The sequence below is a fragment of the Bos taurus genome, chromosome 5 (genome assembly GCF_002263795.3).
Source record: "Bos taurus isolate L1 Dominette 01449 registration number 42190680 breed Hereford chromosome 5, ARS-UCD2.0, whole genome shotgun sequence".
Classification (NCBI taxonomy): Eukaryota; Metazoa; Chordata; class Mammalia; order Artiodactyla; family Bovidae; genus Bos; species Bos taurus.
The window spans coordinates 103,313,557-103,438,196 of record NC_037332.1 but is presented as its reverse complement, the minus strand read 5'-3'; the positions used below and the strand labels follow the sequence as shown (position 1 = coordinate 103,438,196).

The following is a 124,640-nucleotide window of genomic DNA, read 5'->3' as shown; positions in this document are numbered from 1 at the left end:
CAAAAACAAACAAACAACCCTAACCTCTCCCCCCTCAAAAAAACCAGAACACATAACTTGAATGAAAGAAAATCAATGTGTATTATGGTACATGAAAAGGATTAAGGGGGAAAAAACCCAAAGATTTTATATATATACGAAAGTAAAAATGAAAGTGTTAGTAGCTTCAGTTCAGTTCAGTCGCTCAGTAGTGTCCGACTCTTTGAGACCCCATGAATCGCAGCACACCAGGCCTCCCTGTCCATCACCAACTCCCGGAGTTCACCCAGACTCACGTCCATCAAGTCAGTGATGCCATCCAGCCATCTCATCCTCTGTCGTCCCCTTCTCCTCCTGCCCCCAATCCCTCCCAGCATCAGAGTCTTTTCCAATGAGTCAACTCTTCACATGAGGTGGCCAAAGTACTGGAGTTTCAGCTTTAGCATCATTCCTTCCAAAGAAATCCCAGGGCTGATCTCCTTCAGAATGGACTGGTTGGATCTCCTTGCAGTCCAAGGGACTCTCAAGAGTCTTCTCCAACACCACAGTTCAAAAGCATTAATTCTTCGGTGCTCAGCCTTCTTCACAGTCCAACTCTCACATCCATACATGACCACAGGAAAAACCATAGCCTTGACTAGATGGACCTTTGTTGGCAAAGTAATGTCTCTGCTTTTGAATATGCTATCTAGGTTGGTCATAACTTTCCTTCCAAGGAGTAAGCGTCTTTTAATTTCATGGCTGCAATCACCATCTGCAGTGATTTTGGAGCCTCCCAAATGAAGTCTGACACTGTTTCCACTGTTTCCCCATCTATTTCCCATGAAGTGATGGGACTGGATGCCATGATCATGATCTTTGTTTTCTGAATGTTGAGCTTTAAGCCAACTTTTTCACTCTCCACTTTCACTTTCATCAAGAGGCTTTTTAGACGTGTCCAACTCTTTGCGACCATGTGAACTGTAACCCACCATGCTCCTCTGTCCATGAGATTCTCCAGGCAAAAATACTGGAGTAGGTTGCCATTCCCTTCTCCAGGCCATATTCCCCACCCAGGGATCAAACCCACGTCTCCTGCATTGCAGGTGGATTCTTTACCATTTGAGCCAGAAGGGAAACCTTGAAACCATATATGTGTGTATGTGTGTTTTACATAACAAAATGAGAAGGAATACTTATGATAATTACAGTGTTTATATAACTGGTCACATGGTCATAGCTGGTAATTATCATTAGCTTCTAGTTGCGGTGAGCTGGCTTAGGTGCCCCACAGCATGTGGGATCTTAGTTCCCCGACCAGGGATTGAACTCATATCTCCTGGTTTGGAAGTTGGACTCTTAACCACTGGACCACCAGGGAAGTCCCTATTACTCATTCTATTGATATAATTCCTTTGCAAGCACCTCAGTTTGTTCTTTTCTTGGTGGAGTGACTTGAACCTTCATTCCTGAGAAGTCTGAGTCATTAATGGTCCTGCCTGGATTGGACTGCCAGTTTTCACTGACCTTTATCCCAGGGCATGTTAAGGGGAAGACAAGCCCTAAGGGCTCTTTGGCGTGGTCGGCTTATTCTCCCTTATGCCCAGTGTGGAGAAGCAGTCCAATTTCCCCTTGGAAGTCAGGGTCACTCAGTCCAGCCAGCACAGTAACCCCTTTCTTTGAGTCTCTCATGCCTCCAAATCAACAGGCAAAGTGGCCGGGCAGCAGTCTTAAATTGCAGTTCAATGGAATCATTGTTATGTCTTCTGGTGGAAGCATCCCTTCCTCTGAACTAAGACCTCCAGGCCAGCAGAGCATAAGGACATGGGGACAGGGAGAAAAAATTTCACTTGTGGGTTCTAGGGTTAGTAGTGATCACCTATTTCTACTCCCTGATACCTGGACCCATGAATCTTGGCTATGGGAGGAATAGCACCGTATGTTAGATGCTGATTCAGAGTATATACAGCCTTCTAGAGAAACTTGCCCCAGCCCTGCAAGGTATGACCAGTGTAGGGGAGAAAAATTTGCCGCCCTAAAATGTCTCTTTGGTATGTGGATTATCTTGAGCTGAAAATAAGGCATGAAAAACTCAGGAAGAACCTTTGACCTTCTTCCTAGCTGCCTAAAAGAATTCAGACAGAGGTCTTGTTCCTAGAATAGACCTATTATAGACCAGAGATATCTGCAAAGGATATGGGTTGAGTGGGGCGGAGGGTGGGGAAGCTCCAGGCAGGACCTAAGATCAGGGTCTGCTTTGTGTCCAGTGTATCTCCATATCCCAGCAAACATTTGTTAACCAAACACCCGCTTTTTTAAAAATATGATTTTCTTTATGATATTTGGCTGTGCTGGGTCTTCCTTGCTGTGCAGACTTTCTCTAGTTGCGATGCTCAGGCTTCTCATTGCAGTGGCTTCAGGCTCTAGGGTGCGAGGGCTTCAGTAGCTGCGGTTCCTGGGCTCCAGAGCACAGGCTCAATAGTTGTGATGCACTGGCCTCGTTGCTGTGTGGCATGTGGGATCTTCTTGGATCAGGGATCGAACCCATTGGCAGGCAGATTCTTTACCACTGAGCCACCAGGAAGCCCACTAAACACTTTTTCATCTCCGTATGTATTGCCTTCCTCCCCTTTGAGATTCCAAAACCATTTTCCCATCATTTTCTCTCTTTTTTTTTAGTTTTTTTTTTTTTTTCCTGATGTGGACCATTTTTATAGTCTTTATCGAATTTGTTAAAATACTGTTTCTGTTTTGCTGCTGCTGCTGATCGACTCTGTGCGACCCCATAGAAGGCAGCCCACCAGGCTCCTCCATCCCTGGGATTCTCTAGGCAAGAGTACTGGAGTAGGTTGCCATTTCCTTCTCCAATGCATGAGAGTGAAAAGTGAAAGTGAAGTCGCTCAGTTGTGTCTGACTCTTCACGACCCCATGGACTGCAGCCTACCAGGCTCCTCCGTCCATGGGATTTTCCAGGCAAGAGTACTGGAGTGGGGTGCCATTGCCTTCTCATTTGGGTATTTTGTCCATGAGGCCTGTGGAATCTTAGCTCTTTGACCAGGGATTGAGCCCAAACTCCCTGCATTGGAAGGTAAATTCTTAACCACTGGACTGCCAGGGAAATCTCCCCGCCATTCTCTTTTGTCTTTAGCTGAAGATGCTATTAAAGTTTAAGATTTTGTCCTTTTTGTTGCTCAGTTTTCCTGGGTCTCTCCTATGTAGACGTTACTAACTTTCATTTGATTTTCTCCTGTTATTCTGTCTTACATCAATTTAATTTTTAGACCAGCCAGAGGAATCTAGAATGGTAGAGGACAATTTCTTCCTCCTCAAAAACACTGTGGGAGAGGGAAATTTCCTCTTCCTCCTCTTAGTTCTTTTTGGTTGACAAATTTAAATGGCATAAGGCAGATGAACAGGAGAAAATAAAAGTTATTATGTGGCGTGAGGAATCCACATAAGCATGAAGAAGTCCAAAGACAGCAAGGGAAGACAGAGAATATATATTATCCTTACACTTTCCTGGCAGTCCAATGGTTAAGAGTCTGCCTGCCAATGCAGGGGACACGGATTCAATCCCAGGTTCAGGAAGATTCCATGTGCCTTGGAACAACTAAGCTGCAACTATAGAAGCTTGCATAAGAGAAGCCATCACAGTAAGAAGAGTACCTCAAAGAAAAATAACCCCTACTTGCTGCAACTGGAAAAAGCCTGGAAGCAATGAGGAAGACCCAACTGGGCCAAAAAAAAAAAAAGAGAGAGAGAGACAGAATATGTATTATCTTGGACTAAGGAGAAGGAGCCCTGGAGAAGGAAATGGCGACTCACTCCAGTATTTGTTCCTGGAAAATTCCATGGACAGAGGAGCCTGGCAGGCTACAGTCCATGGGGTCACAAAGAGTCAGCCACGACTGAGCACATCAGTACAGTAAGGAGAAGGAGGTAGGAGCATGATATTTCAAAAGAATGTAAGGTAATTCACAGAAAGATTAAAGAGTTAATATTCGGTAAATAAATCCAAAGACAATGATAGGACTTTGATCAAGTGGGCCTTGCTAGGTTCCTCCCTGTCCACCACACCTAATTTACACTTTGCTATAGTTACCTATCCTGATAACTCCTTCCTGGGACAGGCAATTAGTGGGGATGTTGTTCAAAGGTTCTTTCTGAGTCTTTCAGGTCTCGCCTATTTTCCGGCTCAAAGTAATCTGCATGCCAGCATGGCACATCTTGGGGTGGCCTGTCCTGAACCCTGTCATCATGGTAACTGAGTCTTCAGAAGTCCACAAAAGCTATCAAGCCAGCTGCTTCAGGGTGGTGAGGAACATGACGCAACCAGTGAATTCCATGAACAGGGACTCGTTGCTGCACTTCTTTCACTGTGAAGTGAGTTCCTGGATGTTCCTGGAAGCTTGGCCTCTCTGTACACCGGTATCGAATCAAATCCTGGAGACAGTGTTTTGTATGAAGTAGAAAAGGATATCCTTATTGCTTGGCATCACTGATTCAATGGACATGCGTTTGAGCAAACTCTGGGAGACGGTGAAGGATAGGGAAGCCTGGTGTGCTGCAACTGACAGGGTTGCAAAGAGTCAGACACGACTGAGTGATTGAACAACAAAATTGCTTTGCTGGGCAAAGAGAGACACAGTGGGGTTCTGCTGTGGAAAAATTATGTGTCTCAACTCCAGAGAGGGCTTCCCTGGTGGCTCAGCAGGAAAAAAAAAATCTACCTGCAATGCTGGAGACCCAAGTTCGGTCCCTGGGTCAGGAAGATCCCCTGGAGAAGGGAATGACAACCCACTCCAGTGCTCTTGCCTGGAGAATCCCATAGACAGAGAAGCCTGGTGGGCTACAATCCATAGCTAAGCTAAAAAAGCTAAGTCACTTCAGTCTTGTCCGACTCTGTGCGACCCCATAGACGGCAGCCCACCAGGCTCCCCCGTCCCTGGGATTCTCCAGGCAAGAACACTGGAATGGGTTGCCATTTCCTTCTCCAATGCATGAAAGTGAAAAGTGAAAGGGAGTTTGCTCAGTCGTGTCCGACTCTTCACAACCCCATGGGCTGCAGCCTACCAGGCTCCTCCGTCCATGGGATTTGCCAGGCAAGAGTACTGGAGTGGGGTGCCATCGCCTTCTCCGATACAATCCATAGGGAGTCAGACAAAACTGAAGGGACTATGTGCTACTGTATGCAACTCCAGAGAACTTGATGAGGCTTTTTATAACAGTAGGTCAAAGGTGGGGTCTCTGACAAGATTAGAGTGTGAGCAGGGCTTATACTCACTTTATCTCATTTTAGGTAATCTATCTCCTAATGAACTTCTCTGCTCCCTTTAATCTGCCCTCAGGTGATTTCTTGGTTGCTCCTCCCTTGATTAGCAACTGTTTGAGTCCATCCCTCGGAACCCAGGGAAGGTTATAATGGCTGAAGTCTCGCCTACAAGAAATGGGGGACAGAAAGTCTTCCATGTCTAGGAACCCCACAGAGCCCCACTCGGTTTCACTAAGAAGCAATGTCATCCATCCATGATGCTGGATAAGGTGTTCTGTAAGTCCACAGATGGTAGGTTGACAGAAACATTGCATGTGGGGAAGGTGAAGTCATATCTGAAGTGTCTAAATGCAGAAAGAACAAAATGCTGGCTTTCCATGATGGAAGTGAAATAGAGAAGAGGGCAGGGCACAACCTTTAAAAGAATGATGTCCCATTGAGATCATGACACAAACTGATTAGAATCATCCTGGTGTCTCAAACAATAGAGAATCTGCCTGCAATGAGGAAGACCTGGGTTCCATTCCTGGGTCAGGAAGATCCCCTGGAGAAGGGCATGACAACCCACTCCAGTATTCTTGCCTGGAGAATCCCCATGGACAAAGGATCCTGGCAGGCTACAGTCCATGGAGGTGCAAACAGTCGGACACAACTGAGCAACTAACACTCACTTTCTACAGGTCCAAGATGGCTGAAGATTTGATGTTCATTAGAGCTTGAGCCTCATTTACACTCACTGTAATACATCAGCATCTAAATGACACACCCACAGGCACCATGGTAGTTCCCAGGGTAACCATAAAAGGCCAAAAAGTGGGCAGTGGCCCAATACCTGGAAATCTCTGTCCCTTCTCCAAAATAGTTGGAATAATCCTCCCACTCATTAGTCTATGAAATTGTTGTTAATTACTGTTCAGTCACTAAGTCGTGTCTGACTTTTTGACCCCATAGATTGCAGCACGCCAACCTCCTATGTCCTCTACTATCTCCTAGAGTTTGCTCAGACTCACATCCATTGAGTCGGTGATGCTATCTAACTATCTGATCCTATGCCACCTCCTTTGCATTTTGCCTTCAATCTTTCCCAGCAGCATGATCTTTTCCAGTGAGTTGGCTCTTTACATCAGGTGGCCAAAGTACTGGAGCTTCAGCTTCAGCATCAGTCCTTCCAATGAATATTCAGGATTGATTTCCTTTAGGATTGACTGGTTTGATCCCCTTGCAGTCCAAGGGACTCTCAAGAGACTTCTCCAGCACAATTCGAAAGCACCTGCATTTCTACAAATGACCCACTTTAATTTCTTTTTATGGCTGAGTAATATTCTGTTGTGTGTGTACACCACATCTTCATCCATTCCTCTGTTGATGGGCATTTAGGTTGTTTCCATGTCCTGGTTATTGTAAACAGTGTTGCAATGAACACTGGAATACATGTCTCTAATCTGTTTTTTAATCTTGGTGACTAATTAAAAAGTTTTAAAAGTGCTCTGTAGGCCAATACTGAGAAATGTAAGTGTTAGTTGCTCAGTTGTGCCTGACTCTGCGATAACAAGGACTGTAGCCCTCCAGTCTCCCCAGTCCATGGAATTCTCCAGGAAAGAATACTGGAGTGGGTTGCCCTTCCCTTCTCCAGGGGATCTTCCTTACCCAGGGGTCAAACCTGGATCTCCTGCATTCCAGGTAGATTCTTTATCATTTGATTCACCAAGAAGCCAATACTAGACAAAGCAAATCAAACACATGTGTTGGCTAGGTTTGGCATATTTTCTTTCAGCAGCCTTATCCTCTCTGATCAGTTCACCTGTGTAATGAGAGGCAGAGGATGGTGGTACAGCCTGACTTAGGATTCTTAGCTATCTGGCTCTTTCTGGGGAATGGGCCAGGTGAGTGTATCAGAAACCTGTTTGCTTGAGGAGCCTCCCCCAAGGAGAGAACTTGACCAAAGGCAAGGAGGAACCTGTTCTAATATGCTCAGTTCAGTGACAAAATCTCTGGGTCAGCACTGATGCAAGACTCCCCACACTGGACTGTGACTCCTGTGAGGGCAAGGGCTATGTCATTTGTTTACACTGTGCACTCAGAGCTTAGCGGAGCCTGGCACGCAGTAGATAGTAAGTGTTGACTGACCGACTGACAGTATTCTTATTACTGCCCAGTGCATGTCACTCAAGTCATTTTTCACATCAGCCCTGATGAGTTCCTATCTGGATCCATGAGACTGTGTGTAAACAATGCAAGAACCACGTCCCTGAAAACTCTGCAAGACACTGGAGTGCTGACGTGCTGCTCTGGTACTTCCTAAAAGAAGTAACCAAAAAGCAAGAAGGGGGATTTCCCTGGGGGTCCAGAGGTTAAGACTCTGTGCTTCCATGGCAGAGGGCACAGGTTTGATTCCTGGTTGGGGAACTAAGCTCCCACAAGCCACAGGGCATGGCCTATATATATCTATATATATATGTATGTTGTTCTTGTGTTCAGTCACCCAGTCTTGTCTGACTCTTCATGACCCCATTGGACTGCAGCATGCCAGGCCTCCCTGTCCCTTACCATCTCCCAGAGTTTGTCCAGGTTTATGCTCTTTGCATTGGTGATGTCATCCAGCCATCTCACTCTCTGACACCCTCTTCTCCTTCTGCCTATATATATATATATAGGCTTCCCAGGTGGCGCTAGTGGTAAAGACCCTGCCTTCAGTGCAGGAGATAGAAGAGATATAGGTTTGATCCCTGGATTGGGAAGATCCTCTGGAGGAGAGCATGGCAACCCACTCCACTATTCTTGCTTGGAGGATCCCATGGACAGAGGAACCTGGCAGGCTATAGTCCGTAGGCCGCAAAGAGTTGGACATGACTGAAGTGACTTAGCACATATATGCTATACATATAATTTAATTTATTTATAATTTATATTTATCATTATATTTATATTTTATAGAAACATTTTATTTTATAAATGTAAATTTTATGAAATATATGTATTCATATAAATATATATTATATATTATATAATATATATATTTGAAGTTTAAAAAATTAAGCTCCTGGAGAAGGAAATGGCAACCCACTCCAGTATTCTTGCCTGGAGAATCCCATGGACAGAGGAGCCTGGTAGGCTCCAGTCCACGGGGTCACAAAGAGTCGGACACGACTGAGCGACTTCACTTCACTTCACATGTAGGGCAGCAATAAAGATATAGATGTAAAGAACAGACTTTTGGACTCTGTGGGAGAAGGCAAGGGTGGGATGATTTGAGAGAATAGCACTGAAACATGTGTATTACCATGTGTAAAATAGATCACCAGTGCAAGTTTGATGCATGAAGCAGGGCGCCCAAAGCCAGTGCTCTGGGACAACCCAGAGGGATATGGTAGGGAGGGAAGTGGCGGAGCGGGGTTCAGGATGGGGGGACACGTGTATACCCATGGTTGATTCACCTTGATGTATGGCAAAAATCATCACAATATTGTAATTATCCTCCAATTAAAATAAATTAATTAACTGAAAAAAAATTAAGCTCCTAAGTATCATGCTCTAAGAAGCCTTCTCTGAAACTTCAAACTCATTAAAATAAAAAAAAAAGGCAAGAAGGCAATGTTTACCTCTATGTTACTTACGGTGCAGTTTTAGCCTGTAAAGGGCTTCCGAGTAATAGCAGGAGCTCCCTTCCAGGAGATGGCACTGCTGGGTTGTTATAGTCCTCACAGCCTGGTGAGGAAGTTGTCGGGTCATAGAGTGTTTATGAATTGGAGAAGGAAATGGCAACCCACTCCAGTGTTCTTGCTTGGAGAATCCCAGGGATGGGGGAGCCTGTTGGGCTGCCGTCTCTGGGGTCACACAGAGTTGGACACGACTGAAGCGACTTAGCAGCAGCAGCAGCAGAGTGTTTATGAACATGAGGATCCTGTGTAAGTGGGGAGAGGGTACAGGAAGCAAAATTTGCCACCCTAGAGTGTATCTCTTTGGCATGAGGATTCTTTTAGGTTGGTTATTTGTAAGAAATAGAAGACTTAGGAAGTTATTCTTTTACTTTCTTTGCCTAAAAGAATTTTCTTTTATTTGAAAAGATTTTGAATTTTATATTGGATCATAGCTGGTTAACAATGTTGTGATAGTTTCAGGTGTACAGTAGAGTGACTCAGTCATACATATACATGTATCCGTTCTCCCCCTAACTTCCTTCCCATCCAGGCTGCCACATGACATTGGGCAGAGTTCCCTGTGCTATACAGTAGATCCTTGTTCATTATGCATTTAAAAATATAGCAGTGCGTACATGTCAATCTCAAAGTCCCTAAGAATTTAGATAAAGGTGGGAACTCCCTGGGGGTCCAGTGGCTAAGACTCTGTGCTTCTAATGCAGGGGGCCCGGGTTTGATCCCTGGTCAGGGAGCTAGATTTCACATGCCACAACCAAGCGTTCCCATGCTATAATGAATATTGAGGATCCTGCGTGCTGCAACTAAGACCTGGCGTAGCCAAATAAATAGATACCAAAAATAGAATCTGAGTGAAGAGCTTGGTCCAGGAAGAGCTCTCTTGCCAGAGATGTCTACAGGGAAGAGGGGCTACGTGTCTGGTGGGGCCGAGATCAGTCCTCCCCGTGTCTCATTGTCTCTGAACAGCCCAGCAAACGTCTGTCTGGCAAGCATTTGTTAGTCCATATCCACATGAATTGCCTTCTTCTCCGCTGAAGTTCAAATTCCGCACCCCCTTTACTTTCAGATGGCATATGAGCCTCCGTTGCCTAACTTGGACCCCACATTCTTTTCAAAAATTTTTTAAAAATTAATTAATTAATTAACCTTTTTGGCTGTGCTGGGTCTTCATTGCTGTGCTCAGGCTTTTTCTAGTTGCAGCCATCCAGGGCTACTTTGTAATTGTGGTGTGCTGGTTTCTCATTGCGGTGGTTTCTCTTTTGCAGAGCACGGGCTCTTGGCACTTAGGCTCAGGAGCTGTAAGTAGTTGCAGCTTGAAGGCCCTAAAGTGTCGGCTTCATTCGTTATGGTGCAGTAGCTTAGTTGCTCCATAACGTGTGGAATCTTCCTGTACCAGGGGTCGAACTCGTGTCCCCTGCATTGGCAAGCAAATTCTTATCCACTGGACCACCAGGGAAGTCCCTATCATGTCAATTTAATTCTGAGATCAGCCAGAAGAACCTAAAAGGGTAGAGGAAAGTTTTTTCCCTCCCCCAGGTAGAAAAGCCCAAGAAATATTTGAGGGGTCTTATTTGTATCCACAGCTTGGAGAAATATCGGTTACATTTAGAGGTTGTGGCAGACACTGAAAGCTGCTAACCAAATCCTCTTCTTTCTGGGCACACACTCACAGTTAGATGTGAACTTGTGGTTGACTTCTAGCCAACGGAATGTGAATAGAACTTGTGTTTACCACACCTAGCCCTGGCCCATAGAAATCTCCAACTCTCTGATCCACTATGTTCTTTTCTTACAGTGGCCCTGGAAGTAATGTGTGGAAGATGGCAGGCCTTTGCTGTTCTGCTGACTTTTAAAAAACTTCTTGTTTTTAATATTTATTTATTTGGCTGCATTGGGTCTTAGTTGCAGTTCAGTTCCAGTTATCTATTGTTAAATAATGTGTGTGTGTACTCAATCGCTCAGTAGTGTCCAATTGTTTGTGACCCCATGGACTGTAGCCCTCCAGGCTCCTCTGTCCATGGAATTTTCCATGCAAGAATACCAGAGTGCATTGCCATTTCCTTCTCCAGGGGAGCTTCCCGACCCAGGGATCGAACCCAGGTCTCCTGAATTGTAGACAGATTCTTTACCATCTGAGCCACCAGGGAAGCCCTAAATAATGAAGTCACCCCAAAACTTAATGACAATACATATTGTCATTATTTCCTTTTCTCTGGCGAATGGGATCTTGTTCCCCAACAAGGGATGGAAACTGTGCCCCTTCAGTGGAAACGAGGTGGAGTCCTAATCACTGGACCACCAGGGAAGTCTCTTATTAATATTTCTGTATTATCTCTCATGGTTCAGGACATTCACTGGGTTCAGCTAGGCGGCTGTCACTTGTGGGTTTCCTGTAGTTGCAGTCAGATGGGGATGGAGTCATCTTGTGAGCGCTTCCTCACTCAAACCTGGTGTTGAGATTAATGTTGACAGCTGTAAGCTCAGTGGGTTCAGCCAGCACATCCACATGGCCTGGGCTTCCCCACAGCATGGCATGTGGGTTCCAAGAGTGAGTGTCCCGTGGGTATGAGGATGGGGCCTAGGTTCAATTCTTGGCAGGGAAACTATTACTAAGGTCCTGCAAGCCACACAGTATGGCCAAAAAACAAACAGATGAAAAACAATACCCCCCACAAAATCCCCACAAAGCAAAAAACTAAGAATAAAGCACTCCTGGGCATATATCTGGAGAAAAACATGGTTCGAAAGGGTACATACATCCCAGTGTTTACTGCAGTATTGTTTACAATAGCAGGGATGTGGAAGCAACCTAAATTTCCATCCATGGAAGAATGGATAAAGAAGATGAAGTACATATATACTATGGAATATCCTCAGCTATGAAAAAGAGCAAAACATTGTCACTTGCAGCAACATGGATGAACTTGGAGAGTACCATACTAAGTGAAATAAGTCAGATGGAGAAAGACTAATACCATATGATATCACCTGTATCTAAGAAAAATTGCGGAATTGAAGTGATACAAATAAACTTATTTACAAAACAGACTCACACAGACTTATGGTTACTGGGGGGAAGGGTGAAGGGAAGGGATAGTTAGGGAGTTTGGGATGGACATGTACACTCTGCTATATTTAAAATGAATTACCAAGAAGGACCTATTGAACAGTCCAAGGAATTGTGCTCAATGTTATGTAACAACCTAAATGGGAAAAGAACTTAAAAAAGAATAGATACACATATGACTGAATGACTTTTGTTGTATACCTGAAACTAACACAACATTGTTAATCAACTATAGTATAAAATAAAAATTAAAAAGATAAAAATAAAAGCTACTACAATTATTACTGTAGGAATTTCACACAATTTTCTTTCTGTTACTAGAAAGTTCCTTGAGGGAACTGGGCCTTCTTATTGGTGTTGGGATGTAGCTACACTTCTTTTTTAAAAGTGATTTTTCTACATGAAAGAAGTACATCAATAAACAATCCTCTTTTAGTGTTCCTGAACAGTACGTGAATTGGAATTTTGGCAAGCATGGCTTCTATTTGACCATGGTCCAGATCCCCTGTATGTTGTGGAACTAGGAAGGAAGGAGGGTGAAGTCGCTCAGTCGTGTCTGACTCTTTGCGACCCCATGGACTACAGTCTACCAGGATCCTCTGTCCATGGGATTTTCCAGGCAAGAATATTGGAGTCGGTTGCCATTTCCTTCTTCAGGAGATCTTCCCGACCCAGGGATTGAACTCGGGTCTCCCGCATTGTAGGCAGACACTTTACCATCTGAGCCACCAGTGGAACTAGGATTCTCCTTAATCCCAATATTTCCTTCTAGAAATACTTCCTGCAGGGAAGCGAAGCTCTGCAAGTGCTGCAGGGCACAGGGGAGACTTCAGCTTTAATCTTCGAGGGCCTGGCTAAGGTTGAGAGTGCTAAATTGGCCAACTCCATCCTTCATTCAGGGCCAAGGAGGAAATTGGAAAGTCTGATCTTGAATTCAAGTGGTTTGTTCAAAGGTTTGAGAGTAGAAAATTCTCAAAAAATTACTGAGCGGGTTTCCAGGTGATATACTTATTGTAGGTGAGCTTGCTGGCATTGCCTGTACCCTGAAGTCACCCTAATTTGTTATTGAAATTAAAAAGTGGAAGAAAGACTAGTATCAGGGAATTTGACAGAGGTATTATTCCTTAACTAGGCTCACAGCCTTCGAAGGAGTCAGGGCCTCAGTTTAAGAATCCACTGAGGGCGTTTTTTTCCAGCTGAAATAAGCATAGATTTGAAGGGAGAGAGGCTTTTCCCATCTCAGTGACTATAGAGGCAAAAGACACAGAGCCCCAGGGTTGAAAACATCTGCCCTCTTTGCACCATGGAGGCTGAATTACCAGACAGAGCTCATCTACCAATGCAGCCTTGAGAGCCAGAAGCTTGGGTCTGCAGAGGGGAAATGGAAATGAAAATGTCTGCATAGGAGCACCCCCACCCCTACATGCTAAGTACGGAATGCCCAAATGAACCCTTTTCAAGATGATTTCTTCTGATTGTGTAACATTGCACGTGTGATTTGCTGTCTCCTTGAGAGTCTGAAAATGTTTCACTTGCGTGGCAAAATTGAAAAAGAGAAGACGGAACACGGTGTGCATCAGAGAGAGTCACCAACTTTTTGTGAAGTGTTGAATTCCACAGGATGAGGAGAAGGAATCACGGACAATTTGGTGACATGTTCTTTTTCCTTCTGCTCATGTTTGGAGATGAAGTTATTGCTGTTTATTTATTAAGGTCTTGAATGCTTAGTCACTCAGTCATGTCCAACTCTTGTGACCCCATGGGCTGTACTCTTCCAGGCTCCTCTGTCCATGGAATTTTTCAGGCAAGAGTACAGTGGGTAGCCATTTTCTTTGCCAGGGCATCTTCCTGACCCAGGGATTGAACCCTCATCTCCTATGTCTCCTGCATTGGCAGGTTGATCCTTTATGAGCCATTGGGGAAGCCTTATTAAGGGCTTACTGAGTGCTGAATATATGCTGAATGCCTAGCATACATGATCTCATTTAATCATGGTCATAAACAGGCCCTGACAATGACAGCTGTTTTTGAGCTGGTGATATTATTCCAGCTGTTTTTGAGGTAGGTGATATTATTCCCATTCCACACATGATGAAGCTCAGAGAGGTTAAAAAACTTTTCAAAAGTCATGCAGCTAAAAGCAGCTACTAAATGGTCTGAACTTACTGGTGCACTCATGTAGTCATTCATTTCTCAGGTTCTCACTGAGCTTAGTTCTTTTTTTTCAAAATTATTCTATTGAAATAAAGTTGATATGCAATGTTGTGTTAATTTTTGCTGTACAGCACAGTGATTCAGTTATGTGTATATATATATTCTTTTTCAATTCTTTTCCATTACAGTTTATGACAGGATATTGAATATATTTCCCTGAGCTATACAGTGGGACCTTGTTGTTTATCCATTGAGCATTGTTTTTAATTGCAAGAAATAGGAACCAATTCTGGTAGATTGTAGCAGAAGAGGAATTTATTAAAGGGGTCCTGGGATGCTTTTAGAAGTGCCAGGAGAGCTGAGGAGCCGGGTGTGGACACGTCACAGCAGGAGCAGTGGACACAGTGTGGTTGCCACTGTCCCTGCCATGTCCTGGTCACTTCCACCTTGCGAGGCTCACCCACTGGGGCAGGCTGCTGGGTGCTGCCTGCAAGCCCCAGCTCCTCCTCCATCTTAGGGTGGCTACCACCTTCCCCAGAGGTTCTGTAGGGCCTGCTTCTTGGCATTACTGCTTCTGGCTTCAAAATCTAGACAGTACCTCTGATGAATGGAGTGTGAGTATACAGTTTGCTCCAGAGCTGATAGATAGCTAAGAGACACGCTTCCTGTATGTGCATCAACTCTCCTGGGAGATGGGCTCTGTTCCCAAGACTCACAATGAGGAGCTCCCCAAATGTTGTAAAGACGTTCCGATGCTGGGCAGCTAGAGGAACACCTTTAAGTTCCTCTTTACATTGACTGCATGAATGATGCAGCTAGACGTGGTGGAGCATGCAAAGGTGGGTCCTAGAACCTGCCTGCAGACACCTCATTGACTCAGAATTCCCTTCCTTTCAAAGTGTGCATTTATTTGGCACCACAGTTTGCAAAGCCCTCTCTTCTCACTGTTTCCTTAGGTCATTCGGACAGACAGCCGTGCAAGGTAGACAGAAGAAGTGAAGAAGTGAAGTCGCTCAGTCGTGTCGGACTCTTTGCGACCCTGTAGACTGTAGCCTGCCAGGATCCTCTGTCCATGGGATTCTCCAGGCAAGAATACTGGAGTGGGTTGCCATTTCCTTCTCCAGAGGATCTTCCCAACCCAGGGACTGAACCTGCATCTCCTGCATTTCAGGCAGACGCTTTATCCTCTGAGCCACCAGGGAAGGTAGACAAAACTGATATTCTATTTCATCCTTGAAGAAGCTAAGAAGTTAGATGATGAGCCCAAGGTCCCCCTGCTGGCGAGTGGCAGAGTGGAGACTTGGCCTGTCTGAGTCCAGGCCTGGTGTCAGCCGGAAGCAAATGATCACAAATATCATGCTGCATCAATTCCTAGGCATGTGGTTTTCCCCTGAAATTTTTTTTTATGTGAACAAAACCAGCCTTCTTTATTTATTTTTAACTTTTCATCAGAGACATTTTCAATCATACACTAAAAGAAAATAACACAATAAGTTCCTATTACCCATCATTTCAATAATGATAACCTAAGGCCAATTTTGTTTCATCTATAATCCCCACTCACCCCCACCTCCACCTCTAGAATTTTATTTTATTTTAATTTTGTTTTCCAGAACTCCCCTGACCAGAGATTGAACTCATGCCACCTGAAGTGGAAGCATGAAGTCTTAACCACTGGGCAAGTCCTACCTCTCAGTGGTTTTTTTTTAAAGCAAGTAGGTTTCCCTAAAAAATGGGACTTTAAACTTAGTGATTACACATGTCACATGCCTGTTTCTTTTTCATCACCTCACCAAGACACCAGATATGATATGGCACCACTTTATGCCAGTTTGAAGTAGCACAACAAAAGTATCAACAAAGTCTCATTTTAGATGCTGATTACAAATTATTTTTTTTTAATACCAGGAATTGTGTAATTATTAAAAATTAAATAATTTCAGAGTTGGTAGGCTAGTAAGTCTGTCATGTTTTTGTCACCACAGTTGCTTAACAGAAATGCCTACCTACCTTCATGATCACTCCACTTCTATGGTTTAGAATAGAACAATTATCGTGACTATTTTTCAGATTAACACTTGCCATTATTTTAATGTAAAACTGTTTTTAATAGCTCAAACAATGCCATGAAGTGCTGACATTTATGTTTAAAACTCTCTTCCGGGGACTTCCCTAGGGGTCCAGTAGTTAAGACTTTGCCTTTCAGGGCAGGAGTGTGAGTTCAATCCCAAATTGAGGAGCTAAGATTCCAGATGACTTGTGGCCAAAAAACAAAAACATAAAACAGAAACAATATTGTAACAAATTCAATAAAGACTTAAAAAGTGGTCCACATCAAAACAAACAAAAAACAAACAAACACAACTCACAGCCATATCAATAGCTCTGGAGTAGAAGTTAATGTGATAAATTGCTCTGAAGAAGGCCAGGCCCCACAACATCTGGCATTGTTTAGAACACTTCTGAATTCGGATGCATCTTGGAATCAATGATACGGCACAGTTTAATTGGCAACTTAAAAATTCCTGTCACTCTGCTTATTTAACTTATATATAGAGTACATCATGAGAAACCCTGGGCTGGATGAAGCACAAGCTGGAATCAAGATTGCCGGGAGAAATATCAATAACCTCAGATAGGCAGATGACACCACCCTTATGGCAGAAAGTGAAGAAGAACTAAAGAGCCTTTTGATGAAAGTGAAAGAGGAGAGTGAAGAAGTTGGCTTAAAGCTCAACATTCAGAAAACTAAGATCATGGCATCTGGTCCCATCACTTCATGGCAAATAGATGGGGAAACAGTGGAAACAGTGGCTGACTTTATTTTTCTGGGCTCCAAAATCACTGCAGATGGTGATTGCAGCCATGAAATTAAAAGACGCTTACTCCTTGGCAGGAAAGTTATGACCAACCTAGACAGCATATTAAAAGCAGAGACATTATTTTGCCAACAAAGGTCCGTCTAGTCAAGGCTATGGTTTTTCCAGTGGTCATGTATGGATATGAGAGTTGGACTATAAAGAGGGCTGAGCGCTGAAGAATTGATACTTTTGAACTATGGTGTTGGAGAAGACTCTTGGGAGTCCCTTGGACTGCAAGGAGATCCAACCAGTCCATCCTAAGGGAAATCGGTCCTGGGTGTTCATTGAAAGGACTGATGTTAAAGCTGAAACTCCAGTATTTTGGCCACCTGATGCGAAGATCTGACTCATTTGAAAAGACCCTGATGTTGGGAAAGATTGAAGGCAGGAGGAGAAGGGAACGACAGAGGATAAGATGGTTAGATGGAATCACCGACTCAATGGACATGAGTTTGGGTAAACTCCGGGAGTTGGTGATGGACAGGGAGGCCTGGCGTGCTGCAGTTCATGGGTTCACAAAGAGTCAGACATGACTGAGCGACTGAACTGATGTCAAATAAGGAGGCACTTTACTTGAAGAAATTGCAGATTCTTTGGAATTCGGTCACTAAGACAGGGGTAGAAAGTGACAAGGGACAGGAGGAGAGCTTAGGGGGTGGCGGAGGGTGTCAGGGAAGGATCTGGTGAGAAGGTCTGCCACCCTCGGTCCCTTATCTGAAGCTCTAAATTCTAAAAAGCTCTGGAATATGAGTGTTCATTTGTTTTCTTCTTCCAAATTTGGAACCAAACCTAACCTGAACTAATGCAAAGTAACTTTTAAACATAATCTATAATGATAACTTTATTCTAGTCACTGTGAAGATCAATCTGTTTAGCTGCAGAAATATTCTTTGTTGATGGAGCATTATCCCAGTCCCTCATGGGGAGGGACAACAAGAGTTGTTGCCTACTTTTTTTTTTTTTTTCTGGTCATTTTTTGAAGCCTGTGGGATTTTAGTTTCCCAACCAAGGATAGAACCTGGTCCCTCTGCAGTGAAATCACAGAGTCCCAACTACTGGACTGCCAGGGAATTCCCTGCACTGCCTTTATATTTTATTTTTAAACAAAACGTGTTTTATAATTTTTCTTTCTGTCCTTTGATATAGGAATTTCTTTTGACTTACTTATTTTTGGCTCTGCTGGGTCTCGGTTGCTGTGTGGGGGCTTTCTCTAGTTGCGGTTCTCGGGCTTCTCATTGCAGTGGCTTCTCTCGTTGCAGAGCACAGGCTATAGGTGTGTGGGCTTCAGTAGTTGCAGCTCAAGGGCTCCAGAGCGAGAGCTCAGTAGCTGTGGTGCGTGGGCTTAGTTGCACTGTCCCACCGTGGAATTGTCCCGGACCAGGAATCCAACCCGTATCCCTTGTTTTGGCAGCTGGATTCTTAACCACTGGACCACGAGGGAAATCCCTGATGGCTGGATATAATTTAGATATGTGGAGACACGGAAGAGTTTTAAGAAGAGGAAAAAGCATCATCTCACATGGCGACAGAGGATGAGATGGTTGGATGGCATCAATGACTCAATGGACATGAGTTTGAACAAACTCTGGGAGATGGTGAAGGACAAGGGAGCCTGGCCTGCTGCAGCCCATAGGGTCGCAGTCAGACTCGACTTAGCTGCTGAACAACAATAACACATCAGCTTGGGTTTAAGTGTAAGTCAGGATCCAATCATTACATTTGCCTTAGAGGCAGAGATGACCTGCATTTCTTTCTTTGTTTGTAAATATTTATACACTCTGTACTTTTCTTTTTTTAAAAGTTATTTATTTATTATTTATTTGGCTGCACCTGGTCTTAGTTCGGCATGCAGGGTCTTTTAGCTGTGGCATGCAAACTCTGAGTTGTGGCACGTGGGATATAGTTCCCTTACCAGGGATTGAACCTTGGGCCTCCTGCATTGGTAGCAGGGAGTCTTAGCCACTGAACCACCAGGCAAGTCCTTAAGTGGCATTTCTGATAACTCCTCTCTCTTTTAATTTGTGTTTCATATGCAGCTGGAGGGCTGGACTTCCTGTTTTGCTTTTCCTTAGAGTATTAATCCCCTCCTTTTCACACAAATCACCTGACTTCCCCGAAAACTCTAACACACCCTTTGGCTAAAAAAGAGTGTTAGGCAATCAGTGAAATTCCCCAATCCCTCCTTCGGAGCCTGCAGCCCAGGACAGAGGAGTGTCAGGCTGGAAAAAGGATGCAGTTCTTGTTTCAAAAGCAGAGGGAGCTCCAAGATCAAAGCTCAGCTCCACTTTCCCTAAGCCATGGTCTCCCAGCCCCCTCTTTGTTTGGATCAGGGAATTTCAGACATGCACCCTGGGGATCACAGGGAAGGAACCAGAGAACCAGATCCAGGGAGGCCAGCGGAGGTTGCTGCAGAGGGAGCGTCCAGCTCTGAGCCGCTCTTCCTGGGAGCGGGCAGGGTCGCTCGGCCTGCCCACTGGCAAGAGGGACGGGACTGACCCACTTGTTCCTATCAGCTTCTGAAGGTAAAATCCTTAAACTTGAAGAACAGAGCTTTGATGGAAGGAAAAAGGAAGGCAGAAAACTTTACATAGGGAACTTTTGGGCAGAGATCGAGGGCTGAGAAGAGCAGAATCCAAAGGAGGGAAAATATAGACCACCTATTTTTCTTAGGTTGACCCCATTCACCCTCATGTCACCCCCCCGCCCCAAAACAGTGTTCAGGGTTAGAAGCATATTTGGTAACACTTTTCTAGGGACTACGAGGAGATGTCTTATCTTTTTAGTAAAGGTAAAAAAGAAAAGGAAAAAAAGATCTGGAAAATTAAGGTAGGAAATTGAGGAAATAGCTTTCGTCTCCTTTTGTGTTCATTCACCTGCCCCTTTTCTTCTCCCCTCACACAACTCTGTCTGAGACCACTTCTCCCAAGGTCACTGCCTTCCTCTAAGGAAACAAATCCATTCCTCCGTCAGTGGTCTTTGGGAGCATTAAGAGAAATACATGCAATAACACACAGGCAAGAGAGTTGGTTCGAAGTGATAAGGGGGTCCTTGTCAAAAGAGGAGGGAGACCTGTCCTGGTGGATGGTCATGATGCGGACAAACTCCTGAAATTCCAAGTGGAGACGGGGATGCTGTTCTGTGAGGGGAGAAGAGAGGCTGACAGAGCGGAGGCAGGGTGGAAGTTGGGGGTGAAGAAGGAGCACAGAGGAAGCAAAGCACTTGGGAAAAGTCTCATGCTTTTGGAAGAAAACCAGGAGAAGGTCCTGAGAAGCCATGGGAGAAGGATAAGGTTTAGTTTCAGTCTAGCACGAGAGCCAGTGTGAGAGGAGGGGTGTCATACACTGTTGCTTAATGATACAGCTCTGTTTAACCTCGGTGTTATTCACACCAAAGTGACACTGACCCCTTACCACTGAAACAGGTGCCTGTGTTTGTTCGACAAATACTGCTAGGCCTGCCACCCCTTTAGCTCCAAAGTCAGAGGTGCAGAGAGCCAGGACCAAGAGAAGAGCTGCTCACCAGGGATGAACAAATTGCCAGAGATGTGGTGAGTGATCCCAGGTCTAGAGAGATGTACATGGAACGCATTCCCTTCATCCTCTCAAGAGAACAGCTCAGATCCTAAGCCTGGGTTTGGCTTTGCCCTTGGCTTTTCTGCTTCATTCCAGCCCAAGACTCTATTCCATGTGCTGGTGCCCTTCGCCTCTCCCCTCCCATCTCCCTGCCCTAGTCCACTCGTACCTGGGTCACCCACCTCTCCAACTGCCTTTATTATTATTTTTTTTTAGGTGCATTGTCCTGTTTTCCCTTGTGGCCTGGGTTTATGCCGAGCCTACTATGTATGGAGAGATTCTATCCCCCAACTACCCTCAGGTGTACCCCAACGAGGTCGAGAAGTCTTGGGACATAGAAGTCCCTGCAGGGTACGGGATCCACCTTTACTTCACCCACCTGGATATAGAGTTGTCTGAGAACTGCTCCTATGATTCAGTGCAGGTACACTGTGATGGGTGCGAAAGGATGGGGCTGGGGTGGTGGACTGAGAGCGTGAGCACACAGTAAGCCGGGTCACATAGTCCTAAGGTGGGAAGTGGTCTATCTCTCTACCCTCCATGCCAAAATATTACCCTTTCCTGGGTTCTTTTGACTCTTCTCTTAGATAATGTCGGGAGGCCATGAAGAAGGGAAACTCTGTGGACGGAGGACCAACAAGAATTCAAACTCCCCAGTGGTGAAAGAGTTCCACATCCCATACAGTAAATTGCAGGTGATCTTCCGGTCGGACTTCTCCAACGAGGAGCGTTTCACCGGGTTTGCTGCGTACTATGTTGCTGAGGGTAAGGCTCACCTCTTTGTGCCTCATTGATCCAGCCATGAGACTGGAAGCAGGGCAAATATTGAGCAATACAGGGAGTGAGGATTCCCTTTGTAACTCTTATGAAGTATTGACTTGGCTTGGATCACTCCATGAATTGCTTTTGTGAAAGTCAAACGTGTAATCAAACGTGTATCTTGATGGTGATGATGGTAATGAAAAAAATAGATAAAAAACACCCCAGTAATTTATTGAGAACCACTATGAGCTGGGTATTGTGTTAAGAACTTTACTTATATTAATTAAATCTTTACCTATATTAATTAAATCTTTACCTAAATTATATAATTTGAAGAGCTTCACAAGTGGCACTAATGGTAAAGAACCCACGTGCCAAAGCAGGAGACACAGAGTCACAGGTTCAATCCCTGGTTCGAGAAGACCCCCTGGAGAAGTGAATGGCAACCCCCTCCAGTATTCTTGCCTGGAGAATGCTGTGGACAGAGTAGCCTGGTGGTCTACAGTCCATAATGTTGCAAAGATTTGGACAGAAGCGACTTAGCACTCACTCAAATTATATTTATTTACTTATGGTTGCACTTGGTGGTCGCTATTGCACACAGGCTGTCTCTTCTTGCTCTCTTGGGTGCTAGTCTCTAGTCAGAGTGCATGGGCTTCTCTTTGCTGTGGTTTTGGCTTCTGTTGTTGCAGAGCATGGGCTCTAGGCCATGTGGGCTTCAGCAGTCGTGGCATGTGGATTCAGTAGTTACCGTGCAGGAGCTTAGTTGCCCCGAGGCACGTGGAATCTTCCTGGACTAGTGATCGAACCTGTGTCCCCTGCATTGTCAGGCAAATTCTTAACCACTGGACCTCTAAGGAAGTCCTACCTCAATTCTGAAAGTAGGTGTTATTATCTCTACTTAAAGATAGGAAAAGTAAAGATTAACGAAGTTAAATAACTTGCCAAGGCTCACACAAGGAATGTGTGGTATTCAAACCCATTTAACATATAGCAAACAAACTTTCACATTCTATGTGCGTCTACACCTATCTTCAGGGTATCATGATGTTAGAACATCTCATAAAGCCAAAGCCTTGTTTAGATTTGACAGAAGTGCCAGCATCATGTAAGGAAATACACGTATTAGTTGTTCCTCCCTGCAGAAGACATATTATGTTAAGCTTGCAGAATGCTATCCCTGGAGCGGAAATGCTCTGTTTATGAAAAAGGTCAAGGGTCTTCGGTGTTGACAGCTCCCACTATAGACGCACAATGGTAAAGCAGAAGTCTAGAATCATATTTCAGGAGAGTAACATGGAATAACTGGAGGAGGGCAGGGCAAATACTGGCAACCCACTCCAGTATTCTTGCCTGGAGTATCCCATGGACAGAGGAGCCTAGTGGGTCCTCTGGGTCCATAGGGTCACAAAGAGTTGGACATGAATGAAGTGACTCAACACAGTATAGAGTATAGTGTCTGAGATGTGATTCACTGAATGTCTCGAAACAACAGACCCTTCCTACTTTTCTTACACTTGCAGTTTTGGGCTTAACTTCATTCTTCCTTCTAGGTCTTTGTCCTTGACCACCGTTTTTCTCTACTTTTTGTAGATATAGATGAGTGCACAGCCTTTGCAGATGCTCCTTGCAGCCACTTCTGCAATAACTTCCTTGGTGGTTACTTCTGCTCCTGCCCTCCAGAATACTTCCTCCATGAAGACAAGAAGAACTGTGGAGGTGAGCTTGGCATCAGGAGAGGCGAATGTTCCCTGGGATTTGGGCTGGCTGGAGGCTTCAGTAAGGTGTCTGTCTACCCTTTTCGATTTTGATTAGCCACGGCCTTGACTTGGCATCAATTTTTAGTTACTCATAAACAGAAAGGGAGCCACAAGAGTGGAGAAAGATAAGCCTACAGGGTCAAGTTAATTAATTGGAGAAGAGAGATAGGTGTCAACTTGGGCCTCTTCATAACCATGAAAAGCTCCACATAAGCAATGCGATGGAAACCCAATACATATTAGGTATCTCTGCTGTTATGCCTTGGTGTGTAATTGTGGCACATGGGCTTCGGTTCATAAGAAGGACCATAGTAAAGAGCTGGGACTCCTTGGCCTGACCCTATATTTTATTCTCCTTTTCTCTTTTTCTTCCTTAGTCAATTGCAGTGGAAATGTATTCACCACAATGACTGGGGAGGTTGAAAGTCCTAATTACCCCAGTCCATACCCAGAGAGCTCAAGGTGTGACTATCAGATCCAGTTGGAGGAGGGGTTCCGAGTGGTGGTGACCATGAGGAGAGAAGACTTTGATGTGGAACCAGCTGACTCCGAGGGCCACTGTCCCGACAGTTTGCTCGTGCGTGATGGATGATCAGTTTTCTTCCAACTCACTCAGAGAGAGTTCTCCCTGAAGATGCATTATCTAGCTTTCTGTCCCTTCTTTTTTTCTTTCTCTCCTTCTTATTTTATTTTACTTTTATCCCTTTCGTGTTACCTTTTTCTTTTCGTTCTTTCTCTCTTCTGATTTCCCCATTTTGATTCTCTTCAGTTTGTGGCAGGAGACCAGCATTTTGGTCCTTACTGTGGGAACGGCTTTCCTGGGCCACTAACAATTGAAACCCAGAGCAGTGCTCTGAATATCATCTTCCAAACTGATGGATCAGAACAAAGAAAGGGATGGAAATTTCGTTACCATGGAGATCGTGAGTAACCTAGAAGCTGCCCTCTAGTTGGTGGGACCAGAGTCCTTGCCCAAGGTAAAATCAAAACAGTGGATTGTTGTAGGGATGGATATCCTGAGAACACAGCAGCTCCTCAGCACCATGTAAACCTGTTAGTGGTTGTGAGAAACCCTCAACTTTTAGGAATCCTTCAACTGGATTTTCAAATGCAGATGGCCTGGAGGTGGTTAGTTAGTAATGTCATTATTCTATTTTATTTCATTTCATTTCACTGTCAGACTTGCAAGATTTTAGTTCCTTGATTAGGGATCAAACCTGTACCCTCAACAGTGAGAACGCTGATTCCTAAGCACAGGATCGCCGGGGAATTCCCTGCCATATTATTTTAACCACCTCCATGTTGGAATGCTGGGTTTCAGGACTGAGGATGAGTCAACAACTGTAGAAAATATGTTGTTATTTAGTTGATAAGCTGTGTCTGACTCTTTTGTGACCACATGGATTGCAGCCTTCCAGGCTTCTCTGTCCATGGGATTTCCCAGGCAGGAATACTGGAGTGGGTTGAAATTCCTTCTCTAGGGATCTTCCCGACCCAGGATCAAACAACATCTCCTGCATTGGCAGGTGGATTCTTTACCACTGAACCACCAGGGAAACCCAACAAATGTGAGAATGATTATATGTAATAATGATTCTCCAATGATTTGGTAAAGTTCTTTTCCTATCCTTTTCAAGCAATCCCTTGTCCTAAAGAAGTCACTGCCAATTCCTTCTGGGAGCCTGAGAGAGCAAAATATGTGTTCAGAGATGTGGTGAAGATAACCTGTGTGGATGGGTTTGAAGTTGTGCAGGTAAAGCACTATCAGGGGCTCCTCTCTAGTCCCTAGGTCAGGATGAGCACACTGGAATTATCTGATCAATTACCGAATGTTCTCGTTTGAATGAGGTCTAGCACCTTCTCCATCAAGAGAACCCCTCAGATCTGTAGTTGTCTTCTCAGCCATGAAGATCCTTGGACATTTTCACATTCTCCTTTTGGCTTCAGTTTTCCTGGGGAAGGGGACTGGTATGTTGGGACAAAGTTCTTTTAGCTCCAACTCCTGGATGCTTTGGGTCATTCTGCTAAGATGTCCCCAGGCTTCTTGTAGTAAAGACTTCCCATTGATCCAAGGCCAGAGATCAATTCCATTTTTGGCTTTTAATTCCCTGTATCTCTCTTTATAAACTAATATTGAGGTTTATTATTTTCCAGGGAAGTGTTGGTTCCCCATCTTTCTACTCTACTTGTCAAAGCAATGGAAAGTGGAGTAATTCCAAGTTGCGGTGTCAACGTATGCATCTCTTTAAAATGGGACTACTTTTGTCAAAAAGTGGGCGGTGGCCCAATTCTTGGAAATCCCCACTCATTCCCCAAAATAGTTGGAATAATTCTACTCATTAGCCTATGAAATTACTCAGTCTTATGAAAACTCACAACCCTGGTGCCTCTTACCTTCTGAGATGGCCCACAGTCTGTCTACTGAATAAACCTTCTTTCCCTTAAGAATAAAGAAGGGAATAATTTCCCCTCTCCCAAAGGAAATGGAAAGATTAAGGCACTGAGATACAAATGCATGGTTTCTTCTTAGGCTTGTGAGATAGTGGATTGGGTTTTGAAGGGAAATCAGTCGTAGAATCCTAGTCCTGATCTGACCCCAGGCCTGCCAGACTAGCAGCTTTCTTACAAAGAAAGGGGCTATGAGATTAGTAGAGTTAATAGCATTCTATGGGTCCATTTCTACAGAGGCCTCACCAACCACTGGGAAGCAGGTTAGTTCTTGCAGTGTTCTAAGGGCCATTTGAAGTGGCAGCACTCAGTAGGCTGGGGAGATGATCATGGCCACAGAAGCTGATGTGGGGGATTCACCCCAGATGTGCTTATGGATGGGGGAGGCAGGGAAGGAGTGAGGATCAGAGCTGGGAGGATGGACTGGCCCAGGGACTCTTCCTGGGAAGAAGTGTCTATCCTGACCATCTCTCTCCTGTCTTCCTCATGTAGCCGTGGACTGTGGCGCTCCTGAACCCATTCAGCATGGTAGAGTCGAAGATCCAGAAAGTACTCTATTTGGTTCCATCACTCGCTACTCTTGTGAGATGCCATATTACAGCATGGAATATGAAGGGAGCGGTAAGGTTTCTTTGACTAAAGAAAAGAGAAAGAAAGAGTGAGAGTGTTGGAGGGTGAATAGTACGATCTTTCTGGGTTGGAGAGAGTTTGGAGAGAATGAGGGAGATGGGCTGGGCTTTGTTCATCCTCTTTGTTTAGTCTAAAGATACAATTTTCACACAGGATAGGGTTGGGGGCATGGGTTGTACAGGATCACCTGTAGAGTATCATAGAGGTCACCTAGCTCAGCTTTAAGAACTCCCCCTAAAATATCCATTTTCATGTGGTCATCCAGCTTTTGACCAACTATGTAATGTAGAACCCACAGGAGTAATGCTTCCAGCTTCAAGTCTCTATTCTATGATGACTTTTTTTTTTTTCCCCCACACCATGTGGCATGTAGGATCTTAGTTCCCAATCAGGGTTAAAACCAGTGCCCCCTGCATTGGGAGCACAGAGTCTTAACCGGTAGACCACCAGGGAAGTCCCACAACTGACTTTCTTGATGGAAAGGCCTTGGTGGTGCTGGATGAAGGGCTGGATGGCTCATGATATGTCCCAGTTCATTACTTTCAATTTAATTTCCTACTTGAAGCACTTTCCCAGCCTCCACCTTAATCCTCTTCCTTCTGCTTTGGAGAATGTTCCTTCTAATTCCTGGGCAAGGGGATTGTTTGGGGCCAAAGGGATTTTTTGGAGGATGTTCTCAAGATTATTTTATGGTAGGTTTGATCCCATTGCCTCCTAAAATCCCAGAGGCACTGAGGCTCTGAATGGAAGGCAGAAGATAAGTGAGAAGATATGATGGTGAGTGTGTTCCTTCTCTCTGTGCTGTTTCAGAGGTGTATCACTGCAGTGGCAATGGGAGCTGGGTGAACAAGGTGCTGGGCATAGAGCCGCCGAAATGCATTGCAGGTAATCAGGGCTCAGACTTGGGGAGAGAGCGTGTTCTCAGGTGCATGTGCATAGGGCTCACCTTCTAAAAGGAGTTGTAATCCTCTTGGGAAGGGACTTGAAGGGACTTGGGAAGGGACTTGAGCCTAGCTCAGTGAGGTGGAGACAAATTTGGGCATGGATCTGCCCGGGCTTGGGGAATTCATCAACCGCATTGTCAGGGTGACTGACCTAAAGAGAAAAGTCAGCCAGTGACAGTTGGTGTCAGAGTCTGGGGTGTTAGATTTGGTAATGTTGGTGCAGGAAGAGGATCTAGGATTGCTAAAAACAGGGTCTGAAAATTGAGAGTGAGCAACCAACACTTAGAAACAGGATTAGTTGAATATCCTAGTTATTATATTAAAAGACTATCTGGCAACAAGATACAGAAGAATGAAAGAAATAAGGAGTTATATAGAGATTAGACGGCTTCTCCTGGTTGCTTAGATGGTAAAAAATCTACCTGCAATTTGGGTTCAGTCCCTGGGTTGGGAAGATCCCCTTGAGTAGGAAAATGTAACCCACTTCAGTATTCTTTCCCGAAGAATTCCATGGGCTGAGGAGCCTGGTGAGCTAGTCCATGGGATCAGAAAGAGCTGGACATGACTGAGCAACTAACACTCAGACCATCATTATAGAGATTAGAGTTGAGTAGAAGAAGACTCCTAGACAAAGCCAAGAATATAATAATGATGCTCATAGTAACAACATTGTAATTGAGAGCTAGGGACTCAGCTAACTAATTGAAATTATTATCTCATTCAGTGAAGTCTTTGCAATAACCCTCTGGGCGAGGTGTTATTGGTCCTACTTTATGGTTGAATGAATTCATTGTGAGTTCACAGTTCAGGAAGGGATGGGATAGGCTTTAAACCCACATCTATCTGTTATGTTCAACTCAGAGTCCATTCGGGCGGACCAGTGTGGGATTTAGGTAAGCCAACTTGATCTGAAATACAATTCAGTTTTAGTTGCATTGGGTAATGGCAAAGCAACCTTACCTGAGTCATTGGAGGATGAGATGAAAGATGGGAAAAGAGAACCCTCTCTTTGCCCTACATCCAGTTCCTAGGAAGTACTTGGCTGCAGTTAGGACTTGAGTGAAGAAGGTGATAGTTTTGGACCTGGGCATCAGAGGCAGATAGAAGGCTTGCCTTCCCACTACATGTGTGAGAACAGAGACTCCCAGCTGGGGCTCCTAGTTGGGTCCCTGACCAGATGTGCTGAGACTGGGGTGACATGTGCCTCCTGTAGGACTGTGAGTTAAGCTGTCCATAGTGTGAGGCTCATTTAGGTTCAGTACTTTATACATGGGCTCTGTTTAACCAGTCTCCCCCACAAGCCCACTCTTGGCACTGACGATGTGGGATATTTGATCCTTAAGTGAGTTCAGATAAGTCAGGCAGTGAGTTGGTTGACCAAATACAGTAAGTCCCCTACATATGAATGAGTTCTGTTCCAAGAGCATGTTCATAAGTCCAACAACATGAGCTTAGGTACCCAACTAACACAACTGTACTGTACTATAACACCTTATAGTATAATAATGGTTTATAATACTTTTCACACAAAGGGTTTATAATACTTTCACACAAATAATACATACAAAATACAAAACAATACAAAAAATAAAGAAAATATTTTCTTAAAAAAATCTTTATTTACTTATTTGGCTTTGCTTTGTCTTAGTTGCAGCATGTGGGATCTAGTTCTCCAGTCAGGGATGGAACCCGGGCTCCTTGGTTTGAATGCACAGCCCCTTAGCCCCTGGGCCACCTGAGAAATCCGGAGAAAACACTTTTAATCTTACAGTAGGGGACCTTGAAAAGTACAGTAGTATCTTTCAACAGCTGGAGCTTCTTGACAATACCAGCCATATCACTGCTGTTTTTACACTGGCTTCCAGACATCCTGGGCTTGAAGTAGAGATGCTATACTATTGTACTTTACACCACTGTACAGTAAGTTCACAAATGCACAGCCGCTTGTAGAGGAGGTGTGCACAGGGCAATGTACCCCAGACACCTGAACCTACTTGTGTGATTGGATGTGCAAGCGCATGTTCACGTCTTTGAAAGTTTACAACTTGAAGGTTGGTGTAGGAGATTTCCTGCATAAGGTTGGCTGTGTTGTGCTGAGAACAATGAAGCCCAGCAGGTGTTTGAGTGGCTGGAGGATTGCTGGGGGCCAGCGACTACCCACCTTGTTCTTTTTCCTTTCTAGTCTGTGGCACCCCCAGCGAGCCTTTTAGATCAACACAAAGAATATTTGGAGGCTCCATTGCGAAGATTGAAAATTTCCCCTGGCAAGTCTTCTTCTCGAACCCATGGGCTGGTGGGGCTCTCATTGATGAATACTGGGTGCTGACAGCTGCCCATGTCGTGGAGGGAAACGATATCCCAGTGATGTATGTTGGGTCCTCCTCAGTGGTCACCTCACAATTGTCAAATGCTCAGATGCTCACTGCAGAGAGAGTGTTTATCCATCCAGGATGGGAGGTCCTGGATCCTTCGATAACACGAAAGAATTTTGACAATGACATTGCGCTGGTGCGGCTGAGAGACCCAGTGAAAATGGGACCCAAGGTCGCCCCTATCTGCCTACCAGGCACCTCCTCAGAATATGACCCTCCGGAGAACGTCCTGGGCCTGATCTCAGGTTGGGGTCGAACAAATGTCAAAAGTCATGTTATTAAGCTCAGAGGGGCAAAGCTACCCGTTGCTCCCTTATCCAAATGCCGGGAGATGAAGGGGGTCAATCCTGGAATAGATATCAGTTCTTTTGTTTTCACTGAGAACATGATCTGTGCCGGTAATGACAAGGGTGTTGACAGCTGTGACGGGGACAGTGGTGGGGCCTTTGCTGTACAGGACCCTAAGGAAAACAAGCCCAAATTCTATGTTGCTGGTTTGGTGTCCTGGGGCCCCCAGTGTGGGACCTATGGGATCTACACGCGAGTCAAGAACTACGTTGACTGGATAAGGAAGACAATGCAGGAGTATAGTGCCCCCAGTGTAGACTAACCATACAGGTCCCACCAGCCTCTCTAAGGGCTGTGACCCCTCTGGACTTTCTCTTCCTCACAATAGTTCCATTATTTCACCATGACTGAGAGAGGACACGGGAGTGAGATTGAGCTAGTGCCAGGACTTGGTTGTCGGGACACTGGGTTGGAGGTAGGGTTCTGCTCCTGTGGCTGTGTTGGTTTTTCAGTATAGTTGGACTAACTACATGGGGTCCTCTCCCCCGAGTCCATCCTGTGGACTTCAGTGTGCAAGGGAAACCCTCTCTTTCTCTATTCATGGGGTGGGGGGTCCTCTTTCTGGATGACCCACTCCTGTTCCAGTTCTGACTCTGAAATTTGCTGTGGGGCATTCTCTTGATTTTTTTGGGTTTCCCCTTTACCTGTTTGAAGTTGACCACATCGTTTCTGCTATCTACTTGTAATAAAGCATGTTTATAACCCAGCGCTGGCTGACTTGTCTCATTCCACATCAAGACCTCAGCACCATAGAAAAGGAGTTTAATGGGCTGTTGTGTCCTGGAAACTCAGGGCCCTCAGAGCTCATATTTAAATATCATGAAAACAGGGAATCAGCTTCTCTCCTCTCTTCCAATGGAGAGTAACTGAGCATTGTGGATTAGCATAACGTCAGTGCGAGTTGCCATGTTCTGCTTTAGAAACTCATCAAACATACCTGAACCTCAGTTGGAAGTCCACATACAGCAGTTAGAACTGGCTATTTAAGATTTTAGAGTCTAAAATTTCAAGGTAAAAATTGCTTCAGTGTGTCTCCTCAAAGTCAGTTTTCCTTTTGTATTAATACAAAATTATGAGCTAATGAAAAAGAAAAACAAAATAAATTCTGCATGCTCTCATCTGCTTCCCTGGTGGTTTTGGTTAATTTGTCAGTCAGGCAACAATGTCTTCTCTGGGTTGAATGCTGCACTGAGATGTTACAGTTTATTCTGGTGAGGAGGGATCCAAAGTCTCCCTTTTACTCTTTTCCAAGGAAACAGAAAAACAAGCCAGCAAGCACACAAAGAGCTCCTCATTTTCCACAAAATGATCAGTGGTGAAGAAGGACTGGACAATAGAGACTAGTATTTTCTTTTAATTGAAGTACAGTTGATTTACAATGTTCTAAATATATACATATATATATATGTGTGTGTGTGTGTGTGTGTGTGTGTGTGTGTGTGTATATATACGTCCCTGGTGGCTCAGCAATAAGGAATCTACCTGCAATGCAGGAGCTGCAGAAGATGCGGGTTCCATCCCTGGGTCAGGAAGATCCCCTGGAGGAGGGCAGGGCAACCCACTCCAGTATTCTTACCTGCAGAATCCCAAGGACAGAGGAGCCTGGCAGGCTACAGTCCATGGGATCACTAAGAGTCAGATACTACTGAAGTGACTGAGCACATGCACATATATCAGTTCAGTTCAGTTCAATTGCTGAGTTGTGTCTGACTCTTTGTGACCCCATGGACTGCAGCATGCCAGGCTTCCCTGTCCGTCACCAACTCCTGGAGCTTGCTCAGACTCATGTCCTTCGAGTCGGTGATGCCATCCAACAATCTTATCCTCTTTCATCCCCTTTTCCTCCCATCTTCAATCTTTCCAAGCATCAGAGTCTTTTCAAATGAGTCAGTTCTTCACATCAGGTGGCCAAAGTATTGGAGTTTCAGCTTCAGCATCAGTCCTTCCAATGAATATTCAGGATTGATTCCCTTTAGGATGGACCGGTTGGATCTGTTTGTAGTCCAAGAGACTCTCAAGAGTCTTCTCCAACATCACAGTTCAAAAGCATCAATTCTTCAGCACTCAGCTTTCTTTATAATCCAACTCTCATATCCAACAGTTAGAACTGGACATGTAACAACAGACTGGTTCCAAATAGGAAAAGGAGTTCGTCAAGGCTGTATATTGTCACCCTGCTTATTTAACTTATATGCAGAGTACATCATGAGAAATGCTGGGCTGGATGAGGCACAAGCTGGAATCAAGATTGGCAGGAGAAATACCAATAACCTCAGATATGCAGATAACACCACCGTTATGGCAGAAAGTGAAGAAGAACTAAAGAGCCTCTTGATGAAGGTGAAAGAGGAGAGTGAAAAAGCTGGCTTAAAGCTCAACATTCAGAAAACCAAGATCATGGCATCCAGTCTCATCACTTCATGGCAAATAGGTGGGGAAACAGTGGAAACAGTGTCAGACTTTATTTTTTTGGGCTCCAAAATCACTGCAGATGGGGACTGCAGCCATGAAATTAAAAGATGCTCCTTGGAAGAAAAGCTATGACCAAACTAGACAGCATATTCAAAAGCAGAGACATTACTTTGCCAACAAAGGTCCATCTAATCAAGGCTATGTTTTCTCCAGTAGTTGTGTGTGGATGTGAAAGTTGGACTGTGAAGAAAGCTGAGTGCTGAAGAATTGATGCTTTTGAACTGTGGTGTTGGAGAAGACTCTTGAGAGTCCCTTGGACTGCAAGGAGATCCAACCAGTCAATCCTAAAGGAAATTAGCCCTGAATATTCATTGGAAGGACTGATGCTGAAGCTGAAACTTCAATACTTTGGCAACCTGATTCGAAGAGCTGACTCATTTGAAAAGACCCTGAATCTGGGAAAGACTGAAGGTGGGAGGAGAAGGGGATGACAGAGGATGAGATGGTTGGATGGTCCCACCAACTCAATGGGCATGAATCTGAATAAACTCTGGTAGTTGCTGATGGACAGGGAAGCCTGGCATGCTGTAGTCTATGGGGTCACAAAGAGTTGGACAGCACTGAGCGACTGAAATGAACTGAACTGAACTCATATCCATACATGACTACTGGAAACACCGTAGTTTTGACTAGATGGACTTTGTTGGCAAAGTAGTGTCTCTGCTTTTTAATATGCTGTCTAAATTGGTCATAACTTTTCTTTCAAGGAGCAAGTGTCTTTTAATTTCATGGCTGCAGTCACCATCTGCAGTGATTTTGGAGCCCCCCAAAATAAAGTCTGTCACTGTTTCCATTGTTTCCCCATCTATTTGCCATGAAGTGATGGAACAAGATGCCATGATCTTAATTTTCTGAATGTTGAGTTTTAAGCCAACTGTTTCACAATACTGTTTTCCATTACGGTTTATTATAGGATATTGAATATAGTTCCCTGTGCTATATAGTGGGACCTTGTTTTTTGTATCTACCCTGTATATAATAGTTTGGAATCTGCTAATCCCAAACTCCTCATTTATCCCTCCCACCCCTTCCCCCCTTCAGTAACTATAAGCTTTTCTACCCAGAGATTAGTACTTTTTAAACTGAGGACAGGAGAGCTATCTTGGGGTGGTCATTGCCCCAGATGAGGTGTCTTACGAAAGCCATGGCCTGAAATTAAGAGTTCAGGGGGACTCTGGTCTGTTTGATGTGACACGTGGCTTTCAGGAATCCAGTTTTTTTTTTTTTTTAATCAGAAGCCAAAAGGGGTGTATATGTGGCCCATCAAGAAAGGACTTCGACCTCCCACAGACCAAAAGGGCCAAATTCCACAGCTGACCTTAGACTGTATTAAAACATGGTGAAGTAACCAGAACGCTAATCAAAAGGTCTGAAGAACCAAGGGGAGTTACAATAGGAAGCTTCTGGAAGGATCTTGTCCAATTAAGCAAGGAGCATAAAGCCATTTATGTTACTCCTTAACTGTAAACCTGCCAACTACCTTCCCCCCCCCGCCCCCACCTGTCATTCCATGTGCCATGGAGTTGACTGTGAACCCTGGACTATAGTGCTTTGGACAAGAGAAGGGAGAATCTTCTAGAAAAAAAAAAAAAAGAATTGCAAAAATATTAAGATTAAGAAATACGCTTGTGATGTAGACATTTTCCTTCTTTTTAATAACTGGAGGAATAGAAAAAAAGTTAATCTGGAATCTGACAAATAACAGAGAAAAGAAGTCTCTCTCTACCAGCAAGAGTCTTCAGTCTATCTGGGTTCTGCTGTCACTGGCGGAGATACTGGTAAAGATTTGCTTGTTGCTGCTGCCTCAGACAGGAGAAGGCAATGGCACCCCACTCCAGTACTCTTGCCTGGAAAATCCCATGGACGGAGGAGCTTGGTAGGCTGCAGTCCATGGGGTCGCTAGGAGTCGGACACGACTGAGCAACTTCACTTTCACTTTTCACTTTCATGCACTGGAGAAGGAAATGGCAACCCACTCCAGTGTTCTTGCCTGGAGAATCCCAGGGCAGGGGAGCCTGGTGGGCTGCTGTCTATGGGGTTGCACAGAGTCGGACACGACTGAAGCAACTTAGCAGCAGCTGCCTCAGACAACAAGATGGGTTGTTTTTCTCATCACTAGCTGTATTATCAGATAATTTCCCTGGTGAGTGGCAGGGAAGGGTTCTAAGTGAGTCATCATCAGAGACTTTAGAGCTGGGAGGGGCTTCTTGCCAAGGCCTTCTGGGCTAGAAAATTGTTCATTGTGGTTTAAATCAATCATACAGCCTTGCAAGTCACTTGGGAACAACATGTGTGCTTCATCTGAAACTCAAGAAAAGACAACTTTTCAAAAAGCAGGTGAACCATCACATTTCTTTGGTCAGAAGAAAAGAAAAAGGACTGGTGGGTCAACGCCTCATGCCTGGGAAAAAAGATGTCGACCAGAGGCCAAGAGGACTCTCTGGGTAAGACCCTGGTTGAAATTGGACCAGAAGGAGCTGGTGGGATTTGGAGATTCTATAAATTGCTTTTACTTTGATTTCTATCGAAAAATATTCTGTGAAAATGTGACTTTTTAACTTTCCAAATATGCATTCTTTTTTTTTAATTTAAACATATGAGAAAACTTCTTTCCAGCTATTTTCAGGTATAACTCACAAGTAAATTGTAAGATAATTAAAGTGTACAATGTGATGATTTGACCTGCATATATATTGTGAAAGGATGTCTTCTATCCAGTTAATTCACACACCTCTCACCTCATGTGTGTGTGTGTGTGTTACTTGCTCAGTTGTGTCTGTTTCTTTGTGACCTCATGGACGATAGCCCGCCAGGCCCCTCTGTCCATGGGATTCTCCAGGCAAGAATACTGGAGTGGGTTGCCATTCCCTTCTCCAGGGGATCTTCCTGACCCAGGGATCAAACCTGCATCTCTTGTATCTCCTGCATTGGCATGTTCTTTACTGTCTGAGCTACCAGGGAAGCCCTTAACTCACATATTTATCCTTAATTTTTTTTGTGTGTGGGAACACTGAAGTTCTACTCTCTTGGCAAATTTCAGTGATACAATATATTGTTATCAATTATAGTCACCATGTTACACATTAGATCCTCAGACCTTATTTATCTTATAACTATAATTTATACCCTTATATCGATCACTTTCTATTTCCCCTATGCCTCAACCCAGGGTGACAACTTTTTTATTTTCTCTTGCTATGAGTTTAACTTTTTCAAAAAGATTTGACACATATGTGATATCTTGCAGTATTGCCTTTCTCTGGCTTATTTCACTTAAAGTAACCTCCTCCAGTTTCACCCATATTGTTGCAAATGACAGGATTCCCCCCTCCCCACCCCCACTTTTTTTTAAGGCTGAATAATATTATATATATTGTGTACACACACACACATACTTACACACTATTTTTTCTTGGTCCATCCATCTATTGATTGACACTTAGGTTATTTCCAAGTCTTGGCTATTGTGAATAATGCTGCAATGAACACGGAAATACAGATGTCTTTTTGGGATAATTGTTTCATTTCTTTTGGATAAATACCCAGAATTGGGATTGATGGATGCCACAGTAGATCTATTTTTGATTTCTTGAGAAATCATACTGTTTTAGTAGCAGCTGTATCAATTTACATTCTCAAAAACAATATACGAGGATTCTCTTTTCTCCATATCCTTGTTAGTATTTGATATCTCTTGTTTTTTTTTTTTTGATAATAGCCATCCTAACAGATATGAAGTGATATTTCATTTTGTGTGTGTATGCATTTTTTTTTGGCTGTGCCATGAGGCTTGTGGGATCTTAGTGACCAGGGATTGAACCCATGCCCTTGGCAGTGAAAGCGCAGAGTGCTAACCACTGGACCACCAGGGAGTTCCCTCACTGTGGCTTCGATTTGTATCTCCCTGATTATTAGTGATGCTGAGCATTTTTTCATGTACCCATTGGCCACTGTCATACAGCTTCGTTGGGGAAGGTCTGTTCAGGTCCTTTGTTCATTTTTGAATTGGGTTATTTCCTTTTTTTTTTTTGGCTATTGAGTCATATGAGTTCCTTGTGTATGTTGGATATTGACCGATTGTCAGAGAAGCAGTTTCAGATTATTTTCTCCCATCATGTTGGTTGCCTTTTCATTTTGAAGATGGTTTCCTTCCTGAGAAGAAGCTTTTTAGTTTGATGTAGTCCCACTTGTTTATTTTTGCTTTTGTTGCCTAGTGGTCTTCTTTCCTGGGGGTGCAGCTTCTGTTTGAAAAGCCTCTTGTACAAAGGAATACAAATGACATAGAATACCAACAACAGCCCAGCAAGGCGCTAATCCTAATTTTAACCACTGTATTCTGTCTGACCTCCAAATAGGCTGTTTGCTATCTGTCTTCCTTTATGTTTAGCGTGAAAGTAAATTATCTCTTTTGTCTTCTCTGCTTGGGATTGACTTTGATATATTTTTGGCACAGTATGCTCAGGTTTGTCTGGGTACTCTCTACTCAGGGGTAAAATGAAAATGTTTCTTCATCTCTCTTGCACAGGAAGCAAGAAGAACCTAAGGTTTCCAATGGGAAAAAAAAGAGGTTGGTTAGAATAAAAATTCACAGGAGCCAGGGACAAAAGCAAAAAAAGTGCCTAAGTAAACAGTGGAGACAAACTCAGGATAAAAGAAATACAATTCTGGAATCAGTGGAAGCAAAGACAGAGAATCTGGTCTTTACATGGAACCAAGCAGAGGTGGTGAGAATGGAAAAGGGCTGAACCCAAGAGGCTGGACAGAGGTATTCTGATCGAGATTTTGGAAAAATTAATTAACTAAATTGGACCTGGGCTTCCCCAGTGGCTCAGAGGTAAAATATCTGCCTGCAGTGTGGGAGACGCAGGAGACACAGGTTCAGTCCCTGGGTTGGGAAGATCCCCTGGCAGAGGAAATGGCAACCCACTCCATTATTCTTGCCTGAATGGACAAGAGGAGCCCCTGCACAGCTACAGTCTAAAGAGTTGCAAAGTGTTGGACTCGACAGAGCGATTGAGCACACAGGTTGGACCTAGGTGAACTTTACATCTGCTTGGGCATGTGTGTGTGTGTGTGTGTGTGTGTGTGTATTAATACTTATGACATAATTTAATGTGGAATTTCCCCCCAGAAATTTATGAAATTCTCTCAGTGTGTCTTAGGTGGTCCTGACCCTTTCCAGTCTCTTTTCCTTGCACTTGGCTGCTTGCTTTGGCATCCTATGCTGTCTTCATTATCATCTTTTATCCTTCAGTGTGAATAGATATGGTAACTCATCGTGATGAGCAGAGATAGAGAGATTACTTGAGAGTGGGGATGTAAAATTGCCTTCAGTTCAGTTCAGTCACTCAGTTATTACAGACTCTTTGTGACCCCATGGACTGCAGCACACCAGGCTTCCCTGTCCATCACCAACTCCTGGAGCTTGCTCAAACTCATGTCCATCGAGTCAGTGATGCCATCCAGCCATCTCATCCTGTGTCATCCCTTCTCCTCCTGCCCTCAATCTTTCCCAGCATCAGGGTCCCAGAATGAGTCAGTTCTTCCCATTAGGTTGCCAAAGTATTGGAGTTTCAGCTTCAACATCAGTCAACATTCAATATCCTTGCAATGAATATTCAGGACTGATTTCCTTTAGGATTGACTGGTTTGATCTCCTTGCACTGAAGGGACTCTCAAGAGTCTTATCCAACATCACAGTTCAAAAGCATCAATTCGTTGGTGTTCAGCTTTCTTTATGCTCCAACTCTCTAGAAATGCCTATAATGATAGTAGTAATCTATGTTGCATTCCACCAGACTGACTGAAAGGTGTGTTGCATTCCACCAGGCTGACTGAAAAAGTATGATTCTAAGATCATAGTCATGAAGAAGGATCCTGCCTTCCGATTGTGTATATCAAGGCAGTAAGACACTATAGGACCCCTCCCCAGTACAGCTCACAGGGTGCCTGATGCTGCCTTAAGCCTGCCTCTTGTAGTATCTCATTTAGCTCTTAAATATTGATTAAAGAATTTATTGGCATATGCTATACAGCAAAGTGATTCAGTTATACATGTATATTCTTTTTTCATATTCTTTCCCATTACAGTCTATCACAGGTTATTGAATATACTTTCCTGTGATACACAGTAGGGCCTTATTGTTTACCCGTCCTATATATTTAATAGTTTGCTTCTGCTAATCCCAAGCTCCCAGTCCTTCCCTCTCCCACACCCTGACCCCTTGGCAAGCACAAGTCTGTTCTCTACGTCTGTGAGTCTGTTCCTGTTTCATCGATAAGTTCACTCGTGTCATATATTAGAGTCCACATATAAGTGGGGAGAAGGCAATGGCACCCCACTCCAGTACTCTTGCCTGGAAAATCCCATGGACGGAGGAGCCTGGTAGGCTGCAGTCCATGGGGTCTCGAAGAGTCGGACATGACTGAGCGACTTCACTTTCACTTTTCACTCTCATGCATTGGAGAAGGAAATGGCAACCCACTCCAGTGTTCTTGCCTGGAGAATCCCAGGGACAGGGGAGCCTGGTGGGCTGCCGTCTGTGGGGTCGCACAGAGTTGGACACGACTGAAGCGACTTAGCAGCATATAAGTGACGTCATGTGGTATTTGTCTTTTTCTGACTTACTTCACTGAGTATGACAATCTCTAGGACCATTCATGTTGCTGCAAATGACATTATTTCATTCTTTTTTATGGCTGTAATTCTTTAATATTCATATGAGACTGCAAAAGATACTGTTGTATAAGACTTGTATGAGTTACTTTTATTATTACCCACATTTTATAGAAGAAGAAACTTAGGCTCAATTTGCCTTATGTCTGTGGAAAAACTTTAGCCAAAGAATAAGTTTAACCAGAGAAGTGAGAACATGCAGAAACAAAGGAAAACAGTCAAAGGAGGTCAAATAATAAGAGTTAGACATTAAGCATGGTCAAAGGACCTCTAGTTCCTTCTCAAGGGCTATAGATAATATTCTGAGCAATATCCTGTGAGCTGCCTTATAGATACTGAAACCCCAGGTGGAGAAGTTAATTATAGGATGACTAGACTGTAGCCACGATATAAACTGCCACAATTCAAAGAAATGGCCTTAAGGAAATGAGAACAAACCGACCCTGGAATTGAAAAATAAGTGTGCTTAATCAAGGTGATGCTGCTCAGATAACTGATGACTAATTTCCAGATGACTGTAGAGCTGACTGTGCTGTTTCTGCACGTTGCCCCCTCCCTCAGCCGACAAAAGCTCTAGCCCACTGATTGCCAGCCTGTCCAAAGGCCAACTCCTGTCCTTTGGACAATCCCCACTGATCGTTCAGTCACTCAGTCATGTCTGATTCTTTGCAACCCTATAGACTGCAGCACGCCAGGCTTCCCTGTCCTTCAGTATCTCCCAGAGTTTGCTCAAACTTATGTCCATTGAGTGGTGATGCCGTCCAAGCATCTTATCCCCACTAGTTGCTGGTATCCAAAATAAAGCAAACTTTCCTTTCCATCACCAGCCTGGCCTCTTTATTGGCTTTTGAGCAGCCGGTTTCCTTTTTGGGTTACATTACCTCCAAATACCATGATGTTAGAAGTTAAGGCTTCAACATATAAATTTTGAGGGAGAGACACAGACTCACTCCATAGCAGCCGCTTTTTCTGAGCCTGCTTGTATGATTTCTCCTGTTCTCCCAGACTTTTGATGGTGTGTCTCAGGGCATACTCATTGATCTTGATCTTTTTCTCTTCTCTATCCTGCTTCACTCCCTTGGCGGCATCATCCAAGCTGTGGCTTTAAACACCCATCCATATACCTACCAATGACTCTGAAGTTTACATTTTTAGCTCAGACCTTTTGTGTCAACTCCAAATCTACACATCAGCCAACTTAACATCTCTCCTAGGGAGTCTCATAGACACGTTTGTAACTTTTTGACAGTTATAACCATATCATTAGAACAATCATCTTAATGAGTCTGCTAATTCTTACATCTGTATCTGTTCTGGCTTGGTTTTGGTGGATTTTTCCCCTTGTTATGGATCATATTTTCCTGCTTTTTTGAATATTTCATATTCTTTGATTGGCTGTCAGACTGTGAATTTTATCTTGTTGAGTGCGGGATATTTTTGTAATTCTATAAATATTTTTGAGCTTTGTTCTCGGACTCAGTTAAGTTACTTGGAAACATTTTAATCCTTTGAGTCTTGCTTTTAACATTTATTAGCTGGGACCAGAGCAGCATTTAATCTACAGCCCATTGTTCCCTGCTACTGAGATAAGACCCTTCTACTAGAGGAAAACAATAGAATGGGAAAAACTAGAAATCTCTTCAAGAAAATTAGAGATACCAAGGGAATACTTCATGCAAAGATGGGCACAATAAAGGACAGAAATGGCATGAATCTAACAGAAGTAGAAGATATTAAGAGGTGGCAAGAATACACAGAAGAACTATACAAAAAAGATCTTCATGACCCAGATAACCACGATGGTGTGATCACTCACCTAGAGCCAGACATTCTGGAATGTTGTCAAGTGGGCCTTAGGAAGCTTACTATGAACAAAACTAGTTGAGGTAATGGAATTCCAGCTGAGCTCTTCCAAATCCTGAAAGATGACGTTGTGAAAGTGCTGCACTCAATATGCCAGCAAATTTGGAAAACTCAGCAGTGGCCACAGGACTGGAAAAGGTCAGTTTTCATTCCAATCCCAAAGAAAGGCAATGCCAAAGAATGTTCAAAATACTGCACACTTGCACTCATCTCACACGCTAGCAAAGTAATGCTCAAAATTCTCCAAGCCAGGCTTCAACAGTACGTGAACCAAAAACGTCCAGATGTTCAAGCTGGATTTAGAAAAGGCAGAGGAACCAGAGATCAAAATGCCAACATCCGTTGGATCATCAAGAAAGCAAGAGAGTTCCATAAAAACATCCAGATCTGCTTTATTGACTATGCCAAAGCCTTTGACTGTGTGGATCACAATAAACTGGAAAATTCTTAAACAGATGGGAATACCAGAACACCTTACCTGTCTCCTGAGAAATCTGTATGCAGGTAAAGAAGCAACAGTTAGAACTGGACATGCAACAGCAGACTGATTCCAAATTGGGAAAGTAGCAGGTCAAGGCTGTATATTGTCACCCTGCTTATTTAACTTATATGCAGAGGACATCATGAGAAATGCTGGACTGGATGAAGCACAAGCTGGAATCAAAATTTCCAGGAGAAATATCAATAACCTCAGATATGCAGATGACACCACCCTTATGGCAGAAAGTGAAGAAGAACTAAAGAGCCTCTTGATGAAAGTGAAAGAGGAGAATGAAAAAGTTGGCTTAAAGCTCAACATTCAGGAAACTAAGATCATGGCATCTGGTCCCATCACTTCATGGCAAATAGATGAGTAAGCAACGGAAACAGTGAGAGACTATTTTTTTGATCTCCAAAATCACTGCAGATGGTGATTGCAGCCATGAAATTAAAAGATGCTTGCTCCTTGGAAGAAAAGCTATGACCAAACTAGACAGCATATTAAAAAGCAGAGCCATTACTTTGCTGATAAAAGTCCGTCTAGTCAAAGCTATGGTTTTCCCAGTAGTCAAGTATAGATGTGAGAGTTGGACTATAAAGAAAGCTGAGCACCGAAGAATTGATGCTTTTGAACTGTGATATTGGAGAAGACTCCTGAGAGTCCCTTGGACTTCAGGGAGATCAAACCAGTCAATCCTAAAGTAAATTAGTCCTGAATATTCATTTGAAGGACTGATGTTGAAGCTGAAACTTCAAAACTTTGGCAACCTGATGTGAAGAGCTGACTCATTTGAAAAGACCCTGAATCTGTGAAAGACTGAAGGCCGGAGGAGAAGGGGATGACAGAGGATGAGATGGTTGGATGGTCTCACCAACTCAATGGGCATGAATTTGAGTAAACTCTGGTAGTTGGTGATGGACAGAGAGGACTGGCATGCTGCAGTCCATGGGGTCACAAAGAGTCGGACATGGCTGAGTGACTGAACTGACCCACCCTACCTAATGCCCCATACATTTGGAGGTTTTCCAGTTTGGTTGGGCTTCCCAGGTGGCTCTAGGGGTAAGGAACCTGCCTGCCAATGCAGGAGACGTAAGAGATGTGGGTTCGATCCTTGGTTGGGAAGATCCCCTGGAGGAGGGCATGGCATCCTGCTCCAGCAATCTTGCCTGCAGAATCCCCTGGACAGAGGGACCTGGCTGGCTATAGTCCACAGGGTCACAAAGAGTTGAATATGACTGAAGTGACTCAGCATGCACGCATGTTGGCTCTAATTTTAGTTTTTAAAGGAACCTCCATTGTGTTCTTCATAGTGACTGTATCATTTTACACTGCCACCAACGTGTAGGAGAGTTCCCTTTTTCCCACACCTTCTTCAGCATTTATTGTTTGTGGATTCTTTTTTAAACATACAATATAAATGATTTATTAACAGCAGATCATCCTCATGGGCTAAGTGGTCAACCAGACATCCAGAATGAAGCCACAAGTTCAGCACAGCCTCTGAGCCGCTTGTTCCGACTCCAGTAGGGTGAGCACGTTGCCCTAATGCACGGGGCCTTTCATACCTCAAATGATGGAGTTGCTCACACCATCCATGAATTCTACATGCACCAACATGACCGTCACTGCAAACCAGTCCTGCCCAGTACCTTGGTGACCCTGGCAAGCTTAATGGGCTGCACACAGCTTATGTCTGTGGTGGCAGCATGGTGATGATTGGCTGGAGAGTTATTGTTTGGAGATTTTTTGGTGGTGGCCATTCTGACCAATGTGAAGTGATACCTCATTGTAGTTTTGAGTTTCATTGCTCTAATAATTAGTGATGATGAATATCTTTTCATGTGCTTTTTGGTGGGGTATTATTGGATCTTCCCTGGTGGCTCAGACAGTAAAGAATCTTCCTGCAGTGTGAGAGACCTGGGTTCAATCCCTGGGTGGGGAAGATCGCCTGGAGGAGGGTGTGACAACCCACTCCAGCATTCTTGCCTGGAGAATCCCATGGACAGAGGAGCCTGGTGGGCTATAGTCCATAGTATCACAAAGAGTCAGACCTGACTGAGTGACTTAGCACACACACATCCAGGCTGCTATCACCTCTAATCATCTCACGAGGCTTTTTTCTCCATCCTTCAGTGATTTCCTCGCCTGTGGGTGAATATTTGTAGGGATCTTCTGGAGTTCTCTCTGTGTGGCTGACTCCTCTCTGACACTAAGTTCTGTGCACTTGTGGCTCTGTATCTTCAACTCAAGGAGTCTGCTGAGCCCTACCTGGGTTTCTCCTAGCACCTCAGCTTCGAATCTCTCTCAAGGCAGTTAAGCTGGGGCAATCATAGGATTCAGTCTCTCAGGAATCATTGTCTTTAGTACCTGAGGGCCAATGTCTCAAAAACCATTGTTTCACATATTTGATGTTTTTGTTGCTGCTATGGTTTGTCTGTTTCAGGAGGGAGGGTCCATCTGACCTCTGCTACTCCATCTTTCTAGGGTGCTAAGTCACTTCAGTTGTATCCCAACTCCTTGCGACTGCTAGACTCCTCTACCCAAGGGATTTTCCTGGCAAGAATACTGGAGTGGGTTGCCATTTCCTTTTCCAGGGGATCCTCCTGACCCAGGGATGGAACCCACGTCCTTTACATCTCCTGCACTGGCAGGCAGGTTCTTTACCACTAGTGCCACCTGGGAAGCCCTCTCTAATAGGCATTTATTAAAAACTTCATGGTCTTCCCAGGTGGCACAGTGGTAAAGAATACACCTGCCAATGTAAGAGATGCAAGAGACATGGGTTCAGTTTCTGGGTAGAGAGGATACCCTGGAGGAGGAACTGGCAACCCACTCCAGTATTGTTGCCTGGAAAATTTCATGGACAGAGGAACCTGGTGGGCTATAGTCCATGGGGTCACAAAGAGTCAGACACGACTGAGCATATGGACATGCCTGAGCACACACAGACACACACACTCAACATGTTCAAAAGAGGATTCATGTTTGTTTGTTTTTTTAAATCTCCTCCCCTTGTAATCTTCTGCATCTGGTTGACTTCTTTCCTTTTCTCATCCTTCTCTCTCCAATATTTACTCCATCAGGAAATATTTTGGCTCTCTGCAAATTTTGACTACTTTGTATCACCTCCACTAAATCTACCTGGTCTGAGTTACCATCAGTTCTTACCGGGGTAACCATAATTGGTAGCCAGTTACTCCTAACTGGTCCCTTTCATGCTTCCCCACCCCCCATATATAGTGTGGCCACAATCCAGAAGCCAGAATAAGCTTTTCAGACCATGAGTTTGTATCACTGAGCTCTGTTTTGGCTGTCTTTGTCAGTCCCTAATGGAGCCAGCATGTTCTTGCCTCGGGGCCTTTGCACTGGCTGTTCCCTCTTCCTGAATGTTTTTCCCCTGGGGATTCCCAGGTAGCGCTAGTGGTGAAGAACCTGCCTGCCAATGCAGGATGTAAAGGACAAGGGTTCCATCCCTGGGTCAGGAGGATCACTTGGAGAAGGAAATGGAAACCCACTCCAGTATTCTTGCCAGGAAAATCCTTTGGACACAGAAGCCTGGTGGTCACAAAGAGTTGGACACGACTGAAGCGACTTAGCACGCCTAGCACCTGAAGTCTCTGAATATCTGAATTTTTTCAATCTTTGCTAAATATAAGCTTTCTCAATGAGGTTATTTCCTTAAACCTTTCAAAAATTAAAAATATTTTAATACAGCTCTGAGAGCTGGAGCATAAAGAAAGCTGAGCTCTGAAGAATTGATCCTTTTGAACTGTGGTGTGGGAGAAGACTCTTGAGAGTCCCTGGGACAGCAAGGAGATCAAACCAGTCAATCCTAAAGGAAATCAGTCCAGAATATCATTGGAAAGACTAATGCTGAAGCTGAAGCTCCTATACTTTGGCTACCTGATGCGAAGAAGTGACTCCTTAGAAAAGACCCTGATGCTGGGAAAGATTGAAGAAAGGAGGAGAAGGGGATGACAGAGGATGAGATGGTGGGATGGCATCACCGACTCAATGGGCATGAGTTTGAGAAAGCGCCAGGAGTTGGTGATGGACAGGGAGGCCTGGTGTGCTGCAGTCCATGGGGTCACAAAGAGTTGGACATGACTGAGCAACTGGACTGAACTGACTCCAGCTCTGTCTTTGCTTTTGGAACATCTTCCTATTGTTGTTTAGTCACTGAGTCATGTCCCACTCTTTACAACCCCATGAACTCTAGCCTGCCAGGCTCCTTTGTCCATGGGATTTTCCAGGCAAGAATACTGGAGTTGGTTGCTATATCCTTTTCCAGGGGATCTTCCTGACCCCGGGATGGAACCCACACCACCTGCATTGGCAGGTAGGTTCTTTACCACGGAGTCACCTGGGAATACATGGCTCAAAATTGGGAAGATCAAAAGAGAATACAGTGGTAACTTTTATTTTCACTCCTATCCTCCCCCAGAAACCACCATTGTTTTTTTTTAACCTTCCGGTGATATTTTATACATATAAAAGCAATATATAACTACTCTTTTAAAAATACAAATGGTGGTATTTTATTACACTGTTCTGCTTCTTACTTTTTTCATTTATCTGTCTTACAGATTGAATTACTATGTTGTATTCCATTATTTGGATATTCCATAATTTACTTGAAACTTTGGTACTAGAACTTTCAGAATTCAGGATTCTCATACTTTGCTATAACCAACAATGCTGGAGTGTCTGCCCTTGTACCTAGGTCATTTATCTCATATATGAGAATATCTGTGGGAAAAATTCATGGAGGTGGAATTGTGGGGTCAAAGGAATGTGCCTTTGTAACTTTGATTGCATGTTAGCAAATTGCTGTCTATAGAGTTTGTACCAATTTACATTCCAAACAAAACAAAACAACCCCCCCCCCCCAAACCAAAACAATGCATGAGTGACTGTCTTCTCTGTGTCTTCACCAATATAATATATTACTGGTGAATCTTATTGGTAAAAAAAGTGGCATCTTAATTCAAATATATTTCTTTTTATGAGTTAGGTTAATCCCAAAAGTCCAAAAGCAATTTGTACTTTTTTCTATTAATTGCCTATTCACAGAATATTGGTTTTGTCCTTATTTTTCTATTCAGTGCCCTTGAAGAATAAGACGTACATGACTTTGGGGGAAGAGAGTGGGAACCAGGAAGGTCAGAGCAGTCATTGAATTCTCCTGAGGTCCAATAAGGATAATTGGACCATACAATAAGGTCCAAGATAATTACAATAAGGACCAAGGACTCAGAATCTTAAATTTGCCAAGAATCTTAGAAATAACATACAACTGAAATTTTTTAGATCTAGTTTTAGTTTTCACCATTTTCATCTCCACCCACTCCACTCCTATCTCCATCAGAATCCTGAAAATGTTTCACTTCTAAAAACATTTCTAAACATTAAAAAAACTGCAATCAGCATATACTCTTCAAACGTAGCCCACGCCACTTGTGTATGCTTTCACGTAGACTCCATGAGAAAATGTTTTCTTTTCATTTTCAACTATAGAAGTCCACAATCCTGAAATCCCCAATCCTGACATCTAAAATGCTCTTAAAAACGGATAGTGTTTTAATAAGTTTGACACCAAAACTTATTTAGTGGCAAAACCTGCCAGTAACTGATAGGTAGCTATCCAGAGTGTTTATCACACTTACTATGACTATTCAAATGTTTTTTCAGAAGAGTTCTTCTTTTTAAAAAACTGGAGTATAGTTGTTTGCAATGTTGTGCTAATTTCTGCTGTATAGCAAAGTGAATCAGCTATATGTATATATATATATATATATCCCCTCTGTTTTGAATTTCCTTCTCATTCAGGTCACCACAGAGCACTGAGTAGAGGTCCCTGTGCTGTACAATAGGTTCTCATTAGTTATGTATTTTATACATAATATTAATAGTGTACATGTCAATCTCCCAATTCATCCCACACTCCCTTTCTCACCCTCCTGTCTGCGGTGTCCACGTGGCTGTTCCCTACATCTGTGTTGCCTCTCCTGCCCTGCAAATAGTTTCATCAGTACCATTTTTCTAGAATCCACATGTATGCGAGAATATAGGATATCTGTTTTTCTGTTTCTGACTTACTTCACTTATCTGTGTTCTTGCAAGGTGCTGCCCTGGACACTGCTGTAATATGACGGTATTACATGACACACATGGTATATTGCATTTCTGAAATCTGTAAAATGTTGAACATTGAAAGGCACTTGGACTTGAGGATGTCAGATAAGGGATTGTGGACCTACATTTAGACTTACAAACTCATCATTACTCAGGAATGTTTTAACTCTGCCTTGATCTTCCTTAATTCAGGTCTGTGTGAGTCAGCTCAAGTAAGGGTGTTCAGACAAGTCCAGCAGAGTCAGTTGTGCAATAATCAGTTCAGTTCAGTTCAGTTGCTCAGTTGTGTCTGACTCTTTGCGACCCCATGGACTGCAGCACAACAGGCCTCCCTGTCCATCACCAACTCCCAGAGTTTACTCAAACTCATGTCCATTAAGTTGGTGATGCCATTCAGCCACCTCATCCTCTGTCATCCCCTTCTCCTCCCTTCACTCTTTCCCAGCATCAGGGTCTTTCCCCATGAGTCAGTTCTTCGCATCAGGTGGCCAAAGTATTGGAGTTTCAGCTTTAACATCAGTCCTTCCAATGAATATTCAGGACTGATTTTCTTTAGGATTGACTGGTTTGATCTCCTTGCTGTCTAAGGACTCTCAAGAGTCTTCTTCAATACCACAGTTCAAAAGCATTAATTCTTCAGTGCTCAGCTTTCTTTATAGTCCAATTCTCATATCCATACATGACTACTGGAAAAACCATAGCTTTGACTAGATGGACCTTTGTTGGCAAAGTAATGTCTCTGCTTTTTAATATGCTATCTAGGTTGGTCATAGCTTTTCTTCCAAGGAGCAAGCATCTTTTAATTTTATGGTTGCAATCACCATCTGCAGTGATTTTGGAGCCCGCCAAAATAAAGTCTCTCACTGTTTCCATTGTTTCTCCATGTATTTGCTATGAAGTGATGGGACCAGATGCCATGATCTTCGTTTTCTGAATGTTGAGCTTTAAGCCAACTTTTTCATTCTCCTCTTTCACTTTCATCAAGAGGCTCTTTAGTTTTTCTTCACTTTCTGCCATGAGGGTGGTGTCATCTGCATATCTGAGGTTATTGATATTTCTCCTGGAAATCTTGATTCCAGCTTGTGCTTCATCCAGTCCAGCATTTCTCATGATGTCCTCTGCATATAAGTTAAGTAAGCAGGGTGACAATATACCTGCAATAATATCATGATAATATTCTGGCGTAAATACTTATAATGTTTATCCCAAGTTTTCAGTCCTTCTCTGGCCTTTAAACATATCTTAAATGATATAAATTATTTGGAAATGCTGTTAATGGAATTTCCCTGGTTGTCCAGTGGCTAAGACTCTACACTTCCTCTACAGGGGTACAGGTTCCATTCCTGGTCCAGGAACTAAGACTCCACATGCTGGGAGGTGTGGTCAAAAAGTAAATACATACATATGTAAATAAATGATTAGAAAAAGTACCGTTAGTGACTCAATTTGGGAACAAAAATTTCATACCACTCTTCTCTTAAGGAATATTTACAGACTGGAAACTGACCAGTTAAAAAAGATCTTGTATTTGTAGCTGTTTATGTGGGAAAATAAGGATTTTCTTTGCAGTGTATAATAAAAACAAAAGACAGAGATAAAGTACCTACAACTCTAATGATAAATGTGTGCAGCAACTTAACTATTCCCATTGTGCCGGGAGCCAGTGTGAGGAACTCCGCCCGTGGCAAAGGTCATGAGGAAGGAGGCTCGGCATACGCAAAGGTGGGATCGAGCCTCAGGAGTCCCCCTGGAAATTCTTGAGCATCTACCCCCAAAACCAGAGTCTGCCTACTTTCTGCTTTGTGCTCTCACCTACACCTCTGACTTTACGGGGTGCTGTCCCCCACCACCTCTCTCTGAAAAAAGAGTTAACTTACAGCTCCCGTTAATAAAGTTCCTGGGCGTGACAAGAGTGTTTTAGTTCACACCTGTGAGAGGCATGAGATGTTCTAAACTGTCTGAATACAGATTCCTTTGAGCAGTTAAAAGATTGATTAGAAATTGTATTGGTGAAGGGTTTTTCACATGTTGGGCCAATGTTTGCTGCTAAGTTTCCATATCCCTTACCTGCTGTGTCCCTGGCAGTGTATTGATTAATATAATTGGTGTGAGTAGTAGCTTTAATGTTTGTAACCTTGGACCCTTGAGTTAATTCTTTTTCTTGTTATAGCCCACCACACCTTTGCCCTATAGGAATGCAACTTTATCTAATGCTTTTGGAGGGTGGCACCTGACTAATCACCTTTAGAGAAAAATAAGTTTTCTGAAGAAAGGGTCTTAAAATGTTAACAGGCCTCCGGGCCAGAAGATGATGCAAGTCACCTAAACTTTTGCATATGATAAGTTTGCAGGAAGAAAGCCTGGCTTACTGCATGACTCTACCCCTTCCCCCATTATCCTCTATGCATAACTTAAGGTATAAAAACTACTTTGGAAAATAAAGTGCGGGCCTTGTTCACTGAAGCTTGGTCTCCCCATGTCGTTCTTTCTCTCACCTTCTGGCTGAATTGGAGCATGGAGACTCATCAAGCCTACTAATTATGCCTGGGCTTCTAAGATCTGACCGGGGAGGCCTTAGTGTCTCCTCTCCTTCGGGAGAACGGGAGGATGCCTGCAGCCTACGTAGGTGATGCAAATTCCTTACTTTGAAATTTTATTAGTTTTCCACGTAAACCAAGTTATTCAGCCTCTTTTCTCCACTGAATTTCCTCACTGAGCTATCCTTATTTAACCACTCTTTATATCCTTAATTAACGTTTAATTAAGCAATTGTTTCCTGATCCTCGCCAATGCCGTCCCAGCTTCGAATTCCCTGGATCCACTAGGGCTGGACCCCGGCACCACTGCCTTCCTACGGAAACATTTTACATATGACTTCACTAAATATTTTTAAAAATCAATTAATTTTTTTGGCTGTGCTGGGTCTTCACTGTTGCGTGGGCTTCTCCTATTGCCCAGCACAGGCTCTAGAGTACACTGGCTTCAGTAGTTGTGGCTGGAAGGTTGTGGAGCCCGGGTGCATGGGCTCAGTTGCTCTGAGGCATGTGGGATTTTCCCAGAGCAGGGATCGAAACTGTCTCCTGCTTTGGCAGGCAGACTCTATGGCAGAGCCGCCAGGGAAGCTCTGATGTCACTAAGTATATTTATATTTATTAAATACTGCTTTTAATTCATTTTACACAATGGGATTTCCCATAAAATTTTATTTGGAAGACATTCTATATTCAGTTATGCCATGGTATAAAAATGGAAGAGGACAATGATACCTAGATATGGTGGAATATATCTTGTGCAATTCTTGGGGGAAATAAAGGTGACCTTTGGGTTGTTTCAGGTGAAGAACGTGGATGGGACTATAGAGAAGAGAATTTATTTCACATGGTGTCTTTCTGCATTAGTGATTTTAATATGGATTCTTAGAAGTTATCCACAACTGGTCAGATAAAAAAATTTTTTTTTAATACACTGCTCTCTGGATTCTGACCTAGGCAATCCTGAGGTCAGTCTTCCACTTCCATCACTTTCTTGATCCAGTCCACATACTTGAGGACATTGGTGTAAAACCCGTACCCTTCACCACACCCGATGCCCCAGGACACGATGCCCGTGGCCACCCAGCGGTCATTTCTCTTATCACTTACAGCAAAGACCCCTCCACTATCCCCTTGGCAGGAATCTTGCCTTGTGGCTGGGTTCCCAGCACAGAACATGTTTTCAGAAAACACATCATTCCTGTTTTTTTGCCGGAGCCAGCGCTCACAAATCTCTCGCTTAGCTACTGGCAGACGGACAAATCTGAGGTTGTGAGAAATTCTCTCCTCCATGATCCCAAAGCCACTGACATAGCCCATGAGACCCGGGTCATAGAGGGTCTCGTTGTCTGGGAGGCAGATGGGCAGGAGGTTGGGGCCCAGGGTGACGCTATTTTCCAGCTCCAGGAGGGCGATGTCCCCCTCGAAATTGTGGGACTCTTCCTGGCGGTAGTCTGGGTGGATTATGACCCTACGGACCGGGTGGTTGGACAGCTTGGTGATATCTTCCACATTGATGTGGCCCAGGAACACGTCTATGTTGGGGCTGCCCTGCGCCTCGTGGTCCTTGGGGTTGATGGTGTGCGCGGCCGTGAGGATCCAGCGGTCCCCCAGCAGCGCGCCACCCCCGGGCCCGTGGATGTTGGTGTAGGCCTGCCAGGGGAAGTTGCCCAGCTTGGCCTTCAGGCCTCCAATGATGCGCTGCCTCTGCTCGACAGGGTGGAGTGGCTTCCCGCACACTGGGGAGGAGAAGATGGGTTCAGGGAGAGAAACATCAGTGCCCGTCAGCCCACCTCCCTCCATGGTCTGTCCCCTCCCCTTTGCCCCTCTTTTTGGTTTAGGACCCTTTCCTTTCTCCCCATCTTTCCACCCCAACCCTCTCCTCACCCCTCGTCTTTGGCATATTGTCAGTCATCTCTCCTCGTTCTTATTTATTCTTTCCTGGGGCTTTTCTTGCCCTTTTTATTTTTCTTGGTCTCCCATCTGCTCAGTGAAAAGTCCAGGACTGTCAGGACAGGGCCAGCTCTCTGGGTCCCTCTGCCCTTCTCCTGGGGCATCTCCTCTCCTTTCATCAGATGCCCCATGTCCGTCTTCAGCTTCAGGCTGGACTGTCTCTCTCTTGTCTATGCCACCCCTCCTCCAGGCCCTGCATGGCTGCCAAGGTCACAGAGGACAGTGGAGGGCTTCCACTCACCTGGCAAACACCGAGGCATCTTCTCTCCTACCAGCTCGTTCTTCCAAATGCCCTGAGCCGTGCAGGTGTACAGCCCTGAGGGGAGAGGGGGCTGAGCTCAGGTTGGGGGGGTGTGGGCAGGGGCCAAGAGCACCAAAGCGAGGACAGAATGGAGGAGGAACAAAGGGAAAGGTTCGAATATCTGCAGATGGGATACTGAAAGTGTGTTTTTTGAAAAGCTTCATGTGTATGTTTTTGTTTTGATGCTAAATGGAAAAATCAGAATACTTAACTCATATTTGTTGTGATCCCTATGTGTGAAAGTTGACACAAAAACTGGAAGGAACTTATCAAGAAGATCTTATCATTATTGCATCTTGGTGCTGGGTAGTGGGTGATTATGGGAGTTATGTTTTATTGTTTTGTTTTTTGAGGGTGTTTGTTTGGCTCTGCTGTGCAAATCTTAGTTTCCCAACCATGGATTGAACCCAAGCCCTCAGCAATGAAAGCATGGCGTCCTAATTGCTGGACCATCAGGGAATTACCCGTAGCTATGTTTTCTGATTGTGGACAGTGTACCTTGCTTGACCTCAACATTTTATCGCATTGAAGCACCTTGGTGATGCTTTCAGATATGCATCATTACCCTCATCCTAGACACAAGGAGGGCTTCCCTTGTGGCTCAGATGGTAAATAGCCAGCCTGCAGTGAAGGAGACCAGGGTTTGATCTCTGGGTCAAGAAGTACCCTGGAGAAGGGGAAGACTACCCATTCCAGTATTCTTGCTTGGAGAATTCCATGGACAGAGGAGCCAGGCAGCCTACAGTCCATGAGGTCTCAGAGTCGGACTAACACTAGAATTGAGAAAACTGGGTTTAAATAATTTATACAAGGTCATAAAACTTCTAAGTGCCAGAACCAAGATGCAAATGGAGAGTTGTCTTACTTCAAAGTCCAGCTCTTAAATAATACCATATATAGCCTGTAAACATGGAGAAGGACATGGCAGCCCACTCCAGTATTCTTGCCTGGAGAATCCCATGGACAGAGAAGCCTGGCAGGCTACAGTCCATAGGGTCACAAAGAGTCAGACATGACTGAATGACTAACAACAGCAACAACAATAGCCTATAAACAAGATATTTGTTTCTTTTTTTTGGCATGTTTTAAACCTACAAATCATGTGATTTCTTTCATTAAAAAGTTTTCAAGATACCCACTGATGAGTCTGAAAGTAATTTAGTAATGTAAAAAGTCACAACACAGCAACCTGAGAGGGGATGTGGGGAGAATGCCGAGGAAACCCACTGATAAACCTGTAGTGGGGGTCGGGGTGAGAGAGAGCTGTTTATGAGATTTGAGTCTTTCATTCTATCAGCTCAAATGTTTCCTCTTTCAACCTTATTAGAAGCCTCTTGGCACCCCTGAAGCCAGTGCCCGGGATAAATATCTTAATATTCCCTCCTTGGAGACTCTGTTCAAAGAAATTGCAGAAGATGTTTCAACAAGAGGGAGAAGACAGCCATTTACACGTGTCCCTACCTCGCTCAGACTCGCTTGTGCCACCTTTGGTGTGCATCTTGTAGAAGGGCTCATGGCAGTAGTACTGGATACGCGCCTCGTAGGTGTTCACCCCCTCTCTGGTGGTGTAATTGAAGGCCCCGTTGAGCAGGCTTCGGGGCTGCCCGCAGTCCTTGACTTGGAGAGAACACAGGGCCATGTGAGAACTGAGAAGGACTGTACTGGAACTTCAGTGGGAGGGGTGGGAACCTGCTGAGAGCCTTTGGGAAATATGGTCATTGGGGGCTCTTATGATGCATGAGAATTGCATGGGATAAAACTCAGTTCTGGGCAGAGCCCCTCATCTGCAGAGATGAAGGCCGACTGGTTCCCAGTGGGCTGGAGCCTTCAAAGGACAAGTCAGGGGAATGGCCTTTGGGGGTGATGCTTAGGCCCGACCCTCTTCCCTTCTCCTGGGGGGGAGACAGATGCTTGAGTTGCAACTTACTCCTGCACCTGGGCATGGCACGGTGCCATGTGCCATCATCCTGGCAGACAGCTGTGAAGGACAGGAGTGCCTTGTTCCCCTGTTGGAGCAGAGGTGGAGCAGCCATTAGTACAAGGAGGCCCTGAGGCTCCCTCCTGCCCTTGCCCACAGGGGAGCAGTAAGGATGCAAAGTCAGCTCTCAGCCCTTGAACCTCAACACCTGTGGACGTGTCTCCTGGCCCTTCTTCCTAGCCGGTCCTCTCAAACCAGACTGACAGATGGGCGCACTGAGCCACCCAGCAGGAAGTCAGAGCTGGGGACTTGCCTGGTGGTTTAGTAGTTAAGAATCTGTCCTCCTGTGTAGGGGATGTGGGTTTGATCCTTGTTCAGCGAACTAAGACCCCACATGCTGGAGAGCAACTAAATTTGAATGCCATAAATACTGAGCCCACATGCTGACACAGCCAAATAAGTAAATAAATAAATAGTTTTTTTTAAAAAAAATATCAGAGCTAGGGCTAGTTGTTATACCCAATAGTCCCCTCTCTAGACTCTTGAGGGAATTTCAAGAGTTTCCACTGAGGTCCAGTTGAACCCCATAATCTTATTTTTGAAAATATTTATTTATTTATTATTATTTATTTTGGCTGCTTTGGGTTTTAGTTGTGGCACTCAGGATCTTCAATCTTCATTGTGGGATCTTTAGTTGAGGTATGTGGGGTCAGGTTTCCCGACTAGGAATCGAACCCAGGCCCCCTGCACTGGGAGTGCAGAAACTCAGACACTGGAATACCAGTGAAGTCCCTGAACTTCACAGTTTTAAATTAAAAAGCAAACAAGCCACAAGCACAGTTGCACGTTCTCTGCATTGAAACAAAAGTCTCTGCCCTGAAGTAGGGCCGTGTTTCTTCCCTCTGGACTGCCCTGCCAGGTAAGCCCCGTATCACCCCATCGCCCCCAGGCTGCAGTCTCTAAGAGCCTTTCCTAAAATGCTAGTGCAGCCCAGCCACTTTCAAGGGGGCTCAAGATGCTGACATATGCTAGGTGCTGTCCTAGGCCAGCAGACGGCAGGGACAGGACAGGAGATGGTACCCTCCGAAATGAAAAGTAACTGGGCAACATGAATGAGTTTTATTAACACCAACAAATCATCTCAGATTGTTAGCCCTGGATCAGACTGCAAGAGAATGTGTATAAGAACTAGGACATCTGAGCAAAATGTAAATTATCATGTAGTCGCTCAGTCATGTCCCTACTGTTTTGCAACCCCATGGACTGTAGACCGTCAGCTTCCTCTGTCCATAGACTTTTCCAGGCAAGAATACTGGGGTGGGTTGCCATATCCTTCTCCAGGGGAATCTTCCCCACCCAGGGATTGAACCAGTGTCTCCTGCATTGCAGGTGGAATCTTTACTGCTGAGTCAAATAAAAAGTAAATAATGTGAGATAAACTGTGTGACTAGGTTTAAAGTTGATGATGTGAATGATAAGTAACAAGGTAAGGGTGCTGGGGGCATAGATGGGGCAGGTTGCAACCTGAACGGGGGGGGAGGGGTGTGCCCAGGACCCCCAGTCCTTCCTGGACTAACGAGCAGTGATCTGGCTGACTCATCTCTATTCAAAGGGAAGCTCCACGAAACCTGTGTGAACATGTGCATTTCTTTTTACTATACTTCCCACATCCAGAACACTGCCTGCCACTGAATCAACACTTAAAATGTTTGTTGGGTGAATTCACCACAACAAACCGAAGGTCTCTTCTCTGATTCAGGGTGGATCTTCCGAGGGGACCTACTGGACAAAGATAGGATGTCCAGTCCCAGGTCCCTGGCCAGGGTAACTCCAATTGTATGGTTTATAAAAAATAGCATTAATTAATTAATTATTATTATTAATTGCCTTCACTGGTTCCTCACTGCTTTCAGTAGTTGTGGCGCACGGGCTTAGTTGCCCTGAGACATGTGGGATCTCAGTTCCCCAACCAGGGATCAAACCCACGCCCCCTGCACTAGAAGGTGGATTCTTAACCACTGGACCACCAGGTAGTCCCGAGAGTAGAATTTTAGTTTCCCAGCTTTTGTGAGATTGACCAGTGGAGCAAACCGCATTCTTTCCTGGGTCTGCAAAGCTCTGGACAGGGTGGTGGGTCTGGGGTAAGACCACCGGTGGACATAAACGGAGCCTCTTCTGATTGTCCGATCGGGAATGCTGCCTGATTCATGAATCTTTGAGTAAAGCTAGGTAGGTTTTAAAAACAAAAACCGAGAGCCCTGGAGCAAGAAGCAGGGGATTTGTTGCCGGTCTCTGCTGTACACAATCCCAGTGATGTTGAGTGAGTGAGGCCTCGCACTTCAACTCCACCCCCGCCTGTTTTGTTCCTCAATGCATAGTGAGTTATAGGGCAAGGTCCTGTAGTTCTTAGACTTGGCTGGGCATTAGAATCACCGAGTAACTGTAGGTAATCCTGACACCCATGCTCCCCTTCAGACCCATGGACTAGTCTCTAGCAGGGGACTGGACATCAGAATTTTGAAATCCTATTTCCAGTGTGCAGTCAAATTGGAGCAGGCCCGGTAACCCTTCCAGCTCAAACATGCTTATGTTTCCATGTGGGGCTGAGCCTCCATCTTCCGTGTGAATTATGCTGGACTCTGGGTCAGCTCCCTCCCCTCGGCCCTGGCTCTTACCTCCACAAGCTCGTAGCCTTTTTTGCAGGTGGCGATGAAATAGTCCCGGTACTGGTATTGAGGCTGCAGGTCCTGAATGATGGTGAATGAGTCCAGGGTCTTGGGCTGGGGGCACTTGATGACTGTTAGAGAGACCAGAGGGCATGTTTATTTCCGAGCCACTGGCCTCCTTTCTACCTGCCTCATCCTGCCCCCTTTCTGGCCCGTGAGGGGCCCCGGGCAGCCTTACCTTCACTGGTGTAGTACAGCTTCCAGCCCCGGCTGTCCCCTGACTCGTCCGTGAAGAAGAGCAGGTCCACCGAGTTGCTTTGGGCATCAATGCGCTCGGGCCTTTGCTTTCCACAGAACTCACCGATGTTCCTCCCGCTGACATAGACCTGTGGAGGCGGGGGAATGGAGGGAGGGTCATGTCTCCAATTCAGACACAGGGCCAGGGTGGTGGTGCTGGTGGTGTGGATCCTGCTTGGTGTATGTTTTCAGCTGGAGGGTAGTAGGCCTCCCGAGGACCCACTGGCCAGGAGTGTGCGCTAAGTTGCTCAGTTGAGTCCAACTCTTTGCGACCTTATGGACGGTAGCCCACCAGGCTCCTCTGTCCATGGAATTCTCCAGGCAAGAATACTGGAGTGGGTTGCCATGACCTCCTCCAGGGGATTTTCCTGACCCAGGGATTGAACCTGAATCTCTTACATCTCCTGCATTGGCAGATGGGTTCTTTACCACTAGAGCCACCTGGGAAGCTAGGTGTGTAGGACAACTCATGTGGGACATTGGCCATTTCTGCACCCATTGGCCAGACAGTCCAGTGGGGAGGAGGGATGAGAGGAGAGGTGCGGGGATGGGGACAAGAGGATTTCTCTGTGGGGGTGGGTTGGCTGTACCTGCAGCTGGTCGTAGGGACAGTGTATTTGCTGGTGGTCATCAATTTCAAAAGGCTCCAGGAATTGAAGGTGGAGGGTGTGGCCTCGCTCTACTCGGATACTGTAGTTGCAGCGCAGGTCAGGGGGGTAGGGCCGGGGGTACTCCAAGCTGGAGATGTAGCCTGAGGGCTCCGTGAACAGCTCGCTGCTGCATTCGGCTGGGAGAGCAGAGCGGGAGCGGGAGCGGGTCACCCAGCGAGCCCCACCTTGCTCAGTCCCTGTCTCCTCTGAGACCACCCAGGCAAGACCTCACCCTGGCAGGAACGCCCATCCGGCTGGAGCTCATAGCCTGGACGGCAGGAGCAGAAATAGCCGCCGACGTAGTTGTGGCACAGGTGCTGGCACCCGGCCGGGGGGTCCTCCTCGACTGAGTTGAGCTGCAAGGCACATTCGTCCACGTCTGGAAGAGATTCCAGAAGGAAGGATTCAATTCCACAGAAGCCAGGGTGGGGGGTGGGGCAGGGACCTGTGGAGGCGCTGGTCTCAGCGAGGTCACTCATCAGAGGCCTAAGGACAAGGTTATCTCAGGCCACCTGGAACTCCTGGCCCCTCTGACCCTTTCTGGGACCTGCTCAGTGGGGACAGGGCCCTGGTGGATAGCTCTCTCCTAGAAAAAGCTCTCTTGGGAAAAAACAAGAAGGCCAGGCTTCCCGAATCTTTGGATTCAAGAATCCCCTTTTCCGGCTCCCATTCAGTATGAGCCCAGGAGCCCAGCACAGGCACCACTCACCCACGGCTTGGTAGTATGCCAGGAAGCCCTTGTAGAACATGATGGTGCCGTTCTCCTCGTTGGAGAAGTCCGAGTGGAAGGTCAGCAGCATCTTGTTCCCTTGGGACATGAATTCCTTCCTTCCTGGGGGATTGCTCAGGGGAGAACCCAGCTGCCCACAGAACCTCCCCATGGTCTTCTTATCAGCAGAAATCTGTGGAGGAGGGACAGGCGGACAAGCTGTTGAGGGGACATGTCCCACATGGAAGGTTATGAAGGTCATCCTTCTCTTGTCCCAGAGAGGGGATCCCGCCCCGCTCCCGACCCCCCTGGATGGTCTCCAGCTGCTCTCTACCTGCTGGGCTCTGGCTGTTCCAACTTCCCCAGAGGCCTTTCCTCTGTCCTGCATCCCCACCGACTGACCTTGCACGTTATCCTGTGTCTGGGACTCGGCCCTCCCTTTTTATGACCCCCAGCTATGACAAACCTAGACAGCATATTAGAAAGCAAAGACATCACTTTGCTAGAAAGGTACGTCTAGTCAAAGCTATGATGTAGTAGTCATGTATGGATGTGAGAGTTGGATCATAAAGAAGGTTGAGCACTGAAAAACTGATGCTTTCAAATTGTGGTGCTGGAGAAGACTCTTGAGAGTCCCTTGGACAGCAAATAGATCAAACCAGTCAATCCTAAAGGAAATCCTGATTGTTCACTAGAAGGACTCATGCTGAAGCTGAAGCTCCAATATTTTGGCTACCTGATATGAAGAGCTGACTCATGGAAATGGTCCTGATGCTGGGAAAGATAGAAGGCAGGAGGAGAAGGGGATGACAGAGGATGAGATGGTTGGATGGCATCACTGACTCAATGGATGAATTCAAGCAAACTCTGAGACATGCTGAAGGACAGAGAAGCCTGGTGTGCTGCAGTCCATGGGTTTGCAAAGAGTCTGACACAACTTAGTGACTGAACAACAACATGTGTCAGACCTTTCTTTACCCCCATCTCTTCCCATGTGCACCTCCCACTGGAATCCTGGTTGCCTTTACCTGGTTTCTATCATTCCTTCATCCCTAGAGGCTGGATGGTCGGCTTTATCCTCTGTCCTGTCCTTCACCTTGTCTTGGTCAACCCATTCCTGTCCAGCCATGACTCCTGATATTCAGCTGAATGTGAGCATCCGGGACCTGCCAGCTTAGAAGGCATCACTGAGATCCCTTTACCTCTTCCTTCACAGATTCCTTAACTCCTGCAAAGCAGAAGACGTCCCTCCTCCTATCTCATCCCCACTTTGCCTACCACCAGGAACCTCCCTACCAGCACTGCTGACATCTGAAGTCCTCTGGGCTGGGAAGATACAGCATTTTCATGGTATTCTTTTATTTATTTATTTATTTTTTTCATGGTATTCTTTTATACCTTCCAGGGGATCTCTTGGAAATAGTATTTATGGGTTGTGTGTAGGCTCTATCTGAATCCTGAATCAAGAACCTCATTTAAAAATTTTTTTTTATTTTTAGGCTGTGCTGTGCAGCATGTGGAATCCCTAACTTAGGTTAGTTCCTCAACCTAAGTTCCCCAGGAATCAAACCTGGGCCTCCTGCCTTGGGAGCACAGAGTCTTAGCCACTGGATCATTGGGGAAGTCTCCAGGAATCTCATTTTTACTGGATGTAGAAAGAGGGACTGGGACGACGCTCTTGGTCATGACAGAGGAGAGGGGACTGAGCCCACTGTCCTGGCTGGAGACCACCCTTGAGCCACCACCACACACATGCCACTTCCCCACGTCCCTGTGTTCCTGGTGAGGAGGCAGCCACGGTGACACTCTCCATGGCAACAGGGAAACCGAGGCATGGAAGTTTCCAAAATCCTCCGGGCAAGTAAGCAGACAGGGAAGGTTTTTCTGACTCCTGTGGACAGTGCATTCCCCAAGAGCAGGGCCTGTCCCCTCCTTCTCTGTTTCTCCCCTCTGTGCTCCACGAGGGTCTCTCAGAGCAGTGGCCTCCCATCCTCGATACCTCTGGACTTCCAGAGCCCCACCTGGCCATCAGCTTTCACCGGCTTGGGGCTGTGTCCCCAGGCAGGGTGTCCTAGCCAGGCCAGTCAGAACCCGGGTCCCCTGGTTCCAGAGACACTCAGTCCTCCCTCTGCCCACCCCCCTAATCTGCCCCCTACCTTGACATAGTCATAGAGACAACCTTCCGAAGGCTCCAGGTCAAACTGCCAGAAGACAAGCTTCACCTTGTACCCCGTGGGTACTGTGATCACAGTGGTCCTCTCAAAATTGTTAGGGTAAGGCTTGGGGAACAGCGGGGACATCACCTCCCCATAGAGCTTCTGAGGGGTGGGTGTGGCGCCTCCCACCCTGTAGAACAGGACTGGCAGCAGGAGGTATAAGAGCCACCTGCCAAAAGAAAAAAGGTGTCTGTAGGGCGGGAGGGGTGCAGACCCTTGTTGTTTGGTAGGGGATGGGATTGCCGTACCGCTGGGCATTTTCCTCTCGGTCCATTCTAGATCTCAGGGAGATGTCCTAGGGTGGGTGGGGAAGGTGCTGGGGGGAGGCTGGTCTCTGCAGCTGCTGCACTGGGTGCGCCTCCCCAGGCCAGTGTCCAGTCCAGAGGTCATCGTGCTGCCCCCACCTCTCTCCCCAGCCTCCTCCCTGCCCTGTTGCATCACTCTGCTCCCCTTCCAGGAATTGGGCTGGCTTGGGACCAGTAAACTGAGGGTGGGGGTTTCTAATCATGGTCTCTGAAATGGCTCCCACATGCTCAGCAAGGCCTCTGGGAGAGACCACCTATGGAAGAGTGTCTCAGGCACAGAGGCTGACTGTCTAGGCCGAGGAAGGGACCACCCCCCCGCGACCCCCACCTTGCTGCTCCCTGTGAGCTGGAGGAGGAAGGCAGTGCGGACTCACCTCCTGGGTCTGAGCCTCCTTTCTCCTTGGGAGGAGAGATGGGGCATGCATTTGGGAGCGTGCACGTGTGGGCACACTGGAGGGATAAGGTGTATGGGGAGGGTCAGGGTGCTCCCAGCTCCCTGAGTAAGTCTGGGACAGGAGGCCCCCAGTGCCCAGGATCGTCCCCTCTAGTGTCTCCCTCCCTCCTTGGTCCCCACCAGGCTTACTCACATTTCTCAAGGCCTGTTGTTGGATCCCTGACTCTTGTGACAGCGTCTTCATGCAGTCTGGGTGCAGAGAGAGCAGGGTCATGCAGAGGAGGGAAGGGGGAGGGAGGGACTGTGGAGGGGGAAGGGGTGACCATTCCGGGAGGAAGGTTGTAGGGAATGAACTATTTGCATAAACAAAACCAAAAAAGAAAAAAAAAACAATTCTGTTTCGGTTTAGTTTTGGTTGTGAAATGCCTGATGGTGCTGCCACCTGCTGGCCTTCAGGGTAAGGGCTAGAGAAGGTTCTGCATTTTTAGGGACAGAAGGCCTTGGGTTGGAGGTCCAGAGGTCCCTTTCTAAACCTGATGGGAATCCCGCCCCCCTTCCTCAGGGCCCTTTCTGGTGACTGCAGCTGAGTGTTCCGGGTTCCTACCCAAAGAGCAGTGGAAATCGCAGTTGAGGGGGGTCTTTTGTGACCCTCTCTTCTCCTTTAACCCCAGTCCTTAGTTAGCCAGAAGCTCTGGTACAGGAATGACCAGGGTTCAGTGCCCAGGATAATGGGACAGGAGCAAGGATTAGAGACGGGGAGTGTAGGAGGGCACAGAGGAGAGAGAAGCTTGCTTGACCTGGGGTCCTGCCCTGCTTCCCTCAGCAATGACACTTAGAGGGAACTTACCTGAAGCTCTAGTAGTTAAAAATCCGTGTTTCCAATCCCTGGTCAGGGAACTAAGATCCCACATGCCATGTAGTGCAGCTAATAAAGAAATTTTAAAAAATGACAAGTAGTGACCCCAAAGCACCACTAGGGTCTGTTTTAAGACCCTCCCTGGACTTCCCTGGTAGTCCAGGGATTAAGACACCCAGCTTCCCAGGCAAGCAGCATGGTTTTGATCCCTGGTCAGGGTACTAAGATCCCAGCAAAAAAAAAAAAAGAAAAAGGCCCTTCCTCCCCCCTCAATGGACTCAGGCATGCTAATGAGCTTGTCCCAGAAGGTAATGGCACCCCACTCCAGTACTCTTGCCTGGAAAATCCCATGGACAGAGGAGCCAGGTAGGCTGCAGTCCATGGGGGTCGCTGAGGGTCGGACACGATTGAGCGACTTCACTTTCACTTTTCACTTTCATGCATTGGAGAAGGAAATGGCAACCCACTCCAGTGTTCTTGCCTGGAGAATCCCAGGGACGGGGGAGCCTGGTGGGCTGCCATCTATGGGGTTGCACGGAGTTGGACACGACTGAAGTGACTTAGCAGCAGTAGCAGCTTAGGGAAACAAGGGCAGATGAGGATGGGATGGAGACATCCTTTTATCCTCAGCATCTGGTCCAGAGTGTGAACCCCTGAAGGTCTTGGCACCAGGGGCTGGGCAAACAGGCTGGCTGTGGACCACCAGTTGTGGATGTGACTGGTAATGGAAGTAAAGTCTGATGCTGTAAAGAACAATATTGCATAGGAACCTGGAATGTTAGGTCCAAAATCAAGGTAAATTGGAAATGGTCAAACAGGAGATGGCAAGAGTGAACACTGACATTTTAGGAATCAGTGAACTGAAATATTTAGAACAGGAATGGGAGAGTAGGAGGAGAAGTAGGTCAGATGACCATTGTATCTACAACAGTGGGCAAGATTCCCTTAGAAGAACTAGAGTAGCTCTCATAGTCAACGAAAGAGCCCAAAATGCAGTACTTGGGTGCAATCTCAAAAAACCACAGAATGCAAAGAAATAGAGGAAAACAATAGAATGGGAAAGACTAGAGATCTCTTCAAGAAAATTAGAGATACCAAGGGAACATTTCACACAAAAATGGGCACAATAAAGAATATGGTATGGACCTAACAAGCAGAAGATATTAAGAAGAGGTGGCAAGAATACACAGAAGAACTATACAAAAAAGATCTTTATGACCCAGATAACCACGATGGTGTGATCACTCGCCTAGAGCCAGACAACCTGGAATGGGAAGTCAAGTGGGCCTCCGGAAGCATTACTACAAACAAAGCTAATGAAGGTGATGGAATTCCAGTTGAGCTCTTTCAACTTCTAAAAGATGATGCTGTGAAAGTGCTGCACTCAATATGCCAGCAAATTTGCCAAACTCAACAGTGGCCACAGGACTGGAAAAGGTCAGTTTTCATTCCAATCCCAAAGAAAGGCAATGCCAAAGAATGTTCAAACTACTGCACACTTGCACTCATCTCACACGCTAGCAAAGTAATTTTGAAAATTCTCCACGCTTGCTGCAATAGTATGTGAACCGAAAACTTCCAGATGTTCAAGCTGGATTTAGAAAAAGCAGAAGAACCAGAGATCAAATTGCCAACATCTGTTGGATTATAGAAAAAGCAAGAGAGTTCCAGAAAAACATCTATTTCTGCTTTATTGACTATGCCAAAGCCTTGAACTGTGTGGATCACCACAAACTGTGGAAAATTCTGAAAGAGATGGGAATACCAGATCACCTGACCTGCCTCCTGAGAAATCTGTAGGCAGGTCAAGAAGCAACAGTTAGAAATGGACATGAAGCAAACTGGTTCCAAATTGGGAAAGGAGTATGTCAAGGCTGTATATTGTCACCCTGCTTACTTATTTAACTTATATGCAGAGTACATCATGTGAAATGAAGTACATTTCATTTCGGGCTGGATGAAGCACAAGCTGGAATCAAGATTGCCAGGAGAAATATCAATAACCTCAGATATGCAGATGACACCACCCTTAATGCAGAAAGCAAAGAGGAACTGAAGAGCTTCTTGATGAAAGTGAAAGAAGAGAGTGAAAAAGCTGGCTTAAAACTCAACATTCAAAAAACTAAAATCATGGCATCTGGTCCCATCACTTCATGGCAAATAGATGGGGAAATAATGGAAACAGTGACAGACTTTATTTTCTTAGGCTCTAAAATCACTGCAGATGGTGACTGCAGCCATGAAATTAAAGACACTTGCTTCTTTGAAGAAAAGCTATGGTTAACCTAGACAGCATATTAAAAAGCAAAGACATTACTTTGCCGACAAAGGTCCATCTTGTCAAGTGAAAGTCGCTCAGTCGTTTTCCAGTCTTTGAGACTCCATGGAATTCTCCAGGCCAGAAACCTGGAGTGGGTAGCCTTTCCCTTCTCCAGGGGATCTTCCCAACCCAGGGATCCAACCCAGGTCTTCCAAATTGCAGGCTGATTCTTTACCAACTGAGCTAACATGGAAGCCCATCTAGTCAAAGCTGTGGTTTTTGCAGTAGTCATGTATGGATGTGAGAGTTGTCCATGTAGTCCATGGGGTAGCTTAGAGTCCACAGAGTCAGACATGACTCAACGACTGAACTGAACTGAAGGTCATCACTAAATGTAGTCTGAGAGCAGGCACACAGAAGAGGCCAGGTGGGTCCTGGTTGGAGGGTTTCTCCAGCAGGCTTGTTTGTTGGAGCCGAGGAGTGGATGTGCTGGCAAGGCTGATCCATGACATGACCCACACACGGTCTGTGCCCTGTCAGGTGAGGAAGGACAAAAGATAGGGGAGAGGGTGAGGGCCAGATCAGGGGGCAAGAAAGAGGGGGCATCTAGGGACTTACCTGGGGGTCCAGTGGTTAAGACTTCACCTTCCAATGCAGGGGGCAAGGGTTTGAACCATGGTTGGGGAGCTAGGATCTCACATGCCTTGTGGTAAAAAAAAACCCAAAACATAAAACAGAAGCAATATTGTAACAAAGTCAATAAAAACTTTAAAAATGGTCCACACACACAAAATCTTTAAAAAGAAAGAGTTGGCATCTTGTCTAGCAAATGCAAGTTAATATCTGGATGGCAGTGTGTGTGTGTGTTGTGTGTTCACCGTGAGGGTAGGATGGCAGATGTGCGCGTAGAAGAGGTGGTTCAAGAAGGGAAGTCTTGGCAGAAGCTCTCCCATCTGTCTTAGGGGTTCTGTCCTGGGATCATGTAACATGACTGGACCTCATTAGCCCAGCCCCAGCCTGACCTGCACTCTGCCCAACCACATACAACAACCTTGACTTATACACAGTGTTACGCTTTCCTGGTGGATCAGCTGTAAAGAATCTGCCCCTTGTAGGAGACCCGAGTTCAATACCTGGTTTGGGAAGATCCCCTGGAGGAGGCAATGGCAACCCACTCCAGTTTTCCTGCCTGGAGAATTACATGGACAGAGGAGCCCGGCAGGCTATAGTTCATAGTGTCGCAAACAGGTGGACATGACTGAATGACTTAACACTTTCAGTTCCTTCATATGTTGTGTTATACCCTTGACAGAAAGAAGAAATGGCCATGTGACAATTACTCATGAACTTGTTTTGAAACCAGTATTGAAGACACTGTTATATTGATCATGCCTTTTATGATTTGATCTGGGGAGAAAAAAGTTTCTTAAGGTAATGTAAGTTTTTCCTCTGAGGATATATTTATATCTATATAACTGTATGAGTTCAGTTCAGTCTCTCAGTCATGTCCGACTCTTTGCAACCCCATGGACTGCAGCATGCCAGGCTTCCCTGTCCATCACCAACTCCTGGAGCTTGCTCAAACTCACGTCCATCGATTGGTGATGCCATCCAACCATCTCTTCCTCTGTCGTCCCCTTCTCCTCCTGCCTTCAATCTTTCCCAGCATCAGGGCCTTTTCCAATGAGTCAGTTCTTCACATCAGGTGGTCAAAGTATTGGTGTTTCAGCCCCAGCATCAATCCTTGCAATGAATATTCAGGACTGATTTCCTTTAGGATTGACTGGTTTGATCTCCTTGAAGTCCAAGGGACTCTCAAGAGTTTTCTCCAACACGACAGTTCAAAAGCATCAATTCTTCAGAGCTCAGCTTTCTTTATAGTCCAATTCTCACATCCATACATGACCACTGGAAAAACCATAGCTTTGACTAGATGGACATTTGTCAGCAGAGTAGTATCTCTTCTTTTTAATATGCTCTGCTTTTAATGTCTCTGCTTTTTAATCTTTTAATATGCTGTTTAGATTTAACTATATACCTGTACCTATATCTGTATCTACCTCTATCTATATCTAGATATGTCTAGATCAGAATATAGTGACACATACATATAGATTCCACTGTTTGCTAAATTTTATTGAGTATATATTAGTTTTATTTATCTATTTTGATGATTGAAAAAATGATACAAGTTTCTCCCTGCCAAGGCAAAAATATATATACCTAGATATAAAAATAAATAAGATAAATAAAATTAATATATGCTGATTAAATACAATTTAGCAAATAGTGGAGAATAGGGGGAAACAAAACAGACAAAATAACACTAAAGGTAACTCAGTTTAATATTTTGGGCATTTGGTACTGTGTATAGGTTTCAGCTGTCTGTGGCTCTGGAGTAACACCTGAGAAACGACTAAGACTAGGTTAGAAAGGCCATGTTTGACTAAAAAAACTGGGTTTCAAAAGTGGTGGACCTGAGGGAATTTCCTGGTGCTCCCGTGGTTAGGACTCTGGGCCTTCAATGCTATGGACCTGGGTTCAATCCCTGGCTGGGGAGCTAAGATCCCAAATTTCATGACTCAGCCAAAAAACTGAAAAAGCAAAACAACCATAAATCCCAAATGGTGGACCTGAACCCTCATCTGTTGCTGGTGTTGCTGGTAAAACGGTGCAGTCGCCGTGGGAAACAGCATGGCAGAGCCTCAAAGAGTTACACAGAGTTAGGACATGTGTGTGTGTGTGTGTGTGTGCGTGCGCGCGTGTGTGTGCGCTCAGTCGTGTCCGACTCTTTGCAACCCCATGGACTGTAGTGCCCCAGGCTCCTCTATCCATGCAATTCTCCAGGCAAGAATACTGGAGTGAGTTGCCATTTCCTCCTCCAGGGGATCTCCCCGTCTTATAGATCGCATCCTTGTTTCCTGTGTCTCTGGCATTGCAGATGGATTCTTTACTGCTGAGCTACCGGGGATGTGAACCAGCAATTCCAGTAGAGAACTGAAGACTCTTAAAATAGAAATTTGTACAGGAATGCTCACTGCAGCAATATCCATAAAAAGCAAATAGTGAAAATGATCCAAATACCAACCCATCACTGAATGCGTAAACAAAATGTATTTCACCCACACAGTGGAATTCTATTCAGATGTGAAAAGAAATGGAGTACTGACACCCATTACAGCGCGGGTGAACCTGGAAAGCATCACACTAACTGCGTGAAGCCAGGCACAAAAGCCATTATAGGATTCCCTTGAGATGCCATGTCCAGAACAGGCAAGTCCACAGGGATAGAAAGTGGTTAGTGGTTGCCAGAGGACTGGGAGAAGGTAGAGTTGGAGTCTCTTTTGGGGATGATGGAAATGTTCTAGAATAAGTGCTAATGGTTGCACAAATTGTGAACATGCTAAAATGACTGAATTGTGCACTTTAGTGATTTTTATGTTATATGAACTTTACATTACACACACACAAAATGCTTTAAAACAATGCTAGGCTTTCAGGCACTATAGCATCAAGGTAGGGAGATATTTGGGGGAAGAGAGCCTGTCTGTGTATCCTTAAAGCAGACCATGTCAATAGAGGGTTTTCTCTTATTTCAGCTCATCTGTTCCTGTTCCTCTTTCATTTTCCATCTGGTTAACTTCCCTCTGGCTTTTCCTTTCCGGGTTATCCCTTGACCCTCAAGAAGAAGGGGTGTGCTCCTTGCTTCTCCTTTTCTGGGCCTTCTTGGTTCCCCTTTCCTTCCTCACTTTCTCCCTCTCCTTCCCCCTTTCTATTCTAAGGCTGTCAGGCACCCACAGGCCCATTCGCAGCTGAGGCCCTTCTGGTCAGGAAACTAAGATCCCACAAGCTACATGCTGTGGCCAATGTATATATATAATTTATATATTTTTAATTGAATGAAAAATGTCAAATTTAAAACATTGTGACTATTATGCAACACACACACACCCCCCACAGTATTTATATTCTCGTGGCCTTGAATGCCTTAGGAAGAATACCCAGGAATAGAGAACAGGGAAGGATGTGAGACCCTCAGAGAGGTTAAATAACTTTCCAAAAATCACACAGCTAGAAGCAGCTAATAAATGGTCTGAACTCACTGGTGCACTCATGTAGTCATTCATTCCTCAGATACTCACAGAACTTACTTCTTTTATGTAAAAAATATTATTTTATTGATGTATAATTGATTTACAATGTTGTGTTAATTTCTGCTGTACAGCACAGTAATTCAGTTTTATATATATATTCATTTTCATATTCTTTTCCGTGACAGTATGACAGGATATTGAATATAGTTCCCTGTGCCACACCTTAGGACCTTGTTGTTTATCCACTGAGCACTGTACTTGATTGCAAGAAACCGAAATCAACTCTGGTAGATTGTAGCAGAAGAGGGATTTATTAAAGGGGTCCTGGGATGCTTTTAGAAGTGCCAGGAGAGCTGGGGAGCCAGGTGTGGACACGTCACAGCAGGAGCAGTGGACACAGTGTGGCTGCCACTGTCCCTGCCATGTCCTGGTCACTTCACCTTGCGAGGCTCACCCACTGGGGCAGGCTGCTGGGTGCTGCCTGCAAGCCCCAGCTCCTCCTCCATCTTAGGGTGGCTACCACTGTCCCCAGAGGTTCTGTAGGGCCTGCTTCTTGGCGTTACTGCTTCTGGACTCAAAGTCTAGACAGTGTCTCTGATGAACAGAGCCTGAGTGTATGGCTTCCTCCAGAGCTGACAGACTGCTGAGGGACCTGCTTCCTGCATGTGCATCTTCTCTCCTGGGAAATGGGCTCTGTTCTCAAGTCTCACAATGAGGAGCTCCCCAAATGTGGTAAAGATGTTTCGATGTTGGGCAGCCAGGGGAACACCTAAAGGTCCTTCTTCCATCAACTGCATGAATGATGCAGCTAGACATGGAGCATGCAAAGGTGAGTCACACCTAGAACCTGCCTGCAGACACCTCACAGACTCAGAATTCCCTTCCTTTCAACTTGTAGTTATTTGCTACCACAGTTTGAAAAGCCCTCTCACTCTTTGTTTCTTTAGGTTGTTCTGACAGACAGGCCGTGTAAGGTAGACAGAACTGACATTCTCTCTATTTCATCCTTGAAGAAGCCAAGAAGTTCGATGATGAGCCCAAGGTCCCTCTGCTGGTGAGTGGCAGAGTGGAGACTTGGCCTGTCCTCTGATTCCAAGCCCAGTGTCAGCCGGAAGCAAGACATGATCACAAATATCATGCTTCATTGGTTCCTGGGCATGTGGCTTTCCCTCTGTATTTTTTTTTTTTAATGTGAACAGAACCAGCCTTCTTTATTTATTTTTAACTTTTCATCACACACATTTTCAAACACACACTGAAAAAATAATATAATAAACTCCCACTACCCACCATTTCAATAATTATAACTGAAAGGTTGCTGCTACGAGATGTGAATGATGCTGGAATTCTTGGCCTCTGGAGAGGAGGAATTCAATCCGGGGCTAGGGATAAGACTTGATCACTCAGAACTTTTTGTGTAATAAAGTTTTATTAAAGTATAGAAGAGACAGAGAAAGCTTCTGACCCAGGCATCAGAAGGGGACAGAAAGAGTGTCCCCTTGCTTGTTTTTAGCAAGGAGTTATATACCTATTAGCAAGCTGCTAATTAGAGAAAGGAAATGCCTCAAAACTGAGAAAGTCACACCAGGCCCCTCACCCACAACATGCATTTTGAGATAGCTTGGCACAAGATGAGTCATCCCTGGGCTATAAAACATTTGACATGAATCTTGAAGACAGGCAGATTTCCAAGCAAGTACATAGTTCATTAACATAGCTTAAGAAAACATTTTCATAAGAAAAACGCAGTGGTTAGCTCAAGGATTGAGAGAAAGTTAAGTTCCAGGGGAACCAGGTGTCGCCATGACAACACAAGATTAGAAGAAAAAAAACTAATGTCTGCCACTTGGAGTTTTATTTCCTCTTGCCACTTGGGGACCTCTGGCCTCCCTACCAAGGATATTAATGCTCTCATTTTCCCATTTTCTCTTAGGAGAATTATATTGCCAAGGGAAAGGGGCGGTGTTCTCATTCCATAACTGCTTCTGAGCTGGTAAGGGGTGTTGTCCCTAAATTATTGAGGCAACATATTCTCCTATGGGGCTTCCCTCATAGCTCAGTTGGTAAAGAATCTGCCTGCAATGCAGCAGACCTGGGTTCGATTCCTGGGTCGGGATGATCCCCTGGAGAAGGAAATGGTAACCCATTCCAGTATTGTTGCCTGGAGAATCCCATGGACAGAGGAGCCTGGCAGGCTACAGTCCATGGGGTTGCAAGAGTCAGACACGACTTAGCAACTAAAGAGACACTCCTAAGCTGTCTATTGAGGGTCTCTGATTCAGGGACCCAAAGTAATAGTTGGAGGAGGCTGTGGCACTCGCAGGAGACTGAATAACCATAACTTTATGCAGCTAGAAACAAATCCAGCTACACAGTTACAGGTGCAGGGAGCAGACAGCAAAAACAGAACGATCAGCAAAGTTAAAAGTCACATTATGTCCATAAAGGTACAAAGGGTTACACCAGTCCATTTTAGGACTGTTAGATGTCATTAGATTAAGAAGAGACATCACATATGATTGTTGTTGGCAAAGGTAGTCGTGGCCTTGGAAAAAGTCCTTTCCCTGACGTGGAGATGTCTACCACGGGAAACCTTCCATTGATGAGGAGGGGAGCACTCTGCAGACCCAGCAATTGGACAGATTGTGGAATGAGGTGTAGGAATGAGCCCAGGACAGGAAGGCGTTGTCTTGAGGGTCAAACGGCAAACTCAGGATTTTTGGAATCAGCAAAAGCAGGCCCACATAGATTACGAGACCCATCTATTGCAGGAAGGGGGACCCCTTCCAGGGCCCAAAACTGGGCTGTTGTCTAACACATGGAAATGAATTTTCCTAGGAGACACATGTGCTGACAAAGCAAGAGATTTTATTGGGAAAGGGCACAGGGATGGACAGCAGTAGGTAAGGGAACCCAGGAGAACTGCTCTGCCGCGTGGCTTGCAGTCTCGGGTTTTATGGTGATGGGATTAGTTTCTGGGTGGTCTTTGACCAATCATTCTAATTCAGAGTCTTTCCTGGTGGCGCACGCATGGCTCAGCCAAGATGGATGCTAGCGAGAGGGATTCTGGGAAGTGGACGGACACGCCGTGTCTCCTTTCGGCCTTTCCTGAACACTTCCGGTTGGTGGTGGCTGATTAGTTCCGTATTCCTTATCAGGATCTCCTGTCATAAAACAACTCATGCAAATGGTTACTATGGTGCCTGGCCAGGGTGGGCGGTTTCAATCAGTGTGCTTCCCCTAACACATCTGGTAAAGGCCTTCTCAGAGACGCTTGAGAGATTGCCCCCCCAGGTCCCAATGTCTTTATTATCAGAATCTTGGTTCGTGGCTCAAACAGCATTGTTTGACTCAGAGGCTGGGTCAAGAGTCACCTCCCAGAGTTCCTGTAATGTCTGTTGAAAAGCTAAAAGTTGAGTTACATAGTTAGTTAATTCCAAGGCTTTAGGAAAACTCTGGGTGTAAGCCTTTAAGAATTTTTCATTGAGCCTTTTCAGGAATTATTAATCTTCCATCCTCAGACTGTATCCTTCCTTTTCCATTAATCTTTGTTCCTCTTTTCTTTATCTTTTTAATTCTTCTTCTGTATATTGAGATTCTTCCTGTTCAACGGGACCTGTCCAGAACAAGGGTATCTGTAGAGAAAGGGGTTCCTTCGTAAAGGAGTTCAAAAGGGATTCAGCAGTTAGCCAGCTGATTACCCTGATTTACTTCCATCCCATTTGTGCCCTTTGCAATGCAGAACAGCTACTTTCTTAGGCCATCAAAAGTCTTTCAATCTCTTTGAAATGTTTAATAGGTTCTCATGTTGCTTTTATTCCATATTGCAGCAGGAGCATGTAAAGTCAAATAAGCAAATGGAGTCAGTGTAGATATTTACTCGCTAACCTTTGCTTAACTCTAGAGCTCCGGTCAGAGCCACAAGCTCCGCTAACTGAACATTCATCCCTGGGAGGCGGGGTGGGGGGAAAGAGACTCTTCTTCTAAAACCTGTTCAACTATCACCATGGCATAACCTGTTTTCCATTTCCCATCCTGCACAAAGGAACTGTCATCCAAACATTAACTTTAGAGTTTGAGATTTCACTCACATCAGAAGTCAGCACAGTGAGACTTCGCCCATTAATAAACTTAAGAGCTTTAGGCATTAGCAAAACAATAGTAGCAATTACCCTTAAGCAATGTGGCCAAAGCCTTTTTCTCCCCAGTAACTCTCATTCTGTGGAACCTGCAGAAGAGCAGCTTGAAGAGCCTTAAAAGCCTTTTGAGTCTCTGCAGACCAAACCAGCTTGTTGGTTTGGGCCTGCTGAGTTTCAGTTATAAGTTTATATAAAGGGTGGACAAGGTCCCCATAACCCAGAATCCAAATGTGGCAACAGCCTGTGATGCCCCCCAATACTCTAAATTGTCTTAAAGTCATAGGTCGTTGATGATTAATATAGGCTTAATTCTCTTGGGGCCTATGGCCATTGCCCCTTCTAGAAAAGAAAGCATCTTTCACATCAATGACTGAAGAATATTTGGCTCATTTAGGAATTTCAGACAATGCAGTATAAAGATTAGGCACCTCGAGGTGTAAAGGAACCACAGCCCCATTTGTTATTGTGACTCTTGAACTAATCTCCATTTATCATTTGACATTTTTATATCCAAGATAAAAGAATGGCATGGACTGTTACAGGGAATTAATTGTTCCTGCTCCTTTAAATTCTCAGCGGTGGGTTGTAACCCTTTCTTCATCTTGGGTTTCAGTGACTACTGCTTTTGATGTGGAAATAGGTGAGGGTCTTTGGGCTTGACAATGACAGGAATAGCAGTCTGTGCTTGACCCACAGTTTTTCCATCAGCCCATTCTCTAGGATTTACATTTTGTCCAATTAATGGGAGAGAAAAGGAGGGCTCCATATTCATGAAAACAGAGGCATGGAGCTTGCTCAGTATATCCTTCTCCAAAGGGGTGAGGGACACTCTGGCACAATCAGAAATTTGTGTGGAAACAGCAGAGTTTCAGTTGCAGCTTAGAGGACAACTGAAATAATAATGTTTGGCTCTTCCAGACAGCCCCATTACAGTAGTGGATCAGGGAGAAAGTGGGCCAGGGGCTTCAGTAAGCATGGAGTAAGTTGCCCCAGTGTCTAAAAGGAAATCGACTGATTTGCGCTTCCCCTCATCCTGACCCCAGCCCCACACCCCCAGTTATTAATACCTGTGGTTCCTCATGTGTAATTAGGATAGGAGCTTGTGTGGGGACCACCGGGCACCTCCAGTCCTGATTTTCTTGCAAGTCCGACCCCTGGGGCCCATGCCTCAGAGGGCAGTCTCCTCTCCAGTGTGGCCCTTTGAAGACCTGACATGGAGCTGGGGGCGACTTAGACACCTGAGAGCAACCTCACTTAAGAGGCCCCTCCTTTCCACAGTAATAGCAAGTCCATCCCTTTTCACCTGGGTCCCTCTGGGCATTTTCCTCTGGCTGTTTTAGAGCAGATCTGAGAGCCATTGCCCAGGCTTCAGTCTTTCCTGGTCTTTTTCTGCCTCTTCTCCTCCTCCTACCTGCCATAACAAACTGTCTGAGCCACTTGCAACAGGTTATCAAAGGCTGATTTGGTTTATACGCCTGTTTTAGGAGCTTAGTGGATATCTGGAGCCAGCTGACTGAGAAGTCTCTCTTTAACATCATTCTTCCCTTTGCAATTTAGAGGTCAATCTCAGGGAATCTGTGAAGGGCTTCCTGCAGTCTATCTAGGAAGTTACTAGGAGCTTCCTTCTCTCCCTGTTCTGTGTTAGTCAATTTGGCAAAAAGTCTTAGCGTGCACCCACTTGAGTCCTGACAAGAACACATCTGACAAAGTGACTCTGGTCCCCATCTTTCTTTAGCCATGTTATAATCCCAGTCTGACTCTGTTCTGTTTTGGGGACCGTCTGATTCCCAGTAGAGAAGGTGGCTGTCTTGCCCTCTCCTTTTTCTGCTGATTCATTACCAAGCCATTTATCTCCATAGGCAACAGCTTTTCCTCCAAACTCAAGTTTTGGAGTTGGGAGTTAGTGTCTGTAATAAGACACAGATTATGTCTCTCCAGGTAAGGTCATAAAGTAAAGTTAATTCCATAAAGGCGTCTATATACTTTTTGGATCCTCTAAACAGTCTCAACTGCAATTGGAACTGTTTGAATTTCTACTGAGACTGAGGCAACCCCTCCTGGAAGGGTGTCCTGACTCTCAACTTGCTTAGTTAGGAGCCCCAGAAATGGGCAAAGTAAGAGGACAGGAGGGAGCTGAAGATTTCACGCCCGAATCTGCACCCTTATGACACAAGTCTGGCGTGTCTTGCAGAGAGAAAGAGCAATACATATGGCACTTCTGCCCATTTTTCTTGTTTTTTTTACAGAGCCAGGCTAACTGTAAAACAGTTATTATAATTAAGAGACCCTTCAACTGGCCAGCATCCCCCATCTTCCAAAGGATACTGTGACCATTCAGTATCGCAGAACATAAGGCATGTCTTTTTAAACTCTGGAGATCTAATTTGTTCCAGTTTTTTTTAAAATACATTTTAAAGGGGGTAGTTCTGGAACTGCTAGCTCCCATCTGTAAGAGAGAAAAAAGTGGCATCTACAGCCTTGGCTTTTTTTTTTTTTTTTACTGGAGGCATCCCTCCCTGCTCTAGATGGGAGTGGAGACAGACTTTACAGTGAAACTTTCCTTCCCTGTCAGATTTAGTCTGTCCCTTACCGACACAGGCTCCTTCCTCGTCCCTCCTGGTTCTACCACCAAGGTGGGGTGGAGATGCACAGGGGTAGACCTGATGGCATCCAAGATTGAAGTCCAGTTCCTCACCATTAAAACCTTTGCCTGATTTTTTTTTTTCTTTCTCTGATGCCACCTGGCGTGCAACAGAGTAGCCTTCCAGAATGCCTCCCAAGCTAGGACCCCTAGAGGGAAGCATCTGTCCTCCGTGTGCAGGTGCACATTCCTGAGCTCAGTCTTGACTGCAGTAGAAGTGGTGAGTCATAAGGGAGTGAACAACAGCCAGGATGTCCCTTCTGAGTGTCACCATATCAGTGTATGTGATAGCAAAAGAGGCGATGATGGCCAGCCAGCGAGAAAAAAGTGATTTTTGTCCTCAAGCTATTAAGGCCAATCCTTCTAGTTCATTCCACAGATTCCACAGAAAGAATACTTAAGGAGTTGAGACAAAAGCCACCAGAGAGCCTCCTCTGGTCCACTAAGAGCTAGTGCTATCAAAGGAAGAAGCCCATTGCACTTCCAAACCGACCAGACCCTGGGATTCCCGATCTGTGTCCTCAAAACCCCATGATCACCAGCAGTGATTCTATCCACATAGATTGGAGGGACAGCCATGGCAAAGATTCACTTTTAGGTCACAGGTCCCCTAGGCAGGCAGTCAAAAGAGTGACCTCTAGCCTGAGAGATGTTCCTGGAGCTAGAATTCCACCTCGTTCCTTATTATGTTCTTGTAACTTATGGTTCCTAGCAAGGCCAGGTGCTTCCAAAGTTGGGATCTAAGTAAAAGTACATAGTAAGAGTGGATCACAAGTCCCTTGAAAGTCTATAATTTGACAGATTAGGTTAGTACTTCTAATTCCCAGGCAGTTATGAAATGGTCAAAGAGACCAGAAAGTTTGACCAAGAAAGGAGGGTTCCATCCACACGCTTCATTCATCTCTGGCTTCTCCCCCAGAGGAGTCATTGGGTGCCTCTTGACATTAGCAGGTCAGTATATCCCCCAATGATTCTGCCATAAACCATATGAGGTTGCCATGGAACCGCAGATTAGGACACAACTCCTGCTTCATACTTGTTTGTGCATTTCTTTCAATCAGTCACACACACAGGCACACTGTACAGTTAGCAAAGTAAAGCAGAAAACGTGTTTACCAGGAGAACAAAGAACTAGAGCTCTGAATGTCTTTACCTTGTCCTGAAACCAGACGAGACCCCAAGATGAAAGGTTGCTGCTAGGAGCCGTGAACAAAGCCGGGATTCTTGGCCTCTGGAGGAGAGCATTTCGATCCAGGGCTATTTCCTCCTGCTGTTGGGGACCTCTGGCCTCCCTACAAAGGCGATTAACACTCTCATAACCTATGGCCAATTTTGTTTCATTGATAATCCCCACTCACCCAATCTTCATCCCTAGTATTTTAATTTAATTTAATTTAATTTTCCAGAACGTCCTTGACCAAGGATTGAATTCATGCCCCCTGAAGTGGAAGCAATGAGTCTTAACCACTGGACCACTGAGAAAGTCCCATGTTCATCCCCAGTGTCTTAAAACAAATAGAATTCCCTAAAAAATGGGACTCTAAACTTAACGATCATACACATCACATACTGTTTCTCTTTCATCACCTCACCAAGACACTAGATATGGTATGGCATCATTTTATGCCAGTTTGAAGTAGCACAACAAAAACATCAACAAAGTCTCAGTTTAGATGCTAATTACAAATTATTTTTTAAATATCAAGAATTGTGTCATTATTAAAAGTTGAATAATTTCTGAGTTGGTGAGCAAGTAAGTCTCTTTATATTTTGGTCACCACAGCTGCTCAACAGAAATGCTGACCCAACTTCATCATCATTCCACTTGTATGGTTTGGAATGGAATAATTTTCGTGACTATTTTTCAGATTTACACTTGCCATTATTTTAATGTAAAACTGTTTTTAATAGCTCAAACAGTCCACCAAGTATTGACATTTATATTTAAAAACTCTCTCCGAGGGACTTCCCAGGCAGTCCAGTGGTTAAGACTTCGCCTTCCAGGGAAGGAGCGTAGGTTCCATCCCTGGTTGAGGAGCTAAGATTCCAAATGCATTGTGGCTAAAAAAACCAAACCATAAAAAAGAAGCAATATTGTAACAAATTCAATAAAGACTTAAAAAGTGGTCCACATCAAAACAAAAAAACCAAATGAACAAAAAAACACAGCTCACTGCCATGTCAATAACTCTGGAATAGATGTTAATGTGATAAATTGCTCTGAAGAAGGCCAAACCCCACAATATCCAGCATTGTTTGTTTAGAACACTTCTGAATTTGAATGCATCTTGGAATCAATGATATGGGACAGTTTATTTGGCAACTTAAAAAATTCCTAGGGGTATGTCAAATAAGGGGGCATTTTCAGTGGATGAAGTTGCATTTTCATTGGAATGCAGTCCCTAAGACAGGGGTAGAAAGTGACAAAGGACAGGAGGAGAGCTGGGGGAGTCGGGAAGGCTCTGATGAGGAGGTGAACAGGTCCACCACCCCTTGTTCCCTTATTTGAAGCTCTAAATTCCAAAAGGCTCTGGAATCAAAGTGTTTCATTTTTGTTTTTTTTCCCCCATGTTTGGCACCAAAACCTAACCTAAACTGACTTAAAGTAATTTATAAATAGAATATGTAATGATAACTAATTGGTAACTTAATTCTACATATTGTGAGGATCAATCTGTTTAGCTGCAGAGATATTAATGTTTGATGATGGAGCATTATTCCAGCCCCTTGGGAGGAAGCACAGGAGGAGATGTTAGCTATTGGGTCTCTATACCCGGGGGAGTCTTTTTTGGGGGGGCATGTTTTGAGGCATGGGGAATCTTAGTTCCCCGACCAGTGATTGAACCTGAGTTCTCAGCAATGAGACCTGGGGACCCTACAATGAACTGCCAAGGAATTCCCTGCACTGGTTTTTCCAAAAGCCACAAAATCCTGAGTTTTGAAGCATATGTGGACCTAAGGGTTATGGGTAAAGGACACTGGATTGTATCTGAATCTCACCTTGGTGGGTGGATATAATTTAGATGTGTAGTGAAGTGGAGGGGATTTCAGGAAGAGGAAAAAGCATCATTTCCTGGACGGATCTCAGTGTTAAGTCAGTATCCAGTGTCCAGATCTCAATGTAAGTCAGTATCCAGCCACTACATTTGCTTTAAAGGCGGAGATGGCCTGCATTTCTTTCTTTCTTTTTGTATTTCTAATTCTGTGTACTTTTCTTTTTTGCGAAAACTATTTATTTTATTTGTGTATTATTTATTTCCTTGGCTGCTCGGGGTCCTGACTGTGGCAGGCAGGGTCTTCCATCTTTTGAGGCATGCAGGATATTTCATGTGGCATGCGAACTCTTAGTTGTGGCATGTAGGGCAGTTCTCTGCCCAGGTATGGAACCCAGACACCCTGAATTGGGATCGAGATCCCAGGGAGATGTTCTAGGGGTGGGTGCGGTGGGTGGAAGGGGCGGCTGCTCTATGCAGCCACTGCACTGGGTGCTCCTCCCCGGGGCGGTGTCCAGTCCAGAGGTCATCACACTCCGCCCACCTCTCTCCCCAGCCTCCTCCCTGCTCTGTCCCCTCACTCCGTCCCCTTCTGGGATTGGGCTGGCTTGGGACCAGTTAACTGAAGGTAAGGGTCTCCAGTCATGGTCTCTGAAAGGGCTCCCACGTGCTCAGCAAGGCCTCTGGGAGAGACCACCTGTGGAAGAGGGTCTCAGGCACAGAGGCTGACCCTCCAGGCCAAGGGACCCCCGCCCCCACCTTGCTGCTCCCTATGAGCTGGAGGAGGAAGGCAGTGTGGCCTCACCTCCTGAGTCTGAGTCTCCTTTCTCCCTGGGAAAAGGGATGGGGCAAGCGTTTGCGAGTGTGCATGTGTGTGCACACGGGAGGAATAAGGTGTATGGGGAGGGGCAGGGTGCTCCCACCTCGCTGAGTAAGTCTGGGCACAGTGGTCCTCCCGTGCCCAGGATTCTTCCCTCTGGTGTCTCCCTCCCTCCTTGGTCCCCATCAGGCTTACTCACATTTCTCAAGGCCTGTTGTTGGATCCCTGACCCTCGTGACAAGGTCTTCATCCACTCTGCATCCAGGGAGAGCAGGGTCATGCAGAGGAGGGAAGGGGGAGGTACGGACTTTGGAGAAGGAAGGGGGGAACCATTCTGGAAGGAAGACTGTAGGGAATGAACTATTTGCATACAGAAACCGCCCCCAAAATTTTCCCCCTTTAATTTAGTTTTGAAATCCCTGATTGTGCTGCCACCTGCTGGCCCACAGAGGGAAGGGCTAGAGATGCTTCCGCATTTTTAGGAACAGAAAAGCCTTGGGCTGGAGGCCCGGATGTCCCTTTCTAAATCTGATGGGTATCCCCCTCTTCCTCAAGGCCCTTTCTGGTGACTGCGGCTGTGTTCAGGGTTCAGGCTATGTTCAGGGTTCCTACCCAAAGAGCAGTGGAAATGGCAGTCTCTCTCCCTTAATTCCATTCTCCCTGTCCTTAGTCTGCCAGCAGCTCTGGTCCAGGAATGACCAGGGTTCAATGCCCAGGATAATGGGACAGGAACAGGGCTAGAGACCGGGAGTGCGGGGAGTACAGGAGGACGCAGAGGAGAGAGAAACTTGGTTGACCTGGGGCCCTGCTCTGCTTCCCTCAGCAATGACAAGTTGAGGAAACTTACCTGGTGGTATAGTGGCTAAAAATCCATGTTTCCAATGCAGAGGGAACAGGTTTGATCCCTGGTCAGGGAACTAAGATCCCACATGTCATGTGGTGCTTCTAATAAAGAAATTTAAAAAAATGACATGTTGAACAGGGACTGCCATGATCCCAAAGCACCACTGCTGCTGCTGCTAAGTTGCTTCAGTCGTGTCCGACTCTGTGTGTCCCCATAGATGGCAGCCCACCAGGCTCCCCCGTCCCTGGGATTCTCCAGGCAAGAACACTGGAGTGGGTTGCCATTTCCTTCTCCAATGCATGAAAGTGAAATCGCTCAGTTGTGTCTGACTCTTAGCAACCTCATGGACTGCAGCCTACCAGATTCCTCTGTCCATGGGATTTTTCAGGCAAGAGTACTGGAGTGGGGTGCCATTGCCTTCTCCGATATATACAAAATATTCTTTTCCATTTTTCTCTCCTTCCTCCCTGCCTCCCTCCCTCCCTCCTTCCTATTTACTTATTTAGGTTTTGACAACAGGGTGTATGGTATGTAATTTTTGTGTGCTCTGTTCACTACTGCTTAATGTCTAGCGCTCAATGAATATTTGTAGAATGAAAGCACCACTAGAGTCTATCTTAAGACAGGACTTCCCTGGTGGTCCAGTAAGAAAAGGCAAAGAGACATGACACTGAAAGATGAACTTCCCAGGTCGGTACGTGCCCAATATGCTACTGGAGAAGAGCGAATGGACAGCTCCAGAAGGAATAAGAGGAAGAGCCAAAGTAGAAACAGTGTCCAGTTGTGGATGTGACTGGTGGTGAAAGTAAAATTCAATGGTGTAAGCAACAATATTGCACAGGAACCTGGAATGTTAGTTCCATGAATCAAGGTAAATTCAGTTCAGTTCAGCTGCTTAGTCGTGTCTGGCTCTTTGCCACCCCATGAACGCAGCACGCCAGGCCTCCCTGTCCATCACCAACTCCTGGACTTCACCCAAACCCATGTCCATTGAGTCGATGATGCCATCCAGCCATCTCATCCTCTGTCGTCCCCTTCTCCTCCTGCCCTCAATCTTTCCCAATATCAGAGTCTTTTCAAATGAATCAGCTCTTCACATCAGGTGGCCAAAGTATTGGAGTTTCAGCTTCAACATCAGTCCTACCAATGAACACCCAGGATGATCTCCTCTAGGATGGACTGGTTGGATCTCCTTGCAGTCCAAGGGACTCTCAAGAGTCTTCTCCAACACCACAGTTCAAAAGCATCAATTCTTCGGCACTCAGCTTTCTTTATAGTGCAACTCTCACATCCATACATGACCACTGGAAAAACCATAGCCTTGACTAGCAGACCTTTGTTGACAAAGTAATATCTCTGCTTTTCAATATGCTATCTAGGTTGGTCATAACTTTCCTTTCAAGGAATAAGCGTCTTTTAATTTCATGGCTGCAATCACCATCTGTAGTGATTCTGGAGCCCCCCAAAATAAAGTCAGCCACTGTTTCCACTGTTTCCCCATCTATTTGCCATGAAGTGGTGGGACCAGATGCCATGATCTTCGTTTTCTGAATGTTGAGCTTTAAGCCAACTTTTTCACTCTCCTCTTTCACTTTCATCAAGAGGCTCTTTAGTTCTTCTTCACTTTCTGCCATAAGGGTGGTGTTATCTGCATATCTGAGGTTATTGATATTTCTCCCAGCAATCTTGATTCCAGCTTGTGCTTTCTCCAGCCCAGTGTTTCTCATGATGTACTCTGCATGTAAGTTAAATAAGCAGGGTGACAATATACAGCCCTGATGAACTCCTTTTCCTATTTAGAACCAGTCTGTTGTTCCATGTCCAGTTCTAACTGTTGTTTCCTGACCTGCATACAGGCATCTCAAGAGGCAGGTCAGGTGGTCTGATATTCCCATCTCTTTCAGAATTTTCCACAGTTTATTGCGATCCACACAGTCAAATGCTTTGGGGAAGTGCTCAAACAGGAGATGGCAAGAGTGAACATCGATATTTAGGAATCAGTGAGCTAAAATAGACCAGAAGGGATGAATTTGATTCAGATTGACCATTATAGTTACTACTGTGAGCAAGAATCCCTAAGAAGAAATGGAGTAGCCCTCATAGTCAACAAAAGAGTATCAAATGCAGTCCTTGGGTGCAATCTCAAAAACAACAGAATGATCTCTGTTCATTTCCAAGGCAAACCATTCAATATCACAGCAATCCAGGTCTATGTCCCAACCACTGTTGCCAATGAGGCTGAAATTGAACAGTTCTATGATGATCTACAGGACCTTCTAGAACTAACACCAAAAAAAGATGGTCCTTTTCATCGTAGGATTCAGTTCAGTTTAGTCACTCTGTCGTGTCCGACTCTTTGCGACCCCATGAACCGCAGCACGCCAGGCCTCCCTCTCCATCACCAACTCCCGGAGTCCACCCAAACCCATGTCCATCGAGTCGGTGATGCCATCCAACCATCTCATCCTCTGTCATCCCCTTCTCCTCCTGCCCTCAATTTTTCCCAGCATCAGGGTTTTTTTTTTCAAATGAATCAGCTCATTGTAGGGTACTGGAATGCAAAAGTAGGAAGTCAAGAGATACCTGGAGTAAGATACAAGTTTGGCCTTGGAGTACAAAATGAAGCAGGGCAAAAGTTAACAGAGTTTTGCCAAGAGAAAGCACTGGCCTTAGTAAACACCTTCTTCCAACAGCACAACAGACGTCTCTTGGACATCACCAGATGGTCAATAGTGAAATCAGATTGACTATATTCTTTGCAGCTGAAGATGGAGAAGCTCTATACAGTCAGCAAATCAAGACCAGGAGCTGAGTGTGGCTAAGATCAGGAACGCCTTATTGCAAAATTCAGACTTAAATTGAAGAGAGTAGGGAAAACCACTAGGCCTTTCAGGTATGACCAAAATCAAATCTCTTATGATTGATTATACAGTGGAAGTGATAAATAGATTCAAGGGATGAGACCTGATAGAGTGCCTGAAGAACTATGGATGGAGGTTCATGACATCAAATCCATCCCCAAGAAAAAGAAATGTGAAAAGGCAAAATGGTTGTCTAAAGAGGCCCTAAAAATAGCTGAGAAAAGAAGGGAAGTGAAAGGCAAAGAAGAAAAGGAAAGATATACCCATCTGAATGCAGAATTCCAAAGAATACCAAGGAGAGATAAGAAAGCCTTTCTCAGTGATCAATGCAAAGAAATAGAGGAAAACAATAGAATGGGAAAGACTAGAGATCTCTTCAAGAAAATTAGAGATACCATGGGAGCATTCCATGTAAAGATGGACACAATAAAGGACAGAAATTGTATGGATCTAACAGAAGCAGAAGATATTAAGAAGAGGTGGCATGATTACACAGAAGAACTACACAAAAAAGATCTTCATGACTCAGATAATCACGATGGTGTGATCACTCACCTACAGCCAGACATCCTGGAATGTGAAGTCAAGTGGGGCTTAGGAAGCTTCACTCTGAACAAAGCTAGTGGAGGTGATGGAATTCCAGTTGAGCTATTTCAAATCCTGAAAGATGATGCTGTGAAAGTGCTGCACTCAATATGTCAGCAAATTTGGAAAACTCCATCAGTGGCCACAGAACTGGAAAAGGTCAGTTTTCATTCCAATCCCTAAGAAAGGCAGTGCCAAAGAATATTCAAACTAACACACAATTGCATTCAATTCACATGCTAACAAAGTAATGCTCAAAATTCTCCAAGCTATGCTTCAACAGTATGTGAACCGAGAACTTCCAGATGTTCAAGCTGTATTTAGAAAAGGCAGAGGAATCAGAAATCAAATTGCCAGCATCTGCTGGATCATAGAAAAACCAAGAGAGTTCCAGAAAAATATGTACTTCTGCTTTACTGACCACGCTAAAGCTTTTGACTGTGTGGATCACAAGAAACTATGGAACATTCTTAAAGAGATGGGAATACCAGACCACCTTACCTGCCTCCTGAGAAACCTGTATGCAGGTCAAGAAGCAACAGTAAAAACTGGACATGGAACAACAGATTGGTTTCAAACTGGGAAAGATGTATGACAAGGCTGTATATTGTCACCCTGCTTATTTAACTTATATGCAGAGTATATCATGCGAAATGCTGGGCTGGATGAAGCATAACTGGAATCAAGATTGCTGGGAGAAATATCAATAACCTCAGATATACAGATGACACCACCCTTATGGCAGAAAGCAAAGAGGAAGTGAAGAGCCTCTTGATGGAAGTGAGAGGAGAGTGAAAATGCTGGCTTAAAACTCAACACTTAGAAAACTAAAATCATGGCATCTGGTCCCATCACTTCATGGCAAATAGATGGGGAAACAGTGACAGACTTTATTTTCTTGGTCTCCACAATCACTGCAGATGGTGACTGCAGCATGAAATTAAAAGATGCTTGGTCCTTGGAAGAAAAGCTATGACCAACCTAGACAGCATATTAAAAAGCAGAGACATTGCCAACAAAGATCCATTTAATCAAAGCTGTGGTTTTTTCCAGTAGTCATGTATGGATGTGGGTTGGACCATAAAGAACACTGAGCATCAAAAATTGATGCTTTTGAACTGTGGTGTTGGAGAAGACTCTTGAGAGTCCCTTGGATTTCAAGGAGATCCAACCAGTCCATCCTAAAGGAAATCAATCCTGAAAATTCATTGGAAGGACTGATGCTGATGCTGAAGCTGAAGCTCCAGTACTTTGGCCACCTGAAGAAGAGCCGACTCATTAGAAAAGACCCTCATGCTGGCAAAGATTAAAGGCAGGAGAAAAGGGGACAACAGAGGACAAGATGATTGGATAGCATCAGCGACTCAATGTACATGAGTTTTAGCAAGATGGTGAGATGGTGAAGCACAGGGAAGCCTTCCTTGCTGCAGTCCATGGGGTCGTGAAGAGTCAGACACGACTGAGTGGCTGAACAAAAACCAATGGTTAAGACTCTGAGGTTCCAGTGCAAGGGGTATAGGTTTGATCCCTTGTTGGGGAAGTAAAATCCCACATTCAGTGCAACAGAAAAAAAAAGAAAAAAAACTTTCCTCCTCCTCACGATGGACTCAGTCCTGCCAATGAACTTGTCCATTAGGGAAACAAGGGCAGCTGAGGACGGGTTGGAGACATCCTTTTATCCTCAGCATCTGGTCCAGAGTGTGAGCCCCTGAGGGTCGCGGCACCTGCGGCTGTGCAAACACTGACTGTGAACCACCAGTGACTTGGTCTTTTCCGAACGGAAACCAGGCCCTGGGAGGGGAACGGGCTCCTGTCTCCCTTCCTCCAGGCCATCATGTTCTGTATTAAATGTCTGCTCTTTGGGGAAGCCTTCCTTCAACTATCCAGGCCTCTGGGAGAGACCACCTATGGAAGAGGGTCTCAGGCACAGAGGCCGACCCTCCAGGCCAAGGGACCCCACCCCCCCAACCTTGCTGCTCAGTATGAGCTGGAGGAGGAAGGCAGTGTGGCCTCACCTGAGGTCTGAGTCTTCTTTCTCCCCAGGAGGAGGGATGGGCTTGTGTTTGTGAGTGTACATGTGTGTGCACACTGGAGGGATCAGGTATATGGGGAGGGGCAGGGTGCTCCCACCTCTCTGAGTAACTCTGAGCACAGGGGGCATCCCATGTCCTGGATTGTCTCGTCTGGTGTCTCCCTCCTTCCTTGGTCCCCATGAGGCTTACTCATATTTTTAAGGCCTGTTGTTGGATCTCTGACTCTCATGACAGTGTCTTCATCTACTCTGTGTCCAGGGAGATCAGGGTTATGCAGAGGAAGGAAGGGGGATGGAGGGACTGTGGAGGGGGAATGGGCAAACCATTCTGCGAGGATGATTGTAGGGAATGAAATATTTTCACAAAGAAAACCCACGAAAAAAAATTGTTTCCGGTTTAGTTTTGAAATCCCTGATTGTGCTGCCACCTTCTGGCCTGGATGGGGAACTGCTGTGCTGTGCTTAGTCACTCAGTTGTGTCTTTGCAGCCCCATGGACTGCAGCTCACTGGGCTCCTCTGTCCATGGGGATTCTGCAGGCAAGAATACTTAAGTGGGTCGTCCTGCCCTCCTCCAGGGGATATTCCCAAACCCGGGATAGAACCCCGGTGTACCGCATTGCAGGTGGCTTCTTTACCCTCGGAGCCACCCTGGTAGCCCAGGAAGGGCTAGAGATGGGCTTTTGGGGACAGAAAAGCCTTAGGTTGGAGGCCCAGATGTCCCTTTCTAAATCTCATGGAAATCCCCCCTTCCTCAGGGCCTTCCTGGGGACTGTGGCTGTGTGTTCAGGGTTCCTACCCTAAAGACACTGGAATCAATCACAGTTGAGGGGGATTGTTTCCTGGCCTTCGCTTCTCTGTTAACCCTGTTCTTCCTGTCCTTAGTTAGCCAGCACTCTGTTCCAGGAACAACCAGGGTTCAATGCCCAGAATAATGGAACAGGAGCAAGGATTCGAGACAGAAGTGCATGAGGGTGCAGAGGAGAGACAGGCTTGGTTGTCCTGGGGCCCCGCCCTGCCTCCTTCAGCAATGACATGTAGAGGAAACTAGCCTGAAGGTCCAGTGGTTGAAACACCATGTATCCAATGCAGGGGGTGTGGGTTCGATCTCTGGCCAGGGAACTAAAATCTCACATGCCATGTGGTACAGCTAAGAAAGAAATTTACAAAAATGACCCATAGAGCAGAGGCTGCTGTGACTGCAAAGCACCACTAGGGTCTGTTTCAAGACCCTCCCAGGACTTCCCTGGTGGGCCAGGGGTTAGGACTCCCAGCTTCCAATGTAGGGGACAGGGGTTTGATCCCTGGTTGGGGAACTAAGATCCCAGCAAGGAACAAAAAAAAACAAAAACCCTTCCTCCCTGCTCAATGGACTCAGGCCTACCGATGAACTTGTCCCTTAGGGAAACAAGGGCAGCTGAGGATGGGTTGGAGACATCCTCTTATCCTCAGCATCTGGTTCAGAGTGTGAGCCCCTGAAGGTCACAGTGTCAGGGGCTGGGCAAACAGGGTGGCTGTGGACCACCGGTGACTTGATCTTTTCTGAGCAGAAGCCAGGGCCCTGGAGGAGAAACGGCTCCTGTCTCCCTTCCTCCAGGCCATCGTGTTCTGTATTAAACATCTTCTCTTTAGGGAAGCCTTCTCTCCAGGGCTCAGAGACCCCACGACTATGTGTTCCCCCGGGAGGCTCAGATCCAGAACGGCCTCTGAGTGCTCAGGCCTCTGTCGTCTACCCTGCTTGTTTTCCCTATTGGATGAGTCCCTCCATCTGTCCACCTGCCCGCTCACTTATCCATTTGGAAGCTATCTATTTAACGTGGCAGGCGCATTCCCAGGCCCTGGGGCAGCTCCCTGTGAGGCAGTGAGCAGGTCATCACTGAATGTAGTCTGAGACCAGGCACACGCAAGAGGCCAGGTGGTTCCAGGTTGGAGGGTTTCACCAGCAGGCTTGTATGTCAGAGCTGAGGAATGAACCTGCTGGCAGGGCTGATCCATGACATGACTCACGACATGATCTGTGCCCTTGTCAGCTGAGGAAGGACAAAAGATAGGGAAGAGTGGGTAAGGGCCAGATCCAAGGCAAAAAAAAGGGGCCTCTAGGGACTTCCCTGGGGGTCCAGTGGTTAAGACTTCACCTTTCAATGCAGGGGCAAGGGTTTGATCCCTGTTTGTGGAACACTGTCTCACATGCCTTGTGGCCAAAGATCCAAAACGTAAAACAAGCAATGTTGAAACAAATTCAATAGACTTTAAAAAATGGTCTACATAGAAAAAGAAAAACAACTTTAAAATAAAGAAGGTGCATCTGGTGTAGCTAATTACACATTAGTATCTGGGCAGCAATGTGTGTGTGTGTGTGTGTGTGTGTTGTGCATTTACCATGTACCAAGCGTACAGGTAGAAGAGGTGGTCCAAGAAGGTAAGTCTTGGCAGGAGCTCTCCCATCTGGCCTAGGGGTTCTGAGTTCTGTCCTGGTAGCATGTACCATGACTGGACCTCATTAGCTCAGCCCCAGCCTGACCTGGGCCCTGCCCAACCACACACAACAACCTTGACTTATACACTGTGTTATACCCTTAACCCCAGACAGAAAGAGGAAATGGCCATGTGAAGATTGCTCAGGTACTTGGTTTGAAACAAGTATCGAAGACATTGTTATATTGATCAAACTTTTTCAGATTTGATTCTGGGGAGAAAAATGTTTCTCTCTTAAGGTAATGGAAGTTTTCCCTCTGTGAATATATTTATATCTATGTATCTATATACCTGCACTTGTACCTGTATCTACCTCTATCTATATCTAGCTATGTTTAGAAAGAGATGTATTGATACAGACATATAGATTCCACTATTTGCTTTATTTTTATTTAATGAGTGAATGTTAGTTTCATTTATCTCATTTATTTTTGTTATTGAAAACATGACATGAGTTTCTCCCTGCCACAGCAAAAAGTACATACCCAGACATATGTTTAGAGATAAAATAAATAAGATAAAATTAATATATACTCCTTAAATAAAATTTATAAACAGTGGAGAATAGGGGAAAACAAAACAGCCAAAATGCCACTAAAAGTAACTCAGATGAATAATTTGAGTATTTTGTACTACACAGAGGTTTAAAAATCAAAGTAACCACATGTGTGTATAACTTTGACTTCTGCTATTTTTCAAAGATAAATTCAACTTTTAACCATATAGCTAACTTGATCTTGCAGGCTGGCAAGTTTGCCCTCTTCTGTTTTGCAGTATTCACTTTCTGTTTCCATGTGAACAACTGGATTTCATCTGCCTTTTTTGCTGTGCATCATCTCACGTCTTTATAAAAATTAAAGAATTGGTCTTTTCAGGTGGAGCAGTGCTTGATGGTGGGTACAGGGCCTGGGGAGTGCAGCAGAGCTGGGGGTGCCTAGAGGAATGTTCACCCAGGACTGGGCTCACCGAGGACTCTGCAGTAGTGGGGCTTGCAGGAAAGTGTGAGCGCTTGTTGTCATCTTCACCAAGGCAGGAATTCCAAGGAGGGAGTGTCTGAAAGGATGTGGGGACGGAGGAGTGGGCGATACAGTGGGTCTTCAGGACACCTAGAGGTGTTGAGGTGTGCTGAAAAGCACACGGCTTCACTGTCCTGTATCAGCTGTGGGGTTTGCAAAAGTCTCTTATCTCCCCAAGCTTCAGTTTCCTCCTTGGTAAAAGGGTGGATGGCAACTCAACCTTTGCAAAGTTGGTGTGAGGAGTCAATGAAGTAACACGGGAAGCACCTGGCTGTTTTTTTTTTTTTTTTTAAACAACAAAAAAGAGCTACAACTGTAAACGCAGCCACGGGTTGTGCTTGGTAAAACCAAGACTTTGAGTATTTGAAGGTGGACTACAGGGGCTTCGGAATGTTCCCGAAATGAAATGAATTGCGACTACTTCTTCACGGCACTTGAACAGGGGGATGAGAAGGTGACTGTCTCTTAAGAGAGTACAGAAGAAGCTGCGTCCGCAGGAGATGGAGTTCAGAGCAGAGATTAATGGGGCTTCCCGGGTGTGGCACAAGCCCCCTAGGAAGATGGAGGGTGAGGAGGAGGGGCTGTGGGAGGCAAGGATTTCTCTGGCTCTGTGGCCTAAATAGGTCTCCCTGCCTCCACCCGCCCACGCCCAGGGCTCAGTCCTAAACCCAGCCCTCTCCCGTCTGGACTCCACAGTGGGCGCCCAGCCCAGCCCCTCGGGGTCGGTCCTTCCCGCCCATCACGCCCCACATATATTCACCACAATGACTGGGGAGGTCGCAAGTTCCAATTACCCGGGTCCATTCCCAGAGAGCTCAAGGTGTGACTTTAGATCCGGTTGGAGGAGGGGTTCCAAGTGGTGGTGACCATGCAAAGAGAAGACTTTGATGTGGAACCAGCTGACTCCGAGGACCACTGTCCCGACAGTTTGCTTGTGTGTGATGGATGATCAGTTTTCTCCCAAATCACCCAGAGAGAGTTCTCCCTGAAGACACATTATCTAGCTTTCTGTCCCTTCTTTTCTTCCTTCCCTCCTTCTTATTTTACTTTTTATCCCTTCCGTGTTACCTTTTTCTTTTAGTTCTTTCTCTCTTCTGTTTTCCCCATTTTTATTCTCTTCAGTTTGTGGCAGGAGACCAGCAATTTAGTCCTTACTGTGGGAACGGCTTTCCTGGGCCACTAACTATTGAAATCCAGAGCAGTGCTCTCAATATCATCTTCCAAACTGATGGATCAGAACAAAGAAAGGGATGGAAATTTCGTTACCATGGAGATCATGAGTAACCTAGAAGCTGCCCTCTGGTTGGTGGGACCAGAGTCCTTGCCCAAGGTAAAATCAAAACAGTGGATTGTTGTAGGGATGGATATCCTGAGAACACAGCAGCTCCTCAGCACCATGTAAACCTGTCAGTGGTTGTGAGAAACCCTCAACTTCTAGGAATACTTCAACTGGATTTTCGAGAGTAGACAGCCTGGGGGTGGTTAGTTAGTAATGCCATTATTTCATTTTATTTTGTTTCATTTCACTGTGAGACTTGCTGGATCTTAGTTCCTTGACTAGGGATCAAATCTGTGCCCTCAGCAGTGAGAGCCCTGAGTCCTAAGCACTGGACTGCCAGGGAATTCCCTGCCATATTATTTTAACCACCTCCATACTGGAATGCTGGGTGTCAGGCTTGAGGATGACTCAACAACTGTAGAAAATATGTTGTTGTTTAGTCGGTGAGTAGTGTCTGACTCTTTTTGTTGTTTAGTTGGTAAGTCATGTCAGACTCTTTTTCAACTCCATGGACTGTAGCCTGCCAGGCTCCTCTGTTCATGGGATTTCCCAGGCAAGAATACTGGGTGGGTTGCCATTTCCTTCTCCAGGGGATCTTCCTCACCCAAGGATCAAACATGCATCTCTTGCATTGGCAGGGGGATTCTTTACCACTGAACCACCAAAGAAGCCCAACAAATGTGAGAATGATGTATATATAATAGAGATTCTCAAGCAACTTGGTAAATTTATTTTCTTATCCTTTTCAAGCAGTTCGTTGTCCTAAAGAAGTCACTGCCAATTCCTTCTGGGATCCTGAAAGCAAAATATATGTTCAGAGATGTGGTGAAGATAACTTGTGTGGATGGATTTGAAGTTGTACGGGTGAAGCACTGTCTGGGCTCCTCTCTAGTCCCTAGGTCAGGATGAGCATACTGGAATTGTCTAATCACTTACTGACGTTTTCGTTCAAGTGAGGTCTTGCACCGTCTCCATAAAGAGACCCACTCAGGATCTCTAGTTGTCCTTGTCCGTCATGAAGTTCCTTGGACAGTTTCACACTCTCCTTTTGGTTTCAGTCTTGGAGAAGGGGCTGGTATGCTGGGACAAAGCTGTCTTTTAGCCCCAGTTCCTGGCTGCTTTGGGTCATTTTGCTAAGATGACCCCAAGTTTCTTGTGGTAAAGACTCCTCATTGATTCAAGGCCAGAGGTCAATTCCATGTTTGGCTTTTGATTCCCTGTATCTCTCTTTATAAACTAATGTTGATGTTTATTATTGTCTAGGGAAGTGTTGGCTCCACATCTTTCTCTTCTACTTGCCAAAGCAATGGAAAGTGATGTAATTCTGAGCTTCAGTGTCAACGTATGTATCTATTTAAAATGGGACTCTTTTTGTCAAAAAGTGGATGATCAGATCAGATCAGATCAGTCGCTCAGTCGTGTCTGACTCTTTGCGACCCCATGAATCGCAGCACACCAGGCCTCCCTGTCCATCACCAACTCCCGGAGTTCACTCAAACTCACATCCATCGAGTCAGTGATGCCATCCAGCCATCTCATCCTCTGTCATCCCCTTCTCCTCCTGCCCCCAATCCCTCCCAGCATCAGAGTCTTTTCCAATGACTCAACTCTTCGCATGAGGTGGCCAAAGTACTGGAGTTTCAGCTTTAGCATCATTCCTTCCAAAGAAATCCCAGGACTGATCTCCTTCAGAATGGACTGGTTGGATCTCCTTGCAGTCCAAGGGACTCTCAAGAGTCTTCTCCAACACCACAGTTCAAAAGCATCAATTCTTCGGCGCTCAGCCTCCTTCACAGTCCAACTCTCACATCCATACATGACCACAGGAAAAAACCATAGCCTTGACTAGACGAACCTTTGTTGGCAAAGTAATGTCTCTGCTTTTCAATATGCTATCTAGGTTGGTCATAACTTTCCTTCCAAGGAGTAAGCATCTTTTAATTTCATGGCTGCAGTCACCATCTTGGTTTTGGAGCCCAGAAAAATAAAGTCTGACACTGTTTCCACTGTTTCCCCATCTATTTGCCATGAAGTGGTGGGACCGGATGCCATGATCTTCGTTTTCTGAATGTTGAGCTTTAAGCCAACTTTTTCACTCTCCACTTTCACTTTCATCAAGAGGCTTTTGAGTTCCTTTTCACTTTCTGCCATAAGGGTGGTGTCATCTGCATATCTGAGGTTATTGATATTTCTCCTGGCAATCTTGATTCCAGCTTGTGTTTCTTCCAGTCCAGCGTTTCTCATGATGTACTCTGCATATAAGTTAAATAAACAGGGTGACAATATACAGCCTTGACGAACTCCTAGTGCAACCCAAAAACAGTTTGAATAATCCTACTCATTAGTGTTAGTTACTCAGTTGTGTCTGACCCTTTGTGACCCATGGACTATAGCCCAGCAGGCTTGTTTGTCCATGGGATTTTTCAGGCAAGAATACTGGAGTGGGTTGCCATTTCCTCTTGCAGGGGATCATCCCAACCCAGGGACTGAATCCACCTCTCCTGTGTCTCCTACATTGCAGGCAGATTCTTTACCTGCTGAGCCATCGGGGACACAAATAAGCTCTCAATAAATATTGGTTGAATATAAAGATGTCTCTGGAATTAGCTGGCAGGCCACAAGGGCAGGGACTGGGGTGACCCTAGCACTGCACATGGGAGTCCAGCTCAGTCCTTCTGAGGTTGTTGCTGAATAAGTGAAAAAGGAGCTGAAACCAAAGAGCAGTGGAATGCCAATGGTGGAGCTGTGCTGAGCTATCATGAGCACTTTTAGGACGGAAAGTGGTTGAAGGTGAAGCTTAGCAGAGGGGGCACTGTGTCTGGTCTTCTGAGCTGGCACCCCACCTCCTGGCCCCACAGCTTACTGAGTATGGAATCTGGGGCATGCTGATTAAACTTGCAGAGCCTCAGTGTAGAAAAGGGGTTGCAGTGCTTACTTGGAAAGATGAAGAGAGGGTGGAAATGAAGACCGCTGGTACAGAGCCTGGCACATGGTGGGTTCTTAGCATTTCACTTTTCTCAGTCCCTCTGTGACTTCCTGCAGAGTCTCAAGTGGAACTGTGAGTGAGTCTGTACCTAAGTCAGGTTCTACAGTAGCACATGGGACCTGGCCCCCTCCCTCAGTGACTGAGTATATTCCTGAGAAAGAATACATGGTAGACCACTCAAGTTAGGAGCTGGGGCCCTCAGCAATGCCTATTTCCCTGTCAGATTCCCTCTTATGCCAGATCTTTGGTCTGCTGGAGAAGAACTGGGTTCAGAGTACCCTATCACCCACACAGAAGGCCATGGAGCCTGGCAGCTCACCTCCCCTCTCTGGGCTTTAGCTCCCCTGCTCTGTATAGTGGGTTCAATGACCATCATCCACTCCTGTCCTGGGGTTGCTCTACTGATTAAACAAGAGGGCAGAAATAAACATATATGGGTGTTCCCAGCATGAAACGGAGGCTGGTTCGAGACAGGTGCCCACTGAATGGTTGATGGGTGGATGGATGGAAGAATGAATCAACAGAAGGACAGCCACCCAGAAAGCCAGATAAGATGTCAACCAGCGCAAAGAAGAGGTTTGGTGCTGGTAATCCTTGCTGCCATTCAGACCTAGGCCCCCTGGAGCTCCAGCCTGACCCACCCCAGTTGCTTCTGCCTGTGATGGCAGAGATAGGGGAATATGGAGAGGAGGGGGAGTGGAGACCTAGAGGCTTAGGGAAGGCAGTGGGCATACAGAAGGGGAAAGGGAGAGTCTGGCGACACAGGGTCAGGATGGAAATTGGGATGGGGGCGTAGAAAAAGGGTAGGGCTGGAGGAAGAGCCCAGGACACAAAAGTGAGAGAGAGGAATAGAAGAGGGTGTACTCTGGGGGATACAGTGGAACAGCCTGTAAGAACCCAGGAAGCTCTCAATAAGCACATTTTTTTTTTAAGGTATATAGGAGAGTCATATTTTATTCCTCCACTGACATATTTACAGCAAATATAAATTAAAGGCCTGCTTGCACACCAAACCTAGGTCCTTTTAGTGGTTCAGTCAAAGAGGTAAGACCTCCAGCTGGCTCACAGGAGAAGCGTCCACTCCTTGGCCCAGGTTTTGGGATTTTGCCAGCCTTCAGTTCATCAATAATTTCTTCAATATCTTTAGGTGTCAGATCCTCATAGTAGTTGTCATTTATTTGAACCATTGGTGCATTTACACAGGCCCCTAAACATTCGACTTCTATAAGAGTGAAAAGTTTGTCAGGTGTAGTCTCTCCAACCTTTATTCCAAGTTTTTTCTGAATGGCTTCCAGTATGCTGTCGGAGTTTTGGAGCATGCAAGGTGTGGTAGTGCGGACTTGAATGTGATACTTTCCAACAGGCTTTCACTTATACATTGCGTAAAAAGTTGCTACTTCATACACTCTCATTGGAGGTACTTGTAAAATTTCTGCAACCTTGTTCATAGCAGAGATGGGCAGCCATCCATTCTGTCTCTGGGCTAAATCCAGAACTGGAAGCACAGCTGCTGCCTTATCCCCTTCTGGCTAGTTTTTCACAACGGCCTCTATCCTCTTATAGTTTTCTGGTGTGAAATCAAATGGAGTTTCTGGGTTATTCCAGGAGTATCTCTGTGCACAAATAAGGCTCCTCCAGCTCCATTCTGAACAGCTGTCTTATGCAGATTTCTTATATGTTTTCCCCAGTGGGTGGCGAGGCCGGCCACGCGGGCCTGTAGCACTGCGGAGAGGAACATGGCTGGCCAAACTGGGGGCCTCTGGGCCTCCTCAGTAAGCATTTTTTGAATGCTTGTAATTACCCAGTGCTATGAAAACTGACAACCCCGGTGCCTCATCTTCTGAGATGGCCCACACTCTTTCTATGGAGTGTGTATCTTCCTGAATAAACCTTCTTTCACTTAAAAAAAAAAAAAAGGGAGGGGATCATTTTTCCCTCTACCAAAGGGCATGAAAAGATTAAGGTATTGAGATACAAATGCATGGTTTCTTCTCAGGATAGTGAGACAGCGGATTGGTCTTTTGAAGAGAAGTCAGTCTTAGAATCCTAGTTCTGATCTGAGCCCAGGCCAGCCAGACTAGCAGGTTTCTTACAAAGAAAGGGGCTATGAGATTAGTAGAGTTAATAGCATTCTATGGGTCCATTCCTACAGAGGCCTCACCAACCACTGGGAACCAGGTTCATTCTTGCAGCGTTCTAGGGGCCATCTGAAGTGGCAGGACTCAGTAGGCTGGGGAGATGAGCATGGCCACAGAGAGGCTGATGTGGGGGCTTCATCCCAGATGTGCTTATCGATGGGGGAGGCAGGGAAGGAGTGAGGAACGGAGCTGGGAGGATGGACTGGCCCAGGGACTCTTCCTGGGAGGAAGTGTCTATCCTGACCATCTCTCTCCTGCCTTCCTCCTGTGGCCATGGACTGTGGTGCTCCTGAACCCATTCAGCATGGTAGAGTCGAAGATCCAGAAAGTACTCTATTTGGTTCCATCACTTGCTACTCTTGTAAGGTGCCATATTACAGCATGGAATATGAAGGGAGCAGTAAAGTTTCTTTGACTAAAGAAAAGAGAAAGAGTGAGAGTGTTGGAGGGTGAATAGTACAATCTTTCTGACCATCCAGAGTTTGAGAGTGGGGATTTAAAATTGTCTTGGGACCCTGAAAATGCCTTTAATGATAGTAGTAATTTATGTTACATTCCACAAGACTGACTGATAAAGGGTGAAAAATGTGATTCTAAGATCATAGTCACAATGAAGGATTTTGCCCTCCGATGGTGGATGTCAAGGCAGTGAGACACCAGAGGACGCCTCCCCAGTACAGCTCATAGTGTGCCTGATGCTGCCTTAAGCCTGTCACTTGTATTATCTTATTTAACTCTTTAATATTGATTAAAGACTTTATTGGCTTACGCTGTACAGCCAAGTGATTCAGTTATACATATATATATATATATGTATTCTTTTTCATGTTCTTTTCCATTATAGTCTATCACAGGACACTGAATACAGTTCCCTGTGCTGTATAGTAGGGCCTTGTTGTTTACCCATCCTATATATTTATTTATTTATTATTATTATTTTTTATTTATTTATTTTAAATTTTATTTTATTTTTAAACTTTACAATATTGTATTAGTTTTGCCAAATATTGAAATGAATCCGCCACAGGTATACCTGTGTTCCCCATCCTGAGCCCTCCTCCCTCCTCCCTCCCCATACCCTCCCTCTGGGTCGTCCCAGTGCATCAGCCCCAAGCATCCAGTATCGTGCATCGAACCTGGACTGGCGACTCCTTTCATACATGATATTATACATGTTTCAATGCCATTCTCTCAAATCTCCCCTCCCTCTCCCTCTCCCCATCCTATATATTTAATAGTTTGCATCTGCTAATCCCAAGCTCCCAGTCCTTCCCTCTCCCACACCCTGACCCCTTGGCAAGCACAAGTCTGTTCTCTACGTCTGTGAGTCTGTTCCCGTTTCATCACTAAGTTCACTCGTGTCATGTATTAGAGTCCACATAACTGACATCATGGGGTATTTGTCTTTCTCTTTCTTGCTTCACTGAGTATGACAATCTCTAAGTCCATTCATGTTGCTGCAAACGGCATCATGTCGTTATTTTTTATGGCTGTAATTCTTTAATATTTATATGAGACTGAGGCAGGAGATAGAACAGCTCCAGGTTGGACATTTACAATCAGCCAGCCTCCTCTTTGCATTTCCTGAGGCAAGAGATAGGTGGTCTCCAGTTGAGGAATTTACAACCACCCCCTGTTTGTGCTCAGAAATGGAAGTAACAACAGAAACAGGGTAGATAGCCAGTCTTTGTCTCCTGCAAACGTCTCAACAGAATAATCACGGCAAGGACAGAGAGGCAAAAACCTTGTCTGAATAAAGAGTAAGGGAGACACTACACTCGTGCAGAAAGGCCCCTTGGAGTCAAAAGTCAGGGGATAACTCCAGGCCATAATGAGTCTTGCTCCTCCCAGAAGCCTTCACTTCAAGATCCATCTTGGCTGAGGGGTGTGTTTGCATTCCAGAGGAGGGTCCCAGGGTAGCTCAGGTGTGGAAAAAGAAACCAGGTAATTGGCCGGAAGGAAGACAAAGACCTGAAGGAACTGACCTATATAAATGACCTAATCACCTCTTTATTGCGCTCCTCCTCACTAAGGGGGACGCCCATGCCCTTTTTCTCCAGGTATGCATCCATGTCTTGCTTTTATCGCAACTAAACAAACTATTTCTCTACGTGCTGTCCCACTTGTTGTGCTGTCTCTAATAATAACCTTTGTACTTGCATTTACAGTTTCTGCCTCTGTGATAAATGCATTTCCACTGGGGGCAAAACTCCAGGGAAAAACACCTCCTAACCTCTATCCCTTGCTGGTTTGGTGGCTAGGATTCCTGGTTTTCATTCAGGCTATCCAGGTTCAGTTCCTGGGCAGGAAATTAAGACCTTGCTTCTTGCCACTGCTTACTGCTGCCTCACTGAGATCAAAATTGCATAAGATACTGTTGTGTAAGATTTGTATGAGTTACTTTTATTAATCCCATTTTATAGAAAAAGAAATTGAGGCTCAGTTTGCCTTCTGTCTGTGGAAAAAGTTTAGCCAAAGAATAAGTTTAACCAGAGAAGTGAGAACATGCAGAAACAAAGGAAAACAGTCAAAGGAGACCAAATAATAAGAGTTTAGACATTAAGCATGGTCAAGGACCTCTAGTTCCTTCTCAAGGGCTAGAGATAATATTCTAAACCATATCCTGTGAGCTGCCTTATAGATACTGAAACCCCAGGTGGAGAAGTTAACTACAGGATGACCAGACTGTAGCCGTGACATAAGCTGCCACAATTCTAAGAACTAGCCTCAAGGAAATAGGAACAAACCGACCCTGGAACTGAAAATTAAGTGTGCTTAAAACAGTCAAGGTGATGCTGGTCAGACCACCGATGACCAATTTCAGGGTGACTGTCAGAGCTGACTGTGCTGTTTCTGAATGTAGCCCCCTCTCAGCCGACAAAAGCTTTATCTAACCGACTGATTGTCGGTGGGGGGAGTCACCCTTCGGATAGGTGTCTGCCCTCTCCCACTGGTTGCCAGAATCCAAATAAAGCAAACTTTCCTTTCCACCAATGGTCTCCTTATTGGTTTTTGAGCAGCTGGTCCCCACTGTGGGTTACGTCACCTCCAAAAATCATGATGTTGGAAGTTAAGGCTTCAACATATAAAATTTGAGGGAGAGACACAGACATTCATTCTGCAGCAGCTGCTATTTCTGAGCCTGCTTGACTGATTTCTCCTGTTCTCCCAGACTTTTGATCCTGGTGTGTCTCAGGGCATACTCATTGATCTTTTTCTCTTCTCTATCCACTTTCACTCCCTTGGTGGCCTCGTTCAAGCTGTGGCTTTAAACACCCATCCATATACCTACCAAATGAGCCTGAAATTTACATTTTTAGCTCAGACCTTTTGTGTCAACTCCAAATTTACACATCAGCCTATTCAACATCTCTCCTGGGGTCTCATAGACACATTTGTAACTTTTTGAACACAGAATATACAGTTATAACTGTATTGTTATAACAATCGGTTTAATGTTCTGTTCTGCTAATTCTTACATCTGTATCAGTTCTGGCTTTTTGGTGGATTTTTCTCCTCATTATGGATCATATTTTTCTGCTTCTTTGTACATCTCATATTCTTTTCTTGGTTGTCAGATTGTGAATTTTGTCTTGCTGTGTGTGAAGTCGCTCAGTCGTGTCCGACTCTTTGCATCCCCGTGGACTGTAGCCTGCCAGGCTCCTCTGTCCATGGGGTTCTCCAGGCAAGAATACTGGAGTGGGTTGCCATTTCCTTCTCCAGGGGATCTTCCCAACCCGGGGATTGAACCTGGGTCCCCTGCATTGCAGGCAGATGCTTTATCCTCTGAGCCACCAGGGAAGCCTTATCTTGCTGAGTGCTGAATATTTTTGTAATTCTATAAATATTTTTGAGCTTTGTTCTGGGATTTGGTTAAGTTACTTGGTAACATTTTGATCCTTTTGGGTCTTGCTTTCAGTATCTGTTTGCTGGGACCAGAGCAACATTTAATCTAGGGCCCATTGTCACCTGCTACTGAGGTAAGACCCTCCTACCCACCCTACCTAATGCCCCGTGCATTTGGAGGTTTCCCAGTCTTGTTGGGCTTCCCGGTGGTAAAGAACCTGCCTGCCAATGCAGGAGACGTAAAGCAATGTGGGTTCGATCCCTAGGTTGGGAAGATCCCCTGGAGGAGGGCACGGCAACCCACTCCAGTGTTCTTGCCAGGAAAACCCCTTGGACAGAAGATCCTCGCAGTCACAGGGTTGGAAATGATGAAGTAACTTAGCATTCCTAGCACCCTTGGTCTCTGAATATCTGACTTCTCTCAATCTTTGCTAAATATCAGCTTTCTCAATTAGATTATTTCCTTAAAACTTTTAAAAATTCTTTAATACAGCTCTGTGTCTTTGTTTTTGGAACAGATAAAACATCTTGCTGTTGTTGTTTAGTCACTAAGTTGTGTCCAACTCTTTACAGCGCCATGAACTGTAACCCTCCAGGCTCCTCTGTCCATGGGATTTCCCAGGCAAGAACATTGGAGTGGGTTGCCATTTCCTTCTCCAGGGGATCTTCCTGACTCAGAGGCCAAACCCACATCTCCTGCAATGCAGGTGTGTTCTTTACCACAAAGCCACCTGGGAAGTCTGGATAAAACATCTACATGGCTCAAAACTGGGAAGATCAAAAGAGAATACAGTGGTAACTTTTCTTCTCACTCCTATCCTCCCCCAGAAACCACCACCGTTTCTTATTTAACCTTTCAGTGGTATTTTATGCATATAAAAGCAATATATAACTACTCTTTTAAAAATACAAATGGTGGTATTTTATTACACTGTTCTGCTTCTTACTTTTTTCATTTATCTATCTTAGAGATTGAATGACTATGTTGTATTCCATTATTTGGATATTGCATAATTTACTTGAAACTTTGTACCAGACATTTCAGAATTCAGGATTCTCATACTTTGCTATAAGAAACAATGCTGGGGTGTTCACCCTTGTGCATAGGTCTTTTATCTCATATATGAGAATATCTGTGGGAAAAATTCATGGAATTGTGGGGTCAAAGGAATGTGCCTTCGTAATTTTGATTCAGTTCAGTTCAGTTCAGTTGCTCAGTCATGTCTGACTCTTTGCGACCCCATGAATTGCAGCACGCCAGGCCTCCCTGTCCATCACCATCACCCGGAGTTCACTCAATCTCACGTCCATTGAATTGGTGATGCCATCCAGCCATCTCATCCTCTGTCGTCCCCTTCTCCTCCTGCCCCCAATCCCTCTCAGCATTAGAGTCTTTTCCAATGAGTCAACTCTTTGCATGAGGTGGCCAAAGTACTGGAGTTTCAGCTTTAGCATCATTCCTTCCAAAGAACCCCCAGGGCTGATCTCCTTCAGAATGGACTGGTTGGATCTCCTTGCAGTCCAAGGGACTCTCAAGAGTCTTCTCCAACACCACAGTTCAAAAGCATCAATTCTTTGGCACTCAGCTTTCTTCACAGGCCAACTCTCACATCCATACATGACCACTGGAAAAACCATAGCCTTAACTAGACGGACCTTTGTTGGCAAAGTAATGTCTCTGCCTTTGAATATGCTATCTAGGTTGGTCATAACTTTTCTTCCAAGGAGTAAGCATCTTTTAATTTCATGGCTGCAATCACCATCTGCGGTGATTTTGGAGCCCAGAAAAATAAAGTCTGCCACTGTTTCCACTGTTTCCCCATCTATTTGCCAGTAATTTTGATTACATATTGGCATATTGCTCTCTATGGTGTTTGTACCAATTTACATTCTAAACAAAATAAAACAAAAACAAAACAATGGATGAGTGTCTGTCGGGAACCGCATTAGGCATTACTGACAACATGGAGGCATGGCCCCAACTCCTTCTCGTTGTCCCGCAGGCATGGACCCAGATGAAGGAGTATGCCTTGTGATTCTGACTTGTTCTTTCCTTTACTCGGCTGAGTTGACTGAAAAGAATATTAAGGTGCTTATTGTTCTTGAGAGGAGCATCAGATCAGATCAGATCAGATCAGTCGCTCAGTCATGTCCGACTCTTTGCGACCCCGTGAATCACAGCACGCCAGACCTCCCTGTGCATCACCAAATCCCAGAGTTCACTCAGACTCACGTCCATTGAGTCAGTGATGCCATCCAGCCATCTCATCCTCTGTCGTCTCCTTCTCCTCCTGCCCCCAATCCCTCCCAGCATCAGAGTCTTTTCCAATGAGTCAACTCTTCCCATGAGGTGGCCAAAGTACTGGAGTTTCAGCTTTAGCGTCATTCCCTCCAAAGAAATCCCAGGGCTGATCTCCTTCAGAATGGACTGGTTGGATCTCCTTGCAGTCCAAGGGACTCTCAAGAGTCTTCTCCAACACCACAGTTCAAAAGCATCAATTCTTTGGCACTCAGCTTTCTTCACAGGCCAACTCTCACATCCATACATGACCACTGGAAAAACCATAGCCTTAACTAGACGGACCTTTGTTGGCAAAGTAATGTCTCTGCTTTTGAATATGCTATCTAGGTTGGTCATAACTTTCCTTCCAAGGAGTAAGCGTCTTTTAATTTCATGGCTGCAGTCACCATCTGCAGTGATTTTGGAGCCCCCCAAAATAAAGTCTGACACTGTTTCCACTGTTTCCCTATCTATTTCCCATGAAGTGATGGGACCGGATGCCATGATCTTCATTTTCTGAATGTTGAGTTTTAAGCCAACTTTTTCATTCTCCTCTTTCACCTTCATCAAGAGCCTTTTTAGTTCCTTATAAGGGTAGTGTCATCTGCATATCTGAGGTTATTGATATTTCTCCCGGCAATCTTGATTCCAGCTTGTGCTTCTTCCAGCCCAGCGTTTCTCATAGGAATAATTAAAATAGAAGCTAAAGATTTAAGGAATGTTGTAATGTTAGCATATTTTACTATAGCTTATAGAGATTAAGAATTTTGGAGAATATTAGTGGTTAGAAGCCTTTTTAAAGAAAGTGAGCTCAGGATACTAGGGGCAAACAGGATTTAGAAAGATAAGAAATAAACTGAGGAATGTGGTATGCAGCCCAGACATTAGCATGAGTTACAATGTATTCACAAGGACACTTGAGAAGAAGTAGATAAGAGTATGGCTGAGGCAGGAACTCCTTTTGAGGGGCAGCAGTGATTTATGGAGACAACAAATCTGGGTCAGGGGGAACTGAAAATGTCAAATCTCTGACCTAATGCTTTTGTAAAAGTATAAAAGAGAATCTTAAGCTTGAAATAAATATGCAGTCCAGGAAAACTGAGAGGCTGCATCGTTTCTCATCAACACTGCCCATCCCTTTAGGCTGATTCCCTGGCTACTGGAGCTGGACTCTGGCAAGTGTCTGTTTTTTCTATGTCTTCACCATATAATGTATTACCTTTGCCAATCTTACTGGTAAAAAAAGTGGCATCTTAATTTAAATACCTTCTTTTTTATGAGTTAGGTTAAATCCAAAAGTCCAAAAGCAATTTGCACTTTTTTCTGTTAATTGTTTATTCTCAGAATATTGGTTTAGTCCTCACTTTCCTATTCAAGGCCCTTGAAGAATAAAATGCATGTGACTTTGGGGGAAGAGAGTGGAAACTAGGCAGGTCAGAGCAGTCATTGGTCTCCTGAGGACACATAAGATAATTACAATAAGGACCAGGGACTCAGAATCTTAAATTTGCCAGGAATCTTAGAAATAACACACAACTGAATTTTTTGTATCTAGTTTTAGTTTTTACCATTTTCATCTCCACTCATTCCACTCCTGCCTCCATTGGAATCCTGAAAGTGTTTCACTTCTAAAAACATTTCTAAACATTAAAAAAACTGCAATCAGCATATACTCTTCAAATGTAGCCCACGCCACTTGTGTATGCTTTCACAAGACTCTATGAGAAAATGCTTTCATTTTCACTTATAGAAGGCCACAGTCCTGAAATCCTCAATCCTGACATCTAAAACGTTCTTAGAAATGGAAAGTGTTCTATAATAGGTTTGACACCAAAACTTTGAAAGTGGCAAAATCTGACAGTAACTGATGGGTAGCTGTTTAGAGTGTTTATCTATCATACTTACTGTGAGTATCCAAATGTTTTTCAGAAGGATTGTTCATCATCTTTACTCTTTTTTAAAATTGGAGTATACTTGTTTGCAAGGCTGTGCTAATTTCTGCTGTACAGCAAAATGAATCAGCCATATGTATACATATATCCCTTCTTTTTGAATTTCCTTCTCATTCAGGTCACCACAGAACACTGGGTGGAGCTCCCTGTGCTGTACAGCAGGTTCTCATTAGTTACCTATTTGATACACAGTGTCAGTAGTGTATCAGTAGTGTAGATGCCAATCCTAATCTCCCAATTCATCCCACCCTCTCTTTCTCACCTTGTCCCCTGCTGGGTCCACACAGCTGTTCTCTACATCTGTGTTGCCTCTTCTGCCCTGCAAAAAGGTTCATCAGTACGATTTTTCTAGATTCCACATGTATGCAAGAATATATGATATTTGTTTTTCTCTTTCTTACTTCACTTATCTATGTTCTTACAGGGTGTTTCCCTGGATGCGGCTGTAATATAATGATATTATATTATATAGACGGTATATTGCATTTCTGAAATCTGTAAAATGTTCAACAGTCAAAAGCACTTGAACTTGATGGTGTCAGATAAGAGACTGTGGACCTGCATTTGGACTTAAAAACTTGTCATTGCTCAGGAATGTTTTAACTCTGCCTTGATCTTCTTGAATTCAGGAGGCCTGTGTGAGTCAGCTCAAGTAAAGTTGTTCAGACAAGTCCAGCAGAGTCAGTTGTGCAATAATATCATGAGAATGTGAAACGTTTAGTCACTCAGTTGTGTCTGACTCTTTTGCCTGGCTCCTCTGTCCATGGGATTCTCCAGGCAAGAATATTAGAGTGGGTTGCCATGCCCTCCTCCAGGGGATCTTCCCGACCCAAGGATCGAACCTAGGTCTCCTGCACTGCAGACAGATTCTTTACTGTCTGAGCCACCAGGGAAGCCCATCATGGTAATATTCTGGCATCAATAGTTATAGTGCTTATCCCAAGTTTTGGGTCTACCTCTGACATTTAAACATATCTTAAAGAATACAGATTATTTGAAAATATTGTTAATGGATTTCCCTGGCTGTCCAGTGGTTAAGACTGTGCTTCCACTACAGGGGTACAGGTTCCATTCCTGGTCCAGGAACTAAGACCTCACATGCTGCAAGGTGTGGCCAAAAAATAAATATACACATAAGTAAATAAATAATTAAAAAGATAAAACTACTGTTAGTGACTTAATTTGAGAACCAAAATGTCATACCACTCTTCTCTTAAGGAGTATTTGGAGATTGGGAAGTGAGCTGTTAAAAAAGTCTTATATATGAAACTGTTTATGTAGGAAAATAAGGATTTTCTGTGTAGTGTATAATCAAAACAAAATACAGAGATAAATTATCTACAACTTTAATGACAAATGTTTGCAGCAACTTAACTGTTCTCATTGCCTTACTAAGTAAATATTTTACATATGATCTCACTAAATGTTTGTTTAATTTTTTTGGCTGTGCTGGATCTTCGTTGCTGCGTGGGCTTCCCATTGCAGTGGCTTCTCTTGTTGTGGAGCAATGCACTAGGGTATGCTGGCTCAGTAGTTGTGTCTGGAAGGCTGCAGAGCTCAGGTGCATGGGCTTAGTTGCTCTGAGGCATGTGGGATTTCCCACACCAGGGACTGAACCCATGTCTTCTGCATTAGCAGAAGCTGAAGTTGAATGGTTCAATAAAGACCTACAAGACCTAGAACTAACACTAAAAACAGATGTCCATTTCATCATAGGGGACTGGAATGCAAAAGTAGGAAGTCAAGAGATACCTGGAGTAAGAGGTAAGTTTGGCCTTGGAGTACAAAATGAAAGCAGGGCAAAAGCCAATAGAGTTTTGTCAAGACAAACAAACACCCACTTCCAACAACACAAGAGCTGACTCTACACATGGACATCACCAGATGGTCAATACCAAAATCAGATTGATCATATTCTTTGCAGTCAAGGATGGAGAAGCACTATACAGTAAGCAATAACAAGCCTGGGAGCTGACTGTGGCTCAAATCAAGAACTCCTTATTGCAAAATTCAGACTTAAATTGAAGAAAGTAGGGAAAACCAGTAGACCATTCAGGTATGACCTAAACCAAATCCATTACTATTATACAGTGCAAGTGACAAATAGATTTGAGATTATATCTGATAGACAGAAAGCCTGAAGAACTATAGACGGAGGTTTGTGACATTGTACAGAAGGTGGTGATCAAACCCATTCTCAAGAAAATGAAATGCAAAAAGGCAAAATGGTTGTCTGAGGAGGCCTTACAAATAGCTGAAAAAAGAAGAAAAGTGAAAGGCAAAGGCAAAAAGGAAAGATATATCCATCTGAATGTAGAGTTCCAAAGAACAGCAGGGAGAGATACGAAAACCTTCCTAAGTGCAAAGAAATAGAGGAAAATAATAGAATGGGAAAGACTAGAGATCTCTTCAAGAAAATTAGAGATACCAAAGGAATATTTTCATGCAAAGATGGGCACAATAAAGGACAGAAATGGTATGGACCTAACAGAAGAAGAGGTGGCAAGAACACACAGAAGAACTATACAAAAAAGGTCTTCATGACCCAGATAACTACAATGGTGTGATCACTCACCTGGAGCCATACATCCTGGAGTGTGACGTCAAGCGGACCTTAGGAAGTATGACTATGAACAAAGCTAGTGGAGGTGATGGAATTCCAGCTGAGCTTTTTCAAGTCCTAAAAGATGATGCTTTGAAAGTGCTGCACTCAATATGCCAGCAAATTTGGAAAACTCAGCAGTGGCTAGAGGACTGGAAAAGGTTAGTTTTCATTCCAGTCCTAAAGAAAAGCAATTCCAAAGAATGTTCAATCTACTGAACACTTGCGCTCATCTCACACGCTAGCAAAGTAATGCTCAAAATTCTCCAAGCAAGCCTTCAACATTACATGGGCCAAGAACTTCCAGGTGTTCAAGACGGATTTAGAATAGGCAGAGGAACCAGAGATCAAATTGCCAACATCTGTTGGATTCACAGACAAAGCAAAAGAATTCCAGAAAACCATCTACTTCTGTTTCATTTACTACTCTAAAGCCTTTGACTGTGTGGATCACAACAAACTGTGAAAAATTCTTAAGGAGATGGGAATACCAGACGACCTTACCTGCCTCCTGAGAAATCTGTATGCACGTTTGAACAGGACATGGAACAACAGACTGTTTCAGAATTGGGAAAGAAATAACATCAAGGCTGTATATTGTCATTCTGTTTGTTTAAATTATATGCAGAGTACATTACGCAAAATGCTTGGCTGGATGAAGCACAAGCTGGAATCAAGATTGCCAGGAGAAATACCAATAACCTCAGATATGCAGATGACACCACCCTATGGCAGAAAGTGAAGAATAACTAAAGAGCCTCTTGATGAAAGTGAAAGAGGATAGTGAAAAAGCTAGCTTAAAATGCAACATTTAGAAAACTAAAATCATGGCATCTGGTCCCATTGCTGCTGCTGCTGCTGCTAAGTCGCTTCAGTCATGTCCGACTCTGTGCGACCCCATAGACAGCAGCCCATTAGGCTCCTCTGTCCCTAGGATTCTCCAGGCAAGAATACTGGAGTGGGTTGCCATTTCCTTCTCCAATGCATGAAAGTAAAAAGTGAAAGTGAAGTCACTCAGTCATGTCCGACTCATAGCAACCCCATGGACTGCAGCCTACCAGGCTCCTCCGTCCATGGATTTTCCAGGCAAGAGTACTGGAGTGGGGTGCCATTGCCTTCTCCCATTACTTCATGGCAAATAGATGGAGAAATAATGGAAACAGTGACAGACTTTATTTTCTTGGGCTCCAAAATCACTGTAGGTGGTGACTGCAGCCATGAAATTAAAAGACGCTTGCTCCTCGGAAGAAAAGCTAGACAGTATATTAAAAAGCAGAGATGTTACTTTGCCAGCAAAGGTCCGTCTGGTCAAAGCTATGGTTTTTCCAGTAGTCATGTATGGATGTGAGGGTTGGACCATAAAGAAAGGTGAGCACCGAAGAATTGATGCTTTTGAACTGTGGTACTGGAGAAAACTCTTGAGAGTCTCTTGGACTGCAAGGAGATCAAAGCAGTCAATCCTAATGGAAATCAACCCTGAATATTCATTGGAAGGACTGATTTTGAAGCTTAAGCTCCATTACTTTGGCCACATGATGTGAAAACTTGACTCATTAGAAAATACCCTGAGGTTGGGAAAGATTGAAGGCAAGAAGAGAAGGGATGACAGAGGATGAGATGGTTGGATGGCATCACTGACTCAATGGACATGAGTTTGAGCAAGTTTCGGGAGTTGGTGAGGGACAGGGATTCCTGGCATGTTGCAGTCCATGGGATTGTGAAGAGTTGGACACAACAGAGTGACTGAACTGGACTGAACCAGGGATTAAACCCAAGCCCTCAGCAGTGAAAGGGTGGAGTCCTAAATGCTGGACCTTCGGGGAATTTCCTGTAGCTATGTTTTCTCACTGTGGACAGGGAACCCTTACTGATGCTCAGCACTTTATCCGTATTAACTCATTGAAGCACCTCAGTGATGCTTTCAGAAAGCATCATTATCCTCTAAGAAAACATCATTATCCTCCTCTTAGTGATGAGGAGGGCTTCCCTGATGGCTCACATGGTAAAGAATCCACCTGTAATGCAGGAGACAGGGGTTGAATCCTTGGGTTGGGAAGATCTCCTGGAGAAGGAAAGGCAACATATTCCAGTATTCTTGCTTCGAAAATCTCATGTTCAGAGGAGCCTGGCAGGTGACAGTTCATGGAGTCACAGAGTCATACATGATTGAGCGACTAACATTAGAGTAAAAAAAACTGGGTCTAAATAATTTGCACAAGATCATGTAACTTCTGAGTGCCAGAATCAAGATGCAAAGGGAGAGATGTCTGACTTCAAAGCTCAGCTCTTGAATAATACCCAATATAGCATATAAGTAAGACTTTTGTTCCCTTTTTAGCACGGTTCAAACCTACAAAGCATGTGATTTCTGTCATTAAAAAAAGTTTTAAAGCAATCTGCAATGAGTTTGAGAGTAATTTAGTAATGCAGAAAGTCACAACACTGCAGCTTGAAGGGATGTGAGGAGTATATGAAGAAATGGCACTGATATACCTGTAGTGGTGGTGCTGGTGCGGGTGTTAGTGAGGGTGGTGGTGAGGGTGGGGGGGTGGCGGTGACTGGATGGTGATGACGGTGGTGGTAATGGTGATGGCTGTGGTGGTGATGGTTCTGGTTTTGATGGTGATGGATGGTGGCAGTGAGAGAGTGCTATTTATGATATTCCAGTCTCTATCAGCTCAAGTGTCTGCATCATCAACCTTATTAGATGTCTCATGGCAACCCTGACGTCAGTGCACGGGATATATACCGTTGGAGGAAATTGAAGAAGATTTCCAAAAGATTCCCCTGGGTGGTTGTGGTGGTGCAGATGGTTATTGGGGTGGCGGTGGCGGTGGCAGTGGGCATGGCGGTGGGGGTGGAGATGGAGGTGGCTGTGTGGGTATGAGTGGCAGTGGCAGTGTCTGTGGCAGTGGGCATGGAGGTGGGGGTGGAGAGGGAGGTGGCCGTGTGGGTATGAGTGGCAGTGGGGGTGGGGGTGGCGGTGGCAGTGGGCATGGAGGTGGGGGTGGAGATGGAGGTGGCTGTGTGGGTATGAGTGGCATTGGCGGTGGCTGTGGCGGTGGGCATGGAGGTGGGGGTGGAGAGGGAGGTGGCCGTGTGGGTATGAGTGGCAGTGGGGGTGGGGGTGGCGGTGGCAGTGGGCATGGAGGTGGGGGTGGAGATGGAGGTGGCTGTGTGGGTATGAGTGGCATTGGCGGTGGCTGTGGCGGTGGGCATGGAGGTGGGGGTGGAGATGGAGGTGGCTGTGTGGGTATGAGTGGCATTGGTGGTGGCGGTGGCAGTGGGCATGGAGGTGGGGGTGGAGATGGAGGTGGCTGTGTGGGTATGAGTGGCATTGGCGGTGGCTGTGGCGGTGGGCATGGAGGTGGGGGTGGAAATGGAGGTGGCTGTGTGGGTATGAGTGGCATTGGCGGTGGCTGTGGCGGTGGGCATGGAGGTGGGGGTGGAGATGGAGGTGGCTGTGTGGGTATGAGTGGCATTGGCGGTGGCTGTGGCGGTGGGCATGGAGGTGGGGGTGGAGAGGGAGGTGGCTGTGTGGGTATGAGTGGCAGTGGGGGTGGGGGTGGCAGTGGCGGTGGGCATGGAGGTGGGGGTGGAGATGGAGGTGGCCGTGTGGGTATGAGTGGCATTGGCAGTGGCTGTGGTGGTGGGCATGGAGGTGGGGGTGGAGATGGAGGTGGCCGTGAGGGTATGAGTGGCGGTGGGGGTGGCGATGGCGGTAGCGGTGCCAGTTGAGCTGGGGGTAGGGGTGGATGTGGCTGTAGGGGTGGCTGTGGTGGTGGCTGTAGAGGTGGCAGTGGGGACAGAGGTGGGGGTGGTGGTGCCTGTGGGAGTGGGTGTGGGGGTCGCTGTCAGGGTGGCAGTGGAGGTGTTGAGTGGGGTTTGGGTGGTGGTGGCTGTATGGGTGGGGGTGTAGGAGGTGGTGGAGGGGGTGGTCGTGATGGGGGTGGTCCTGGTGGTGGTGCGGGTGTTGGTGCGCTTTTGGGATTGGGGTATCTTAATGGAGATTTGTGGGAATCCTGGTTGGATTATCGGTGGGTGTTGGGCCAGTTTTCGTGGTCTGCTGGTGGGAGTGGTGGCGGTGCTGATGGGGGTGTTCATGGGGGTGGCGGTGGAGGTAAAGGTGGAAGTAGGTGTGGGGGTGGTGGTTGTGGTGGCGGTGGGCGTGGAGGCGGGGGTGGGGGTGAGGCTAGGAGTGGGGGTGGCGGTGTAAGGGGTGGTGGGACTGGGGGTAGTGGTGGCGGTGGGGGTGGTGATGGGGGTGTTCACGAGGGTGGCGCTGCTCGTGGCGGTGGGGATGGAGGTGGAGTTGGAGGTGGGGGTGGCCGTGGTGGTTGTGGTGGCCGTGGGAGTGGAGGTGGCAGGAGCAATGGGAGTGGGGGTAGTGGTGGGCGTGGTGTTTGTTAGGGTGGGGGTGGCGGTGGGGGTTATGGTGGGGGTGGCACTGGTGGTGGCGGTGGGGGTGGGGCTGGGAGTGGGGGTGGCAGGAGCAATGGGAGTGGGGGTAGTGGTGGGCGTGGTGTTTGTTAGGGTGGGGGTGGCGGTGGGGGTGGCGGTGGCGGTGGCGGTGGCGGTGGAGGAGGTGGTGGGGGTGGGAGTGGGCTTTAGGTTGTCAGTGGGTTTGGGGGTGGGAGTGGGATTGGTGCAGGGCTCCCAGGTGAAGTTGCTCAGCTTGGTCTTCTGGCCTCCAATGTTGCCTGGCCCCTGCTCCTGGCTGTGAACTGGCTCTTCACACCCTGGAGAGGAGAAGATGGGGGTGGAGAGGGAAGTCAGTGGGAGGAGTGGGAGCCCACAGAACAAGCTGAGAGCCTTCAGGAGACATGGCCAATGGGGGCTCTCCTGATGCACCAGAGTTGGATGGGATGAAACTCAGTTCTGGGCAGAGTTCCTCATCTGCAGAGATGAGGGCCGACTGGTTCCCAGTGGGCTGGAGCCTTCAAAGGACAAGTCAGGGGAATGGCTTCTGGGGACAAAGCTTAGGCCTGACCCTCTTTTCCTTCTCATGGGGGAGACACATGCTTGAGTTGCAACTTACTCCTGCACCTGGGCATGGCACGGTGCCATGTGCCATCATCCTGGCAGACAGCTGTGAAGGACAGGAGTGCCTTGTTCCCCTGTTGGAGCAGAGGTGGAGCAGCCATTAGTACAAGGAGGCCCTGAGGCTCCCTCCTGCCCTTGCCCACAGGGGAGCAGTAAGGATGCAAAGTCAGCTCTCAGCCCTTGAACCTCAACACCTGTGGTTGTGTCTCCTGGGTCCTTTTTCCTAGCCGGTCCTCTCAAACCAGACTGACAGATGGGTGCATTGAGCCACCCAGCAGGAAGTCAGAGCTGAGGACTTGCCTGGTGGTGCAGTGGTTAAGAATCCACCTTGCAGTGTAGGGGACCCTGGGTGGAGCCCTGGTTGGGGAACTAAGATCCCACATGCTGGAGAGCAACTAAGCTCAAATGCTGTAATTGTTGAGCCTGCATGCTGATGCAGCCAAATAAGTAAATAAATAAAAGGTTTTTTTAAAAAGCCAGAGTTAGGGCTAGTTGTTACCTCCAATAATCCCCTCTGTAGACTCTTGAGGGGATTTCAGGAGTTTCCACTGAGGTTCAGTTGAACACCATAAATTTATTTTTTAAAATATTTATTTATTTTGGCGGTATCGGATCTTAGCCGCCGCACTCAGGATCTTTGATCTTCTTTGTAGGATCTTTAGTTGAGGTATGTGGGGTCAGGTTTTCTGACCAGGGATTGAACCCAGGCCCCCTGCATTGGAAGTGCAGAATCTCGAACACTGGAACACCAGGGAAATCCCTGAACTTCACAATTTCAAATTAAAAAACGAACAAGTCACAAGCCCAGTTGTGTGTTCTCTGCATTGAAACAAAAGTCTCTGCCCTGAAGTAGGGCCGTGTTTCTTCCCTCTGGACGGCCCTGCCAGGTAAGCCCCGTATCACCCCATCGCCCCCAGGCTGCAGTCTCCTCAAGGCTAAGGGCCTTTCCTAAAATACTAGCGCAGCCCAGCCACTTTCAAGGGAGCTCGAGATGCTGACATATGCTAGGTGCTGTCCTAGGCCAGCAGATGGCAGGGACAGGACAGGAGATGGCACCCTGCAAAATGAAAAGTAACTGGGCAACATGAATGAGTTTTATTAACACCAACAATCATTTCAGATTGTTAGCCCTGGAACAGACTGCAAGAGAATGTGTATAAGAACTGGGATATCTGAGCAAAATGTAAATAGTTGTATCGTCCCTCAGTCATATCCAACTCTTTGTGACCCCATGGACTATAGCCCACCAAGCTCCTCTGTCTATGGGATTTCCCAGGCAAGAATACTGGAGTGGGTTGCCATTTCCTTCTCCAGGGGATCTTCCACTCCCAGGGATTTAACCCATGTCTCCTGCATTGCTGGCAGAGTCTTTACTGCTGAGTCACTGGGGAAGTCCACATAAAAAGTAATGTGAGATAAACTGTGTGACTAGGTTTAAACTTGATGGTGTGAATGATAAATGACAAGGTAAGGGTGCTGATGGCATAAGATGGGGTGGGTTGTAACCTGAATGGTGGAGACGGGGGAGTGCCCAGGACACTCAGTTCTTCCTGGACTAACTAGCAGTGATCTGGCTGACTCATCTCCATGCACCATTTAAGGGAAGCTCCATGAAGCCTGTGTGAACATGTGCATTTCTTTTTACTGTACTTCCCACCTCGAGAACACTGCCTGTCACTGAATCAACACTTAAAATGTTTGTTGGGTGAATTCACCACAACAAACCAAAGGTCTCTTCTCTGATTCAGGGTGGGTCTTCCAAGGGGACCTACTGGACACGGATGAGACGTCCAGTCCCAGGTCTCTGGCCAGGGCTAACTCCAACTGTATCTTTTTAAAATAGCATTTTATTTCTTTATCTTTAATTATTGTTATTATTAATTGCCTTCACTGGTTCCTCACTGCTTTTGGTAGTTGTGGCGCACGGGCTTAGTTGCTCTGAGACATGTGGGATCTCAGTTCCCCAACCAGGGATCAAACCCACGCCCCCTGCACCAGAAGGTGGATTCTTAACCACTGGATCATGAGGCAGTCCCGAGAGTAGCATTTTAGTTTCTCAACTTTTGTGAGATTGACCAATGGAGCAATGACCATTTGACCAATGGACCAAACTGCATTCTTTCCTGGGTCTGCAAAGCTCTGGACAGGGTGGTGGGTCTGGGGTAAGACCACTGGTGGACATAAACAGAGCCTCTTCTGATTGTTCGATTGGGAATGCTGCCCAGTTCATGAATCATCAAGTAAAGCCAGGTAGGACTTAAAAACAAAAACCGAGAGCCCTGGAGCAAGAGGCAGGGGATTTGTTGCCGGTCCCTGCTGTACACAATCCCAGTGATGTTGAGTGAGTGAGGCCTCACACTTCAACTCCACCCCCGCCTGTTTGGTTCCTCACTGCATAGTGAGTTGTAGAGCGAGGTCCTGTGGTTCTTAGACTTGGCTGGGCATTAGAATCACCAAGTAACTGTAGGTAATCCTCATACCCATGGTCCCCTCCAGATCCATGGACTAGTCTCTAGCAGAGGACATCAGTATTTAAAATCCTTAATGTTTCCAGTGTGCAGTCAAGTTGGAGCAGGCCGGGTAACCCTTCCAGCTCAAACATGCTTATGTTTCCATGTGGGGCTGAGCTACCATCTACTCTGGGCCTGAGCATGTGATTTACTCCAGAAACCACCCTCGGCCCTGGGTCTTACCTCCATGAGCTGGTAGCCTTCTTTGCAGGTGGCAGTGAAACGGTCCTTGAAATGATATAGAGGCTGCAGGTCCTGAATGATGGTGCATGAGTCCAGGGTCTTGGGCTGGGGGCACGTGATGACTGTTGGGGAGACCAGAGGGCACGTTTATTTCCGAGACACTGTCCTCCTTTTACCTGCCTTATCCTGCCCCCTTTCTGGCCCATGAGGGGCCCCAGACAGCCTTACCTTCACTGGTGTAGCACAGCTTCCAGCCCCGGCTGTCCCCTGACTCATCCGTGAAGAAGAGCAGGTCCACTGAGTTGCTTTGGGTATCAATGCGCTCAGGCCTTTGCTTTCCACAGAACTCACCAATGTTCCTCCCACTGACATAGATCTGTGGAGGCGGGGGAACGGAGGGAGTGTCATGTCTCTAATTCAGACACAGGGCCAGGGCGGTGGTGCTGGTGGTGTGGATCCTGCTTGGTGTATGTTTTCAGCTGGAGGGGAGAAAACCTCCCAAGGACCCACCTGCCTGGTATGTAGGACAACTCATGTGTGATGTTGGCTGTTTCTGTACCTGAGGGCCAGACGGTCCAGTGGGGATGGGGGGTGGGAGGAACCATGTGGGGATGGGGACGAGAGGATTTCTCTCTGGGGGTGGGTTGGCTGTACCTTCAACTTGTCGTAGGGACAGTGTATTTGCTGGTGGTCATCGATTTCAAAAGGCTCCAGGAATTGGAGGTGGAGGGTGTGGCCTCGCTCTACTCGGATACTGTAGTTGCAGCGCAGGTCAGGGGGGTAGGGCCGGGGGTACTCCAAGCTGGAGATGTAGCCTGAGGGCTCCGTGAACAGCTCGCTGCTGCATTCGGCTGGGAGAACAGAGCGGGAGCGGAACCGGTCACCCAGCAAGCCCCACCTTGCTCAGTCCCTGCCTCCTCTGAGACCACCCAGGCAAGACCTCACCCTGGCAGGAACGCCCATCCGGCTGGAGCTCATAGCCTGGACGGCAGGAGCAGAAATAGCCGCCGACATAGTTGTGGCACAGGTGCTGGCACCGGGCCGGGGGGTCTTCCTCAACTGAATTGAGCAGCAAGGCACATTCATCCAGGTCTGGAAGAGATTCCGGAAGGAAGGATTCAATTCCACAGAAGCCAGGGTGGGGGGCGGGGCAGGGACCTGTGGAGGCGCTGCTCTCAGCGAGGTCACTCATCAGAGGCCTAAGGACAAGGTTATCTCAGGCCACCTGGAACTCCCGGCCCCTCTGACCCTTTCTGGGACCTGCCCAGTAGGGACAGGGCCCTGGTGGATAGCTCTGTCCTAGAAAAAGCTCTCTTGGGAAAAAACAAGAAGGCCAGGCTTCCCGAATCTTTGGATTCAAGAATCCCCTTTTCTGGAGCCCATTCAGTATGAGCCCAGGAGCCCAGCACAGGCACCACTCACCCACGGCTTGGTAGTACGCCAGGAAGCCCTTGTAGAACATGATGGTGCCGTTCTCCTCGTTGGAGAAGTCCGAGTGGAAGGTCAGCAGCATCTTGTTCCCTTGGGACATGAATTCCTTCCTTCCTGGGGGGTTGCCCAGGGGAGAACCCAGCTGCCCACAGAACCTCCCCATGGTCTTCTTATCAGCAGAAATCTGTGGAGGAGGGACAGACGGACAAGCTGTTGAGGGGACATGTCCCACATGGAAGGTTATGAAGGTCATCCTTCTCTTGTCCCAGAGAGGGGATCCCGCCCTGCTCCCGAACCCCTGGATGGTCTCCAGTTGCTCTCTACCTGCTGGGCTCTGGCTGTTCCAACTTTCCCAGAGGCCTTTCCTCTGTCCTGCATCCCCACCGACTGACCTTGCACGTTATCCTGTGTCTGGGACTCGGCCCTCCCTTTTTATGACCCCCAGCTATGACAAACCTAGACAGCATATTAGAAAGCAAAGACATCACTTTGCTAGAAAGGTACGTCTAGTCAAAGCTATGATGTAGTAGTCATGTATGGATGTGAGAGTTGGATCATAAAGAAGGTTGAGCACTGAAAAACTGATGCTTCAAATTGTGGTGCTGGAGAAGACTCTTGAGAGTCCCTTGGACAGCAAATAGATCAAACCAGTCAATCCTAAAGGAAATCCACTCTGATTGTTCACTAGAAGGACTCATGCCGAAGCTGAAGCTCCAATATTTTGGCTACCTGATATGAAGAGCTGACTCATGGAAATGGTCCTGATGCTGGGAAAGAGAGAAGGCAGGAGGAGAAGGGGATGACAGAGGATGAGATGGTTGGATGGCATCACTGACTCAATGGATGAATTCAAGCAAACTCTGAGACATGCTGAAGGACAGGGAAGCCTGGTGTGCTGCAGTCCATGGGTTTGAAAAGAGTCTGACATGACTTAGTGACTGAACAACATGTGTCAGACCTTTCTTTACCCCCATCTCTTCCCGTGTCCACCTCCCACTGGAATCCTGGTTGCCTTTACCTGGTTTCTATCATTCCTTCATCCCTAGAGGCTGGATGGTCGGCTTTACCCTCTGTCCTGTCCTTCCACCTATCTTGGTCAACCCATTCCTGTCCAGCCATGACTCCTGATATTCAGCTGAATGTGAGCATCCGGGACCTACCAGCTTAGAAGGCATCACTGAGATCCCTTTACTTCTTCCTTCACAGACTCCTTAACTCCTGCAAAGCAGAAGACGTCCCTCCTCCTATCTCATTCCCACTTTGCCTGCTACCAGGACCCTCCCTACCCACTCCAGTGTTCTTGCCTGGAGAATCCCAGGGATGGTGGGGCCTGGTGGGCTGCCGTCTATGGGGTCGCACAGAGTTGGACACGACTGAAGTGACTTAGCAGCAGCAGCAGCAGGACCCTTCCTACCAGCACTGCTGACATCCCAAGTCCTCTGGGCTGGGAAGATATGGCATTTTCATGGTATGCTTTTATACCCTCCAGGGGATCTCCTGGAAATAGTATTTATGGGTTGTGTGTAGGCTCTATCTGAATCCTGAATCAAGAACCTCATTTTTTAATTTTTATTTTATTTTTAGGCTGTGCTGTGCAGCATGTGGAATCCTAGCTCCCCACCTAAGTTCCCCAGGAATCAAACCTGGGCCTCCTGCCTTGGGAGCACAGAGTCTTAGCCACTGGACCACTGGGGAAGTCTCCAGGAATCTCATTTTTATTGGATGTAGAAAGAGGGACTGGGATGGGGCCCTTGGTCATGACAGAGGAGAGGGGACTGAGCCCACTGTCCTGGCTAGACACCACCCTTGAGCCACCACCACACACATGCCGCTTCCCCACGTCCCTGTGTTCCTGGTGAGGAGGCAGCCACGGTGACACTCTCCATGGCAACAGGGAAACCGAGGCATGGAAGTTTCCAAAATCCTCCGGGCAAGTAAGCAGACAGGGAAGGTTTTTCTGATTCCTGTGGACAGTGCATTCCCCAAGAGCAGGGCCTGTCCCCTCCCTCTCTGTTTCTCCCCTCTGTGCTCCACGAGGGTCTCTCAGAGCAATGGCCTCCCATCCTCGACACCCCTGGACTTCCAGAGCCCCACCTGGCCATCAGCTTTCACTGGCTTGGGGCTGTGTCCCCAGGCAGGGTGTCCTAGCCAGGCCGGTCAGAACCCGGGTCCCCCGGTTCCAGAGACACTCAGTCCTCCCTCTGCCCACCCCCCTAATCTGCCCCCTACCTTGACATAGTCATAGAAACAACCTTGCGAAGGCTCCAGGTCAAACTGCCAGAAGACAAGCTTCACCCTGTACCCCATGGGTACTGTGATCACAGTGGTCCTCTCAAAATTGTTAGGGTAAGGCTTGGGGAACAACGGGGACATCACCTCCCCGTAGAACCCCTGAGGGGTGGGGATGGCGCCTCCCACCCTGTAGAACAGGACTGGCAGCAGGAGGTGTAAGAGCCACCTGCCAAAAGGAAAAAGGTGTCTGTAGGGCGGGAGAGGTGCAGAACTTGCTGTCTGGTAGGGGATGGGATTGCCGTACCGCTGGGCATTTTCCTCTCGGTCCATTCTAGGTCTCAGGGAGATGTCCTAGGGTGGATGGGGAGGGTGCAGTGGGGAGGCTGGTCTCTGGAGCTGCTGCACTGGGTGCGCCTCCCCGGGGCGGTGTCCAGTCCAGAGGTCATCACACTCCCCCCACCTCTCTCCCCAGCCTCCTCCCTGCCCTGTTGCATCACTCTGCTCCCCTTTCAGGAATCGGGCTGGCTTGGACCAGTAAACTGAGGGTGAGGGTTTCCAGTCATGGTCTCTGAAATGGCTCCCACATGCTCAGCAAGGCCTCTGGGAGAGACCACCTATGGAAGAAGGTCTCAGGCATAGAGCCTGACTGTCTAGGCCGAGGGAGGGACCCCCCTCAGGGACCCCCACCAACCCCCACTTTGCTGCTCCCTATGAGCTGGAGGAGGAAGGCAGTTGGCCTCACCTCCTAGGTCTGAGCCTCCTTTCTCCTTGGAAGGAGAGATGGGGCATGCATTTGCGAGCGAGCGTGTGTGGGCACCCTGGAGGGATAAGGTGTATGGGGAGTGTCAGGGTGCTCCCAGCTCCCTGAGTAAGTCTGGGCACAGGAGGCCCCCTGTGCACAGGATTGTCCCCTCTGGTTTCTCCCTCCTTTCTTGGTCCCCACCAGGCTTACTCACATTTCTCCAGGGGCCTGTTGTTGGATCCCTGACTCTCGTGATAGCATCTTCATCCACTCTGTGACCAGGGAGAGCAGGGTCATGCAGAGGAGGGAAGGGGGAGGGAGGGACTGTGGAAGGGGAAGGGGTGACCTTTCCGGGAGGAAGATTGTACAGAATGAACTATTTGCATATAAAAACCCCAAATGGAAAATTCTGTTTGCACTTTAGGTTTGGTTTTGTAATGCCCGAGGGTGCTGCCACCTGCTAACTTGGAAATGTTCTAGAAAAAGTGCTAAAGGTTACACAAATCGTGAACATGCGAAAATGACTGAATTGTGCAGTTTAGTGATTTTTATGTTATATGAATTTTACATCACACACACACACACACACAACACTTAAAAATGCTAGGCTTTCAGGCACTATAGCATCAACGTAGGGAAATATTTGGGGGAAGAGAGCCTGTCTGTGTATCCTTAAAGCAGACCATGTCAATAGAGGGTTTTCTCTTATTTCAGCTCATCTGTTCCTTTTCCTCTTCCATTTTCCATGAACTGTGGTGTTGGAGAAGACTCTTGAGAGTCCCTTGGACTGCAAGGAGATCCAACCAGTCCATTCTGAAGGAGATCAGCCCTGGGATTTCTTTGGAAGGAATGATGCTAAAGCTGAAACTCCAGTACTTTGGCCACCTCATGGGAAGAATTGACTCATTGGAAAAGACTCTGATGCTGGGAGGGATTGGGGGCAGGAGGAGAAGGGGATGACAGAGGATGAGATGGCTGGATGAAATCACTGACTCGATGGACGTGAGTCTGGGTGAACTCCGGGAGTTGGTGATGGACAGGGAGGCCTGGTGTGCTGCGATTCATGGGGTCGCAAACAGTGGGACACGACTGAGCGACTGAACTGAACTGAATTCTGTCTGGCTTTTCCTTTCCGGGTTATCCCTTGACCCTCAAGAAGAAGGGGTGTGCTCCTTGCTTCTCCTTTTCTGGGCCTTCTTGGTTCCCCTTTCCTTCCTCACTTTCTCCCTCTCCTTCCCCCTTTCTATTCTAAGGCCGCTGTCCGGTACCCACAGGCCCATTCGCAGCTGAGGCCCTTCTGGTCAGGAAACTAAAATCCCGCAAGCTACATGCTGTGGCCAATATCTATATATAATTTATGTATTTTTAATTGAATGAAAAATGCCAACTTTAAAACATTGTGACTATTATGCAACACCCCCCCCCCCCCACAGTATTTATATTCTCGTGGCCTTGAATGTCTTAGGAAGAATACCCAGGAAACAGAGAACAGGGAAGGATGTGAGACTGGTGCATTGGTGCACTCATGTAGTTATTCATTCCTCAGATACTCACAGAACTTACTTCTTTTATCTAAAAAATATTATGTTATTGATGTATAATTGATTTACAATGTTGTGTTAATTTCTGCTGTACAGCACAGTAATTCAGTTTTATATATATATTCTTTTTCATATTCTTTTCCGTGACAGTATGACAGGATATTGAATATAGTTCCCTGTGCCACACCTTAGGACCTTGTTGTTTATCCACTGAGCACTGTACTTGATTGCAAGAAACCGAAATCAACTCTGGTAGATTGTAGCAGAAGAGGAATTTATTAAAGGGTCCTGGGATGATTTTAGAAGTGCCTGGAGAGCTGGGGAGCCGGGTGTGGACATGTCACAGCAGGAGCAGTGGACACAGTGTGGTTGCCACTGTCCCTGCCATGTCCTGGTCACTTCACCTTGCAAGGCTCACCCACTGGGGCAGGCTGCTGGGTGCTGCCTGCAAGCCCCAGCTCCTCCTCCATCTTAGGGTGGCTACTACTGTCCCCAGAGGTTCTGTAGGGCCTGCTTCTTGGCGTTACTGCTTCTGGACTCAAAGTCTAGACAGTGCCTCTGATGAACAGAGCATGAGTGTATGGCTTCCTCCAGAGCTGACAGACTGCTGAGGGACCTGCTTCCTGCATGTGCATCTTCTCTCCTGGGAGATGGGCTCTGTTCCCAAGTCTCACAGTGAGTAGCTCCCCAAATGTGATAAAGATGTTTCGATGTTGGGCAGCCAGGGGAACACCTAAAGGTCCTTTTTCCATCAACTGAGTGAATGATGCAGCTAGACATGGAGCATGCAAAGGTGAGTAACACCTAGAACCTGCCTGCAGACACCTCATAGACTCAGAATTCCCTTCCTTTCAACTTGTAGTTATTTGCTACCACAGTTTGCAAAGCCCTCTCACTCTTTGTTTCCTTAGGTCGTTCCGACAGACAGGCCGTGTAAGGTAGACAGAACTGACATTCTCTCTATTTCATCCTTGAAGAAGCTAAGAAGTTCGATGATGAGCCCAAGGTCCCTCTGCTGGTGAGTGGCAGAGTGGAGACTTGGCTTGTCCTCTGATTCCAGGGCCAGTGTCAGCCAGAAGCAAGACGTGATCACAAATAGGGCATGTGGCTTTCCCTCTGCAGTTTTTTTTTTTTTTTTTTTAATGTGAACAGAACCAGCCTTCTTTATTTATTTTTAACTTTTCATCACACACATTTTCAAACATACACTGAAGAAAATAATATAATAAACTCCCACTACCCACCATTTCAATAATTATAACTGAAAGGTCGCAGCTACGAGATGTGAATGATGCTGGAATTCTTGGCCTCTGGAGAGGAGGAATTCAATCCGGGGCTAGTGATAAGCCTTGATCACTCAGAACTTTTTGTGTAATAACGTTTTATTAAAGTATAAAAGAGATAGAGAAAGCTTCTGATACAGGCATCAGAAGGGGATAGAAAGAGTGCCCCCTTGCTTGTTTTTAGCAAGGAGTTAAATACCTATTAGTTCAGTCGCTCAGTTGTGTCCGACTCTTTGCGACCCCATGAATTGCAGCACACCAGGCCTCCCTGTCCATCACCAACTCCCGGAGTTCACTCAGACTCACGTCCATCGAGTCAGTGATGCCATCCAGCCATCTCATCCTCTGTCATCCCCTTCTCCTCCTGCCTCCAATCCCTCCCAGCATCAGAGTCTTTTCCAATGAGTCAATTCTTCGCATGAGGTGGCCAAAGTACTGGAGTTTCAACTTTAGCATCATTCCTTCCAAAGAAATCCCAGGGCTGATCTCCTTCAGAATGGACTGGTTGGATCTCCTTGCAGTCCAAGGGACTCTCAAGTCTTCTCCAACACCACAGTTCAAAAGCATCAATTCTTTGGCGCTCAGCTTTCTTCACAGTCCAACTCTCACATCCATACATGACCACTGGAAAAACCATAGCCTTAACTAGATGAATATTTTTTGGCAAAGTAATGTCTCTGCTTTTGAATATGCTATCTAGGTTGGTCATAACTTTCCTTCCAAGGAGTAAGCGTCTTTTAATTTCATGGCTGCAATCACCATCTGCAGTGATTTTGGAGCCCCCCAAAATAAAGTCTGACACTGTTTCCACTGTTTCCCTATCTATTTCCCATGAAGTGATGGGACTGGATGCCATGATCTTCGTTTTCTGAATGTTGAGCTTTAAGCCAACTTTTTCACTCTCCACTTTCACTTTCATCAAAGGCTTTTTAGTTCCTCTTCACTTTCTGCCATATGGGTGGTGTCATCTGCACACAAATTTGGCCTTGGAATACGGAATGAAGCAGGGCAAAGACTAATAGAGTTTTGCCAAGAAAATGTACTGGTCATAACAAACACCCTCTTCCAACAACACAAGAGAAGACTCTATACATGGACATCACCAGATGGTCAACACCGAAATCAGATTGATTATATTTTTTGCAGCCAAAGATGGAGAAGCTCTATACAGCCAGCAAAAACAAGACCAGGAGCTGACTGTGGCTCAGATTATGAACTCCTTATTGCCAAATTCAGACTTAAATTGAAGAAAGTAGGGAAAACCACTAGACCATTCAGGTATGACCTAAATCAAATCCCTTATGATTATACAGTGGAAGTGAGAAATAGATTTAAAGGCCTAGATCTGATAGATAGAGTGCCTGATGAACTATGGAATGAGGTTCGTGACACTGTACAGAAGACAGGGATCAAGACCATCCCCATGGAAAAGAAATGCAAAAAAGCAAAATGGCTGTCTGGGGAGACCTTACAAATAGCTGTGAAAAGAAGAGAAGTGAAAAGCAAAGGAGAAAAGGAAAGATACAAACATCTGAATGCAGAGTTCCAAAGAACAGCAAGAAGAGATAAGAAAGCCTTCTTCAGCGATCAATGCAAAGAAATAGAGGAAAACAACAGAATGGGAAAGACTAGAGATCTCTTCAAGAAAATTAGAGATACCAAGGGAACATTTCATGCAAAGATGGGCTCAATAAAGGACAGAAATGGTATGGATCTAACAGTAGCAGAAGATACTAAGAAGAGATGGCAAGAATACACAGAAGAACTGTAAAAAAAGATCTTCACGACCCAGATAATCATGATGGTGTGATCACTGACCTAGAGCCAGACATCCTGGAATGTAAAGTCAAGTGGGCCTTAGAAAGCACCACTACGAACAAAGCTAGTGGAGGTGATGGAATTCCAGTTGAGCTATTTCAAATCCTGAAAGATGATGCTGTGAAAGTGCTGCACTCAATATGCCAGCAAATTTGGAAAACTCAGCAGTGGCCACAGGACTGGAAAAGGTCCATTTTCATTCCAGTCCCAAAGAAAGGCAATGCCAAAGAATGCTCAAACTACCGCACAATTGCACTCATCTCACACGCTAGTAAAGTAATGCTCAAAATTCTCCAAGCCAGGCTTCAGCAATATGTAAACCGTGAACTTCCCGATGTTCAAGCTGGTTTTAGAAAAGGCAGAGGAACCAGAGATCAAATTGCCAACATCCACTGGATCAGCAAAAAAACAAGAGAGTTCCAGAAAAACATCTTATTTCTGCTTTATTGACTATGCCAAAGCCTTTGACTGTGTGGATCACAATAAACTGTGGAAAATTCTGAAAGAGATGGGAATACCAGACCACCTGACCTGCCTCTTGAGAAATTTGTATGCAGGTCAGGAAGCAACAGTTAGAACTGGACATGGAACAACAGACTGTTTCCAAATAGGAAAAAGAATACGTCAAGGCTGTATATTGTCACCCTGCTTATTTAACTTATATGCAGAGTACATCATGAGAAACGCTGGGCTGGAAGAAGCACAAGCTGGAATCAAGATTGTTGGGAGAAATATCAATAACCTCAGATATGCAGATTAGCAAGCTGCTAATTAGAGAAAGGAAATGCCTCAAAACTGAGAAAGTTGCACCACCCCTCACCCACAACATGCATTTTGAGATAGCATTGGCACAAGGTGAGTCATCCCTGGACTATAAAACATTTGACATGAACCTTGAAGACAGGCAGATTTCCAAGCAAATACATAGTTCATTTGTATTTGCTAAAACGCAGTGGTTAGCTCAAGGTTTGAAAGAAAGTTAAGTTCCAGAGGAATCAGGTGTCGCCATGACAACACAAGATTAGAAAAAAAAAAAAAAAAAAGTCTGCCACTTGGAGTTTTATTTCCTCCTGCCACTTGGGGACCTCTGGCCTCCCTATTAATGCTCTCATTTTCCCATTTTCTCTTAGGAGAATTATATTGCCAAGGGAAAGGGGCGGTGTTCTCATTCCATAACTGCTTCTGAGCTGGTAAGGGGTGTTGTCCCTAAATTATTGAGGCAACATATTCTCCTATGGGGCTTCCCTCATAGCTCAGTTGGTAAAGAATCTGCCTGCAATGCAGCAGACCTGGGTTCAATTCCTGGGTCGGGATGGTCCCCTGGAGAAGGAAATGGTAACCCATTCCAGTATTGTTGCCTGGAGAATCCCATGGACAGAGGAGCCTGGCAGGCTACAGTCCATGGGGTTGCAAGAGTCAGACACGACTTAGCAACTAAAGAGATACTCCTAAGCTGTCTATTGAGGGTCTCTGATTCAGGGACTCAAAGTAATAGTTGGAGGAGGCTGTGGCACTCGCAGGAGACTGAATAACCATAACTTTATGCAGCTAGAAACAAATCCAGCTACACAGTTACAGGTGCAGGGAGCAGACAGCAAAAACAGAACGATCAGCAAAGTTAAAAGTCACATTATGTCCATAAAGGTACAAAGGGTTACACCAGTCCATTTTAGGACTGTTAGATGTCATTAGATTAAGAAGAGACATCACATATGATTGTTGTTGGCAAAGGTAGTCGTGGCCTTGGAAAAAGTCCTTTCCCTGACATGGAGATGTCTACCATGGGAA

At 45.7% G+C, this 124,640-nt stretch overlaps 3 protein-coding genes, 2 long non-coding RNA genes and 1 pseudogene across 6 annotated transcripts; 2 read left to right on the top strand and 4 right to left on the bottom strand.

Moving 5' to 3' along the window:
- The first annotated feature begins 19,325 nt into the window (after positions 1–19,325).
- On the top strand, positions 19,326–30,510 carry C1S (complement C1s). The gene is given in 12 exon segments (NM_001076550.1): positions 19,326–19,490; positions 20,390–20,515; positions 20,757–20,964; positions 21,128–21,305; positions 22,896–23,021; positions 23,440–23,639; positions 23,832–23,985; positions 24,700–24,815; positions 25,217–25,295; positions 26,003–26,131; positions 26,951–27,025; positions 29,267–30,510. Coding segments are annotated over 11 exon segments (2,088 nt in total). The 5' UTR covers positions 19,326–19,490; positions 20,390–20,492; the 3' UTR covers positions 30,067–30,510.
- Positions 30,511–34,396: 3,886 nt separating this feature from the next.
- LOC112446757 (uncharacterized) lies at positions 34,397–61,764 on the top strand. The gene is made up of 3 exons (XR_003034845.2): positions 34,397–34,720; positions 59,673–59,806; positions 59,956–61,764. It is a non-coding gene; the product is annotated as an uncharacterized lncRNA (long non-coding RNA).
- C1R (complement C1r) lies at positions 50,620–61,622 on the bottom strand. 2 transcript variants are annotated; one of them, NM_001434774.1, is made up of 11 exons: positions 61,565–61,622; positions 60,613–60,841; positions 58,457–58,649; positions 57,980–58,126; positions 57,688–57,884; positions 57,039–57,186; positions 56,810–56,931; positions 54,144–54,222; positions 53,678–53,833; positions 52,157–52,231; positions 50,620–51,701 (listed from the first exon to the last, which is right to left on the bottom strand). In NM_001434774.1, coding segments are annotated over exons 1-11 (2,118 nt in total). In that variant the 5' UTR covers positions 61,567–61,622; the 3' UTR covers positions 50,620–50,931. The 2 variants fall into 2 exon arrangements, with proteins under 2 accessions (NP_001421703.1, NP_001421702.1); NM_001434773.1 differs by lacking the exon at positions 61,565–61,622 and adding an exon at positions 60,921–61,029.
- Positions 61,765–71,429: 9,665 nt separating the features above from the next.
- LOC101902570 (uncharacterized) lies at positions 71,430–79,591 on the bottom strand. The gene is made up of 3 exons (XR_234717.5): positions 79,374–79,591; positions 76,515–76,653; positions 71,430–72,216 (listed from the first exon to the last, which is right to left on the bottom strand). It is a non-coding gene; the product is annotated as an uncharacterized lncRNA (long non-coding RNA).
- A 14,615-nt stretch (positions 79,592–94,206) lies between these two features.
- On the bottom strand, positions 94,207–95,001 carry LOC783686 (NADH dehydrogenase [ubiquinone] flavoprotein 2, mitochondrial-like; annotated as a pseudogene).
- Positions 95,002–108,281: 13,280 nt separating this feature from the next.
- Positions 108,282–118,522, bottom strand: LOC112446756 (mucin-2-like). The gene is made up of 9 exons (XM_024992686.2): positions 118,425–118,522; positions 117,466–117,694; positions 115,228–115,420; positions 114,751–114,897; positions 114,460–114,656; positions 114,034–114,181; positions 113,806–113,927; positions 111,108–111,186; positions 108,282–110,808 (listed from the first exon to the last, which is right to left on the bottom strand). Exons 1-9 carry the CDS (start codon positions 118,505–118,507, stop codon positions 108,782–108,784), a joined length of 3,225 nt encoding a protein of 1,074 aa, XP_024848454.2. The 5' UTR covers positions 118,508–118,522; the 3' UTR covers positions 108,282–108,781.
- Between the last annotated feature and the right edge of the window lie 6,118 nt (positions 118,523–124,640).

Coding starts and splice junctions, on each gene's coding strand:
- C1R (NM_001434773.1), bottom strand. CDS start 60,946: ATGGACCGAGAGGAAAATGCCCAGCG. Junction 60,842..60,920: donor CGAGAGGAAAATGCCCAGCG/GTACGGCAATCC, acceptor TTCTTTTGGCAG/GTGGCTCTTATACCTCCTGC. Junction 58,650..60,612: donor GTCTCTATGACTATGTCAAG/GTAGGGGGCAGA, acceptor CCTCCTCCACAG/ATTTCTGCTGATAAGAAGAC.
- LOC112446756 (XM_024992686.2), bottom strand. CDS start 118,507: ATGACCCTGCTCTCCCTGGTCACAGAGTGGATGAAGATGCTATCACGA. Junction 117,695..118,424: donor CAACAGGCCCCTGGAGAAAT/GTGAGTAAGCCT, acceptor TCCTTTTGGCAG/GTGGCTCTTACACCTCCTGC. Junction 114,657..114,750: donor GGATGGGCGTTCCTGCCAGG/GTGAGGTCTTGC, acceptor CTGTTCTCCCAG/CCGAATGCAGCAGCGAGCTG.